The sequence below is a fragment of the Arachis ipaensis genome, chromosome B3, assembly GCF_059453495.1.
Source record: "Arachis ipaensis isolate K30076 ecotype BB chromosome B3, ASM5945349v1, whole genome shotgun sequence".
NCBI lineage: Eukaryota > Viridiplantae > Streptophyta > Magnoliopsida > Fabales > Fabaceae > Arachis > Arachis ipaensis.
Genome location: NC_142438.1, coordinates 113,141,565 through 113,250,477, shown reverse-complemented (window position 1 = coordinate 113,250,477; position 108,913 = coordinate 113,141,565). Strand labels below are relative to the sequence as shown.

At 36.8% G+C, this 108,913-nt stretch overlaps 6 protein-coding genes, 1 non-coding gene and 2 pseudogenes across 8 annotated transcripts; 1 reads left to right on the top strand and 8 right to left on the bottom strand.

The window, feature by feature from the left end:
• Window positions 1–21,958: 21,958 nt before the first annotated feature.
• Window positions 21,959–23,713, bottom strand: LOC148572088 (uncharacterized). The gene has a single exon (XM_088507368.1). The coding sequence runs from the start codon at window positions 23,711–23,713 to the stop codon at window positions 21,959–21,961; it is 1,755 nt and encodes a 584-aa protein (XP_088363494.1).
• Window positions 23,714–26,386: 2,673 nt separating this feature from the next.
• LOC107634571 (brassinosteroid-responsive RING protein 1 pseudogene) lies at window positions 26,387–27,044 on the bottom strand (annotated as a pseudogene). Its single transcript, XR_015907564.1, has one exon. The product of XR_015907564.1 is annotated as a brassinosteroid-responsive RING protein 1 pseudogene (transcript).
• A 2,536-nt stretch (window positions 27,045–29,580) lies between these two features.
• LOC107633455 (uncharacterized) lies at window positions 29,581–35,227 on the bottom strand (annotated as a pseudogene).
• Window positions 35,228–45,900: 10,673 nt separating this feature from the next.
• On the bottom strand, window positions 45,901–46,356 carry LOC107633454 (uncharacterized). The gene has a single exon (XM_016337080.1). It carries the CDS (start codon window positions 46,354–46,356, stop codon window positions 45,901–45,903), a length of 456 nt encoding a protein of 151 aa, XP_016192566.1.
• Window positions 46,357–47,097: 741 nt separating this feature from the next.
• On the bottom strand, window positions 47,098–48,854 carry LOC107633452 (uncharacterized). Its single transcript, XM_016337079.1, has 4 exons — window positions 48,588–48,854; window positions 48,039–48,534; window positions 47,415–47,498; window positions 47,098–47,324 (listed from the first exon to the last, which is right to left on the bottom strand). Exons 1-4 carry the CDS (start codon window positions 48,852–48,854, stop codon window positions 47,098–47,100), a joined length of 1,074 nt encoding a protein of 357 aa, XP_016192565.1.
• An 8,273-nt stretch (window positions 48,855–57,127) lies between these two features.
• LOC107633451 (uncharacterized) lies at window positions 57,128–58,453 on the bottom strand. Its single transcript, XM_016337078.1, has one exon. The coding sequence runs from the start codon at window positions 58,451–58,453 to the stop codon at window positions 57,128–57,130; it is 1,326 nt and encodes a 441-aa protein (XP_016192564.1).
• Window positions 58,454–58,467: 14 nt separating this feature from the next.
• LOC107633450 (uncharacterized) lies at window positions 58,468–59,754 on the bottom strand. The gene has a single exon (XM_016337077.1). It carries the CDS (start codon window positions 59,752–59,754, stop codon window positions 58,468–58,470), a length of 1,287 nt encoding a protein of 428 aa, XP_016192563.1.
• Window positions 59,755–66,590: 6,836 nt separating this feature from the next.
• LOC148572087 (uncharacterized) lies at window positions 66,591–76,741 on the bottom strand. The gene is made up of 5 exons (XM_088506631.1): window positions 75,452–76,741; window positions 67,872–68,463; window positions 67,209–67,648; window positions 67,018–67,080; window positions 66,591–66,920 (listed from the first exon to the last, which is right to left on the bottom strand). The coding sequence occupies exons 1-5, from the start codon at window positions 76,739–76,741 to the stop codon at window positions 66,591–66,593; spliced, it is 2,715 nt and encodes a 904-aa protein (XP_088362757.1).
• A 29,848-nt stretch (window positions 76,742–106,589) lies between these two features.
• On the top strand, window positions 106,590–106,697 carry LOC148572086 (small nucleolar RNA R71). The gene has a single exon (XR_015880247.1). It is a non-coding gene; the product is annotated as a small nucleolar RNA R71 (small nucleolar RNA).
• Window positions 106,698–108,913: the final 2,216 nt, after the last annotated feature.

Genomic DNA, 108,913 nt, shown 5'->3' with positions numbered 1-108,913 from the left:
AACACCAAATCCCTTGTCAATCTTTTCGTCAAAAGATCTGCAAGATTTTGTTCTGACCTTATAAAATTTATAGATATAACTCCATTACCAATAAGGTTTTTAATATAGCTATGTCTTACTCCAATGTGCCTAGATTTTCCATTATAGACTTGGCTATAAGTCTTTGATAATGTTGCTTGGCTATCACAATGTATAGAGATTTGTGCCATTAGTTTTGGCCAAACTGAAATTTCATGTAATAAATCTCTAAGCCATTCAGCTTCCTTGCTTGCTGCTGCCAAAGCAACAAATTCTGCAGCCATGGTAGAGTCCGTTATGTAAATTTGTTTCTTGGATCCCCAAGAAACAGTACCCCCACCAAGAGTAAAGATCCAACCACTTGTTGATGCATGATCCTCTGTATAGCTTATACAACTGGCATCTGTATATCCTTCTAAAATAGAAGGTTCACCACTATACAACAAAGTATAGTTTATTGTTCCTTTCAAATATTTTAATATTCTTCGGAAAGCATGCCAATGGTCTTTACTTGGATTGCTTGTATACCGACTTAAGCGACCTACAGCATATGCTATATCTGGTCTAGTACAAGTCATAGCATACATTAAGCATCTAATTATTTTTGCATACTCAATTTGTAAAACAGACGAACCTGTATTGGGTACTAATTTAATACTTGGATTAAAAGGAGTACTCACCGAATATCCTTCAAACTCATCAAACCTTTTTAATAATTTTTCTTTATAATGAGATTGAGATAATCCTAAATTATGACCATCTCTAACAATTTTAATTCCTAAAATTATATCTGCAGCTCCCATATCTTTCATATCAAAATTACTAGACAAAAAATGTTTAGTTTTTTTCTACCTCTTCTAAATTAATACAAAAAATAAGCATATCATCAACATATAAACAAATCATAACACCTTTACCATTTTTAACTTTACTATACACACATTTATCAGATTCATTTATTTTATATCCATTAGCACGGACAGTTTCATCAAATTTTTTATGCCATTGCTTAGGGGCTTGTTTCAGTCCATATAAAGACTTAACTAATTTGCACACTTTATTTTCTTGACCAGCAACTATAAATCCTTCGGGTTGCTTCATATACACCTCTTCGTCTAGTTCACCATTTAAGAAAGCTGTTTTAACATCCATTTGGTGAATGACAAAATTAAAGATTGAAGCAAGTGCTATAAGCACTCTAATTGTAGCAATTCTTGCTACTGGTACATATGTATCAAAGTAATCAATTCCTTCTTTTTGTGCAAACCCCTTAGCAACTAAACATACTTTAAACTTATCAACAGTTCCATCTACTTTCATTTTCTTTTTGAAAATCCATTTAGAACCAATGGCTTTTGACCCACGAGGAAGATCCACTAATTTCCAAGTGTTGTTTCTCATTATTGAGTCCATCTCATCTTGTATTGCTTCTTTCCAAAAATCTGAATCTCGAGACCTTATAGCCTCTTCATAGGTCTCAGGATCACCTTCTATATGAAGGCATATAGGTGCAATGCTATCTATTGATTCTCCTGTCCCTTCCACAAGGAACATAAAGAAATCTGGTCCATAAGTCTTTGCTTTTCTTATTCTTTTACTTTTTCTAGGTTCAATATTTTCAACGGGCTTATTTTCTACATTTTCTTCTATTTCTAAGTGAATTTTACTTTCAGGTCTTGGAGTTGAATTAAATCTATCCTCTAAGAAAATTGCATCTCTTGATTCAATAACTGTATTAACAGAGTATGATTCATTAGATTCAATAACTACAAACCTATAAGCTTTACTGTTCTCAGCATATTCTAAAAAAATACATTCTATACCTCTTTCTCCTAATTTCTTTCTTTTAGGTTCAAGAACTTTTACTATTGCTCTACAGCCCCAAACTTTAAGATATTTAAGATTAGGCTTTTTATTCTTCCAAAGTTCATATGGAGTTATTTTATTCCTTTTATTAGGAATTCTATTTAAAATATAACATGCAGTTAACATAGAATCACCCCAATAACCTTTTGCTAGACCAGAATAAGATAGCATAACATTAACCATTTCTTCCAGCACCCTATTTTTTCTTTCAGCAATACCATTCTGTTGTGAAAAATATGGTGCAGTGGTTTGATGAATAATACTAGTGGACTCAAAATAACTAGGATTATAATATTCTCCTCCACGGTCAGACCTTAAGCACTTAATACAGGTTTCATGTTGTAATTCAACTTCAGTTTTAAAAATCTTAAATTTATCCAAGACTTCATCTTTAGAATGCATCAAATATATGTAACAATATCTACTGAAATCATCAATAAAGTTACAAAATATTTCTTTCCACCTATAGTAGGCCAACCATGCAAATCACATACATCAGAATGTATTAATTCTAATAACTTTGAATTTCTTTATACTTTTTGAAAAGGAAGTCTTGTTATCTTGGTTAACATACAAGTTGTACATACATCTGAATTTTTAATTAATTTTGGAATAAGATCATATTTTATCATATCATTTAATTTATAAAAATTAACATGTCCTAAGCGATTATGCCATAAATCAAAGGACTCAGCAATATAAACAGAAACATTATTATTATTATTAGTATTTACAATATTCAATTTAAACATATTCTCACATAGATATCCTTTACCCACAAACACTCCACCCTTAGACAGAATAAATTTGTCTCCTTCAAATACAGACTTAAACCCATACTTGTTAAGTAGAGGACCAGAAACTAAATTTTTTCTGACTTCGAGTACATAATTCACATCAGTAAGAGTCAGTACTCTTCCAGAAGTGAATTCAAGTTCCACCATTCCTTTGCCCATTACTTGAACAGTTAATGCATTTTCCATGTATAGAATAGTCCCATTCTCTTCTTTGAATGTCTTGAAAAAATCTCTATTCTCGCATACATGTCAAGTTACACCAGAATCTATCCACCATGATCCAATATCTTCAATTATGTTGATCTCAGAAATTACAGCAATAAGATTATCTTTTATTGCTGTGTCATTCTTTTCTTTCTTTTTCCATAAGAAACGACATTCTTTCTTAAAATGTCCTACTTTTCCACAATGAAAACAATTTCCTTTCTTTTTATTTTTTCTGAAATCACCATTGTTACTTTGAGATTTATTAAAATCTCGGTATCTCTTCTTGCTGGGCTTGTTGGATTTTTCATCTTTCATTACGTAAAGATTAGCATGAGCACTTTGCTTTTTAGTATCGTCTTGTTTACGATACTCTTCTTCAAGACGAAGGTGATTACTTAGTTGCTCAAGAGAAACATCATCCTTTCTATGTTTCATAGTTCTTTTGAATTCTTTCCATGATGGAGGGAGTTTATCAATAATTGAAGATACAATGATGGTATCATCCATGTGCATGTTATGTTGCTTAAAATTATTTAAAATACGCTCAATTTCATGCAGTTGTTCCATAACAGATCTACCATCAACCATCTTATAATTATTAAAGCGGGTGACAAGAAATTTCTTACTTGTTGCGTCCTCGGCCATATATTTTGCCTCTAATTTGTCCCATAATTATTTTGCGCTCGCAACATTTTGGTAGACATCAAATAGTGCATCAATCATGCCATTGAGTATGTGCCCGGTGCATATATAGTCATCGTTGTCCCATTTTTGCCTGGCTTGTGTTTCTGCAATAGCCTCCCCTTCAATTTCGGGTGGTTTTGGTATGGTAAGAACATATGCCACTTTTAGTGTTGTGAGAAGGAAGTGCATCTTCTTTTGCCATCGTATGAAATTTTCACCATTAAATCTTTCTAACTTGACAAAATCCGATGCCATCTCCTTAATTGATGCGGTGACCATTTTTTGTTTTATTGGTGAAAATTAAGCCTAAAGATTGTGAGTTAAGAGAGAATGGGATAGTGAATCAAATAGCGCAATTCTTCAAGGCGTGTGTTACACACACTTTCCTTTAGGCTTAATTCGCCCTACCAATATACAATGGTGTGCAAAATGGGTTACTGGCGAATTTTCTGTAGGATACAATGAAGAACACTTGACTTGTTTATGCACTCACACAGTCAAGCCTTACACTAAATGATAATTTACAGAATAATATTCTCTATTCTTTCTTTTGCGCATAAAGAAAGTGTTGAGATGGATGCTGGTAAAAATAAAATGAGGGAAATTTATAGAGACGGAGTACATGCAGCTACGTACTCAACAGACATAACTTTTCAAATAGTTACAACCTTTCAACAGACACAACTTTTCAAATAGTTACAACCTTTCAACAGACATAACTATTCAAATAGTTGCAACCTTTCAATAGACATAACTATTCAAATAGTTGCAACCTTTTAACAGGCATAACTTTTGATTAAGTCACAACTCTATGAAGAGATGTAACTCTTCAAAATAACTTTTCACATATTTTGAAAATATATCTCACACTCGTCCTGTTAGAGCCAAGACTGGCTTTCCTTGGAGCAGAAGGGTGGAACGTTGTCTTCTTACTGGGAGGCGGCATTGGGCACCTGCAAAGGGACTCCAACGCTCAAGTAAGTAAGAGTGTAAAGTAATTCAGAGTGAAACTGAATGTATCGCGTACCTATGACTGAGTGAATTACTCGTATATAATGGAATTATTAGAAGACCATTATCTACATTGTTTGTTACTGATTTGATTGTAGCCCGATATTTCGGGACTTGAGTGGCTTTGGAGAGAGATTTACGAAGGAGTTGTGTGCTAATCTTGATTCCGATATTCTTGTTATGACTCGGTTTTAGGCTAACGGATCAGAAGGTATGGTTGACAAATGGATTTTTGATGGTATAGAATTTCACAAATGAATTCTCGTTGCAAGTATAGTTTCTAAACCAATCACTAATCCTTTCATACAAAAAGTTGTTTGTCACTAGTACAAACCCCTAAAATTTATAAACCGAAGTATTGGACCTCGGGTCGTTCTCCCTAGGAATTACAATAAAGTGTCTTGTTATTGGTTATGAGTTATTTTGGGGTTTTGGATAATAAGCATGAAAAGTAAATGGCAATGAAAATAAACTAACAACTATAAAAGGCTCTTGGTAAGGTGTGAGAACTAGAAGTCCTATCCTAGTTATCCTTCTCAATTGTGATGAGAATTGTTCATTGCTACCACTTAGTTAACCCTTACTAATTAAAGGAAAGTCAAGTGGATGAATTGACTTGAGCCACAAGTCCTAGCCAACTCCCAAGGAAAGACTAGCTTTAGTGCACTCCAAACCAATTAGCAATCTCTCCAATTATCAATCAACAAAGGAATTAGATAACTCAAGTGTCACTAATTACTCTACCTAGGCCAAGAGGAACAAAATCTACACTAAGACTAAAAGAGACATTTCAACAAACACATAAAGTGCAAGAGGAGTAAACATTATTAAATGCAAGAATTAAAGGAATCTACAACTACAAAAACAAGAGATCAACAATAGAAAAGCAAAGAAGACACATTTATTATGAATTACCTCTTATTGAATTGGAAGAATGTAGAAGGAACAATACTAGATCTACAACAAAGTATAAGAACAACATAAAGGAAATTACAACAAAGGAATAGAAGAAGATTGAATGTAGCAACAAAGAATTGAGAGATAGAAGTGGAAGAAAGCAAAGATTAAAACCTAGATCTAAAAACTAAACCTAATTCTAATCCTAATTCTAGAGAGAAGAGAGAGAGCTTCTCTCTCTAGAAACTAACTCTCACTACTAAACTAAGCTAAAACTAAACTAATGGTAACTAACTTCTAAAGTATGAAAAGTATGTAAAAGTATATTGATTCCCTTTCAATCCTTGGCTTAAATAGCATCAGAAATGAGTTGGATTGGGCCCACAAGGCTTCTAAAATCGCTGGCCACGTTTGCATTAAGTGGGTCATGTGCCACCATCGGCGCGTCCGCGTACCGTGCGCGTGCGCGCCCCTATGCGCGATGCAACTATGGCAAATCTTATATCGTTTCGAAGCCCCGGATGTTAGCTTTCCAACCCAACTGGAACCGCATCAATTGGACCTCTGTAGCTCAAGTTATGGTCGTTTAAGTGCAAAGAGGTCGGCTTGACAGCTTTCCGGTTCTTCCATTTCTTCATGAGTTCTCCAACTTTTCATGCTTTCTTTCTTCATTCCCTTGATCCAATCTTTACCTCCTAAACCTTAAATCACTTAACAAACATATCAAGGCATCTAATAGAATCAAGGTGAATTAAATTTAGCTAATTTGAATCCTAAAAAGCATGTTTTCACATTCAAGCACAATTAAAGGAGAATATAAAAAATCATGCTATTTCTTGAACAAATATGGGTAAAAGGTGATAAAATCCCCAAAAATCAATACAAAACAAACCGTCAAATTGGGGTTTGTCAACCTCCCCACACTTAAACCAAGCATGTCCTCATGCTTAAACCAAGAATGAAGTAAGGGTATGGCATTTATTCAATGGAAACTAACTAAGTGCAATCTACCTATATGCAACTATCTAAATGAATGCAAGTGCTTAGTCAAAATAAATCAATTCCCAAGAAACATATATGCACAAGGGCTAAGGACTAGCAAGTCTAATCTACAATTGAATTGAGTTATTAAATATTTTTACAAACTTGCATGAAGAATGATGATCATAGGTGAAAACATGTAATTGAGCATCAAACCCTCACCGGTAGTGTTTACACTCTATTCACTCAAGTGTCTAGGGTTGATTCACTCAATTCTCCTCTATTTCATGCTTTCCAAGATTTGTTTTTCTTCTAACAATCAACATTTATTTCATGCATGCATACAAGTATCATGAGGTCTTTTCATTGGTTGTAATGGGGCTAGGGTCAAGGTAGGATGTATATTTGGTCAAGTGAGCTTGAAATTTGAATCTTTGATAAGCTTAAACTTCCCACCTAACCTATGACATCCTATACAATTAAGTTCTAATCTAGCTACCCATTTTTCACCTTTTCACATACTCATGCATTTTCTTTTCATTTCACAACTCATATGCATTGATCTTATTGAGCTTCACCTTGGGGCATTTTGTCCCCTTTTTATTTCTTTCTTTTTCGTTTTCTTTCTTTTTCCATTTTTTTCTATACTTTTCATATATATTTTTTTGTTTTTCTCATTTTTTCTTTCTTTCAAACTATATACAAGAGTACCAATGCATAAGGTCTATACATTTAATCAATACATGAGCATGTACCCAATTCCCAATTTTTACAATAATAATACAAAACACCCTTTTATTCACCCAATGTCCCAAGGTTCCCACACTTGAATGATATTCACACACACTAGCCTAAGCTAATCAAAGATCCAAATTAAGGGACAATTATTGTTTTTCGCTTTAAGGCTTGTAATGTGCTAAAATAAGAATAAGTGGGTTAAGCGTAGGCTCAAAGTTGGCTAACAATGGGAGATAAAAGGTAAGGCCATTTGGGTAAGTGAGCTAATGAAATGATGGCCTCAATCATATAAATGCATGAATACACAAAATAATGGACATAAAGAGTCAAACAAATCAAAGATTACAATCATAGAAAGAGAATCATGCACACAAGAAGGAAAAATAAGTGGTTATAAGATGTAACCACGCTATTAGGCTCAAGTCTCACAAGCTTGTGTTCTTAGCTCAAAACATGATCCATAATATATATAATTCAAGCAAGTTCTATGAAAAGTTTTCACTCAAATCAATTGAGGTGCCCTATAGATAGAAATCCTTGAAAAATTTCATTATTTTGACTAAGCTTATTGTGTATACATATGCAAAAATAAGAAAATGCAAGTGAAAATCCTAAAATCCTAGAATGAAATGCAAAAGTATCGGAGTTAGAAATTTGTCACCCAAGATTGCCGATCGGTCGGACGACCTCCCCACACTTAAAAGTTTGCACCGTCCTCGGTGCACTCAAAGATGAGCAAGGGGGTACGACGACTCTCCGGATTGCTATGTGTTCTTTCTTCCGCCTCCATGGTTGCTTGTGGTGCATGCGTTATGAAAAACAAAAATAAAACACCATAAGATGAGAAGATATAAAAGCAAGGAAGCATACATTGTTGGAATGAGGTAAATCACTAGAATGAGGTGAGTGAATTAGTGTGACATTAAGAAATATTAGGTGTGTGAATTCTAAATTGCGTGGTTTAGAATACACATTAGCATAAAAGCTATGTCACAAAAGAAGCATGCACTTCACTTATCCTAGTGTGCTTGAGATGCTTTAAGTAAGCTTGTAAGGTAAGACAAGCATTAGAGAAGCATGAAAGCATTCAAGTCAAACATATGGATGGATATAATCATGAACACAATGCATTAAGGTAAATGCACAACATCATCCATCAAAAGGTTGCCTAATTCGAGGGAAAAGGATCCAAATCACATGGTGGCTAGCTACAACATGCAATTCAAAAGAGTTATAAGCTTGAAGACAATTCTCATCACTTGGTATTTTTTCAAAAGGTAAGCATGAAGAACTCAAAACCAAGTAACAAAATATAACCTCAATCATAGAATCCAACAAAGATTATCTAAAAACATTCAGGCTAAAATAGCATTTAGGCAACAAGGGGCAGCAATGTATAGTAAACAAAGTCAATACTCCAACACTTATGATGAAAAGAGAGAAAATAAAATGAAAACTAAACTAAAACTAACCAATCAACTAACTAACTAACTAATTTGTTAACTAAAATAAATGGTTGTCAATGGTGTTTGGAAGTGTTGGATGAGGGGTAGGAGGAGGGAAGAAGAAAGGAAAAAGGGAGAAATGGAAGGAGGAGAAGAAAAGAAATGGATGGAAGAAAGGGCATCCACGCGCACGCGCGCATGCCGCGCGCGCGTTGTTAGCGTATTTCGAGAGTGGCGCGTACGCGTCATGTGCACGTGTACGCAAGTGGGGTTTGTGCCAGAGGCACAACGTTGGCGCGGCGCAGGCACAACTCTCTGGAAAATGTATGGAGGTTGGAACTTCTCAATCCACGCGTACGCATGCATGGCGCACTCGCGTGGATGGTCCAAGACGCTTGATGCACGCGTACGCACGTAGTGCGCGTACGCGTGGATGGTGCTCTGTTTTTCAAAATATTTTTAATTTTTTTTTAGTATTTTATTTATTTATTTATTTATTATTATATTATTATTATTTTTTTTTTTTATTAAAAAAATTTTTTCATTTATATTAAAAGAAAAAAATTTCTAAGAAAGGAAGAAGAAGAAAAAAAAATTAGAAAGAAAGAAGAAGAGAAGAGGAAAGAAGGGGAAAGGAGGAAGGAGAAAAGCAGGGTGCAAATCCGCGCGCGCGCGCACAGCGCGCTCACGCGTGGATGCAGCAAGGACGATCCGCGTGCGCGCGCACAGCGCGCTTACGCGTGGATGAGCTTGTGCTCCCAGCACAATGCTGGCACAACGCGCGCACAACTCTCTGGATTTTGTACCAGAAGTTGCGGAAGTGCAATGTGCGCGCGCGCGCACAGCGTGCTAACGCGCCGATGGCCGTTTTTTTTTTTTTTTTTTTTATTTTTTTGCACCAATCTCAGCATTCTAAACCTCCAAGCATCTACCAAAACACCCTAAAACCTTATTTAACATACTAAACTACCAATTAAACTCAACTATCTAAACAAAACATGAAATTAAACTAATTCTATCAATATGTACAAAAGAGAAAATGAAAGGATTTTACCATGGTGGGTTGTCTCCCACCTAGCACTTTTGTTTATTGTCCTTAAGTTGGACTTATGGGGAGCTCCTCATCAAGGTGGCTTGTGCTTGTATTCATCTTGGAACTCCCACCAATGCTTGGTTCTCCATTGTGCCCCAAGATTCTTCATGGATTGAGCCAAGTCTTGATGGAGTTCTTCACAAGCTTGGGGCTCCCAAAGTTGATCCTCTTCTTGTAATCCGGGATCCCACACTTTGTTTTCACACCCGTCTTGAGGTTGATCATCATTATTAGTCCAACCGGGTGGTGAGTGAGGTGAATTCTCTATATAGTGGCCAACAATCCTCCTAGACCCATCTATTTGAGCACTACTCCAACCTTTATATCTCATGTTTGATGCATCAACCATAATGAGCCTTGATTTGTAACGCCAACCACAAAACCTTTTTCGTTTACGCTTCATCCCACAAAGCTCCCTAAGTTGGCCATCCGTTTCAAGCAAACCATATTCAAGTGGGATAATAAAGCTAATAGAAATAAATTTCACCCACTCAAATGAAGGAGTAGATGGCAACCTAGGCAAAGACAACTCCAAGAGTTTTGATAAAGCGTATTCAATTCCCATCCTCCTTTTTCTAAGGATTTCCACCTCTTCACAAGACTTCTCAATTATAATCCTTTGTTCAACAATTTTATATAAACCTTTTCTCCTACTCAAGTCATAAATGGGAGGGTAAGAAAAATTTACCTCCACATTGCTTTCCATCTCGTTGGGAGAAGGTTCTTCATGCTCAAAGGATTCTTCACCACTAAGGTTTGATGCTTGATCTTCATCACCAAGGGAACTCACTTCTTGCTCTATCCCATCCAAATCTTCATATGGAATATGTCTTGAAAGGTGTGCACTTTCCTTCCTAGCATCAATTTCAATCATCTTGGAGGGGTTTTCTTCAATTCTAGATTCCCATGGAGGCTCCGCATCTCCTAAGTCTTCAACCAATTCTTCCCTTTCTTCAATAATCATAGCTTCCTCCAATTGTTCCAATACAAAGCAACTTCCCTCATTCTCCACCAATCTCTCTTTTATGTTATGCTCTTCATTTGATTCCCCACATGTAACCATGGGAGTTCCTTGAGAGTTCAAGCATTGGGATGCTAACCGGTTTACCACCTCATCCAAGGCGGCCGTGAATTGTTGCACATCCCTTTTCATTTCCTCTTGTCCTTGAACAAGAACATCAAGGATGTCATCCATTGGAGGTTGGGGTGGATGGAAGGGTTCATCAATTTGGGGGAAGGGTTCATAGTAGGAAGGTGGTTCTTCTTGGTAGAGTTGTGGTGGTTCAATAATTTCCACTCTTTCCACTTGTTGCACAACACACTCCATGGTTGCTTGAAATTGATCCAATGCTTCCTTGAGACGATCCCTTGACTCTTGTTCCTCTTGGATAATATGATTAGGATCATGTGGCTCTTGGATCAATGGATATGAGTATTCTTCCATGGGAGGTTGTGGTGGAAAGTAGTATTCATCTTGTGGTTGAAAATTTTCATATATTGGAGGTGGTTCATCTTGGCAATAATGTGGAGGAGGTGGCTCTTGAAAATATTGATGTTGGAATGGTGGTGGCTCTATATGCGGTTCATATTGCTCATATGGTTGTTGGTAGGATGGATATGGATTAGGGTCATATGAAGGTGTTTGTTGAAAATAGGCTTGTGAGTGTGGTTGAGGGTCATGTTGAGGATATGACTCATAGGCATATGGTGGTGGTTCTTGAAAATCACAAGGAGATTCACCATAGCCATTTGATTGATATGCATCAAAGAATGGCTCTTCCTCATAGTGCATTGATGGGGGTTGTTGCCATGAGGATTGATCGTAAGCATATGGCTCTTCCCACATTTGATTGTCCCATCCTTGATACACATCTCCATTATAGTCCTCATCACCTACAACAGGTTGATAACCAAACTCATAGCCAAGGTGAGAATTCATGATAGCAAGAGGAGAATGAAAATAAAATCAAATAAGAAGCAAGAAAATCAAATCCTAAAACTAGTAAGAGCTAACAAAAGCAAACATATTCACACTATTCACATATATACAATAACCAATAACATAACACCATTGCAATTCCCCGGCAACGGCGCCATTTTGACGAATGGATTTTTGATGGTATAGAATTTCACAAATGAATTCTCGTTGCAAGTATAGTTTCTAAACCAATCACTAATCCTTTCATACAAAAAGTTGTTTGTCACTAGTACAAACCCCTAAAATTTATAAACCGAAGTATTGGACCTCGGGTCGTTCTCCCTAGGAATTACAATAAAGTGTCTTGTTATTGGTTATGAGTTATTTTGGGGTTTTGGATAAGAATCATGAAAAGTAAATGGCAATGAAAATAAACTAACAACTATAAAAGGCTCTTGGTAAGGTGTGAGAACTAGAAGTCCTATCCTAGTTATCCTTCTCAATTGTGATGAGAATTGTTCATTGCTACCACTTAGTTAACCCTTACTAATTAAAGGAAAGTCAAGTGGATGAATTGACTTGAGCCACAAGTCCTAGCCAACTCCCAAGGAAAGACTAGCTTTAGTGCACTCCAAACCAATTAGCAATCTCTCCAATTATCAATCAACAAAGGAATTAGATAACTCAAGTGTCACTAATTACTCTACCTAGGCCAAGAGGAACAAAATCTACACTAAGACTAAAAGAGACATTTCAACAAACACATAAAGTGCAAGAGGAGTAAACATTATTAAATGCAAGAATTAAAGGAATCTACAACTACAAAAACAAGAGATCAACAATAGAAAAGCAAAGAAGACACATTTATTATGAATTACCTCTTATTGAATTGGAAGAATGTAGAAGGAACAATACTAGATCTACAACAAAGTATAAGAACAACATAAAGGAAATTACAACAAAGGAATAGAAGAAGATTGAATGTAGCAACAAAGAATTGAGAGATAGAAGTGGAAGAAAGCAAAGATTAAAACCTAGATCTAAAAACTAAACCTAATTCTAATCCTAATTCTAGAGAGAAGAGAGAGAGCTTCTCTCTCTAGAAACTAACTCTCACTACTAAACTAAGCTAAAACTAAACTAATGGTAACTAACTTCTAAAGTATGAAAAGTATGTAAAAGTATATTGATTCCCTTTCAATCCTTGGCTTAAATAGCATCAGAAATGAGTTGGATTGGGCCCACAAGGCTTCTAAAATCGCTGGCCACGTTTGCATTAAGTGGGTCATGTGCCACCATCGGCGCGTTCGCGTACCGTGCGCGTGCGCGCCCCTATGCGCGATGTAACTATGGCAAATCTTATATCGTTTCGAAGCCCCGGATGTTAGCTTTCCAACCCAACTGGAACCGCATCAATTGGACCTCTGTAGCTCAAGTTATGGTCATTTAAGTGCAAAGAGGTCGGCTTGACAGCTTTCCGGTTCTTCCATTTCTTCATGAGTTCTCCAACTTTTCATGCTTTCTTTCTTCATTCCCTTGATCCAATCTTTGCCTCCTAAACCTTAAATCACTTAACAAACATATCAAGGCATCTAATAGAATCAAGGTGAATTAAATTTAGCTATTTTGAGTCCTAAAAAGCATGTTTTCACATTCAAGCACAATTAAAGGAGAATATACAAAACCATGCTATTTCTTGAACAAATATGGGTAAAAGGTGATAAAATCCCCAAAAATCAATACAAAACAAACCGTCAAATTGGGGTTTGTCAACGGTTCATCGTCAAAATGAAGTGGTGATTCAGAGCTATAACTTAGCTGGAGAGTTATTCGTCGTAAGCTCTTCAATGGTAGTTGTTAGTGTCGAACCAAAAATAGATGGGGTGTACTTACAAAAGAAATTCAAATGCTCAAGTCAGTAGATATTTAGAGATATAATAATTCTCTTGTTATATCAAAAATAATATATTCGACAAATTTTTGATGTCGATGAAATACGACATATTTGGTGAAAATAACTCTTAAGTAAGTCAGATTTTGACAAATAAAAAAGGAAAGTAAAGTTATTTAAATTTTCGTAGGTCGATCAAGTTCCAAGTGTAAAAAAAATAATGCCTTGTGTTTTACATGGTCAACAGACAAGAATTAAAAGGAATGGAAGCAGTTACAATTTGCAAGGAAACAACTACTAAAAGTGCAAAGGAGCAGTTCAAGATTAAGATGTTTCACAAAGGGACGATGAGTAGAAGAAATCATTTAGCAATTATTAAACATTTTTATGAGCACCCCTGAAAATCAGACACCAGTCACACCACATAGTAATATTGATCAAGAAAGCATACCTATTGGAGGGGTGATAGTACAACTAGATAACTCACCCTCTTCTACTTTACCCAAAAAAAAAGCTGGTATTACTACGCCAAAACTATATACTGCTATTATGACAGATCTTGAAAATCTTAGACATAATGTGCCAACATCTATCTCACATATGGTTCCTTGTGACCCCTTCTCTTGATTCTAAAATCATAGGTAGTAGATGGATTTTTTTCCATCAAACACAACCCGAATGGTGATATTATGAAATATAAAGCTCGGTTGGTGGCTGAAAGCAATCACCAAATAGATGGCATTGACTTCGATCAAGTCTTTGCCCCTGTGATCAAGCCTACAACAATTAGGGTAGTATTAACAATGGCATTGACATATAAATGGATAATAAGACAATGTAATTTCAACAATGCATTCTTGAATGAGTTGGTTTTAATGTCACAACCTCCAGGCATTAATTCAGGTGATACTACTAAGGTTTGTAAGCTTCATAAATCTCTCTATAGGCTCAAACGGCTTGGTCTATAAAGCTGCATTCCACTCTATCTTCATTTGGATTCTTCAATACAAGGTCTGATCCATCCTTTTTGTAAAACAATCTTGTAATCTTCCTTACATTCTAGTTTATGTAGATGATATTTTAATAACTGGAAATGATGCTAAAACTATTCAATCCAGCATTGATTAGTTACATAGTAGTTTCTCTTTAAAAGATTTGGGTGAATTTAGCTATTTTTTGGACATTGAAGTCACAAAAACATATTCTAATTCTTATCATATATCTCAAAGTAAATACATTAGAGATGTTCTCCATAAGGCTGGAATGCTGGATGTGAAGGGAGTGCCAACTTCTATGATTACTACTTACTACAATCAAACTATCAAAACATGGTGATGATGTCTTTGATAATCCTTCTATATAGACCAATAGTTGGTTCTTTACAATATGCAACTTTAACAAGACCAAAAATTTCATATTCAGTAAATAAAGTAAGTCAATATATGCATAGACCATTGATTTCTCATTAGAAGTGTGTAAAACATATTCTAAGGTATTTGGCAAGAAGTATAAATTGTACTATGTCTTTTCATGCTTGCACTAATTTGAGAATGTTTGCATTCTCTGATTCAGATTGGGGTTCTGATATCGATGATAGGCGCTCAACGTACAGATATTGTGTTTATATTGGTTCAAATTTGGTATCTTGGTCTAGCCGAAAACAACCAAGTGTCAGTCGAATTTAGGGCTGTACATGGTTTGCTTAATCCAAAAATCAAACTTGTTTTTGGGTTAGTCAAAAATATAATTTGGTTAATTAACCAAATTGGTTTTATATGATAAAATTGGTTATTAATCGGTTAGAAAATTCAAAATTGGTTTTTAATCGGTTATAAAAATAAAAACTAGTTTTGAAAAATAATCAATTTTTTTAAAAAAATTCAGTTTTTACATAGAAAATTTGAATTCTTCAAAAAAAAAATTTAAAAACGGTTTTTAACCGGTAAAAACCAATTTTAACCGGTTAAAAATTGGTTTTTACAAAAAAATCGGTTAACCAATTTAAACACAAGAGTTGCATAAAATTTTGTTTTGATTTTAGTTAACCGATTAAAAATCGATTTTTAAAATTTAGTTTTAGTTAACCACTTTTTAATAATATAGATATAATTTTTAAAATTATTTTATTAAATTAGTTAACTAAAATGTGGTTGAGTTTTTAACTGGTTAACCATAATTAGTTATTTTATGTACACCCCTACAGTCGATCATCAACGGAAGCAGAATATAGAGGCTTGGCAGCTGCAGATTCTGAGATAATTTGGATTCAAAACTTGCTTCAAGAACTGAGAGTCACATGTTCTATCACTCCAACACTGTTTTGTGATAATATTAGTGTTGTTCTATTGGCTGCTAATTCTATACTTCATAACCGGACAAATATTTTGAGTTAGATTTACATTTTGTAAGAGAATGTGTAAATCAAAGAAAATTACAAGTAGTTCACATAAAATTTTGGGTCAGGTGGCTGATATATTTACCAAGTCCCAGTCCATTGATTTCTTTGATAAGTTCAGATTCAAACTCAAAGTTACTCCAAAAATAACCTTGAGTTTGAAAGAGGCTAATAGAAGATTAATCTATAACAATCAAAATGCTCAGCATGTAGACAAAGTAGTTAAGTAATTGATGGTTCTAGTTGAACTTGAGAAGGGGGGTTGAATCAAGTTGGCTTAAAACTTAAAATTTCAAACTCTGTTTTTGCTGTTGCTCGAGTTGCAGGAGATTATTTGAAATTATCTCATACGCAGAAAATTAAAAGTGCAGAGAAGAGGAGAAAGAGGCCAGCATGTATCCTGGTTTGGATTCTTTGTACCATGAATCCTATATCCAGTCTCCACCATAAACCATGGTAGAATTTTCACTATAATTCTTAGGTTACATACACCAATACTATTGAATTACTCCCTAATTCAACTAGTATCTACCCCTAAGCTTTCTTCACCAAAGCTTAGCAACCCCAAAGTGCTATCCCAACTTGGAAGGGGAATCTACACAGATTCAATTCTCACCAAGTGCTAACCCAACTTGGCAAGGGGAACTAATCCTAGTTCATAAACCCAAATTACATCAGAAAAACAAACAGTGGCTATTTTTGCATCACTCTTGCCTTTTCTCTCTTGACTTTTGAACCTCACATAATTGCCTTTTCTCAAAACAGAAAATAACGCAAGACAGCCATAACAATAAATCAGAATTAAGCTTGAGTAGAAGAAAGAGATTTCAGCTCTGTGTTAGAGAAGGTGCTCTGAAAGTGTGTGCTCTCTTCCTTAACCTGAAATGTTGGAGTGAGGCTTGTTATATATCTTCAGCTTGGCTTCATGGTAGCTTCATCCTCTTTGCTTTTCCTTGCTGCCCGTTGGACTGGTCCTTGATGGCATGCAGTCCTTTCTTCATCCTGCTCCACCTCCCCTGCTGTCCGAGGAGCTCCACCACTACCTCTGCTGTCCTTGGTGTTTCTTTCTTCCTTGGCATGTTCCTCTTTTCCATTCTCCTCCATTTCTTTGCTGCAGCTCTATGCAAGTTTGTGTTTTGTATAACCACAATCCACAGCAGTGCTTTGCTGATGTCCTTGGGTTAGTGTGTGTGCCCTTTGTGTCCTTGCTTGCTTTTACAGAGCCACACTTGTCCTTGCATGATACAGCTGTCCTCATATTTCTTTTTTAGCAAATATATACATAATCATTTAATGTTGCTGAACGGTGCTATGAGGAATTGTTGGACTTGTTTACTGCACTAAGGAACAATGTGAGCTGTTTTTCTATTTGCTATGATGGGCTGTTGCAGCATAAACTAGTATACTTGGGCTTGCTACAATAAAACACCCATTAAACCATATTGGGCTTTCAACCCAATTAAATGTTTGTCATCATAATTAACCCAAAATTAAACTAGGCTCAACAATCTCCCCCTTGATGACAAACATGATAAAATAGGGAAATTAAAGACTAATTTGAAAGTGTTAAGAACACTTCCCTTTGATGACATTTGGATTGTGAGTTGCTCCCCCTCACTGTTAGCATTACTCCCCCTTGATCATGGCTTACTTCTTAACCTGGGCAAAACTTAAAAACAGCCAAGACCAATATTTCCAAACAGTATATCACAGTAATGAAAGAACAGAGCAATTAACACTAATCTCAACACAGGACAATTCACAGCAAATCATAGCACCACAAATCATATCATTGTTCTTAACTATTACTATTAATCCCTAAGCCAAAACTAACATTCCTTTTCTTTTCTCCCCCTTTTGTCATAAATGGAGGAAACGAAAAAATAACCTACACAAAATTTATTAGTGGCTGGTGCATATAGTTTAAGTAGCAGAGTAGTTAAAGTCTTTACAGTCATCCAAAATATTTAACAAGTTCAAAAGGAAACTAAGTCATAATCACAGATGAGATAAAATGAGCTAGGCATCAGAGTTGGATTCATCAGAGGTTCCATCGTCCTCCCCCTCATTGTCAGATGTGGTGAGGCTAACCTCAACATCCTCCACAAAGTTCCGCAGAATGTGAATCCTTCCTTTGGTCTTTTTGAGAGTATTTTCCTCCAAAACTTGGTTCCTTTTGTGCTCAGCACCATGATGGAGAATAAGGTCAGTCAGATTTATGAATTCTTCAAGCACATTCTTCAGAATGCGTATCATGACCTTGATTGTAGTGGAGGTGGAAGGGGGAATCAGAGGGAACATCAGTGCTGTCATCAGTTTGGCGATGCCTAGGAGCTGTTTTCTTTACTGCACCACCCCCTTTGATATATGAGTTACAATCTTTTGCAATTTCAGCCCCAAAATCAACATTGTAATATTGAAAAATTTTTGTAAGAAGCATGCGATATGGTAATGCATTTTTGGTACTGACACAAGCATACATATGCCTTACAAGTAAATAAGCAAAAGAGATGGGAATTTTTGAAAGCAGTGCATACAAAACCAGAGTGTCACAGAATGATACACGTTGAAAATGAATATAAGCCCCAAAAAAATTTGAAAGCCCATTTTTAGTAAAAATTGAAAAAGCCCCAAAGTGTTCAATAAAGAAAAGCCCATGAGTGCAGAGACTGCTTCAGCACTAGACGACCATCATGTATTGTGTTCAGATTTGAATCCATTGGCTTCATGGTGATTTAAAGAAGTTTGCTCATCATCTGCCAAAAAAATTTCACCGCGATTTATGAGATAAAACATAAAAGATCTCATAATCAGAAACATTACGAAAACAGGGATGAAATAAGAAAGCCCAGTTCAGTTCTCAACTTGCAGAACATCTCCTCTATCAATGGTTTGGTGAATATATCAGCTAGCTGACCTTCAGAATTAACAAACTGAATATCTAAATTTTTATTTTACACATGTTCTATTATAGAATGAAAACGAACTTCAATGTGCTTTGTTCTTGAGTGCAAAACAGGGTTTTTAGAAATATTAATAGCACTCATGTTGTCACAAAATAATGGAATATTTGAGACATTCAGTTTATAGTTAGCTAGTTGAGTTTTCAGCCATAATAATTGAGAACAACAAGAAGAGGCTGCAATATACTCAGCTTCGGCTGTTGAAAGAGCTACTGTAGCTTGCTTTTTGCTAGACCAAACAATGAGAGATTTTCCAAGAAAGCAGCACATGCCACTTGTGCTTCTTCTATCAATTCTATCCCCAACAAAATCTGCATCACAGAAACCCACTAATTGAAATGAATCAGTCTTAGGAAACCATAAACCATAATCAATGGTACCAAGCACATATCGGATGATCCTCTTGACAGCTGAGAGGTGGGACTCCTTAGGCTTTGATTGAAACCTTGAGCAAACTCCAACACTTTGGATGATATCAGGCCTTGAGGATGTTAGATACATCAAAGATCCAATTATCCCTCTATGGCGTGTCTCATCAACATCTCTACCATGTTCATCCTTATCAAGCTTGATGTTAGGATGCATGGGGGTTCCCATTGGCTTAGCACATTCCGGCCCAAAATTCTTGACAAGTTCCTTTGCATATTTTTCTTGATGGATGAATATGCCTTCTGCAGTTTGCTTAATTTGCAAGTCTAGAAAGAAGTTGAGCTCTCCCATCATGCTCATATCAAATTCATTGGTCATAAGCTTAGCAAAATCTGCACACAAATCCTCATTAGTCGAACCAAATATAATATCATCAACATAAACTTGCACAAGAATAAAATGATAATGATAGTTCCTAATAAATAAAGTGGTGTCAGTGGCTCCTCTTTGAAAATCATTTTTCAATAAAAATGAGCTAAGTCTCTCATACCAAGCTCTAGGAGCTTGTCTCAAACCATATAAGGCCTTAGCTAGTTTGAAAACATGGTTAGGAAAAGATTTGTTTTCAAACCCAGGTGGTTAAGCCACATAAACCTCTCTCTATCTATTATGCCATTGAGAAAAGCACACTTTACGTCCATTTGGAATAGCTTGAAGCCACAATGAGCTGCATAAGCAAGTAGCAATCTGATGGCTTCCATTCTAGCTACAGGCGCAAAGGACTCATCAAAGTCGATCCCTTCCTCTTGATCATATCCTTGAGCAACTAATCTAGCTTTGTTTCGGACTATGGATCCATTTTCACCCAGTTTGTTTCTGAAAATCTATTTAGTGCCAGTAACTTTCTTTCCATTTGGGTAAGGCACCAATGACTAGACCTAATTTTTCTCAAACTGCTGCAATTCCTCCTTCATAGCTAACACCCAAGATGAATCAGCAAGAGCTTCTTGGATGTTTTGAGGTTCAATCTTTGATAAAAGAGCTAAGTTGTTGGATTCAACTCTTTTCAAAGATGACCTTGTTGAAATACTTTTGGAGGGATCACCAATTATGAATTTTTCAGGATAATTTTTCAGAAACTTCCATTCCTTGGACCTTCTGATTTGTGTTGAAGATCCAGGTTCCTCTTGATCAATAATAGCTTCTGCATCAGTATTTTCTGCTGTGACAGGAGATAATTCCAAATTATCTCCTGCAGAATTGGAATTTTTGCAGCTAACAGGTGTAACTTCATGAGAACTTGGATTTTGTGGAACTGGTTCAGTGTTCTTTGGTAATTCATCTTCAAAACCTGGACTATCATCAATGCAAACACTGGGAACATTGTTAGATTCACAGAATGTAACATGCATGGTTTCCTCGACAGTTTTGGAGTTCTTGTTATAAACTCTATAGGCCTTGCTATTAGTGGAATAACCAAGAAAAATCCCTTCATGTGTTTTAGGATCAAATTTTCCTAAATTTTCTTTGATATTCAGAATGAAACACTTGCAGCCAAACACATGAAAATAACTAAGATTAGGAGGATGCCCTTTCCAAAGTTCATATGGGGTTTTCTTCAAAAACTTTCTAATGATGGTTCTATTTAAAACATGGCAAGCTGTATTCACAGCTTCAGCCCATAAGAACTTGGGGATTTCATATTCACATAACATAGCTCTAGCCATTTCTTGTAAACTTCTATTTCTTCTCTCAACAACACCATTTTGTTGAGGTGTTCTTGGACAAGAGAAGTTATGTGGTATGCCTTGTTCATCACAAAAAGATTCAAAGTATTGATTTTCAAATTCTTTACCATGATCACTTCTTATTAAAACAATTTTTGAACTTTTTTCATTTTGAATCTTTTTGCTGAACTTTTCAAAAACAGAAAAAGCCTCATGTTTATAAGCAAGAAAGAACACCCAGCCAAATCTAGTATAGTCATCCACAATTACCATGCCATAACTCTTTCCTCCAAGATTTTGAGTTCTAGTAGGTCCAAACAGATCAAGATGCAACAACTCCAGTGGTTTCTTAGTAGAGACATCTCTCTTGGGTTTGAAAGAGGTTTTAATTTGTTTACCCATTTGACAAGCATCACAAATGATGTCCTTATCAAATTTTATATTTGGAAGACCTCTAACTAAGCCTCTTTTTACAAGCTTAGAGATTTGAAACATGCTAGCATGTCCTAACCTCTTATGCCACATCCATTTTTCAGATTCCATTGAAGAAAAACAAGTTACATTTTGAACCTTTAGATCATCTAGAGTGATTCCATAAATATTGTCACTCCTTTTGGCAACAAATAAAACAGCCCCTGTTTTCTCATTTATGACCCACAATCAGATTTTCTAAAGGTTACAGCATATCCAAGGTCACACAATTGACTTATGCTCAATAGATTATGCTTTAACCCATCTACTAAAAAGACACTATCAATGCAAGTTGAAAAATCTTTGCCAACCTTACCAATGGCAATTATTTTACCTTTACCATTATCTCCAAAAATAACAAATCCTCCATTATACTTGTTGAGTTTAATGAAGAAAGTATCCCTTCCGGTCATATGCCTTGAACATCCACTATCAAGATACTCCATGTCCATTTTCTTCTTGGATGCAAGGCAAACCTGCATGTTCTTCAACTAACCTTAGATATCCAAATCCATTTGGATCCTTTGATGTGAAATCTTCTTGGTTGCCCAAGAGCATTATAATCATGAACAACTTTATATAATTTACTATCATTACCAAAAGACTTAAGAAAGATGAAACATTGAGGAGGATCATGACCATTTCTATTGCATTTGTAGCAATGATTCTTGCTTACTGATTTTTGAGTTTTGCTGAATCCTTTTGGTTTGAAAAGCTTGGAAGAGGAGGCTTCAGATTTTTTAAAGTTTTGTTTGAAAACAGCCTTGTTTTCCTCTATGAATCCAAGTCCAGATTTTTCAGATCCAAACCTTTGACTAGCAAGTAGTTTGTTCAGATTTTGAGAACTTTGAACAAACTTTGCTAAGTCTTCATTCAAATTTTTTATTTGTTCATTCAGCTTTTTGTTTTCAGAAATCAAATCAGTGGAAACAGTAACTTCATGCTTGAGTTTGAATTTTTCTAATTCAGTTCGCAAGGCAATGTTTTCTTCTTTTAAAAACTTTTCATTACTAGTTTCATTTGCCTTAACCTTTTTCAAAAGAAGATCATTTTCTGTCCTCAAAGCCTCATTTTCTTTCTTGCATTTAGCATACTTATCCAAGAGTTTCTTAGAGTTCACAGAAATGTCTTTGATAATGTAGTGCAGTTCATCAATAGATAAGTCAGAGAGATCTACCTCATCTTCATCATTATGATCTGCCATCAGACATAGTTGAGCTTCTTGATTTGAGCTCTCTGAGCTGGTGTCGTTCTCCAAGTCCTCCCATGTTGCCGTCATCACCTTCTTTTTGTCTTTCTTGGATTTTTCACCTTTCTTAAGTTGAGGGCAATCTGACTTGAAGTGACCAGGCTCCTTACAGTGATGGCAAGTGAACTTGACTTGATCTTTCTTGACATCTTTGGATGAAGAGCTTCTTTTGCCTTTGTTTTTGTATCTCAGTAGTCTTCTCATTTTTCTTGCAAAGAGCACCATTTCCTCATCTAAGAAACTGTCATCAGATTCTTTTCCTTGGGCTGTCATTCTTGATTTTAGTGCTATACTTTTCTTTTTGTCATCTTTGTCTTGAGACATGTAAGTGGTTTCATAAGCCAGTAGCTTGCCTCTCAGCTCATCATAGGTGATTTTGATCAAATCATTCCTTTCAGAGATGGCTGTGCTTTTCACTTCCCATTTCTTAGTAAGACTTCTCAGAATATTCCTTACCAAGGTTTCTTCAGAGTAGTTTCTTCCCATGGCATCCAGATTGTTGATGATTATTGAGAACCTTTCGAACATTTGATCGATGCTCTCGTCCTCTTTCATACTGAACATTTCATACTCCTTCATTAGCATGTCAATTCTGGTCTCCCTCACTTGCTTAGTGCCTTCATGAGTGAGTCTGAGCTTATCCCAGATTTCTTTAGCCGTTTTGCACCTTGACACTTTTCTGAACTCTTCAAAACTGATTGCACAGTGCATCAAGTTGATTGCCTTGGCATTGAGTTCAACCTTTTTCTTTTCTTCATCTGTCCATTCACTGTCTTCCTTTGCCACTACTTCTCCATCAGCATTCTGTTTGGTGGGAACGTCTGGTCCGTTAAGAATGATCTTCCAGATGTTGTAGTCGATTGATTGCACGAAGATTCTCATTCTTTCTTTCCAGTAGGAATAGTTGCTGCCATTGAAATAGGGAGGTCTATTATTAGACTGCCCTTCAGTAAGAGTGAAAGCCACGATGTTGGGATTCAAGTTGTTGGCCATAGATCTTTACTCCAAGCTGTGAAGCTTGCCTTTCTGAGACCTTGCTCTTGATACCAATTGATGGTTCTAGTTGAACTTGAGAAGGGGGGTTAAATCAAGTTGGCTTAAAACTTAAAGTTTCAAACTCTGTTTTTGCTATTTCTCGAGTTGCAGGAGATTATTTGAAATTATCTCATACGCAGAAAATTAAAAGTGCAGAGAAGAGGAGAAAGAGGCCAGCATGTATCCTGGTTCGGATTCTTTGTGTCATGAATCCTACATCCAGTCTCCACCACAAACCATGGTAGAATTTTCACTATAATTCTCAGGTTACATACACCAATACTATTGAATTACTCCCTAATTCAACTAGTATCTACCCCTAAGCTTTCTTCACCAAAGCTTAGCAACCCCAAAGTGCTATCCCAACTTAGAAGGAAAATCTACACAGATTCAATTCTCACCAAGTGCTAATCCAACTTGGCAAGGGGAACTAATCCTAGTTCATAAACCCAAATTACATCAGAAAAACAAACAGTGGCTATTTTTGCATCACTCTTGCCTTTTCTCTCTTGGCTTTTGAACCTCACATAATTGCCTTTTCTCAAAACAGAAAATAACGCAAGACAGCCATAACAATAAATCAGAATTAAGCTTGAGTAGAAGAAAGAGATTTCAGCTCTGTGTTAGAGAAGGTGCTCTGAAAGTGTGTGCTCTATTCCTTAACTTGAAATGTTGGAGTGAGGCTTGTTATATATCTTCAGCTTGGCTTCATGGTAGCTTCATCCTCTTTGCTTTTCCTTGCTGTCCGTTGGAGTGGTCCTTGATGGCATGCCGTCCTTTCTTCATCCTACTCCACCTCCCCTGCTGTCCGAGGAGCTCCACCACTACCTCTGCTATCCTTGGTGTTTCTTTCTTCCTTGGCATGTTCCTCTTTTCCATTCTGCTCCATTTCTTTGCTGCAGCTCTATGCAAGTTTGTGTTTTGCATAACCACGATCCACAGCAGTGCTTTGCTGATGTCCTTGAGTTAGTGTGTGTGCCCTTTGTGTCCTTGCTTGCTTTTACAGAGCCACACTTGTCCTTGCATGATACAGCTATCCTCATATTTCTTTTTTAGCAAATATATACATAATCATTTAATGTTGCTGAACGATGCTATGAGAAATTGTTGGACTTGTTTACTGCACTAAGGAACAATGTGAGCTGTTTTTCTATTTGTTGTGATGGGCTGTTGCAGCATAAACTAGTATATTTGGGCTTGCTACAATAAAACACCCATTAAACCATATTGGACTTTCAACCCAATTAAATGTTTGTCATCATAATTAACCCAAAATCAAACTAGGCTCAACAGTAATAGTCCATGCATACATGGGCTCCTTCATCTTATAATAGAATCTTGATGATATTCTTGCTCTACATCTATATAGGAAGAGTGCGTGAGCCTTGTATACACGCTTCAGATCAATAATCATTTTCATTCAGTCTTAGTAAATTTTCTCCCATTTAATTTCTTTACAAATCTCTTTAATAATGATTAAAAACAGTCTAAAATTAAAGATTAATTATAGAGATATTTATGAGAAAAATTTTATTTGATAACTAATTTATTGTAACTTTCATGTACAGGTAAGCATAACCGAAGGTCCAATTCCTATATGAAATAGAAGATCTACAGCCGTTAGCTCGCTGCTCCGCCAAAAATCGGTTGCCAACAAAACTATAATTTAACTGTGACTCCACCAAATAAATAATATAAAAAAGGGTCTCGTCTGTTAAAATTTAAGATGGCGAGTAAGCAGGGGAAGCAAGTAATTAATTAAGCATGCTTAATTCATGGAAATTATAATTTTCTTTGAAACACGGAGCCTTATTTTATTGCAGTTGCACCAGGTCACACTACCGATTTTATTATATTAATAATTTTGACTAGGTTGCGTGGAATGGAGCCAGACAGGACGAAGAACGTTAACATAAGCAGCATTCATTCAAAGTTAAACAAACACCTTGTCTCATAATTTATCGATTCTGCCCTCCTCTCCTCTATTCAACAAACCACGCCGGCTTACCTTTTCTCAGTCTTATTTAATTTTGATGAGACATGAATGAATTGATCACGTGTAAGGAAGTAGAAGCTAGCCAGCTATTACCATATAATCATAAGGATAATGTTAGGTAGACAAAAAAAAAAAAAAACAGCAAAAACTTGCCTTATTTAACATTAATTAATTGTCGCAACAATTAATGAATGCTAAATAAGACAAATTATGACTGTTTTTGGCTGATTTTCTTTGGTTACCAAACATTTCTGAATCATAATTGATTCCTCAGGTTATTTGCCTTACTCCTAACTTTGAAACCAATGAATTTAATGACTATCATTGTCAATTTAATGACTATAAATCATAACATCAATTTTATTTATCAATCTCTTGTTATGAAAAGAGCCCTTTGTATCACAACAAAGAGATATACTCACATGATTAATTTTATGATTTATATATGACTTGGACACATGATTAATTTTACGATTTATATATGATTTGGAAGTCGGAATGTCTTTTATAGTAGTCACGATCTTCTTTGTCCAAGTATACCTACCAAGTTCAATTTTTTCTAAGGCCAAATATAACTAAGAGGATTATCTACACTGGAACAATAATCTATAAGCAGAGAGAGGAAGAATGCAATGCAATGCAAGGCAACTGGTAGCAAGCCAAATCCAATTCTGTATATGAAAAAGTAATCTAAACCGAGATGGATATAATACCAATTCAATTAAACTGTAGGAGCCGCGGGTCCATTTGGAGGAGCTGAACTATGTACACACATAGATACATAGGGAAATGAAATGAAGAGATTAAGAAGAAGAAGAAGAAGCTAAGCATGAAATTCGGGAATGGCAGAAGCAGCCCAGAGGCCGTGATTGAAGAAATCATCTGGAATGAAGGGTGTCCGGCACAGAGGGCACGTGCTCTGATCGTAACCCATCCAACGGTCCACACAACCCCGGTGGAACACGTGCGTGCAGTTCACCAGCCGTCGGATCTCATCCTCCTGCTCGAAGTCCGTGAGGCACACGGCACACCTCTCAGGCGGCTCCACCAGCTCCGAGAACTTCACCACGGGAAGGATCTCTCTGATGAGGAGCTCCGACACGGGGTGGAATTGGGGCATTGTGTTATCGGTGTCATCGGGTTCGAGGAAGTTGGGGAGGCCCGTGTAGCTGAAGAAGGTGAAAATCAACCTTCTTATGTAACCCAATACGGAGAGGATTTGAAGAACAGGCTTTGGGAACAGAAGCTCTGTGTAACCCACTGGGAATCCCATATAGACGTCCGTTTCTGTTTGTGAATGGAAAGAATGAAAGCTAAACACTCAGCGACACCTGCCTATATATATACTACTCAGGTTTTAGGCTTCCCTCTGGAAATACCAATAATGCCCTTTGTCTTTTTCCACACTCATCTAACTAGACGACATTTATTAGGATTAGGGAACAACAGAGTAAGACCTTTAATTTGACGTTGAAATTGTTTTAAGACTCCTTCAAATAACTTCATTTTGTAGCGTCAAGTTAATGCCACCACAACTCATCATTTTGAGGTTTCACGTGGTCACAATAATAAACCAGTACCTAGTATAGCTAGAACCTTTCGTTCGAAATTGAAATCCCATCATCATTTGAATTTACTTCCTTCATCTTTTTCCTAGCTGTGCATTTTTTGAAAAACAAGTTCAAATCAGTTAGTTGAAAACAACGGGTTGGATGGGTTATTTAATTAGTAAGGATGTGGTTGCAGTTGCAATAATTTGTTGTTGAGCACCGTACCATGTCATTTCAGGGATCATTTGGTTCATGATGGTCCCTTGATAGTGATAGTGAAAATTAATGACTCTAGTAGTATATGACGAAGTTGAGCACATCATCCGTGAGCGTGAGTTGTTATAGTATATCTGGAGTTGAAATGTCCCATCTCATGATCCCATTTGAAAGGCCACTAAATTGAATGCAGCACTTTTGTTGGGGACAGGTGTCAGCTGTGTGATGGATGATCATGTTACTCTGGTACTTCTTGGATCAAGGAATTTCTTCAATTTCGATTTCCCATGGTGTCTGATGCAGCCAAGACATCATTGGTCCACACTCACCACTCCCCATTCATCATCCTTGCCTTCCTTTGTCTCATCTCAACCTCAATCTCAATATTGCAGCTTCTTCTAAAATCATATTTTTCATTTTATATGGTTCTGAATAGTAAATTAAATTTTGTGACTATGAATATCTTAGATATATAAGACAGTTCCATAAATAACTTAAGAAATTTCAACAAAGTTATATTTTACTAGATATTATATATTATTTACGTAAAAATATTTTTATGATGTGAGTAACCACCAATCTTTATGATATGGTCATTTACCAGATAAGATTAATTATTTTACCAGCCAAATATAAACCATGATGAATTCTTAGCAACATAGTACTTCCCACTTCAACTTCTTCTTGTTTTCGTTTTGTTATGCCTATATATTAATTTGATTCTCACCACTACTACTGACGATTAACAACTAAGCTAGTAGTGTGGTCATTGGAGATAAGTTATTAAAAAAATGGCGGGGAGGGTTATCGCTGCTAATTCCAAAACCTTTAATGTAAGCAGCATCAGAAGTTGCCTGCCATTAGGGTAAAAAATAATTAAATGTAAAACATAAAACAGAGCATAGCCTTTACAATATGCTTGTCAGATACTGTCTCTGGCCTCATCATATATAATGAAAAAAAAAAGGTGTTTTTTACCAGCAACAAACAAGTTGCACATATTTAATGAAAGCAAGGCGTGTAAACGGGTTCTGATTCGTCATCACTATTTATATCTCTTAGAATGGCATGGCATGTGAAAGCACGTTGATGATGGCTAATGTAGAAAGAGCTATTCAGCTATATACATATACTAGTAAACGACCCGCGGGATAGATATTGAATCAATGTAATAATCCAATTTACGTATCCTTGTAATAAAAACGATTAACATATATAAAGTGTAAAATCTAGATGCATTTTGGACACAACATTCACCTACATTTGTCTACTGTGTCTAACACGCGTGTCTACTCTATCCAACTGTCTTAATAAAAAGTAAAAAAATTTTCTTCGGACACACTTAGCGTGTCCAATCTCATTCTTAACATATATTCTTAAAATAAATTTAGATATAGTATATATTATTATTTATTAAAACAAAAAATATTTTAAATACTTTATATAATTAAAATAAGACATTAAAAATAATTAAAAAATTAATTTATATTTAATATCAATAACATATTAAAATATCATTACGATTTATCTATTTTATATGTATGTGTGTTCCTGTGTCTTATAAAATTTTAAAATTTGCATATTGACATGTCCCGTATTATATCATGTCCCATGTCCATATCAATATCCATGCATCATAGTGTAAAACACAATTGTAAGTCGTGTTTGGTTAGGATCTTTTCAGATATAAATATAACAGTGACACAAATATATAGAAAGATATAATAACAAGGATATACAAATTTTTATTACGTTTAATAATGATACACAAAATATATTAGTCTAAATCAAATATCAATTTTATTTTCATACAATATAATTGCTACTTTACCAATTACCAGTATTACCATTATTTTATCCACTTTTTATTTTTCTTATTGGAAATTTTGTGATGTTTTTTAATAATGTGAAAAATTGGGCCAAAAACCCTAATAAGCCAAGGCAAGTTTCGCATTACGTAAATAAGCCAAAAGCAAAATCGTTTCAGCAATGAGCCAAGGCCTATTTTAATGTAATTCGAACCAGTATGGTTCAAACTACATTCCTTAGTAAATCGAACCAACTTAGTTCAAATTAGGAGGAGAAAAAGTTGAACGTAATTCGAACCGATCTGGTTCGAACTCAAATTGCACATAATTCGAACAAGGCAAGTTCGAATTATACCAACCATAGCTAACCATGTAATTCGAACCAACCTGGTTCGAATTACCCTTCTCGTGACTCCAATAGTAATTCGAACCACCCTGGTTCGAATTACTCAAGATTCGGCTATATAAGGAGTTTGAATCAGCCTCATTCGAACCATTCTTCATTTCTCCTACCCCACCAAATCCCAGAGAAAATGACCTAGATTCTCTCCGACGAAGATCTGAACGGAATACTCTGCTGATGGGGGACGATCCGGCACGATTATATCGCTTGGACGGAGTTACTCATATAGCCGGGGTCATCAACGACGAGGTTAGTACAGAAATAACTTCGTGCTAGTGGTATATGTGACTTAGTGGTTTTGCCTTTGGTTTTAGTGGCGGTTTATGTTAGCGGTAAAGCGTAGTGGTATTGCTGGTGGTTTAGTTGAGAGGTTTAGGATGCGGGTTAGATGGTGGTTTAGTTGGTGGTTTATTTAGTTAGTTTCTGTTGGTGGTTTATGTTAGTGGTTTATGTTAGTGTTTTACGTTAGTTGTTTAATGCTAGCTGTTTTACGTTAGTGGTAGGTGTTGGTTGTTTTAGGTTGGTGGTTTAGTTGGTGGTTTATGTTAGTTGTTTTATGTTAGTGGGATGGTTTAGTTGTTTTATGTTAGCTGCTTCATGTTAGTAGTTTATGTTGGTTTTTTTTATGTTGGTGGTTTATGTTAGTTGTTTTATGTTAGTGGTTTGTGTTAGTTGTTTTATATTAGTGGTTTGTGTTAGTTGTTTTATGTTAGCTGTTTTATGTTAATGGTTTTAGTTAAGCTGTTTTATGTTAGTGGTTCTAGTTAAGCTGTTTTATGTTAGTGGTTTAGTTGTGTGGTCTATGGTAGTTGTTTTGCATGTGGTTCTCGTTCATGGATTTTTATGCGGTTTGATTTAGTATGATGTTTTGTTGATGATTTATCGTGTTGGTTATGTTTGTCATTGGTTATGAAGCTGGTTCTAATAATGCGGTGCATGTCATGCGCAGCCTCAGCGATGCATCAGGAACATGCGACGGCAGCAGGGCATGCGACTGGATGACAGATACGTTCCGTACTTGCAGATGGCCGGACTATACCATCTTGCAAGGCTAAACGATAGATGGTTCCGGTTAGACGAGGCCCTTGTCAGTGCATTCGTCGAGCGATGGCATCTGGAGATGCACACGTTTCATATGCCATTCGAAGAGTGCACAATCACACTTCAGGACGTGGCATACCAGTTGGGTTTGCCAGTGGACGGGCGTTACGTGAGTGGCTGCCTATCAGAATTTCAGATATACATCCAGGGTGGCCGTCCAGCCTGGGTGTGGTTCCAGGAGTTGCTTGGAGTGATTCCTCCTCCCAGCCAAGTTCAGAAGTATACAGTGAACTGCAGCTGGTTCCAGGAGACTTTTGGTGAGTGCCCCGAGGGAGCCGATGACAAGACTGTGCGGCGATATGCCCGTGCGTACATCATGATGTTGTAGGGTACGCAGCTGTTTGCGGACAAGTCCGGCAACCGCATTCACATCAGATGGCTTCCCTACATAGCTAGGCTGGAGAAGATGGGTACCTACAGCTGGGGTTCTGCAGCACTGGCATGGTTGTACCGGTGCATGTGCTGAGTGGCGAACAGACATGTGGTCAAGTTAGCGGGCCTACTTCAGCTACTTCAGTCTTGGATCTTCTAGCGATTTCCTCGGTTTAGGCCTGCAGGGTATGAGACGTTCAGCTGGCCATTGGCCTCGAGGTACTCTACTCAGCCTTCTCTATTTCAATTTAATATGCATAACTCCATGCTCATTAATAATGTATTACAAACCCTAAGCACACATTTAAGTAGCCATAAGACATATGTATGATGCAGGTGGTCAGGTTACAACCCTTCCGGTAGCGAGAAGGGTCCTAGAGTGCAGATGTGGAGGCTGCGGATAGACCGGTAGCGAGAAGGGTCCTAGAGTGCAGATGGTGCAGGGGCTGTTGCAGTTGCTGGTGGTAGTACCCATGATGGCGGACATGGAGGTGAGTGGTATGGGTTAGGTATGGGTGACAGGGCTGACACTGGTGATGCTGGGCTTGGAGCGGGGCCTTTTGGAGATTACTTCGTTGGTGTACCAGGCCATGACCAGGCTCTTCAGGAGAGTACCCCATGGGTTAGTCCGGGATCACAGTGGGCAGATTTTCTTGCCGCAGATACGCTTGATGCGAACTTCGGGGGTTCACACTTTCTAGACGAGATTACTGTCATTATGCAGGAGGACGCGTCTGTCCGGAGGCGTGGTCAGAGTTCCGGCACACAGGCACATTTAGATGTCGATTTGAACGAGCCTCCTACGACATCTGTTGCTGACCATTTTGCGTTGGGAGGTACCCCACCCTCCGCCTACACCGCTGCATCACGTTCAGTTGACGGGCCGTCTGCGGCACCCGTCCATTCTACGCCACCTGCACAGCCTGCCCCGGATGAGGAGGAGGATGAGATCGAGGACGAGGAGCCACTTATCCGCTGAGGTCATAGGACACGGGTACCCCGTCGTTGCTTTACGGGCTCGCATCTGTTTAGATGATTCATGTTTCATGTATGTTGGATTTTCATTTTCATTCATGTATGGTGGCCGTGTGTAGTTTTGTTGTTATTTTAGCCAACTTATTTTTTTTTTGTTCATGTTGTTGTACTTTGAAAACAGTTGTTTATTGGTTATATCATTGACTATCATAGTCATCGCATTAGATAACAATGTAATATGTAGATTTATTTATTAAAATTTGCATTCACCAAACTTGTAGAAATACTCAAAGTGAAACATAACATATTCAATAGTTAACGCAGCATCCACAATACAACGCACAAAGCTCAATAAATTACATGAGTGCTTAAATAAAACATCGAAACGCGAAAATTAAAAAAAAAAAGTGCCAAGACTAAGAACATGGCGACTAATGGCCCCCTGTGTGAGACGATCCAGCTAGCTGTGGGCAACTTCGACGTGTGTGTCTGGATTGGCGACATAGGCCACACCTCTTTGGCCGGTTCGGATCTGCCTCGTCCATATTCATCCGTATCCTAGTGGACCTCGGACGACCCTCTCTCGCACGCCTCTTGTCAAGGTCCGGCATCACAATGGGCCCATCGTATGGTGGCCAGAAACCCTCCGGGATCAGAGGTGTGAATCCCATGCGATACACACTGAATACCGAACTAATCCGATACACACTGTGAACATAAGAGGTCCAGGTAACCCGTGAGTAGGCACAACAAGCAAGTGCGTGTTGACACGGGAAATGAAGTGCCTGGAAGTACCCGTAGTCACATGTCTGAGAGGCAAGAGATACTCTGTAGCTACCCAATGAGAAAGAACCAGTCGGAGTGGTCTCTGCTACGGTGAACTCGGAGTTATCCCGGTCATACAAAGTCACCGTGAAGCACCTGACCATCTTCAAGTTGGCCTCAATACACTTCACCAAGTGCTGACTGAATTGTTGTCCGGTTCCCATCTGGGCCTCAGCCTCTCTCCCCTTGCGAACAAAGAGTTCCGCAAGCCTTCCATATGTTGCCTTCACCAGGGAGCATACAGGGAGGTTTCTGACACCCTTGAGGATTAAGTTCACACACTCGGAGATATTCGTCGTCATGTGACCGAATCTCCGCCCCTCGTCACAATGCTGAGTCCACAAGGAATAATCAATCCGGTTCGCCCACTCACACATTGCCGGGTCTTCAGACCGCAAAATATCAAACCAGTAATCAAACTCAACCTCAGTCTTGGCATACGCGGCATTCACTAGAAGCCTATGTGCGTCTTTGTCCTTGAAGGTAAGGGCAAAATTAGCCGCTACGTGTCGAATGCAGAATGCACGGTATGCAGATGGAGGTAACCAACCTCCGTCAGGAGCCTCAAGCGCAGCCTTGATGCCGTTATGCCGGTCCGATATAACCAGTAGACCCGGCTGCGGTGTCACGTGCTATCAAAGGTGGGAGAGAAAGAATGTCCAAGACTCTGCATTCTCACCCTCTACTAGTGCGAATGCAACAGGTAGAATGTTGGAGTTTCCGTCCTGTGCAATCGCGATGAGCAACGTTCCCCCCGTACTTGCCGTACAGATGGGTGCCGTCAATGCTAACTAGCGGCTTGCAATGACGGAATGCCTCGATGCACGGTGGAAACGTCCAGAAAAGTCTGTGAAAATAGGCTTGAGACTCGTCTACTTGTCCACCAACTCGAACGGGGCTCGTCCGTAGGACTGCAACAGTACCAGGCATCGTCAACTGGACTCCCAACACCCACCTGGGGAGCTGTATGACTCATCCCAGTCACCGTAGATGATGGCAATTGCCTTCTGCTTCGCCATCCAGACCCTTCTGTAAGTCGGCCTAAACCCAAAGTGTGCTGCCGTGGCATTTAGGAGCACCTTGATGCTGACGGATGCATCAGCCCTACCATTGGCATAATGAACGCCGATATCACATGATAATCCAAACTCCTGTGGTCACTCGAGATGGAGGTGGCAAGGCAAGTGTGAGGTCCATTGTACCGTTTGACCTCCCAAATGCCCTTGCGTTGCCGGAGACTCAGTCGAATCAACCATGTGCACCCATTCCCAAACTCAGAACACTTGCCCACATACCGGCGATAATCAGACTCCACTACCTTGTACTGTACCCCTCGCCGGATGCTGTAAGTCTTCACACTTACAGGGCCTCATCTTTATCCTGAAATTGCTGACCAACCTGGAACTCTGTCAGACCAGCAGTCCCTTCCGCATCTCTAGCTCTGAATCCAACAGAGTGCCCAGAAACCCCCTCCTGCCTCATGGCATCCAAGTCCAAAGAGAAAAAATGTGGTGGATACTGCTGTGTGCCAGAGCTAGAACCACCTACCGCCAGTGCAGGCTCACTCGCTCCGATATCATCGCCGCTGTCATCATCAATCATATCCGGCTCGACGTCATCATCCTCTGCATCACCCAACAATCCGTCTCCAACGCCAAGCGGTGCAACGCCTTGTAAAGCGTTCGACAGAATATCAAATGATCCTACCTCGTTGCCTACGCTGTCATTTAGATCAACAGCAAAAGACGGGGAGGCGACAGGTTGGACCGCTAGCTCGTACACAGGGACGGAGGAAGAAGCAACGGCAGGCCTGGAACTAGAACCGGCTGCCATGGCTAAAGTGGTGGTATTCCGGTTCGAACCCCCTGAGCTGGATACCACATCAACCAGCTTTGCTAACAATTCTGGTGTCCTCACCTCCGGAAACTGCCGCCGACAAAGAAACATGACTTGCAAGTCCTCATCACTACCAATCGTGAAACAATCATACTTCACGGTATCCTGGAGGACCATGATTGGAATGCGATAGAAAAACTTCTTAACCCGCTTCGCATCTTCCAGACCAAGCTTCATCAGCACAGATCTAACAAGGTCATCATAGCTCGTCGTAGGACTCACGACAATACAGAGAGGATCCTTATCTGTGAACTTCACACCGGAATGAGTTTTCCTCTTAATGGATCCTCTGTGATGAACCAAAACAACAAAACTCTCCTCACTAGCCATCTTACACCCTCTAATGAGAGCAACTCACGTTTACAACCATATATATACTGCTCTGTCTCCCACTAATTCGAACCAGCCTTCATCGAATTAGGGATTGTGTAATTCGAACCAGCCTGGTTCGAATTACTTGGTGCAGCTTCTCTCTCTATAATTCGAACCACTATGGTTCGAATTACGTGCGTTGCTAGTTCGAACCACCCTGGTTCGATTTAGTTAGATCTCTATTTTTGTAATTCGAACTGCTTTGGTTCGAATTATTACTAAATGCAGTTCGAACCACACTGGTTCGATTTATATAAATATATGCTTTGGCTCATTATTGAAACGATTTTGATTTTGGCTTATATACGTAAATTCGGCCTGGCAGTGGCTTATTATGGTTTTTTGCCCTGAAAAATTAGTGTATTTTTTTGTGAATGCCACAAATTTGAGTGTTAAATTTGTAATTTTTATTTATTTTTTAATATCACAAATATGAGGGTTAGATTTGTGATTTTTGTTTTTTAAAAAAAAATACAAATTTAAGGATCAGATTTATATTTTAGTATTAAAAAAAATTTTAAACATACAAATCAAACCTTTCAATTTATTTGAAAGCAAAAAGAAAAAATTTCATCTCACCACATATTAGACCTTTCAATTTATGTATTATAGAAATCTGATCCTCCGATTTTTTAAATCTGAGAATTTGATTTGTTATTTAAAATAAAATAAAAAATTTTAAATTTATATAAAAAATACACCAATTAACTATAATATTGGATTATGTAATACCCGGTCTAACCAAAATTTAGTAAATAATAAGTTAAATAGGAGCGAATATGGTTGGAATATTTGGCAATTGAAATTTGATAATTTAAATACGATATTTGGATTCAGTGAATTTTTCCGAGTCGGAAAATATAGTTTTCTGCGTAAAAGTGCGCAGTGGAATTTTGACCGGCAGTACCGGCTGAGATCTGTCTGGTACTACAACTGAGGAAATTGATTATGGGTAAATAAGATTAAGAAATGAGGAATTATAATTAGGAAAGGTAGAAATATTTAAAGTGCGATTTAGAGCGCTAATCTTAAAGGTTTTGGCCCAAAATTGGGCCAATGGGCAAAAATAAGTGAACCGGGCCTAAGTGGGCCCAAGACCCAACATATATAAACATTAGTTGTGAGCATTTCAGCTCATTTTACCCTAAAAAGAAGGGTTGGGGCGCTGATTTGAGAAGAGAGAAGAGAGAAGAGAAGAGAGAAAACCTAACTCTCTTTGATCTTCAAACCACCATAACTTGAGCTACGGAGCTCCGATTGACGAGCCGTTTGCGGCCACGCATTGCTCTTCTCATCCTCTACAATTCTATCTAAGTTTGGTGGTGAGTATTTCATTCATCTCTGCCCAGTTTTCGAAATTCCCCACTGTTACACGTTTTTGGGTAGTTAGTGTTGAAATCTTGTGATTTTGGGTGTTTAGGGATACTCCAACATGGATTCTAAGTGGGTTCTATCCCTACTTCATATGGGCTGAGGTAAGAAGTGCTCAAACCCTTGTGATTTGTCATTTTTATGAGCCCTAGGTTGATGTATGTATGTGACATTGGTTATGTTAGTGTATTTGGTGATGTTGGTGCACAATTGGGAGATTGGTATTGCTTGAGGAGCTTTGGTAAGGCTTGGAGCTAAGGTTGGTGAAGAATTCCAAAGAAGAGGCTTAATTGGTTTGGCTACAAGAGGTACGGTTTAAGTTTCATTTAAGTACCGTGTGTTGTGATGAGAATTCCTAGGCTAGATGCCCCTAGGATTAAGTTTGGATTGTGTAAATGGTTGGTGCTAATATGCATAGTTGATATGTAATGTGAATTAATGATTGGGTTGAGAATTTGATGTACTGGGTAATGAGTATTGATTTGTGGTTTATGCATTTAAATTGTGAAAATTGGGCCGGAGGCCGTGAATTTTGGGCCGGAGGCCGGAAAGAGGTAAGAAAGGTAAGTCGATGTGTGCATTGTATGATGGCACAAGTGATTGGATGAATTTCAGATAATGAATATATGAATGATTAGGTTGGTTATTGAAGAATAAGGTTTGAGAAGTTGAAGTGTGGAATTTGGTAATTTTGGGTGAAATTATGTAGACGAGGTATGTTTGGTTCGGTTGAGATATATTATGTGATCATATATGTGATTATGATTATTGATGCCTTGATGGTATGATGATGCATTAGAGATATGTATGTTGTGATATATGCTTGGGGAATGATTAAGGTTGATTTGTGGGTGAAATCACGTGATAGTGAGTATGATATTGATTACGTATAATGATGGTTGATTGGAAATGGTATTATTGGAAATTGGGATGAGGAAGGATGTATGACATGATATTGTGTTTGTCCTTTAGCCATTTGATTGAGAAGTGTTAAAATGATTAGATGTGGTTTTGGAAATTTTTGGTAAAGTGTCAATGTGTGAGTTGAGGATGGCTTGATGTGGATTTTGGTACATTTTGATTGATTTCAAAAAGGGTTGAAATTGGCATGTTTTGGTTGATTTTGAAAAGAGTTGAAAATGGCTTGTTTTGAAAATGGCACCTAGTGGTTTTGTATGAAAATATGGTTTTTGGGCATACTTTGACGGGACATAACTTGGACTACGGATCTCTGTTTTGTGCCAAATCTATTTAGAAATGAAATTGGATCTGAGATGTCCATGCCGTTTGAAGAACGGGTGAAAAATGATTTAAAATGATAAAGTTATGTCCGTCGGAAGATTGGGGGTTGAATCTGTAAATTCTGCAGCTTTTAACTTAGTTGGCGCGTACGCGTCGTTCTTCAAGAAGGCACTATCCACGCGTGCGCGTGGTGTGCGCGGGCGCGTTGATGCGCTGCACCAAATGCCCAGCTATTTTCCCGAGAGTTATGCCAGAGTTGTGCCAGTTTTGTGCCTGGGGCGCAAGAGCACCCACGCGTACGCGTGGCTGACGCTTGCGCGTTGTTTGGCTATTTTTCAACCCGCGCGTCCGCGCGTATGACGCTTGCGCGTCGATGAGTTTTGTGGCCATCCACGCGTGCGCGTGGAGTGCGCGTACGCGTGGCCCTGTTTTCATGCCAAAGTTGATTTTTGAGTTTTAAAAGCCAAATCTCATACTTCTAAGCCTCCGATCTCACCTCTTATGTATTAAATCATTCTGATATGCCTAGCAATGAGCTAGGGGATGTGGTAACTTGCGAGTGAAGCAAGGGGAAAAGTTATGATCAATGATGATCAAAGATGATTATATGAGATATGGAGGATGACGGTGGAAGTACCGTGTATGCCATGAGCCGGAGGGCTATATTTATTGATAAATGGCCCGTTCTTGATTGGACCATGAGCCGGATGGCTGAGTTATTGCCGAGTTACGGCAAAGCCATTATCGTTTATGGCTGAGTATAAATGCATATATGATTAATGAATGAATATGTTAAATGGATAATAATGAAAAAATATTGAAATGTGATGTGCGACCCCGGGTAGTAGGCAGTGGCGTTATCCACTTGCTCTGGGTATGAGACGGAAAAGGAGGATTATGATAAACGAGTTTAATCGTGGGGTTTTGAATAAATGTGTATTTGTGATACCTGGGTAGTAGCAAGGGTCGTGGTTCGTCCCGCTTGCTCCGGGTCATTGTCTGAGGATTGATAATAATGAAGGGTGATTATGAATAAATGTTTATTTGTGATACTTGGGTAGTAGCAAGGGTTGTGGTTCGTCCCACTTGCTCCAAGTTAATGTTTGAGATTTGATAACAATGAATGTTGATAATATGAATTGAGATTGAATGAATATATGTTTGAGATGCCTGGGCAGTAGCAAGGGTTGTGGTTCGTCCCACTTGCTCCGGGCCAATGCTTGAGATACCTGGGTAGTAGCAAGGGTTGTGGTTCGTCCCACTTGCTCCAGGTCAGAGATTGCGACGCCTGGGTAGTAGCGGCAGTAGTGGTGAATCCACTCGCTCCAGGTTGAGCTTTTAGACACCCGCCTGGGTAGTAGCCGCAGTAGTGATTATTTCACTGGCTCTGGGTTGAGCGGGCAGTAGCAAGGGGGTTGTAGCTCAAACCTACTTGCTCCGCAAGGGGTGTTTTTGTCCAATGGTTAGCTACCAGGACATGTCGGGTTGGCTATATAACCGACAGATGATATCATCAGCCATAGGGCAGACATTCATCATTTGCGTATGTTTGAATTGTTTGGGTTTGCCATTTGTCTTGGATTTCTACATTATATATGCCATGTTACCTGACTATATGCTACTTGTTCTACTTGTATCATGTTTGTGTATTACTTGCCTGTATTGCTTGTGTTTGTACAACTGAGAGGCCCCTCATGCTGGTGTCGGTGGGTGTGAGGGCTGTTCTTGATAGGATGAATTGATGATGCGATTGCATGATGATGTATTGATATAGAACTGCTGAGGTAGAACAACTGGTGATGGTTTTGCTTATGATTCTGAGTCTGATTCGTGGAAGAGTCAGCGAGTTGGGAAACATGTGAAACATGAATTGAATTTAGCACTCCCTTATGACAGTTGCCTATTCATGGATTAGTGAGAACCTAGGATGAATAATTGGTGAAGAAGTTTAGGATGCTTAGTGAGTTTTTGTTGCAGTACATTGAATTTATTTGGCACTTTTACCGTACTAGGAACCCATGGGCCCGGGGTTCTCATTCCGTATATATCTCTTGTTTTTCAGATACAGGTCCAAGTGCTCAGAAGTGAGTTGTGGGTCGTCTGAGAGACGGCGAAGATCTTTATTTCCTCTACTTTGTGTTTTGATTAGAATCTCTCCACCTTTGTTTTGGAAAGTTTATATTATGTATTGAACTCTTTGAATTTGCCTATAGAGGCTCTCATGTTTCCTTCGGGAGAGATTAGGATATACTGTTGTCAACTAATTTCATAATGTACTCTAGCCGACCTAAACTTCGCGGGTCGCGACTAGTAGCTACTTACTTATGTTATATATATCTATCTGTTATCTATCTCTTAATCTCCTCTACGCCTTGTCCGTATATTGTTTTCGGCTTCACGGTTTATCTTTTGTTGTCGAAACGTGAGAGATACGTCTTCGCGATTTTATTTCTACTCTTTTCAGGCTTCTCGATTAATACTCCTTTCGAAATTACCTATATTTATTTATTAAAAATCCACCTGAGAGTCGTACCACCGTAATATCATTGACTTATGACTCGAGCATAAGGATTTGAATATTAGGGTGTTACAGATTATACATCACTTTTTTTATTTCTAAAAAAATTAGTTTATTTTATTCACTATCAGTCTATCACCACTATTTATTTTTCAACCTCATTCTAAAATACTACTATCAATAACTCTAGTTCAATAATAATATATTAATATTAATATTAATATTAATTAATATATATAATAATAAAAATTTAGTAAGTGGTTAGTTGATCGACAAGCGAAGCTTCAAATGTTCAACAAATAGTTATTTTTATTGTGTTACACATTGCACTTAGTGTGTGTTTGGATTACAGTTTGCAAACGGGAGTTTGTATAAAATTGATTTTGCAAACTTGATTTTGATGAAAAGTAAGTTTGTGTCAAAGTGATTTATGTTTGGCAATCTTTATATCAAAATGGATTATAGTAAAATAAATGTTGTTTGGATTATACTACTCAAAATCACTTTTAGATAAAAAAATTACTAAAATAGACACCAACTTAAATAATTATCTTATCATTTTAATTTAGATATTTGAATAGATCTTATTAATTAATTCTATAATAAAATTAATATTTATACACTAAAATAAAAAAAATATATAAAAATTGGCAAAATATATTTTTAATTAAAACTAACAAAATATAAATTTTAGAGAGTACTAAGAATAATAAAAAAATTAAATATTGATCTTGGTAGTAATTGAAATAAATCAAAAAAAATTTATAATATTTTTTTATATAGTATATTTTTAGTACTCTTAATACTCTTTTTTAATATGCTATAATTTATTATTATTATTATTTACAATTATTTTTTTTTTAATTTATTTTACCTAATAGAGTCAATAAATCATATTATAAAAAGATAATAAAAATAATACAAAAAATTGTAATTATAAAAGTGTATAATATCGAAAAAATGATTAATAAAAAAATAATAAATAATAGAAAAAAAGAGTTCATGTAAACAAAAATAATAAGAATTCTATAAATAATATAATAACATGTATAAAGGATAAAGTTGGTAAAAGATAAATAAAGATGGAGTATTGATGGGTAAAAGCCCGTTGGTGAAACGCAGAAGCTCAAAATTGTAGCTTCTTGTAAACGTGGTTTTGAGAATAAAATCACTTCTGCGTTCATGGATCAAAAGTTTGCCAAACAAAAAATTGAAACTTTCAAGAAGGCTAAACGTACTTCTTCTCTTGTAACGTATTTGCCAAACACACCCTTACAATTAGAGCTAAAAACTATAATAAAATACTTATTGATTTGAATTTGAATTTTAAATAAAAAAGTCAGCGAAAATTTTACAGACATTTTCTTTTAAATAATTTCAAATGTCAAAATTATTGTCTTTCTTATCCTCAAATGTTTTTTCACTCCCAGAGAAACAAAAGCTGATAGACAAAAAAGGGCATGGATTGAGTAGGCAAGCTTTCTTTATGACATCGAAACGTCAAAAATCAATTTGACTGATAGTGCGCCAAACACGGCAAAATAAAAATGTTCATTTTAATGGGTCTTTTTTGTAATTGCATAAAAAATATAGAGGGATCATTTTTTAATTTTTTAAATAAATATATTTAACTTAATTGTTAAAATTAGTTAGACCCTCAATATTTAGTTAACTATTACGGCCGTCTCTCTTCTCTTCTCTTTCTAATTCTCTTTCTTTTTTTTCTGTCGTAGTAAGCGCTCGTAGTAAGCGCACCGCCCTTTCTATTATCTCCATCATCGACAATTTAAATCTCTCCACGGCCTCTCTTATTCTCTCTTTAGTCGCGCTACCAATTTCTTCTTCTCCCCACTCAGCTATCGTGGTTTTGGCACTGTCTTTCCCAGCACACTCGAAATTTACTGTCCACGTTCCGCTAAAAATTACCGTGACTCGTTAGATGAAATTTGGCGTTTTTAAACTATGAAACTCTTGATTGTTTGAAATTAAAAAAGTGTTCAGTGTAAATCTTTCTTTTAAGACGGATCCAAGCACACCAACAGCATACGTTATGTGATTCTACTGTGTTTTTTGCATTTAACTGGGTAAACAATTGACCGAGAGATTTAAAGTTTAAGTAAAATTTACGTAATTCCATTTTAAAATGAAAGAATTGTACCCAAATTCAACTCAATTCGACGAACATTGCAGAACAAGAGAAAATGTGGTGGGCCCATCATAATGGAACCAGCCAAAATGCCTTTCACCTTTCCTGTAGCAAATTCACAGATTCTACTTGTTATATTACTTTTATTAACTATAGTAATATACTTTGAAAAATAAATTTCTTTAGATTAATTTTATTAATTATAGTTAAATAATATAAAAAATAACTTTATTAATTATAGTAAGATGTCATGTGAAATTAATAATTTTTTTTAAAAATAACTTTATAAGTTATAGTAACATAATTTAAAAAATTAATTATTATTTCGGATAATTCTATTAATGAGAAATTAATAATTAGGTTAGATTAATTTTATTAACTATAGTAATATGTCATAAAAAAATATTAATTGTTTAGAATATTAATTACAGTAAGATGTTGTAAAAAAATTAATATTTTATTAATTAGTATTTAAGGTTTAGGATTTTAGAGTTTTTTTTATTTTTTTATTTTTGATATACGTCCATTCTTTTATTTGAACTTTAGAACTTACTATATATATTTTATTTTATTTTCGATTTATTCGCCAAGTCAGCGGTAACACCTATCAATTTAATAAAATTAATCTAAAAATATTAATTTTTTATAACATCATACTATAATTAATACTCTAAATAATTAATAAATTTTTATAACATATTACTATAATTAACAAAATAAATCTAACAATTATTAATTTTTAATATTATATTATTGTAATTAATAAAATTACTTTAAAAATTTACTAATTTCTCAGATTATATTACTATAATTAATAAAATTACTAAAAATAACTAATTTCCTAAATCATATTACTATAACTTATAAAGTTATTCTAAAAAATTGCTAACTTCACATAACATCTTACTATATAATTAATAAAATTATTCTTCATATCATTTAACTATAATTAATAAAATTAATATAACAAAATCACTAATTTTCAATACATATATTACTATAATTAATTAAGTTACTCTAAAAATTATTAATTTATATTTAGGGTTTAAGATTTAGGATTTAGGGTTAGAGTTTAGGATTTAGGATTTAGGGTTTAGGATTCAAGGTTTAATGGTTGAGGTTTAGAATTTTTTTCTCTTCTTCTCATCCTTGATATACATCTATTCTTTCATTTGAACTTTAAAAATTATTACATATATTTTTTTATTTTTGATTTATTCCTCAAGTTAGTCCTTAGTGGTAACACCTATCAATTTAATAAAATTAATCTAAAAATACTACTTTTTTATAGCATCATATTATAATTAATACTCTAAATAATTAATTAATTTTTATGACAATTATAATTAATAAAATTAATTTAGCAATTATTAATTTCTCATATCATATTATTATAATTAATAAAATTACTTTAAAAATTTACTAATTTATTAGATTATATTACTATGATTAATAAAATTACCAAAAAAATAATAGTTTCCTAAATCATATTACTATAACTTATAAAATTATTCTAAAAAATTACTAATTTCACATAACATCTTACTATATAATGAATAAATTATTTTCCATATCATTTAATTATAATTAATAAAATTAATGTAACATATCACTAATTTTCAATATATATTTTTTATTATAATTAATTAAGTTAATCTAAAAATTACTAATTTATATTTTTAGGTTTAGAGTTGGGTTTAAGATTTAGGGTTTAGGATTTAGAATTTTCTTTTCTTCTTCTTATTCTTAATATACGTCCATCTCTGTTATTTGAACATTAAAACTTTTTACATATATTTTTTTCATTTTTGATTTATTCCCCAAATCAGTGGTAACACCTATCAATTTGATAAAATTAATTTAAAAGATATTATTTTTTATAGCATATTACTATACTCTAAATAATTAACAAATTTGTAAGACATATTACTATAATTAATAAAATTAATCTAATAATTATTAATTTCTCATATCATATTATTATGATAATAAAATTACATTAAAATTTTAGTAGTTTCTCCGATTATATTACTGTAGTTAATAAAACTACTAAAAAGATAACTAATTTAAGGTTTAGTATTTAAGATTTAGAATTTAGGATTCACAATTTAGGGTTTCTTTTTCTTCTTCTTATCTTCAATATGTTCCATCCTATTATTTGAACCTTAGAACTTTCTACATATATTTTTTTTCTATTTTCGATTAATTCTCCAAGTTAGCGGCAACACCTATCAATTTGATAAAAATAATCTAAAAAATATTAATTTTTTATAACATCTTACTATAATTAATATTCTATATAATTAATAAATTTTTATAACATATTACAATAATTAATAAAATTAATCTAACAATTATTAATTTCTAATATCATATTATTATAATTAATAAAATTACTTTATAAATTTACTAATTTCTCATATTATATTACTATAATTAATAAAATTACTAAAAAATAACTAATTTCCTAAATCATATTACTATAATCTATAAAGTTACTCTAAAAAATTACTAATTTTACATAATATCTTACTATATAATTAATAAAATTATTCTCCAAATCATTAACTATAATTAATAAAATTAATATAACAAAATCACAAATTTTCAATATATATAATATTATAACTAATCAAGCTACTTTAAAAATTACTAATTTATGATTTAGGATTTAGGATTTATGGTTTAGGGTTTCTTTTTTTTTCTTCTTATCCTTCGTCCATCTTTTCATTTAAACCTTAGAACTTACTACATATATTTTTTTTTCATTTTCGATTTATTCCCCAAGTTAGCGATTATCCTATCAATTTAATAAAATTAATCTTAAAAATACTAATTTTTTATAGCATCTTAATATAATTAATACTCTAAATAATTAATAAAATTAATCTAAAAATTATTAATTTCTCATATCATATTACTATAATTAACTAGTATATGAACCCGTGCTCAACACGGAAAAATTTATAAAAGTAAAAAATATTTTTATATGTTTAAATATTTTAAGAAAAAGCACACAAAATAATTATTATCAAAATCAAAGTTTAACATAAAAACAGTGAGTAATTATTATTTTATATTTTTTTAAAGTAAAATAATTATATATTAATTTTAATACAAAATTTAAAATAAAATTATAATATTTACGTTAGAATTCTATTTTTTTTAAGACTTCTTTATAAACAATATTGATGGTTGAATTTGCAGATATTCCTACGTGATTTATAAGCAAAACTTTTAAACCTCTCTTACTCTTAACTCTTGAAAATGCTGTATATAGTTGGCCATGTGTAAATCCAATGTGAGATAAAGTTTGTTCCTGAGACTTATTAATTGTCATGGTAAAAGATACTATTACGGAAAACTGTCTTTGTTAAAATCTAATTGGGACAGTTTTATTTGTTGGTACCATATATTCATTTTTGGAATCAAAGCAATATGACCAACATTGTTACCTATTAAGACTTCACATTCTATGACATGATTTTCAAGCTTTTTAACTTGTAGCCTTGTACCATTATAAAGACCACTGGATTGGTCAATATTCCTTAGTAACATCATAGGAACACCAACCTTAAGTATCAATTTATGTAGAGGTAAACCAGAGTAATTTATGCTATTCAGTAATTCAGGATCATAAAGATCTAGTTGACTTTCCATATTCCCTTCATCTATACAAATTGAATCCGAACTAAGATATAATTTTTTGCCTCCAGGAATGATAGTCATCAGATAGTTGTTGACCTCTTCAGCGATGTCCAACGTGGGAGCCAGTATAGTTCTTGCTTTGAAAAAATTATTTGAAGACATATTTTTCAAATATTTGGATAAGAAAAATGAACCAATTCATCAAATGTCTAGTCCGAAGAAGAAATAACAATATCTTCCGGAAGACATATCTCAAATTCACCATCTATATCACTTATTAGACCATCACCAACTTTCAATAACTACTTACTAAATTGCTCTGTCTCATTTTGATCTGAAGAAGTTGTTCCTACAGAGAGTCTCATATTTTTTGTTAGTTTGAGCACCTGATAAAAATGAATTCACAGTTGAATGAACCATATCTTGTCTCGATCCTCATGGAATGATAGGAAGGATTTGTCTAAAGTCTCTACCTAGTACAACCACGTTTCCTCCAAAAGACAAATCTTTGTTATATGTTAGAGAAAACTTCTTGATATCACCCAAGTATTTATCGAGCGCTTCATAGCAGTACCTACTAACCATTGGAACCTCATCCCAAATTATAAATTTGGCTTTCAATAGCAAAATTGCTTGAGGAGAACCAGGTTTGATGTTACATATAAAATCCTCAATTATATTCAGTAGTATTTTGAACCTTGAGTGTACCGTTCTTCCATTGGAAAGAAGTAAAGAAGCAATAATACTTGAAGTAACGTTTAACACAATATCATCCTTTTGAGTGAATCTCAGCGGACGTAAGGTTCCAGAGAAATATTTTTTCAGTATCCCTATGACCATACACAAAGAAAAAACCCCTTCACCATAATATACAGCTGTAACAATGTTATCGAATGCATGTTTCTACTCAGGTATTGCGATGGCTAACATGTCTGAGGCATTTTTCTTTAACTCATCTTTGTTAAAGTTTATCTCTTCCCTGATAACTCTTTCGGTTAACAAAGAACTATCAACTTTAGTTGCTAAAGGCATAGGATGATAGTCTTTCAAGGTTTTACTATAGGAATGTAAGATCTTGTCTATATCCATTAAGCACAACTGCTTAATCTCATCATCTAACATGGTTAACTCTGCATATTATACAATACTGTAAAAATTTAATCAAAATAAAAGTGATCAATAATAAAAGACTTTTATAATTGTAATTAATAAAAACTCACCTTTATGTTCATCACCGTTCTTTGTCGATACAAAAAATATCATCTGAGAGTTCATGCCAATATCTATCTCAGACATGTTCTGGTCTTGAGATATTTTTGGATGTTAATAGAATGACAAACAACCTCCTGACATATGATCCTGAGGCTCACGAGCTTGCTTCCTTAATTGCATCCATGAATTCTCTATCATCTTGCAAGAGTTCAAGAGCGAAGCATGCATCTCTATAAGTAGCATGAATTGTTCCTCCTACTGTTCTTATATCTCGAAAATCTATACATTCTCTTTGAGTATTCAAGAGAAATTGTTGGTAATATTCTTCGATATTTGCTGCAAAAAACTTTGTTAAAATTCCACTTCTAAGTTGCTAAATGAATTAGGCTACACAATTTTAATTATTATGTAGCTACACATGCGTATAAAATTATTTTTTCTAAAAAATAGAGAACAATGCTAAAATTGTATAATCTATAGAGTATTAGATTATAACTGTTGAAAGTTATTTGAACATTTACTTTCTAGTATAGATAAATCGAATAAAATAGACGTGAGGTACATGCTGTTAAGATTTTAAATTTAAATCATCAAATAAATAAGATCAAAATTAAATATAAATTCATCATTACCTGCAGGTACATGAGTCAACCTTCCGATTGCAAAGCTTTGCTTTTGAGGAAACCACTTTGAAGCATCGTCCTTCCAAACAAACTTGGTTGAAAATTCAGTATAAGTCAGACTTCGAGCATAGGGATATGACATATTCGCCGCCATCCATACCAGAAATATGGACTTATGAGATACTGCTTTTTTGACGATATCATTTACATTAGAAGTTTCACTATAAACCACAAGTTGCTCATCCTCCAAATGGAATGGAAGTCTAATCACAAATGGTTCTTTCTCTTGGATTTCGTATCCAAATAAACGACAGACTACCTCACATGCCGAAGTGTACCTACAATCGTAGTAATTTCTAATTTCGTCAACAACTTGTGTGGCTTCTGACGAATCACCAGCGTTGTATAGGGTAGCTGTTATGCAATCATTACCCTTGTGTACATACTTAAGATACTTAATAGAACTTGTTTGGCATGTGTATCCCACATTTATGTGGCACCGGAACTTGAGAGCAAAAATTCTAGATTATATGAAACAATAAACTTATTATCTAGTACACATTCTCTTTTCTTCAATGTTCGACTATTATCAGTATGCCTATATTTGAAAAATCCAGCTTCATCAATGAGTGTTCGCTGCCTAAACTCTTTAGGATAAAACTTTGAACAGGATCCATTCTTCATGCAAGTTGAATTCTTGTTGTACGGACCACATGGACCATGTACCATGTAATTTTGATTTGGCCTTTTATTTTCATCAGAAATCTCAGCCGTTATATGTTTGTCTATGTCATCTGGTGTTTGTGGCTTGAACTCGTTACTCATGAATAAAATGATATGTGCATGCGGAAGCCCTCTCTTTTAAAACTCTATAGTACAAACATCTGAAAATTGAAAAAAAATAAATGAGTAAAACATTACAACATAAAATTTTAATAATGTGTTGCATAAACACAGACTTACATCCTAAAATTTTGCCAAAGATTTTTCTTTCATTTAGGTCATCAATCAAACCATCAAGCTTGATTTTGAAAACTCGACACAATATATCAGGGCAGTCTTCTGCCTTCAATCCAATGGGAGTCACTTCTCTTTTTATCTCATCCCATTTAAGGTTACATGTTATAGTGATAAAATAGCTAGGATATCCTAGAAGTGTTCATGGATCGGATCTGATCCGCATATCCGCGATATTTATCCGAATCCGATCCGAAAATTACAGATATGGATTCGATCCACACACTTATAGAATCGGATTGCGGATTTTATGTAGCTATCCGCATATTCACGGATCCGTAAAAATAAATAAATAAGTAAATATTCTTCTTATATTTTATTTTAACTAATAATTATCATATATGTTGTATTATTTTAATATTATTATTTAAGAAAAGTATGTTTAATATTATTTTAAGAGTAAATATATTTAAAAAATAGAAAAAAAATTTTATTAATATTTTTTAATAAAAATAAGCTTTTAAAAATATTTTTGTATTTTGCGGATATATCTGATATTCAATCCGATCTGATCAGCAAATATCCGGATCGGATCAGATCCAAGCTTAAAAATTGTAGATATTAGATCCGATCTGATGATTTTAGTGCGGATCGGATTGAAATTTCGGTCATATCTGATCCGATCCGATCCGCGTGCACCCCTAGAATATCCTGCATATATGCAAATTACAAATGCATCTTTGCAATTATTCATCATGTACCTAGGTCCATCGGTAAAAGTACTGGAAAGAATGATTCTTCTACCAAGCCTTGCAGCTTTACATCCCTGTTTATTAGACTTTTATGCAGACATTTGTATTTGTCAACCCTCAACTGTGGTTGTTTAAACCTAAAAAATTTTAACCTCTCTGATTTCACCATTGTGTAGGCATCCATAAGAAACTATTGGAATAATCTTTTTATCTCAGAATTAACGGAAATTCACCCATCCTTTTCTATAGGCGAAATAAAGAATTGTCGTAAAGTGATTGTTTTGTTTTTCTTTGAAGGCCTAGCAGAGATAGAATTTGATGTTGCAATACCCAACTAAAACCTATCCTCCCCATACAGAAACAATAATGGATATTGCAAAGCTAAATAAGATGGGTGAAAAACATCAATCCGTTGGAGCTTTCTAGTTTGACTCTCTATAATAATATCTCTATCTTTGCTTAGTTGTTCGACATCACCAACAATCAATGCAGCCACTTCAGATGCAGATGGGAAGTTGTATGTCTTGTCATCTGTAGTCTTTTTACTAATCAACTTAAGTTTTATGTTTGTGCAATTTTCCTGTTAGTACCTATCTCTTGCATAGTAAAAATTCTTTGCCAAACTGTTATATTTGTCTAGCATATTTTTTAATGTTGTCACAATTTTTCTCTCTCGCTCATTTACAGCTTCATTGGAACTGCAAAGAAAAAAAACACAATAAATATATGTTATTCTCTCTCATAGATAAAAAATAACTATTTGACTGGTTGCATAAAAATTATCGAAGTGTGCCTATCCGATTATCAATCTCATTTTCTGTGTCATAGATATATATAACTGGACAAATGTTGGTCGTAGACTATCCGGAGGAAGTAGACTACCAATGCTAATATGCTATAGTAGTTTTGACACCCAAGCTTAAAAATTGGAGGAGCAATCCCATTATTCACCCCACGGTCAATTTTTTTGGCTATTGATGTAAAACAAAACATTGAATTAAATGCCTTTATATTTTTCAGAAAATTAATACTTCTTTGATCTCCTTCAGTATGAAGCTGAATGTGCTCATTATCAGGAGGCACAGAAAGTAGAGGAAGTTCAATCTTTCCTTCCATACAACATAATGAAAACTTTGGTTACAGTGACTGTTTGGATTTAGCAAGTCTTTCATCAGACCACATCCATACTTTACAATGTTGACATTGATAAAAAAGATCTCCTATATCCTACACACCTGCTAAATGAACTCTCTTTAGATACTCAGTTATCATACCAATGCAATTTAGTCTATGATGTACACAAAGATACAAATAAACATAAAGATAAAATTTATACATAACGTCTAAAGTTTCTGAAGATGGTATAAAATAATCTTTTAAATTCACATTCAACATTGAATTATCATAAGCATTAACAACTACAATAAATAAAAATTATAAAAAGTAAAAACATATATGTTGATGTATTACTAATAATTCATATTTCTTGCAAGCTACCAACTTAAATTCTTGATATAATAGAAAATTACCTTCATAATCAACAAAAGGATCAACATTTTGGCCACTTTGTGTATCACTGCTTAGTGGGTGCACCTTAACAGTCGATAAGTGTATATCTTCATAAAGTTGTGCCAAATTAATAGCCACCAAAGTAACAACAAAGGAAGATTGTCTTTTTTGCTTCCCATTTATATTAGAATTTCTTGACAAAAAGTTCAATTTTATTCAATTAAAAGTTAGACACTATAGAAAAGAAAAGAATATAATAATAGTTACCATCTTTTCTAAATTACATTCCTGTTAGGCACGGTCTTTGGGAACCGCAGTGTGACGGAAGCTAATTTTGCAGAACGACTTGCGTTAGATTATTGGTGAGTCCTTGTACACTGGAATATGCTAGAATTGTAATAAATCTATGTTATATAAATGATTTCCGATGAAGCATACTTTTTTTAAATATTGGTGCATAAATCATTTGGTAATCATTAATTATACGTATTATTTGTTAAGACAGACAGTGGAGTTCTTGTCAATGAGAGCCTCGTTGGTAGAGTTAAGAATTATTTAGATCTTATCTCTAATGGAGAAGGCCTTACATAAGTAGAAGTAATATTTTCTTGTCCAATTCCATGCGACGTATAGTGTACACCATACATAGAGAGTTGCTTTCCTATAAATGAGTAATGAGAAATATATAAAACTTTTTCGTCGTTAAACTGATATTTCAAATGTTAGATAAATATGAGTCAATTATAATAAAAAAAAATCACTTTTATCTCCACCTGATTGTAAACTGAAAATATTAGATGAGGTATCAGTTTTTTGACACACTGTTTTTTAACTTGCAGTAATATGTTACACATTTTCATGTAAATCGAAATTTATATTATTATTGTTCTTTAACTAATCTCGTATTTGGTTTTATATAATTTTAGTAGTATATTTTTATAGTTAACAAAAAAATTGTATTGATTTAGTTTAATTTAATTATTTTTAAAATTAATAAACTAAATCAATGATTATCTGATCTATATCATATTATTTAAAAAATATACCGTCATAACTTAAAAATGTATATAATTCAATTTAAATAATAACTAAAATTCTAAATTTAAATATAATTTTAAAATTATAATTTATTTAAATCCAGTTAAATAGATCTAAACCAAAGCATAAAATTTTATATTTCTCCAGTTAGTATAGAATTTTATGTATTAATTTAGATTAAATAGTATATAATTTTAAATTATGATTGAGTATATCTTAAATAATATTAAATAATTAATTAACTTAAATAATATCTAAAGATTTAAAGATTGCATAGTTTTAATGTAATTTATAGTTTATTAAATATAAATTTGAAAGAAAGACTTTTATAAAGATGAATGTTGTTCATAGTTGTTCAATCACTAAATTAAAATTACAAATTATGTACAGTACAAACTACCTCACTAATATTCTCAGCAATGATAATAGCTTAAATTGTATTTCTAATAAAAAAAGAAAAATAAAAAAAGTCTCACAAAGAACACTCACCAAAAGTACAAAAAAGAGCAAACTCATTATCATCAAGTCTTTTTCATTTTTTTGCCAAAATTATCCTTCATCTTAATCTTGCAATCTTGGATTGTGTGAGTGGAATGAAATACATTATCGTTGTTAATTCACTTATCCACAATGTACGACAATATTAGCGAAAGTCTTCTCTTTCCGGTCTGCTATTTATCTCCTCTAGTCACATTAACATCCCCGATCGTCTTCGACCTCCTCGCCGGCACAACCCCGTCGTCATCCCATCGCCGTAGGAGCAACCAGTCTTCTCGTCTTCAAAGCTCTTATGTCACTGTCCTGAAGTCGCCAGTCCGAAGACACCGTTCTCCATCGCTAGCGTCTCTGCTTATTGGGAGATAAGTTCAAAAAGGGGGCTTTGGGTCGGCGGGTTGAAATGGGAATATGAGATACGGGTAGGTTTAATTTGGATTAGCATATTATCAGGGACGGACCCAAGCATACAAATGAGGGGGCACTTGCCCCCATGATGTTTTTAATTTTTGTTTTAAAAGATATAGTTATATATAATATGCCCCCATTTCAAATTTTAAATGACCCCATTACAAATAAAATAAATTCAATTAGCTAAAATTTTAAATTTATTATTTTATTTTTTTATCATTTTGACTATTATTTAACCTAATCAAATTTAATTATTGTACCGTCAATTCTTTATTCTCTTAAACCCTCTTCTTATTTTTATATTTTCAACTTTCTTTTTCTATTTCTTGTCTAATGATCATCTTCTCTTCATCAAAAAGTAAATTTTAAATTCTCCAATTTTTTTTATATAGCTCTCCATGACTCTATGTATCTTTCAATTTCATTATTTTTCTTTTTGATATTTTCAATTGTAATTTTTAATTCAAACAATTATAGTTTAGGTATCAATCTAATATTTTATTTTTTTCGTGACTTTATATATTTTATTTTATTCTCGATTTATTCATCCTTATTACTTATTTTTTATCTTTTGTTCTATTATATGTACCTATGTTACATATAAAATTTTAAAATGAACTAATTAATTTACTAATTTAGAATATATTTTTTATTTTAAAAAATAATGATAAAAATATTTTAATTATAATATATAATTAAACAGATACATAAAATATTAGGTAAAAAACCCAAATGAGCCAAGGGGAGCTCAGTTTAACCTAAATCTGCCAAATCAAATTTCGATACGTCAATCCACCAGAACAGATTTTTATATAATTCGAATCAAAAGGATTTGAATCCAATTTGCAAGTAATTCGAATTGATTCAAATCGAATTACTATCAAAGACTATTCCCACGTAATTCGAATCAATTAGAAACGAATTATGCATGCAAAATTCCTTAATAATTCGAAACAACTTATTTCGAATTATGTTAGAGTAGTTCGAGTCATATCATTTCGAATTACTTGGAAAACGGCACTTGAGTGAAGTTCGAATCATATTGATTCGAATTAGGTGAATTTGGTGAGACTTAGTAATTCGAATCTACTTGATTCGAATTACACAGATTTCGGCTATATAAGGAGTTCGAACCAAGTTCATTCGATTCACTTTAGCATTCTCATACCCCACCAAATCCCAGAGAAAACGACCAATATTCGGGCGAGTAAGACCGGAGCAGCATATTCAGCCGATGGGAGATGATCCGGGGAGGCTTTATCGTTTGGATGGAGTTGCTCATATCGCCGGTGTAATCAACGAAGAGGTTAGTGATTTATGATTATGCGCTATTGATAGTGTTTTTTTGTTAGTGGTTTATGGTACTGGTTGATGAAAGCGGTTTATGATAGCGGTATTTCTTCATGGGTTATGATAGTGGTTTTATGATAGTGGTAGTAGTTAATGGTTTTTTATAATGGTTTATGTTATTGTTAGTGGATTAGGTTACTGGTTTAGGTTAGTGGTTTAGGATAGTGGTTTAGGATAGTGATGTAGGCAAGTGGTTTTCGTTAATGGTTTTTTATAGCGGTTTCTGTTAGTGTTAGCGGTTTAGGATAGTGGTATAAGCCAGTGGTTTTTGTTAGTGGTTTTTTGTTATTGTTATTTCTTAGTGGTTTTTGTTTAATGGTTTTGTATAGTGGTTTCAGTGACTGTTAGTGATTTAGGGTAGTGGTTTAGGGTTGAGGTATAGGCTAGGGGTTTTCGTTAACGGTTTTACTTGTTAGTGATTGTTGTTTTTGTTAATGGTTTTTGCACGTGGTTTATGTTAGCAGTTTGTGTATACAAGGTTGGTCGCTAGCTTAATATATGATGTGTCGCACGATTTATTTTTTGGTTCTTTATGAAACATATTGTATACGTTAGTGGTTTGTGCATCTGTTCTAATTATGCGGTTTATCTACTACCCAGCCTCGGCGTTGCATATCCAGCGTTAAGCGGCAGCAGGGGATGCGTCTTGATGAGAGGTACGTTCCGTACTTGCAGATGGCCGGATTGTACCATCTTGCGAGATTGAACGACAGATGGTTCCGACTAGACGAGCCCCTAGTCAGTGCATTCGTCGAGAGGTGACGGCCTGAGATGCACACCTTCCACATGCCGTTCGGAGAGTGCACCATCACGCTTCAGGACGTCGCTTACCAGCTGGGGTTGCCAGTGGACAGACATTACGTCAGTGGTTGCCTGACAGACTTCCACCTTTACATTGAGGGTGGGAGGCCAGCTTGGCAGTGGTTCCATGAGTTGCTCGGTGTTTTACCTCCCGAAAACCAAGTTCAGAAATTCGCAGTCAACTACACCTGGTTCTAGGAGACATTTGAAGAGTGTCCCGTAGGGGCTGATGAGGAGACAGTTAGGCGCTTTGCCCGTGCCTATATCATAATGTTGTTGGGCACGCAGCTGTTTGCCGACAAGTCCAGCAATCGTATACACATCAGATGGCTACCCTTTGTTGCTAGGCTTGAGGAGATGGGTGGCTACAGTTGGGGATCGGCGGCACTAGGTTGGTTGTACCGGTGCATGTGCCGAGTCGCCAACAGACATGTCGTGAAGTTAGCTGGGCCGTTACAGTTACTGCAGTCTTGGATCTTCTGGAGGTTTCCTTCTTTTAGGCCTACTGGGTTTGATGCGTTTAGCTGGCCCCTTGCCTCGAGGTACCGTTATTGTTTTGTATTATGTATCCTTATTGTATTTATTTTCAATTGTGCAAGCAATTTCGTGCCTTGTAGAATGAGTCATGAACGCGTTAAAATGTATAATTTCTTGCGCAGATGGTCTGGTTACAATCCTGGGATTAGCAACAAGGGACCTCGTGTACAGATTAGCAACAAGGCTGGATCATGCTATGGAGGATGTCGAAGACGCAGGTAGGGGTGGCGGGAGACGACGTGGGCGTGGAGGCAGGAGGAGGGGGGCTGCTGCTAGAGAGGGTGCCCATCAGCCTGGGGGGGATGCAGCTGGAGGAGGTGATGGGGCGGGGGTTGATAGGCCCTGTCAGGGGGGGCATGATGGTGAGTGGTATGGATCTGGTATGGGAGATCCCACGAGTCACACTGACGCTGGGCTTGGGGGTGGACCTCTTGGAGATTATTTCGTCAGTGTTCCCGGTGATGACCAGACACTTCAGGAGAGTACTCCATGGGTGAGTCCGGGCTCCATGTTTCCAGACTTCCTTGCTAGTGATGGGATTGTCGCCGAGTTCGGTGGACCGCATTTCCTTGAGGATATCCAGACCATCATGCAGGAGGATGATGCTGCACGAGGACGGGTTCACACGACAGGGACACAGGCACCGTTAGATGTAGATTTGAACGAGCCTGCCACGGTACCTCCTGTGCAGACTTTTGCCCTGGGTGGGACGCCAACATCGGCCCAGACTCTGGGGTCACATTCAGTTGCCGGCCCGTCATCATCCAGACCCGTGCATGTCCCCCCCAGAACGCCGACACAGCCAGCTCCGGATGACGAGGATGACTCCATTGAGGATGAGGAGCCATTTATACGGAGAGGTCAGAGGACACGGGTTCCACGCCGTTGTTTCACGGGGTCACACCTCTTTAGATGATTTGGGGATCGTGGTGTATGTCGTCTTGTTATGTTTATGTTATGTATCTTTTTTGTTGGTTATCAGTGTTATGTATGGTTTCACTAAGGTAGTTGTTCATGCAGTAGTTACTTTGATGTTATGTTATGTATTATCAGTCATCCCATCATTTCCATGATTTTACTCATTTAACTTAACTACATAATTAGAAAGACATTCAACAAGCATATCTTGTACGAATGACAACTTTCATGACTTATAAAATACAACTGAGTTCCACCTAGAACATTGATTGCTAACTGAAATAAAATACAGCTGCTGATACGAAAAAAAAAACAGACACGCCAATGTTCCTATTCATTCCCAGCTGTCCCAGTGGGTCGTCCGGCTTGCAAAAAACTCTGACGAGTGTGTCCTGGCTGCCTGCAGAGGCCACATCTCTTTGGCCGGTTCGGATCTGCATCATCCATGTTGGTGCGAATGCGGGTGGACCTCGGACGACCCTCCTTCGCACGCCTCATGTTCGGATCCGGTATAACGGTAGGCCCGCCATAAGGTGACCAGAATCCCTCCGGAATGGGAGGTGTAAATCCCATCTGATAGACACTGAAAACGGAACTAAGGCGATAGACCTGGTGGACATAAGGCATCCAAGTAAGACGTGAATAAGCACAGCATGCCAATGCATGAGGACACGGGAAATGAAGTGCTTGGAAGTATCCACAATCACAAGTCTGAGACCCTAGTGAGACCCTGTAGGTACCAAGTGAGAATGAACCTGTCGGAGTCATCTCTGCCACCGTGTACTCCGAGTTATCCCTGTCATAAACAGTCACCGTGAAGCACCTGGCTGTCTTCAGGTTGGCCTCGATACACTTTACTAGGTATTGACTGAATTGTTGTCCGGTACCCATCTGAGCCTCGGCTTCCCTCCCCTTACGGACAAATAGCTCCGCCAGCCTTCCGTATGTGGCCTTAACCAGCGAGCACACAGGGAGGTTCCTTACCCCCTTCAGGATTGAATTCACACACTCAGAAATATTGGTGGTCATGTGCCCGAATCTCCGACCCTCATCACAGTATTGTGTCCACAACGAATACTCAATTCGGTTTGCCCAGTCACACATTGCCGGATTCTCAGAGCGCAGAATGTCAAACCAGTAGTCGAACTCCACTTCGGTCTTCGCATATGCGGCGTTCACAAGAAGCCTCCGGGCATCTTTTCCCTTGAAGGTGAGGGCGAAATTAGCTGCAACGTGTCGAATGCAGAACGCCCTGTATGCAGCCGGAGGTAGCCATCCCCCATCGGGAGCCTCAAGCACTGCCTTGATGCCGTTATGCCTATCTGAAATGACTAACAGACCCGGCTGAGGTGTCACGTGCTGACGAAGGTGGGAGAGAAAGAAAGACCATGACTCAGCATTCTCACCCTCAACTAGTGCAAATGCCACAGGGAGTATGTTGGAGTTCCCGTCATGTGCAATCGCGACAAGCAACATTCTCCCATACTTGCCATATAGATGGGTGCCGTCAATACTCACCAAGGGCTTGTAATGACGAAAGGCCTCGATACAAGGGGGGAAAGTCCAGAACAGCCTATGAAAATAAGCATGAGACTCGTCCAGCTGTCCCCCAACTCGAACAGGACAAGTCCTGAGGACTGCTACAGTGCCAGGCATCGTCAACTGAACTCCTAACACCCACCGAGGGAACTCGTTGTACGACTCATCCCAGTCCCATAGATGACTGCAACGGCCTTCTGCTTCGCCTTCCATACCCTCCTGTACGTAGGCCTGAACCCAAAGTGTGTGGCCGTGGCATTTAGAAGCACCTTGATGTTGATGGATGCATCAGCCCTAACCATTGGCATAATGAATGTCGCTATCACATGGTAGTCCAGACTCCTATGGTCGCTGGAGATGGAGGTGGCGAGACAGGTATGCGGTCTGTTGTACCGCTTCACTTCCCAAATGCCCTTGCGCTGACGGAGACTCAACCGAATCAACCATGTGCACCCATTCCCAAACTCAGAACACTTTCCAACATACCTGCGGTAGTCAGACTCAACGACCTTGTACTGGACCCCTCGGCGGATGCTGTAAGTCTTCACACTCAACAGCGCCTCATCCTTATCCTGAAATTGTTGCCCAACCTCGAACTCTGTCATACCGACAGACCCTTCCGTATCTCTAGCGCCAAATCCAGCCGTCTGCCCAGGATTTTCGTCATGCCTCATGGCATCCAGGTCCAATGATGAAAAATGGGGTCGGTACTGCTGTGTGCCAGAACTAGATCCACCTGTAGCCCTTCTCGGATCAGTCGCTCCAAGATCATCGCCGCTGTCATCAGCGATCATATCAGGCTCGACATCATCGTCATCTTGATCATCAAATAATCCCTCCCCAACACCGGCCGGTGTAGGACACTGCACTTCGGTCCGAAGATGTTCCTCATATCGAACCACGTCTCCGACATTGCCGCTGATATCAACAGCAAACGATGGGGAGGCAACAGGCTGTATCGGTGGCTCATACACAGGAACGGAGGATGAAGCAACCGCAGGTCTTGAGCTCGAGCCGGCAACCGTGGCTATAGTATTGACATTCCGGTTCGAACCACCCGAGCTAGATACCACATCAACCAACTTTGCTAACAGCTCTGGTGTCCTTACCTCGGGAAACTGCCTACGACAAAGAAACATGACCTGTAAGTCCTCATCACTCTCGATCGTGAAATAATCATACTTCACGGTATCATGGAGCACCGTCGTTGGGATGCGATAGAAAAACTTCTTAACCCTTTTAACTCCTTCCAGACCAAGCTTCTCCAGCACAGAGCTAACGAGAGCATCGTAGCTGGTGGTTGACCTCACGATAATACATAGAGGATCCTTATCAGTGAACTTCACGTCGGACCGAGTTTTTCTCTTAATCGATCCTCTGTGGTGTACCAGCACTAGAAAACTATCCTCACTAGCCATCTCACCTCTTTGATGAGAAAAACTCTGAGTTCACAACATATATATAGAGCTCCGGTTCATGGTAATTCGAATCAACTACATTCGCACTATATATTTATAATTCGAATAAAATAAATTCGAATTACAATTCCTTACTGATTCGAAACAATATGTTTCGATTTATGTTTCGTCAAGCCTTTCTTAGTAATTCGAATTAACTGAATTCGAATTCCTCTTTAATAATTCGAAACGAGTTGTTTCGAATTACTTGTTTCTCATGCTTGCATATAATTCTAATTAAGTCATATCGAACTACATAGGATTTTAATTCGAAACGTATAGATTCGAATTATATAATAATTTGATTCTGGTTGAATGATGTCTAGGAATTCAGTTTGGCTGATTTCCGTAAATTTTCTTCTCCCTTGGTTTAATCAAGTTTTTTACCCTAAAATATTTTATCTAACATTATATCAAAATTAAATTAAAAAATATATAACAAATTTAATTATTTTAAAAAATAAAAAAATTATAAAAATTATGTTTTTATTATTTTATATAAACATACTTTTCATATAAAGATTTAATTTTTCTAGTATTTATATATAATTCTAATTTTAAATTATAAATACTAATGTATTATTAGGCACTAATATGCCAGTTAATTTAGTCTTTTATTATTAAATGTGTATAAAAAGATTAGTTAGGATAATAAATTATCTATAATTTAATTAAAATATTTTAATTTTAAATTTTAGAAATAAAAAAATATTTTTTATAAATTATATATAATAAATAGTATTTTAAGAATAAAAATATTCGCTAACTCTTTTTAATTTTTATATCTCCATATAATTAATAATATTTAACAAAATTTATTTAATATATATATATATATATATATATATTTTTTTTTTCCCACTCCTAAAATTTTTTGGGTCCGTCACTGCATATTATCAATATTATATAATACCAAAATAAAAAAATACACCGTGCGTATATAATATTATCAATACTATATAAACAACCTTTGTATTCATTTTTTCGTGCGTATATAATATTTAATTAACACATTAATACATATATAATATTTCGTTAATACATATATAATATCAAGTGATTTACAAATTATTTTATTAAATATTATAATATAAAGTGATTTATAAATTATTATTAATTTATATATAATATATAATTAAATTTAATAAATTCAATTAGAATAAGCAATAAACTATTTATTTTATTTTAAACTTTATAAATAAATAAATCAATTAACTAATATAATGAATCACAATTAATGAAGTACAATTATAATAAATTAAATTGATATTTAAATATTTAATCAAATCAATTAGTTGATATAATTAAGTCATTGTAATAAATTATATTGAATGAGTTAAAATAATTAAATTGGGAAACACTCTCCGGAGTATGCCACGCCAGCGCCATCATTAAGTGTAGAAATTTGATTTTTATATAATAGAATAGATAAAATTACTAAAAAAGAACTAATTTCTTAAATCATATTACTGTAACCTATAAAATTATTCTTTTCTTTTTGAATGAACAAGCTCAACACAACAAGTGGAGCGATGAGAATAAACAAATAGGAGAACACCAGTTAAAGGCAGTACATGATACCCCTTGTCATCTTCGGCATTGCCATCAACAACAAAAGGGATCCACACCTAGCCACTCCTTAAAGTTCATGAACGACTGGTAGATAATATCGTCAACCCCTTTTCCTGTATTCTGAAAGATCCTCCTGTTCCGTTCAAGCCAGATATTCCATATTATAGCACAGAAAGATACCATCCACCTTTTGCGTTCCTGCTTACTAGTTGATAACTCAGTCCAGCTCTGAAAGTGTTCCTTTAGTGTCCCTGGGCATGACCATTGCCTCCCAGCAAACGTTAGCCATGCACACCAAACCTGCCAAGAAAACTCACAAGCAAGAAACAAGTGGTGACCAAATTCAACACCTTTATTACACAAAACACAGACCACATCTTCTTGGTTAGCCAGTCCCAACCTACTCAGTCGCTCCTTTGTATTGACCCTTCCATATTATTCTAAAAAATTACTAATTTGACAGAACATCTTACTATATAATTAATAAAATTATTCTCCATATTGTTTAACTATAATTAATAAAATTAATTTAACAAAATTACACTTTTCAATATATATATATATATATATATATATTATAATTAATCAAGTTATTCTAAAAATTACTAATTTAGAGTTTAGAGTTTAATGTTTATAATTTAGGGTTAAGTTTAGGATTTAGGATTTAAGGTTTAGGATTTAAGTTAGAACTTTTGGGGTTTTTTTCTTCTTCCTATCTTTGATATATGTCCATTCTTATAATTCTTATTTATATTTTCTTTTATTTATCAAACTCATAGTAGAATGCTATGATGCATGGACATGAGACACGACACGACACGAAACACACGAACACGCGGATTTAAAATTCTTATAAGACACGGGGACACAGTATATATATAAAATATAAAATATTTTTTAGATAAATTATAGTGATATTTTAGTATTTTATTGATATTAAAATACAAAATTAATTTTTTAAATTATTTTTAATATCTTTTTTAATTATATAAAGTATTTAAAATACATTTTATTTTAATAATTAATAATATATACTATTTTTAAATTTTTTGTCAATAATACATGTTAAGAATAAGATTGGACATGTTGACACGTAATGATATTAGGTGTGTCCAAACGTGTCTGGAGAAAAAATTTACTTTTTATTAAGACACCGTTGGACACAGAAGACACGCGTGTCAGATAAGTGTCGTATTTAAACATGGGGACACGACAAATCAAAGAAGTGTCCGTGCTTCATAAGTAGAATGTAAGTTACTACCATTGTTGCCACTACCATTATTGCCACTAGCAATAAATTTAAGGTTCCTAAAAATGTAAGTTACTATATGTTGTTTTCATTATAAATTATGATACCTTTTGAATTTATTTAGTTCATAAACTAATGAGTATGGCTTTGGTTCCTAAAAATGTACGTTACTATATGTTGTTATTTAGTTCATATACTAATTTATTTTTTCTATTTTTCTTCTAAAAGTTTACATAATTATTTATATCTCTAATTGGTATTGGTTAAAAATACTCTGTTGGGTTTTGTTATCTACATACACCAATATGAATTTTCTTGGAAGATAATTTTACAGTTGGGTTTCTTTATTTGCATTCATTAAACCTTGCTTCAACAAATCTTGGATTTGTGTTTTTCTAATACTTCTATGAAAAAGTGATATATGATGATAGGCTGCTTGAGTTTAGAAAAAGTGTGATGACATTCAAAGGTCCCAATAATAGATGTGATCATGAGCATAAACATAAACTCAAACAACAAGGTTAGTTGATCCTCCTTCCATGGTTAGTTTAGCTGTTTTATACTATTTATACCTTTCTGCAACTGAAATTCTCAAAATCACATCTAGCTGTGTTTCTGATTTATATGTCATTCGAAGTTGACTTGATTACTTTTGGTATTAGGCATACTGGTCAGAGGGTGTAAAGCAGAAAGCAGAAGAGAAAAGGTAATTCTAGATTTTTTGCTCTGTTTGCTTACTCTATTAATTCCAGAATGTGTTGAGTGTGCTTCTGTGATTGAATTGCCCAAGTTACACTCACATAACTTCTTCATCTTTTGCTCTGATTTATTTTGTTCGGAGAATCCAGAGAAGTGGAGTAGAAAATTGGAAGGATAATTTCCCTTGCCCTTGGTTTGGATGCCAATTTCTTTGATCAGCCAAAAATGCTTGGAGAGGCAATTGCAGTTCTGCATTTGCTGCAATATGAAGGTTTTGAATCGTTACTATTTTATCCTATGCTGTTTTTGTTTAATTACTCATGTTGCAAATAAAGCATAATTTTTTGGAGTGCTTTTGGATTATTGATCCAAGTATCCATATTTATGATTTTAAATCATCTACTCATTCTATCAAGCATAATTTTTTTGTGCTTATTCAAACTGAACATGGACACAGCATATACTTGAATGACTATTGCTGAAAACCTTTGAGGATTTTCTGATTTAGCTTTTTATTTAAAAAGCAATTAGCATGTTTAATCATTTGATTTATTTCAACAATTAAGCTGTAGGTAAGTTGAGAAATCAAATAGACTTCTGCAATTCATTTTTAGTTTCTTATATTCCAACTTATGATTAAGTCATCATAGCTTAGACAATATTCAGCAACAGATGATTAGATGACACTAATTTTATCTAAAGAAGAATATAACATGAACTGCAATGTTAATAATTTTAATGTAATATATTTATGATATATGAGTTGTGAATGTTGTTCCATTTCAGCAGTGAAATTTTTTTGGTAAATTGTTATAGCTACTTCTATTTTAATCTATGTTCAATTTTTGCACTTGCATGCTTAAAAGAATTATTGAATCCTGACTTTTAGTAAGGTGTTGGAAACAGAAGTATTCTATTAAAAAGTGGAGCTCACATTGTGTTCCACCACCTTGAAATGACGTTAAAAAGGAACATAATGTCTTTGTACAAAATTTGCATATTTCATGTTGATTTTGTAAATCGTGATGACAAAAAAATTTTAAATTCGATGTCCTATTTAGCATATAGCGATTTAATTTATGTCTTATTAAAATAGAGATTCCCATTGTAACGTCTTTTCATATAAATGCAGCTTATTAAAGGAGGATGTAAAGCTCCAATCTACATGGTAATTTACCTTTTTTTTTATCTTTAGTTTAGGCTAATAATGAATTTTTCTTTCGTTCACTCTCCTTTCCTCTTTGATTGATGATATCTTTTAATTTTTTTCAATGCTTACTAATTATTGGTTTTTTCAAAGTTGCATAATTTAGTTTGTGATGTAGCTTATTTCCCTTTGTGACACCTTACGAGTGGTGAAATTTATTTCCTAAAATATCTCACCTTTAGGTCAATTTCTGGGATGAATGGGAGTGCATAAGAGGTAGAACAATAGAAGAGGTGGATTTCGGCATTGATGATCAGGTCATTTCAATTGTCATAATCTCATCCATTTTTCTCCTTTCGTAAATGTTAAATAAAAAGAAACAGAAATAATAAATATGTTTTTCTTGGTTTCACTTCAAGCAGTTAGAAAAAAGAATTGTGTGTTTTAACGAGTGTTTTTGCATTCTTTAAGCAGAGAAAGTCGACCTTATGGAAGTTGAAATACTTTATAAAGAAGGTTTCAGAAAATCAAAGCAAGAATTCATGAATCACGGGTGGCAATGAAATCCATAACAAAAACAAATGTAAACAAGAGTTATGTGATGCTATTGCCAAATGTTTAAGCTGTGTTTGTAGGTCACGAAGGCCGCTCATATTGGATCAAAGTTTAGGATGATTAGGTATAACATATTAATGCATAAAAATGGTGTCTAATTGTCTGATTTATTTTCTAAAAAAAAATAAAAATAATCAATGAAATGGAATTTAGCACGCACGCTTATTTTTGTCGATGATTCATTTAGTCTAAATGACATTTAATTAAATGACTTTTTAGTTATATATCTGTTCATACTTTAGCCCAGAATAAAATCAGGCTAAAAAAATAGAGAAAAGGACAAATTGATTCCTGATTTTTTGACTAAAAGACAAATAGGTCCATGACCTTTTAAAACGGGGACATTTTCGTCCCTCAAGATTGGAAAATACATTTCGATCCCCCACGTTTTAAAACGGGAGACAATTATACCCTTCCGTCCGTTTTGGGCCAAAAATGGCAACGGAGCCAGCTGACATGGAGGGGCACTGAATGACATGGCCGTTACGCTCGGTGAGGTGGATTGGGACGAAATTTAAGTGAAAAAATTAGTCCCTGAAGTGCCAAACGACACCGTTTCCACCAGTGAGCCCTATTTCATCCAAACGCAAGGTGGAAGTCATGGCCGCTGCTTGTGCGATCGTCCATGATGAGCGAGGGGGGTTCTTCATGCACAAGACCTGGACGGGGATCTTCATCCGCTGTTGCTGGAGCTTGTGATCGAGATGGGGTTGCGCCGAAGTGCTTCTGCGGCGTTTATGCCATTCTTTACAAGTCAAGAACAGCATCTAATCCCAATAGAATATTTTTCGGGTGTCCATTCTTCAAGGTGAGCAATTATTTTTATAGTAGTTGGATGAGAGTGTTCTGTGTCTAATTATGGTGTAATCTGAAAAATTGCTCCAGATTAAAGAACGGTGTTGCCGGTATTTTGTGTGGCTTGATGAACACTTGAAAAAAATTAAGGCCATGGAGTCTGAAGCATTGGGTGCTGTGGATGATGTTGGAGGTGTAGACATTGAAGATCATGTGGTGCGAAGTCAGGAATTGGAAGAAAAAATTTAACTGGTGCGAAGCCAGGAACTGGAAAAAAAAATGAAAGAGTTGGAGAGGAAACTGTTATGTATGGAGAAGGAGAAAAAAATGAGTATGTGGCATATTGCTTTGATTAGTGTAGTTTTTGTTGTTGCTGTATGTATCTTAAAGTGGTGAGGATGATGAGTTGATGTACAATGTTGATGATGTAATGAAAATTGCCATTGTTGGATATTCAATGAAAATTGCCATTGTTGAACAAAAAATAAGGTAGTAATTCTGTGAATCAGCTATTATATAAGGTAGTAATTCTGCATATATTATGAGCAAAATATGAACAACAATGTATCTGTCTTAATCCAAAACATAAACAAGTTTGCCACAAAATAACAAAACATCTGGTTGGCATATAAACAAGTTTGCCAAACTACAATAAGTAGACAGTGTTGTTTAATTTATACTGAAGACTATGACAAAAAATAGAAATTCATTCAGTAATGTTCAGTTCTTCTGATTCTTAGATCTAGGAGTTGGGATGAAATTCATTCCTATGGCCTCACTGCCAGCGACTTTGAAGGTCTCCTTTGATGTAGCGACACTGGCACTGGTGCTTTGAGTCTGGGTTGTATCTGGGGGTGGAGTTGCAGGTGGATTTGAAGGTGGATCTGCACTTGCTCGGGGCCTTCTGATTGTCTGCTTGGGTCTGAATTTGGAGGAAGTAGCTGGGGTTTTGGGTTGCCCCATTCTTGGCTGCTGGGATGGAGGCTTGAATGGAATTTGGACTGGAGCGGATGGTGTTGTTGCTGCAGCATTCTGGCTGATGACATGATTCTGCAAAAGTAACCGACTTATTCAGTTGTTCAAATGAATTGACATGAATAAAGTGATTGTGATTATGAGTGTATTATTTAGGGTGGGGGATGCTTACTGTAGACTTCTCTTGCACAGCACTATTCTCAGCCAAACTTTCAGTCTGTGTCTGGCTTTGATCCTATGCAACATAGATCAAACAAGGAAAGAACATGGACAAATTAGTCCTTAAAAAAAAGTTAATAGGACATCGTAACCACTGACAAAATTTAAAATGTACAGATCGATCCTAAACAATAGCAGGGATACCTCTGGTTGAGGGGCTGATTGTGATATGGGAAGCTGCTCCAAGGGTTCTGTGTTTGCATCAGTCTTCTTAGCTTTTTTCTTTTTTGGTTTCCAGTTTGGGTTGCTTGGTGCTCCCTTACATGTCTTGTAGTTGTGGCCTTTCTCATTGCACTTGCTGCATGTCACTTGAAAGCTTCTCTTAAGCTTGTCACCCTGAATATGAGCCTCAGCAGGATCCTTGTTGCGATTGTGTACTTTAGGCCTCCCAATAGGTCGCTTGATGGGTGGTGGAGCAGGCCTCAGCTGGTCAGTGGTTACCCAAAATTCCTCACTTGGAACTGATTTTATGCAATGTGCATATGTTTTGTGAATAGATTCCATACATAACCAAGGATGCACATAATCATCTACCTGGTCATGCCTCTTTCTAATTGCAGTAATACCGTAAATGCATGGCATGCCTGAATCAAAACCACATACCATATTACCTATCATTATATTAGATCAGCCCTAAAATCATTCAGAACATATTATATAGCAATATATTATATCATCACTAAAAGCATTCAAAACATATATATTACCTAGCACTATATTAGATCAGCCCTGAAATCATTCAAAACATATTACCTAGCATTATAGTAGATCAGCCTTAAAGAAAATCACTCAAAATTAAAGATATACCGGTCAGTTGCCAAACATTGCATGAACAAGTGTGTTTGATCAAATCCACATCTACTTTGGTTTGCTTTCTGCTAACTTGAAATCTCTTTCGTTCATTATCTCCCACCCATTCGGCAATCCACCTGCTATTGGGTTTTATCAGCCTCTGCAACCTTTTCTCCTGAACGGGTGCAAGCTTTCCACTATGGTGCTCTAACAGCCTAATATGCTTGGTCATTCTCCGCATTAGGTAGCACCTAATTTCCTCACACATAGTCAAAACTGGCTTCATTCTGTACTTAACGACTTTTGAATTAAATACCTCGCACATGTTGTTAGTTAGGTTATCCACCTTGGGGCCATGACTGAAGAAAGCCTTAACCCAAGTGGCTGGTTCAAACCTCATCAGATACTCCCATGCTGCCTTATTCACCCCCTTCAGCTTCTCCATGGTCTCTTTGAACTCTGGTTCAGTGGTGCACCTAGCACAGTCCCATACGATGTCTCTAATGTGCATATCTTTGAACCTATTTATGAAGTTTTTCCACATGTGCATCACACAGTTCCGATGATGTGCTCTCGGCATTACCTCCTTTAAGGCTGGTAGCAGACCCTGCCAACACATAATATTGCATACACATATATGCAGCAGTTTAAATTGCATTCAGTAATTTACAATAACTTCAATTACAAACACATATTTGCAGTATTCAAAATATCATTCACACCTATGCACTAATATCCATTGCAAACACATATATGCACTAAATTCCATTTCAAACACATACATGCAGTGATTTAATATCCTACACCAATATGCAGAAATTTAATGTCTACCACATTCATGCATTATATTAATATCCTACACTAATATGCAGTAATTTAACATGATACACTAATACGTGATGACAAGTCATCTTAGCCTATTTTAACTAGTCTTTTTCTTTTGTTTTCATTAGAATTATGCACTTTCTTGAGCTCTAAGCAAGCCAATTTGGTAGATTTTCATGTTTCCTTTGATTTAATCAACCATGTATGAATTCATGCTATTTCATGAGGTTTTATACTATAATTGTCACATATTATGAAAGAATGAATATCTCATGATTTTAAGCATAGCTTTGATGTGTTTGGTTGATTAATGATAGGTGAAGAAAGCTTGGAGAAAGGTTGAAGCAAGAAGGAATAGCTAGGAGTAAAGAGAAGACAATGGAATAAGTGAAATTGAACCAGGAAGCAAAAAGCTGGACCTAAAGTTAGCCTCAAACTTTTGCACAAACTTTTGGGTGAAAAGTTAGCCCCAACGTTAGCCCCTAACTTTGAGGCTAACGTTGGCACATAAAAATCACCCCTGGGAACCAAAAGTTTGCGCCAACGTTAGCCCTTAACTTTGAGGCTAACGTTGGCATGAGAAAAACACTCCCTGGGCACCAAAAGTTTGCGCCAACGTTAGCCCCTAACTTTGAGGCTAACGTTGGCACATGAAAACTACAAGGGGAGGAGCAAAAGTTTGCGCCAACGTTAGCCCCTAACTTGGTGGCTAACGTTGGCGCCACAAGTGCACAAGGTAAGGCCAACGTTGGGGCCAAAGTTAGACCCCTAACTTTGGCACCAACGTTGGTATCAGCTGGATATGGGTGCTGATATGAAAAGTTTGGGCAAAAGTTAGCCCCTAACTTTTGCTCAAACTTTTGGTCCAACTTTTGCAAAACTCCAACCCGGTTCAATTGGTTCGTTTTGGTTCCTCTTCAAACTCCAAGAGCAATCAACCAAGGCCTCTTTCAACCCAATTCCACCAAGAGCAAAGGCCCAACTCAAGGCTTGAAGATCATTGGAAGAAAGTGTATAAATAGGATAGAATTCAAGTTCTTTGGGGAGCTTTTTTTTTTAGAGCTTTCTTTTAGAGCTTTCTCTTTGAATTTTCATAATAGTTTTCGGAGAGCTTTGGATATTGAGTGATCTTTAAATTCTTAGTCTTGGGGAAGGAGAATTCACTTCTCTTCCTCTTAGTTTTATTGCTTTCAATTTCAATTACAATTGTCTTGGATCTTGGGTTGGAGAATTGAAGAAATTCTGTTTCAATCTCATCCTTGGATCTCTCTGTTTTATTTACTGCTTGATTGAATTTAATTTCTGTTAATTGCTCTTCATCTACTTTCCTTGCAATTTACAATTCCCTTGCAATTGTTCTTGTTGGATCTAGGAAGGCATTGAGATCTAGACTTGGTTTTCTAGTCTCTGGGTCCTGAGATCTGAACTTCTAATTTCCAATTCTCTGTTTACTGTTTTCATGTTCATTTACTTGTTTTGCTTCAGATCCGATTTGATCCAAATCATCTTCTCCTTCTCTGCTTGATGCAAATTTACTTTTCCTTGTTTAATTTCTGCAACTCCAAGTCCCAACCCCCTTTACAATTCAAGTCATTTACATTTCTTGCACTTTAAGATTCCACAATTTACATTTCTTGCACTCTAGGTTTCTGCCATTTAATTTCTTGTTCTTTAAGATTCAGCAATTTATTTCCTGTTCTCTTTAATTTCATGTCGATTACCAATTCCCTTTACTTTCAATGCAATTTAAATTCTGCAAATCACAAATCACTCAACCAAATCTTGATTCGCTTGACTAAATTAACCACTAAGCTAAAATTGCTCAATCCTTCAATCCCTGTGGGATCGACCTCACTCCCGTGAGTTATTATTACTTGATGCGACCCGGTGCACTTGCCGGTTAGATTTGTGTTGTTTTGGGAGAGATTCGTTTCTCCAACAAAATAACTCATCAAGTTTTTGGCGCCGTTGCCGGGGATTGATTAGATTGACAATGATTAAGTGAGGTGGTAATCTAGATCAAGCACTTTTTCTTTGATTTTTGACTAACCCACTAACTGTTTGAAGTTTTGTCTCAACTGACTACACTCAATTTTCAAGAGTATCACTGTGTGTTCCGTTGTTGATTTTTATGTCGCAGGAAAAAAGAGCAGCCAGAGGAAAGGATATCATTGAAAATGAAGTTTCTGAGAAAGAAGAACATGCCAACATGAAGCCGCAAATCATTACATTAACAGAGAACAATTGTTCCTATGGTGGAAATCCATTGGAGGATCCTGAACAGCATCTATCTATTTTTCTGAGGATCTGTGATGTTGTCAATAATGATGTCTATAAGCTCTTGCTATTCCCTTTCTCACTAAAGGATGAGGCAGCACAATGGCTTGAAACTCTTCCCCAAGGAAGTATCACTAGTTGGGATGGTTTGGTTGCCAAATTTCTAGCCAAATTCTCTACATCCCAACAAAACATCAAGATGAAAGAGGGAACACATCCATTCATGCAAGGAGAGGAAGAACCATTGCTCAAAGCATGGGAAAGATACAAGAAAGCAAATGACAAAGTGGCTTTCCAAGCATTCTATGAAGGATTATCCCCAGAAACGAGAAGAGCGGTGGATCACTTCTCAGATGACTTACTCGAAACAACAGCAACCGGTCAAGGAACTGCAAGGTTCAATGACAAGAGAACCAACAACCAACACTCCTTTGAGACACCACAGAATGCAACTTCAGAGAAAGATACAATGAATCTTGAAGGAATGAAGGCAGTCATGAATCAAAGCAAACAGCTACATCAGCAAACTCAGCAACAATTGGAGTCAATGGCTAGATAACTTGATTTTCTCCACTCCACTACAGTGAATGCACAGTTCCCACCATGGAAGCCACATTCTTATCTAAGAATGAGGGAACCTCAACATCAGGAACCAAGGAACTTCAACTACAACAGCCATTTCCCAAACTTGCAAAAACCACACTGCCCACCCTTCCAACCTCAGATACCTCACAACCAACAAATTTCACAACACTATCATAGGATCACCAATTTGGAGATCTTAATAGAGAAAATGATGACACATCAAGGGATGATAAGCAAACACCAGGAGGCCTCACTCGGGAGAATTGAGAGGCAAATGGAACAACTAGCTAAGAATCTCACAGAAATGAGTGAGAAAAGGGCTAAAGGAAAAGAATCACTCATCCAGAATGAGCATCACAAAGCAAAGCCTCACTTAGGAGGACAAGGGGACAAGGAGAAGGAAGCCTAGAATCTGAACTAAGCAAGCACAGGGGATGTCAAGCTAGTGACAATAAAAGAGCGCTTGTTGGGAGGCAACCCAACCTGAGGTAGTTTTCCTTTCATAGCTATTTCAATAAAAAGGTTAATTAGTTTATCTACATTGCAAGAAGCTAAGTTTGGTGTTGCACACCAAAACAATATAAGGGAGAATGAAGGATTCTAAGTTTGGTGTTTCACTAAAATCCCATCATAAAACACATTCTCATTTTCTGCATAATGCTGGCTTCAAGCATGTTGGATGAACTAGTTAACTATTCTGCTGTTTCCTAGTTTTCAGTTTTGTCATTTTTGAAAAAGAGTTTTACACATGGTTAATCTGATGCACAAGAACCATTGGCAAGGTACTAAGTTTGGTGTTCTCACACCAAAGTAAGTACAAAGGCCCACAAATAAATCCTGCATGCTAACCATTGTTTCTAAGTGCTTGGGAAACAAGCAACTTCCAATATCATTGCAGAGCATCATACAAACCTTTGGAGGGATTAAGAATCATCAACCAAAGAAACAAAAGATAAACATAAAGGCCAGCAATGGTGATGAGAAGGAAAGCAAGTGAACTCCAACAGGTTGTATTGTTAAGTGATTGTTTACATCAAATATTGCTGCTATTGCAAGTTGGATTGTATCCTTATTTGCCCTGCCTGTCTGCATAGTATAGTTCTTTTTTTTATATATACCCCTGCCTGCATGCATAGCATAGTTTTTCTTTATAATTCAATAAGCAAGATGTTTGATCATTCACAACATTCTTATCTTCAAAACTTGTTTGCACTCAATTTTCAAGAATACATCACATGAAAGTTCTTTGAAAAGAAGGATTGAGGAATTAAACAATTTTGAGGCAAGCAAAAGATTAGGAGAAGTGGTGGTTCTAGTTGTATGATTATGTATTGAGGTTGCATGCTTGTGAAAACTTGCATGGGAGCTCATAGGCGGGACATGAAGTTCAAAGAAGTATTGTGGAGATTCTCAAAAATCTATTGATCCAAGAAGCAGCAAACAAAACAAAAGAAAATAAAGAAAATACAAAAGTAAAAAGAACATGGCCCAAGGCTCTGAGCATCAATTACTAGGCAGAAAAAGAAAGAAAGAAACAAAAATTCAAAGAGTTGTTATCCTAGTAAATGCTTGTGGTTGAAGTGTGTCAAGGAAAGAGGCTTGAGCAAGTAAATCCTTAGGGGTGCTTTAACACCTAATACCTTAAAACCAACTGGTTTAGGAGTATTGATTGAAAGCTTATCTAAAGAGCCGCTTTGAGACATGATACTTAGAGTCGAGGCCAAAGCACAGAAACTATAAGCTGCTTCAAGGTGATTACATATAAAGAGATCTCCATGGTACCATTTGGATGAAAATCCTAAGACCTACGACTCCCAATATGTAAGGACTAGTGAGCACTGAAGCCCTTGCATGAGCATATGATTTAGAGTTCACCCCACTGATACTTGATCACTTCACTCACTGCACTTTACAAGTGTTCCTCAATCCATCTTAATTGAAAGAATCTCTGAGCATAATTCATTTCTTGCTTGGGGACAAGCAAGCTTTAAGTTTGGTGTTGTGATGACAAGTCATCTTAGCCTATTTTAACTAGTCTTTTTCTTTTGTTTTCATTAGAATTATGCACTTTCTTGAGCTCTAAGCAAGCCAATTTGGTAGATTTTCATGTTTCCTTTGATTTAATCAACCATGTATGAATTCATGCTATTTCATGAGGTTTTATACTATAATTGTCACATATTATGAAAGAATGAATATCTCATGATTTTAAGCATAGCTTTGATTTGTTTGGTTGATTAATGATAGGTGAAGAAAGCTTGGAGAAAGGTTGAAGCAAGAAGGAATAGCTAGGAGTAAAGAGAAGACAATGGAATAAGTGAAATTGAACCAGGAAGCAAAAAGCTGGACCTAAAGTTAGCCTCAAACTTTTGCACAAACTTTTGGGTGAAAAGTTAGCCCCAACGTTAGCCCCTAACTTTGAGGCTAACGTTGGCACATGAAAATCACCCCTGGGCACCAAAAGTTTGCGCCAACGTTAGCCCCTAACTTTGAGGCTAACGTTGGCATGAGAAAAACACTCCCTGGGCACCAAAAGTTTGTGCCAACGTTAGCCCCTAACTTTGAGGCTAACGTTGGCACATGAAAACTACAAGGGGAGGAGCAAAAGTTTGCGCCAACGTTAGCCCCTAACTTGGTGGCTAACGTTGGCGCCACAAGTGCACAAGGTAAGGCCAACGTTGGGGCCAAAGTTAGACCCCTAACTTTGGCACCAACGTTGGTATCAGCTGGATATGGGTGCTGATATGAAAAGTTTGGGCAAAAGTTAGCCCCTAACTTTTGCTCAAACTTTTGGTCCAACTTTTGCAAAACTCCAACCCGGTTCAATTGGTTCGTTTTGGTTCCTCTTCAAACTCCAAGAGCAATCAACCAAGGCCTCTTTCAACCCAATTCCACCAAGAGAAAAGGCCCAACTCAAGGCTTGAAGATCATTGGAAGAAAGTGTATAAATAGGATAGAATTCAAGTTCTTTGGGGAGCTTTTTTTTTAGAGCTTTCTTTTAGAGCTTTCTCTTTGAATTTTCATAATAGTTTTCGGAGAGCTTTGGATATTGAGTGATCTTTAATTTCTTAGTCTTGGGGAAGGAGAATTCACTTCTCTTCCTCTTAGTTTTATTGCTTTCAATTTCAATTACAATTGTCTTGGATCTTGGGTTGGAGAATTGAAGAAATTCTGTTTCAATCTCATCATTGGATCTCTCTGTTTTATTTACTGCTTGATTGAATTTAATTTCTGTTAATTGCTCTTCATCTACTTTCCTTGCAATTTACAATTCCCTTGCAATTGTTCTTGTTGGATCTAGGAAGGCATTGAGATCTAGACTTGGTTTTCTAGTCTCTGGGTCCTGAGATCTGAACTTCTAATTTCCAATTCTCTGTTTACTGTTTTCATGTTCATTTACTTGTTTTGCTTCAGATCCGATTTGATCCAAATCATCTTCTCCTTCTCTGCTTGATGCAAATTTACTTTTCCTTGTTTAATTTCTGCAACTCCAAGTCCCAATCCCCTTTACAATTCAAGTCATTTACATTTCTTGCACTTTAAGATTCCGCAATTTACATTTCTTGCACTCTAAGTTTCTGCCATTTAATTTCTTGTTCTTTAAGATTCAGCAATTTATTTCCTGTTCTCTTTAATTTCATGTCGATTACCAATTCCCTTTACTTTCAAGGCAATTTAAATTCTGCAAATCACAAATCACTCAACCAAATCTTGATTCGCTTGACTAAATTAACCGCTAAGCTAAAATTGCTCAATCCTTCAATCCCTGTGGAATCGACCTCACTCCCGTGAGTTATTATTACTTGATGCGACCCGGTGCACTTGCCGGTTAGATTTGTGTTGTTTTGGGAGAGATTCGTTTCTCCAACAAAATAACTCATCAATATGCAGTGATGTAGAAGTCTGACCTTTTGTTGGTCGGACATAAAGTTCCAACCAAATTGATGTGCATCACCCAGATCTTCCTGAAGCAGTGTGAGGAACCATTTCCAGGATTCCTTCGTCTCCGATCTTGCAACTCCATATGCTACTACGTAGAATTGGTTATTGGCATCCTGTGCCACCGCTGACAGTAGTTGGCCTCCATGATATGTCTTTGAAAATGCTCCATCTAGATGGATGAAAGGCCTACACCCAGACTTAAAGCCTTGCTTACAACCCTCAAAGGAGATATATATTTTGTCAAAGACAGGTAGGGATTGAGGGATTGGGATCACATCAACTCTTGCAGTCGATTCCGGATTACTCTTAATGATCTCCATGGCATAGTCCCTAAGCTTCCCATACTGTTCCTTTTCATTTCCCATAATCCTCTCTTTGGCCTCTTTCACTGCCCTGTAGACCATCTTCGGATGCAACACTAGATTAAAGTCTTCTCTAATAAACTCAATTGCCTCATTAGTAGTCATATGAGGTTGACTAGCCATTCTCTTCTCCACTTTCTTGCTGACCCAGTGTTGATCAGCTGCATTGCTGCCCAGGTCTCTAGCACATGTATGCTCTGCCTTGTAAGTCTTTACCTGATAACATAACAATATTTTGTTGTAGGATAGATGTGCTAGCCATGGACATTCTTCACCTCTGCAGCCAACCCTCACCCTTTCTTTATCATTTTTGATCCACAGCAGTTCCCTCCCTTTAGAAATGAACATGTCTTTTACTACTTCTTTGAACCCATCAATTGTTGCAAACTTTGTTCCTATCTCGAACCTACCCTCCCCGAAACCATACTCTTCATTGAAAACTGGAAACTCATGCTTTTCTCCCTCATCCTCTGAAGACACTGGTGTGTGGAGTTCCTCTGATGCATACTCATAAATCGGATCATCATCATCTGAAACCTCCTCACTCACATAGAGTCCAATTAGAGGTAGATCCCTGGGTTGCATATTAGGAAGAGGTTCTTCAGCATCTACAGCAGGCCTACTTCTTTGTTGATTTGCATTAGGCCCATTCCTTCTGGGCTTCGGAGCATGCCTGGTCTTTTTGGGCTTTTCTCTTGGCCCAGTTTCTTTGGGCTTGGCTGTTCCTCTGGTCTTCATAGTAGACCCATCACCTTTGGCAGCACTACCCCTTGCATTCCTTACTCTACCTCTATTTTTAACTCCACTTGACTCTGCCCCTGTCCCTTCTTTCACACTGCTATTTGTCTTTGGCAGAACCTTCTCCTTTCCTTTCACACTTCTTTTTTTCCTCATCCTATCATCGTCTTCATCAACACTGGAACAGTCCTCATCCGAAACAGTCTCTGAGTCACTCGGAGGAGGTTTATACATTTCATCCTCCTCACTTTCTTGCCCATCAGCTTCTGTGGATGGTGATGGTTGGAGCTTTCTCATGATGCTATCCACATCAATTGGGTCATCAAACTCTTCCACCCCTGCTTCTGCCGCAGTAGCTTCATCCACTATCTCTGGCTCATCAACTGGATGGTCGAAGTAAATGTAGAATTCATCCGTCGTTGAATTCTTCATCTTATTCTCTCAGAGTTCATTGATGCCTGCATCTCCTCTCAGAATGTGCAGTCCACCCTCAAAATCACTGCTAGTTGGGTCAAACCAATATACTGTCCTATATGATGCATACCCCAAACCCTTGAACAATGTCATCAAATCCCCAAAATTCACAAAGTCTAAGTCCATCTTCGGAAAATTTTCAACTTTCCCACCAATATACTCAAGAGTTCCACTGGGTTTTCTAGCAAAACGGCCTCCGTGGTGAAAAACAGGTACCACATACATATCATCCATCTGCATTGTCCACAGGTAGATAAACCAGAGATTAAACTCTACCTAATCAAAATTTCTAAATCAGTTAACTTCACATACATTTTTCTCATTCTTTTACCCCAAAACAAAAAAAAAAACCTGCAGTCCCTGGTGCACGAAATTGTGATGTCCAGGCTCAAACAATCCCCGGCAACGTGAGCAACTTGGTGCTCTGATCTCAATACATAATTGTCACAACTTCGATACAACTAACCAGCAAGTGCACTGAGTCGTCCAAGTAATACCTTACGTGAGTAAGGGTCGAATCCCACGGAGATTGTTGGTATGAAGCAAGCTATGGTCACCTTGTAAATCTCAGTCAGGCAGATATAAAGTGATAATGGTGTTTTCGAATATTATATAATAAAATAGGGATAGAGATACTTATGTAAATCATTGGTAGGAATTTCAGATAAGCGAATGGAGATGCTTTTCGTTCCTCTGAACCTCTGCTTTCCTGCTATCTTCATCCAATCAGTCTTACTCTTTTCCATGGCTGGCTTTATGCAAGGGCATCACCGTTGTCAGTGGCTACATCCCCTCCTCTCAGTGAATAATATGCTCACGCACCCTGTCACGGCACGGCTATTCATCTGTCGGTTCCCGATCATGCTGGAATAGGATTCACCCTCCTTTTGCGTCTGTCACTAACGCCCAACAATCGCGAGTTTGAAGCTCGTCACAGTCATTCAATCATTGAATCCTACTCAGAATACCACAGACAAGGTTTAGACCTTCCGGATTCTCTTGAATGCCGCCATCATTCTAGCTTACGCCACGAAGATTCTGGTTAGGAGATCTAAGAGATATTCATTCTAGCTTAATTCATGTAGAACAGAAGTGTTTGTCAGGCACGCATTCATAAAGGAGAAGGATGATGAGCGTCACATATAATCATCATCTTCATCACGTTCTTGGGTGCGAATGGATATCTTAGAAGCGAAATAAGAAGAATTGAATAGAAAACAGTAGTACTTTGCATTAATCTTTGAGGAACAGCAGAGCTCCACACCTTAATCTATGGAGTGTAGAAACTCTACCGTATGAAAATACATAAGTGAAGGTCCAGGCATGGCCGTGTGGCCAGCCCCTATGGTCTAAGAACAATGCGTTCAAAGATGGTCAAAAAGACGTCTAATACAATAGTAAGAGGTCCTATTTATAATAAACTAGTCACTAGGGTTTACATGAGTGAGTAATTGATGCATAAATCCACTTTCTGGGCCCACTTGGTGTGTGTTTGGGCTGAGCTTAAGTGTAGCACGTGCAGAGGCCATTTGTGGAGTTGAACGCCAGTTTCTGTGCCAGTTTGGGCGTTCAACTCTGGTTTTGGATCCTTTTCTGGCGCTGGACGCCAGATTTGGGCAGAAGGCTGGCGTTGAATTCCAGTTTACGTCGTCTATTCCTGGCCAAAGTATGGACTATTATATATTGCTGGAAAGCCCTGGATGTCTACTTTCCAACGCAATTGGAAGCGAGCCATTTCAAGTTCTGTAGCTCCAGAAAATCCACTTTGAGTGCAGGGAGGTCAGAATCCAACAGCATCAGCAGTCCTTTTTCAACCTCTGAATCTGATTTCTGCTCAAGTCCCTCAATTTCAGCCAGAAAATACCTGAAATCATAGAAAAACACACAAACTCATAGTAAAGTCCAGAAATGTGAATTTAACATAAAAACTAATGAAAACATCCCTAAAAGTAACTAGATCCTACTAAAAACATACTAAAAACAATGCCAAAAAGCGTATAAATTATCCGCTCATCAGTCCCCCCATAACCCAACCCCATGCATTCTCAGTTAAACAACACACAAACTCTTCATTATCACCCTTACCTCTGTAGATGATGGCAGCTTCCTCTCCACGCAAAGTTTGCCGTAACCTTCAACACCAACCACCTCGACTGACCACACCACCGCTTTCAACTATAGGAAGTCGTTCTTTTTTTGGAGGGAGAAGGGCGTTTCTATTCTGGTAGGGTTTTCTGTAATATATGGAGTAAGGGTTGGGTGTTATGGGGAATGCGAAGCTTCAAATATGGGGGATGGTGGCAACGGCGTCGTTTGGCACTTCAGAGACGAATTTGTCCAGTTAAATTTCGTCCCAATCCACCTCAGCGACCGTAACGGCCACGTCATTCACTGCCTCTCCATGTCAGCTGGGTCCGTTGCCATTTTTGGCCTAAAACGGACGGAAGGGTATAATTGTCTCCCGTTTTAAAACGTGGGGGATCGAAATGTATTTTCCAATCTTGAGGGACGAAAATGTCCCCGTTTTAAAAGGTCAGGGACCTTTTTGTCTTTTAGTCTGATTTTTTAGTCCGCAGACATTTAAGTTTTTAAGGATCTAAAAATACATTTAAGTCCTTAATCTCTTCAAAATCTGGATATATCGATTCCTGAGTCTAATTTGTTTAATTTTAAAAACTCTCTCACGTGTGCATTTGTATCAACCAGGTCAGTACAACATGAGTCACATTTGATCTTTTCGTTGAGTCTGACAGACCCAAGTGAACTTAAGGGATCAATATGTCTAGATTTTGAAAAGGTCATGGACTTAAATGTATTTTCAAATTCTTGAGGACTTAAATGTCTGTAGATCAAAAGGTCGAGGACCTATTTGTCCTTTTTTCAATATAAGTCCATCCAGTAAAAGTGGTCTCTTCTACTCTTACTCGACTTTATAGAGGTCGGACGTGAAGAAGGTAGTCCAACTTTGCTTATCTGAATAAGGAACTACCTCTTAAAATATCTCCCATTTATCTAGAAGGGAGATTTCAATAACTTTTCTAAAAAAAAAAGGAATGATCATCCACCATTAAAGATAGAACTACTCTAAAATGTGGTTATCTATTTTACTATAAATACACTAACATTCTCAGATATATTTCAGACCCAATCTACTAAAAACTTACTTAAACCTTTGCTGACTTAGACATCGAAATCTTTTACAGGAATAGTTGTCAAAATCGAACTGGTGATCAAACCGATCAAATTACTGGTTCAACTGATAAATTATTAGTTGAACCGATAGAACCGATTTTACGTAAATAAAAGTTAAAAAATAGTAAAGAATTTAGTAAAATAACAATTAGGTCCTTGAAGTTTTGGACTTTAGATTAATTCACCCTTAAAAAATAAAGTACCAATTTGGTCTCCACAATAGCAAACTGTGGATATGTTATGACCCTCTATTAATTTATCATGTAAAATTTAACAGTGATTCTCATATGTACCATTAACTACTATGACGTATCTATTTATGAAAGATTGTTATGTAGATAACAATTTTTTGAGTAAAACTTCACCTGTTTTAATAGGATCCATAATAAATAGAGAGCAGTTGATAAATGTTATATGAAAACTCAAAAGATAATAAATGCTTTATTATTCAAAACTACATTGTTCACATGCTTATGTAAGAGTAACGAGACATGCATAATTGTAAATAACGAAATATATGAGCAATTTCGTTTTGTTTCGCACCATCAATTAATGGAAGGATATACATGTCCATTGTTTACTATCGTGGAGGACCTAATTAATATTTTTTAAGGACTAGTCCTAAGGCAAAATTCTCGAAGACCTAATTATCGCTTTACTCTAAAAAAAATAAAATAAATATCTTTACTAATATTTTAATATATAAATGTACATATTAAAAATATTTAATACTTATTTTAATAATTGTATAAATCCTAAAGAATTATAAATTTTAAAAAAGTGAGTATAAAATTAAAATTAAATTAAATAAAAATAAAATAATTCAATTGTGTAAGTATATAATATATATAATGATTAGCACATACATTTGTAAGAGAACGACTAGCCTAGTGGCATGGCGTATTGGAATGCAACCAAAAGACATGAGTTCAAACCCACATTCATAGGTGCTGGAGCACCGAGGACCTGGGGAACGTTGGGAGCACCGTAGGACCTGGCCGGTTTACGGATTTGCATCGAATCAGTCGATTTTGTCTGTTTTATGATGAACCATCCAGTTCTTGGCAGTTTAATTGCATCTTCGGTTCAAACTTTTAACCGAATTGGATAGACTACTAGTTCACCGATTTTTTGGTCGAACTGGCCGGTCCGATCCAGTTCTTACAACTATGCTTGCAGGTACCACCCCACCTCCTTAGCCCAATAAGCAATTCAATTTCAGGTAACTCTCCGAATATTGGCGACGTTGCTAGTGACCTGGAAGTCTACACCCACCATGGCAAATAAACAATATGAAGACGGACGCACTACATCTGAGTTTGAGCTAGAACCTCACAACGATGACCGAGCACTTGTGCTACCCACCACGGGAAAGAACAAGCGCCCCACGAGCAAGCGTCCCCATGCGGAAGGAACAACTGAAAACCCCCATCTATGACGAATCCACTCAGAAGTCCATTCACCCGAGGTAGAGGAACCTCCTCATTCAACGGAGATATTAGGACTAGTACATGGACGTCGCGGTCGATTGGAATAGCTCGAGCAGGAGGCTGAACGACATCGAGAAGCAGAAAGAGAATTACGAAAGGAAGCACGTCACAGAGAGAGCTGGAGGAAAAGCTCTCGAAGTTAGAGGTCGACCTTCGAAACCCATTAACTAATAAGTTTCGAACTCAACACATTGATCTTCAAGCACTTGTTGTACTTGTAAAGCTCGTTCCATTGCCTGAAACCAATTGTTAGCCTATGTGGGGTTCGTGGTTCCTTTGAAGGTCGGTGGATTTATCTTTAGGAAAGTTGGCAGTGTCATCGGTCCATTATCTCCATTACCACCATTCCCATTATTAACTTAGTTTCCTAACACTTCAGCTGTAGCCTGCATAGCCGCAGCCATGTTCTCCAGTGCCGCCATGAAGTTTACGGGGTTATTTTCAGTCGTTTCGGGTTTTGTATTACTATTTCTACCTCTCCCTTGGCCGTGCCCGCATCCACGAGTTGTCATCTGGTCCCTATTCACACCAAACGAGTGATATCAAGGTGATCGGTCTCAATATCTCAAGTCTAGTGCTTCAAAATCCCAAATGCATGCTCATGAACAGATATACCACATATATCAGTTGGATATTCTAATCAGTATATACACACACTCAGAGTATGTCCAGAAGCATAGTCAGTCCATCTCTCAGTCTCTACAGGAATGAACTGTTCTGATATCATAATGTACCACCCTACCACTCAAAGATTTACGCTTAAGTTGTAAAATAGAGGTGGTGAGATATTACGACCTGTAAAAGAAAAGATGTACATACAGATATAGTGAAAGAAATCATATCTAGGAGCCTTGAAGAAGAGTTTAAGAAAAATCGTAAGAAGAAAAGTATATCGCACACGTAAAAGGATAAACAGAATTGGAAGAAGGCTAAAAATGTAGGTACATATGTATATACACAGATTAAAGTTCCAAAATACAGATATCAAGCTTCGAGCTCGACCCGCGAAGCCAAGGATGGCTAGAGAATATTTACACACACACACACACACACACACACACACACACACACACATATATATATATATAAAAGTTTTTCCCAGAACATAAACAACACTCCTATTTCTCCAAATTAACCTTTAAGAGGGTATATATACAAGATATACATGTGTAGAATCTATATACATAAATACATAGTCTAAAACCAAAATATGACATCCCAAAACTGCTATCTTCACTTGCATAGAGACCTCCAGACGCTCACCGAGGTGCATCTCGACCTGCATATGAAAAACAGCAGAAATACGTATGGGATGAGAACCAGGAGTTCTAAGCATGGTAAAGGTGCCAACGTAGATAATATATAAGGTTCCAGAAAAGTCAGAGGTATTCTTAGAGCTTTGACACTCAGATTTAAACTTAAAGAAGTATATTAAACTAGAAATTTGGGAAATCTATTTGTCGATTCTAGTTCTAGTCTAACTCTTCACCTTCTGTCAATCCAAACCTTCAAAACACCGGTGGAACTATCCTCAGTGTCACTTCTGCTAGCATGAGAGATCTCTCAATTGAAAAGACATACAAAACAAGCAAAGAAAGAACATATAGGATGCAATTACCGCAAGTAACACAAATAGCAGATATGCATGCTAATCAATTAGGCACGCTAAAGTAATGCACACTCAAGCAAAACATGCAAATACATATGATGTATGCCTGCCCAATGATGAGTCTCATCTGTCGGTTATATAGCCAGACCTGACATGTCCGATAGCTAACCCTGGACAATCCCTCTGTGCGTGTATCCCAAGAGTCTATGCATATAATTACAATCATTATTAATTGAGGGTTTGCGAGAGAGAGTGAGCATTGACAGAGGGTTTGCAATAGAGAGTGAGCACCGAGGGAGGCCTTACCAGAGTGAGTCACTGCCGAAGGAGGGATAGGTGTTTACAGGAGAGACGGAAGGAGCACCGACGCAGGAAACACCGACAGAGGTGGCACCTACGGAGGGGTTGCTAGAAAGGGTTGAAACAAGGTTGACCAACGAGTGTTATTGGGGGAGAGAGTGAGAGCACCGGCGATGAGCTCTATGTTAGGTGAAGAGTGCTGCCGCCGTTAGGGTGATGAGCTATGTGTTAGGGTTTTCACTTTTCAAGGCATTGTTTCAAAGAAGAGGGTGTGTTTCGAAGAAAGGAAGAAGTGTTGTTAGGGGGTTGTTGTGTAAAACTGTTTGTTTCGAATTAAGAGGGGTGGAATCTTTTTTTTTTTGGAACTTTGTGGCCACACTTATAAAACGTGCCGAAAGATTTAGAGGAAATGGCCACGCTTTAAAAATGCAACGATAACGAAACCATTTTGCCACGCTTCAAAAACGTGCCAATTTCCCTTTATAGCCACGCTTTTCAAGCGTGGCAATAAAAAAGCGTGGCCAAATTTCAAATAAGTGGTCACCCTTATGAAAGCGTGGCAAAAAAAAGCGTGGTCAAATCACAAATCAGTGAGCACCCTCACAAAAGCGTGGCCATTGCCATTTTTGGGCACGCTTTAAAAACGTGGCAAGAAAAAAGTGTGCCAACAGGCCTTTTTTCTTGTAGTGTATGGTCAACTAACTTAAGTTTTCACGTAACATTACATATTATCTACGAGAAACTAAAATCATACTTTGGCCGATACCTTCCTAAACCCGAAACACCTAAAAAATCCTCAATTCACAAGGTCCAAGCTTTCACCAAAAGGATTTCTAGCTCTCAATACTCAACCCAAGTCTCCAACTTCATCAAGTTGGTTATAATCCTCATATATACCACCGAATTTCACATTATTACATACACATTCACAATTTCAATACCTAACCTCTCATAATCAAAGAATTCACAAGTGTTTTGAGTGCGTCACCTTATCGACGGACGTATGGGACAAGAGCCAATGATCTCTCAAAGCTAATTCATAAACCCTAAGACATCAAAATCACATAATTCTCAATACAAACAACAAAAATTTTTGAAATTGAAGAAGGGTGAGTAAATGGGTGAGGAATGAGGATTACTTACCACTTTGTACAAATGGATTTGTAGAGCACGACGTGGCAATCACGTGGCCGCAAACGGTACGGCGATCGGAGCTCCGGATTGAGAGATATAGAGGATTGAATGTGAGGTTAAGGTTTGAGTTCTTGCTTCTTGCCCTTTCCTCAATTCTCAGCGTGATTCCCTTTGAACTTGGGGAAGAGCTGAACTTTCTCTTTTATATGTTGGGCCTTGGGCTTAGCTCAATCGGTTCGGCCCGTTAACCCAATTTTAGGCCAAATTCTTTAAATTTAGTGTCAAAATTCGTATTTTTAATATTTCTACTGCTCTAGATTATAAAAATTTAATTTTATAATTTTTTGAATATTGATTATTTTTTTTGGCTAATTATTTATTAATTTCGTGGATTTTACATCGGCGGGTCCGAGTTTAGAAAGAGCTACATCTCCAACCTGAAGGAAAGATAGAAAAGGTACAAATCGTAGATCAGGTAGAAAAGACAACGAGTATAAGAGCCAACTTGAAGGAAGGTCTAAAGGCACAACTCATTGATCTCGTACAAAAGAATTTCGACCTCTTCGCTTGGAAAGCCTTTGATATGCCTGGTATAGACCTCGACCTCATGTTTCACAAGCTTGCCGTTTATCCAGGTTCTTGACCTATTCAGCAAAAGCAGTGGAAGTTTGGTCCTGAAAGGACACAGGTCATAAAAGAACAGGTGCAATCCTTGCTAGGAGCTCAGTTTATAAGAGAGGTAAAATATCCTTTATGGTTGGCTAATGTGGTCCTCATAAAAAAGTAGAACGGGAAATGGAGGACGTGTGTTGATTACACTGATCTTAATAAAGCTTTCCCCAAGGATCTATACCCTCTTCCTAGCATTGATGCCCTGGTCGATTTGGCTTCATGGTATAGGTATCTGTCCTTTATGGACGCATACTCGGAATATAACTAAATTTCGATGTACAAGTCAGACCAGGAAAATACTTTATTTATTACTCCAAAGGCTAACTATTGTTATGTAGTAATGCCTTTTGGATTAAAGAATGCTGGCGCCACATACCAATGACTCATGAATAAAGTGTTCTCAATGAACCTTGAAAAAATAATGGAGGTATATGTAGATGATATGCTTGTCAAGACCCGAGATGACCTCGCTCTTTTGACCGACTATCGGAGGTGTTCTCCATAATAAGGAAGTATGAGATGAGATTAAATCCTTAAAAATACACCTTTACAGTGAAAGCTGGAGATGAAAATCCCAACTTGCCTTAAGGAAGTACAACAACTAAATGGGAGGCTGGCAGCATTGTCCAAATTCCTAACAGGGTCAGCTCTAAAGTCTTTACCATTGTTTTCAATACTTAAAAAAGGGAGACAATTTGAATGGACTCAGGAATGTGAACAAGCCTTCTAAAACTTTAAAATATTCCTAAGCCAACCCCATTCCTCACCCGGCCTATTCCAGGAGAGGAGCTCGTCCTCTACCTAGTAGTAGCAAGTCGTGCTATGGCCTCAGCCCTGGTCTGAGAAGATGAACATGGACAATAACCCATCTACTTTGTAAGAAAAGCACTACAGGAGGTAAAACTAAACTATCAAAAGATAGAAAAGTTCACATATGCCCTTATTAAAACAATTCTAGAAGGCTTTAAACTTACTTTCAAGCCCACACTATCAAAGTCTAAACTAATTAACCCATGAAGCATATTTTATAGAAGACGAACATTGCAAAGAGAATGCTATAATGGATTGTAAACTATTTGAGTTTGATTTAATATATGAAACTTAGACAGCAATCAAATCCCAATATTTGGCTGACTTCGTGGCTGAGTACAATGAAACTCGGGGAAATCCGTCAACCTGGAATCTGTATATAGATGAATCGTCCAACAAAGTTAGAAGTAAAGCAGGAGTTATCCTGAAAAATGAAGAAGAAACTCGGATAGAACTATCATTAAGATTCGAGTTTCCTGCTTCTAACAACCAAGTAAAATATAAAGCCTTGCTTGCTAGCTTGAAGCTAGCTAAAGAAGTCGGGACAGAAAAGTTGATAGTGTTTAGTGACTCTTAAGTAATAACCTCTCAAGTCAACGACACTTATCAAGCTAAGGACCCCAACATGAAGAAATATCTGGAAGAAGCACGAGAACAATTAGCACAATTCTTATAAATAGAGGTCCGACACATAACTCGGAAATGAAATATCCGAGATGATGCTTTTGAGATAAAAACTCCTAAAAATATAAAAGTACTATCACAACTCCACATATTTGATTATTTATTAAATTCATTTAAAAAACATAAGAAATTTGATTAAAACCTAAGAAAATGAATAAGAATAAGACTTTAAAAATTGCTTAAGATGACGTGTCATCAGTGGCAGTGCCATAGTACCATTGGATCTCTTCTTTGGAGATGCATCTCCTTATGATGTTGTCATAACATCTTTTGAAGAGATACGGGTCATCCCATATAAAGTAGTGGGAGTCGTGGATTAGCTTTCTTCTTTGATTCCAATTAAATTCCTTAGGGATGATTCTCCTAACCTTAAAGTTATCCATGTCAGGAAACCATGGCATAACTCTAATGGTCAAGAGTTGTTCATTTGGAAATTCTTCTTTGAGGAGTATTTGTGGTGCTTGAGCTTCTTTTGAATGAATCCTAGATAGGTGGTCTACCACAGGATTCTCAGTGCCCTTTTTATTCTGGATTTCAACATCATCAAATTCTTGAAGCAATAACACCCATGTTATCAATCTTAGTTTCACATCCTGTTTAGATAAAAGATACTTAAGAGAAGAATGATCAGTATAGACTAGTACTTTTGAACCAATCAAATAAGATCTAAATTTATAAAAGGAAATACTAAGGCTAACAACTCTTTTTCAGTTGTTGTGTAATTTTTCTGCGCATCATTTAAAAGATGAATTGCATAATAAATTACATGTAACAACTTATCTTTTCTTTGCCCCAAAACTGTGCCTATCGCATAGTCACTAGCATCACACATTAATTCAAATGGTCTAGACCAATCAGGTGGGACAATTCTTGGTGCACATACAAGCTTAGCTTTCAAAGTTTTAAAGGCATGCAGGTATTCTCTATTGAAAATAAATGAAGCTTCTTTGCTTAATAAATTACTCAATGGTTTTGTAATTTTTGAAAAATTTTTTATAAATCTCCTATAAAAGCCTACATGTCCCAAGAAACTTCGAATTGCCTTTTAGTGTGGAATTTATACCCCACAAACTAACTCGCAAGTACACCGGGTCGTACCAAGTAATACCTCAGCTGAGTGAGAGTCGATCCTACGAGGATTAAGCAACAATGATTGAGTGATTGGCTTAGTTAGACAAGCAGAAAATGGTAATTGGCTTTCAATTGCATTAACAGTAAATTCAGAGAATTAATAAAGCAAGCATAAAATTGGTGTGAATAATATGGGAGAAAACAGTTAAGGTTTCAGAGATGTTTATTTTCTGGATTAACTTTTCTTACCAACTATTTTAATCATGCAAGATTCAATTCGTGGCAAACTATACGTGACTAAACCCTAATTCCTTAGACCTTTTTAGTCTCCTCTAACGTTCATCAACCGCCAATTCCTTGGTCACTTGATTCCAATTAGAGGGTTAAGTTCAAAACTAGTTTATGTGCCACAGAAATCCTAATTATCCAAATATAAGATGATTATATGTCACGTATCCCGTTAAGTACAGATAATTAAAAATTTAGAAGAAATTGTTTTCAAGCTGTTGTTCAAGTAAATTGCTTTTCCAAGTTTTACAAGAACTCAAATAGAATAAGGGTCATACTTCCATTCCACCCAGATTCATAAGATGAAGAACGAAAACAAATTCTTGAAATTAAAATCAAAGCAGTAATTAAAATAGAAAAGTAATAGTATTAATCCATAGAATAAACAGAGCTTTTAACCTTAATAGTGGAGGTTTAGTTGCTCATGGTTCAGAGAGAAAACTAGGGTTCTGTAAAACTGTAAAGTGCGGAATGAGGTAAGAGAGAAGAGAAGAGCCTGAAGGGCTGATTCTTTTTCTCTTTTATATCTAATCCTAATTAATGTAAAATATATTTTCTAAAACTAAATAATATTTTTTCCTATTTATAAATAAAATAAAAGTTTAATCAAAATCAATAAAGATCTTCGTGCAAGCCTTGAGTTTGGACCCTGGGACCACTTGCAAATCATTGAACTGGCGCCAAACTTGGAAAATCCCAAGTTAGCCGCCACTCTTGCAGCATGGCTTGGAGGCGTATTGATGCTCACTAACGCCTAACTTCAGAATCCTGAAGTTAGGCGCCACCCTGGCAGCAAGCTTTTGGCGTGTAAGTCTTCCTTTGGCGCCTAACTTGGAGAATCCCAAGTTAGGCGCCACCAAAGCTGAGGGTGCTGGAGAAGAAGTGTACACTATTATATATCGTTGGGAGGTTCTAGAAGTTAGATTTCCAATGCCACTAGAATCACATCAATTGGACCTCTATAGCTCAAGTTATTTCCGTTGGAGTGCAAGGAGGTAAGAGTTGATAGCATCATTCACTTTCTTCTCTTTTTCTACAGAAACTCCATCAAATCATCCGAATGCTACCTAAAATAAATAGAATTATACACAACTCAAAGTAGCATTCATAGTAGCTAAAAGATATTTAAATCTTGATTAAACTTAGCAATTCAAATGCAAATTCACTAGGAAAAGATAAAAAAGATGCTCACGTATCACAATACCAAACTTGAATTGTTGCTTGTCCTCAAGCAACCAAAACTAATATAGGCTTAGGATGTGAATTTGCATGAGAATTGAGTATTCAATTAAGCTCCTGTCTCTTCTTAAACTGGGGTTTAAACACTATAATCCTGAATAGTTTTGGCATCTCACTATCCTTTGAATAAGAGGAATGTCACGGTCATTTGGAATTAGAATCCGAATAATATTATGAATCCTCTGGCCTTTATACTTTGGTCTAATCCTTGAACACAGCAAAATTTCTTTCATTCTCTTTTCTTTGGTGCCTTGCACCTTGAGCCTAGCCGTGAGTTTAAATACTTTGTCTCAAGTTGCACTTGACACAAAAAGACCACAAGCACTTGACTGGGGAACTCTCTTTTGGTTCTGATTTTTCTTTTAGTTACTCCCAGACAGTGGTTGATACGTGCGAAATTGTTACTCAGATTAGGTTGTAAAATTATTTGTTCATTCTCTCCCTGGCAATGGCGCCAATAACTGGTGCACAATACCATGGTCCAAGCATAACTTCGCAACTTCGCACAACTAACCAGCAAGTGCACTGGGTCGTCCAAGTAATAAAACCTTACATGAGTAAGGGTCGATCCCACGGAGATTGTTGGTATGAAGCAAGCTATGGTCACCTTGTAAATCTCAGTCAGGCGGATAATAATTGATTATGGAGTTTTCGAAATTAAATAATAAATAGACAGAAAATAAAGATAGAAACACTTATGTAATTCATTGGTGAGAATTTCAGATAAGCGTATAGAGATGCTTTCGTTCTTCTGAACTTCTGCTTTCCTGCTGTCTTCATCCAATCAGTCCTACTCCTTTCCATGGCAAGCTTTCTGTAAGGGCATCACCGTTGTCAATGGCTACATCCCATCCTCTCTGTGAAAATGGTCCAAATGCTCTGTCACGGCATGGCTAATCATCTGGAGGTTCTCGATCATACTGGAATAGGATTTACTATCCTTTTGCGTCTGTTACTATGCCCAGCACTCGCGAGTTTGAAGTTCGTCACAGCCATCCCTTCCCAGATCCTACTCGGAATACCACAGACAAGGTTTAGACTTTCCGGATCTCAGGAATGGCCATCCATGGGTTCTAACTTATACCACGAAGATACTAATAACTCGGACTCGGTCCCCTGTATTAGATATCTAAGAGATACTCATTCTAGCTTGGTTGCATGTAGAACGGAAGTGTTTGTCAGGCACGCGTTCATAAGTGAGAATGATGATGAGCGTCACATAATCATCACATTCATCATGTTCTTGGGAACGAATGGATATCTTAGAAGCGGAATAAGTTGAATTGAATATAAAACAGTAGTACTTTGCATTAAATCATGAGGAACAGCAGAGCTCCACACCTTAATCTATGGAGTGCAGAAACTCTACCGTTGAAAATACATAAGTGATGAAGATCCAGGCATGGCCGAATGGCCAGCCCCCAAACGTGATCAATAGATCAAAAGATAATCCAAAGATGTCTAATACAATAGTAAAAAGTCCTATTTATACTAAACTAGTTACTAGGGTTTACAGAAGTAAGTAATTGATGCATAAATTCACTTCCGGGGCCCACTTGGTGTGTGCTTGGGCTGAGCTTGAAGTTTACATGTGGAGAGGTCATTCTTGGAGTTGAACGCTAGTTTGTAACGTGTTTCTGGCGTTCAACTCGGGTTCGTGACGTGTTTTTGGCGTTTAACTCCAGACTGCAGCGTAGAACTGGCGTTCAACGCCCTTTTGTGTCGTCTAAAATCAGCCAAGGTATAAACTATTATATATTTCTGAAAAGCCCTGGATGTCTACTTTCCAACGCAATTGGAAGCACGCCATTTTTAGTTTTGTAGCTCCAGAAAATCCACTGAGTGCAGGGAGGTCAAAATCCAACAGCATCAGCAGTCCTTCTTCAACCTCTGAATCTGATTTTTGCTCAAGTCCCTCAATTTCAGCCAGAAAATACCTGAAATCATAGAAAAACACACAAAATCATAGTAAAGTCCAGAAATGTGAATTTAACATAAAAACTAATAAAAATATCCCTAAAAGTAACTAGATCCTACTAAAAATATACTAAAAATAATGCCAAAAAGCGTATAAATTATCCGCTCATCACAACACCAAACTTAAATTGTTGCTTGTCCCCAAGCAACTGAAAATCAAATAGGATAAAAAGAAGAGAATATACTATAAATTCCAAACTATCAATGAAACATAGCTCCAATCAGATGAGCGGGACTTGTAGCTTTTTGCCTCTTGAATAGTTTTGGCATCTCACTTTATCCATTGAAGTTCAGAATGATTGGCATCTATAGGAACTCAGAGTTCAGATAGTGTTATTGATTCTCCTAGTTCAGTATGTTGATTCTTGAACACAGTTACTTTATGAGTCTTGGCCGTGGCCCTAAGCACTTTATTTTCCAGTATTACCACCGGATATATAAATGCCACAAATACATAATTAGGTGAACCTTTTCAGATTGTGACTCAGCTTTGCTAAAGTCCCCAATTAGAGGTGTCCAGGGTTCTTAAGCAAACTCTTCTTTTGCTTTGGACCTTGACTTTAACCGCTCAGTCTCAAGTTTTCACTTGACACCTTCACGCCACAAGCACATGGTTAGGGACAGCTTGGTTTAGCCGCTTAGACCGGGATTTTATTCCTTTAGGCCCTCCTATCCACTGATGCTCAAAGCCTTGGGATCCTTTTTATTTACCCTTGCCTTTTGGATTTAAGGGTTATTGGCTTTTTGCTCTTGCCTTTTGGTTTTAAGAGCTTTTGGCTTTTTCTGCTTGCTTTTTCTCTTTTTTTTTTCTGCAAGCTTTTGTATTCACTGCTTTTTCTTGCTTCAAGAATCATTATAACATGTTGTAAAATTATTTGTTCGTTCTCTCCCTGGCAATGGTGCCAATAACTGGTGCACAATACCATGGTCCAAGCATAACTTCGCAACTTCACACAACTAACCAGCAAGTGCACTGGGTCGTCCAAGTAATAAAACCTTACGTGAGTAAGGGTCGATCCCACGGAGATTGTTGGTATGAAGCAAGCTATGGTCACCTTGTAAATCTCAGTCAGGCGGATAATAATTGATTATGGAATTTTCGAAATTAAATAATAAATAGACAGAAAATAAAGATAGAAACACTTATGTAATTCATTGGTGAGAATTTCAGATAAGCGTATAGAGATGCTTTCGTTCTTCTGAACTTCTGCTTTCCTGCTGTCTTCATCCAATCAGTCCTACTCCTTTCCATGGCAAGCTTTCTGTAAGGGCATCACCGTTGTCAATGGCTACATCCCATCCTCTCTGTGAAAATGGTCCAAATGCTCTGTCACGGCATGGCTAATCATCTGGAGGTTCTCGATCATACTGGAATAGAATTTACTATCCTTTTGCGTCTGTCACTACGCCCAGCACTCCCGAGTTTGAAGTTCGTCACAGCCATCCCTTCCCAGATCCTACTCGGAATACCACAGACAAGGTTTAGACTTTCCTGATCTCAGGAATGGCCATCTATGGGTTCTAACTTATACCACGAAGATACTAATAACTCGGACTCGGTCCCCTGTATTAGATATCTAAGAGATACTCATTCTAGCTTGGTTGCATGTAGAACGGAAGTGTTTGTCAGGCACGCGTTCATTAGTGAGAATGATGATGAGCGTCACATAATCATCACATTCATCATGTTCTTGGGAACGAATAGATATCTTAGAAGCAGAATAAGTTGAATTGAATATAAAACAGTAGTACTTTGCATTAAATCATGAGGAACAGCAGAGCTCCACACCTTAATCTAAGGAGTGCAGAAACTCTAACGTTGAAAATACATAAGTGATGAAGGTCCAGGCATGGCCGAATGGCCAGCCCCCAAACGTTATCAATAGATCAAAAGATAATCCAAAGATGTCTAATACAATAGTAAAAAGTCCTATTTATACTAAACTAGTTACTAGGGTTTACAGAAGTAAGTAATTGATGCATAAATCTACTTTCGGGGCCCACTTGGTGTGTGCTTGGGCTGAGCTTGAAGTTTACACGTGGAGAGGTCATTCTTGGAGTTGAACGCCAGTTTGTAACGTGTTTCTGGCGTTCAACTCTGGTTCGTGACGTGTTTCTGTCGTTTAACTCCAGACTGCAGCATAGAACTGGCGTTCAACGCCCTTTTGCGTCATCTAAACGCGGATAAAGTATGAACTATTATATATTGCTGGAAAGCCCTGGATGTCTACTTTCCAACGCAATTGGAAGTGCGCCAGTTTGAGTTCTGTAGCTCCAGAAAATCCACTTTGAGTGCAGGGAAGTCAGAATCCAACAGCATCAGCAGTCCTTCTTCAACCTCTGAATCTGATTTTTGCTCAAGTCCCTCAATTTCAGCCAGAAAATACCTGAAATTACAGAAAAATACACAAACTCATAGTAAAGTCCAGAAATGTGAATTTAACATAAAAACTAATAAAAACATCCCTAAAAGTAACTAGATCCTACTAAAAACATACTAAAAACAATGCCAAAAAGCGTATAAATTATCCGCTCATCACAACACCAAACTTAAATTGTTGCTTGTCCCCAAGCAACTAAAAATCAAATAGGATAAAAAGAAGAGAATATACTATAAATTCCAAACTATCAATGAAACATAGCTCCAATCAGATGAGCGGGACTTGTAGCTTTTTGCCTCTTGAATAGTTTTGGCATCTCACTTTATCCATTGAAGTTCAGAATGATTGGCATCTATAGGAACTCAGAGTTCAGATAGTGTTATTGATTCTCCTAGTTCAGTATGTTGATTCTTGAACACAGTTACTTTATGAGTCTTGGCCGTGGCCCTAAGCACTTTATTTTCCAGTATTACCACCGGATACATAAATGCCACAAATACATAATTAGGTGAACCTTTTCAGATTGTGACTCAGCTTTGCTAAAGTCCCCAATTAGAGGTGTCCAGGGTTCTTAAGCAAACTCTTCTTTTGCTTTGGACCTTGACTTTAACCGCTCAGTCTCAAGTTTTCACTTGACACCTTCACGCCACAAGCACATGGTTAGGGACAGCTTGGTTTAGCCGCTTAGACCGGGATTTTATTCCTTTAGGCCCTCCTATCCACTGATGCTCAAAGCCTTGGGATCCTTTTTATTTACCCTTGCCTTTTGGATTTAAGGGTTATTGGCTTTTTGCTCTTGCCTTTTGGTTTTAAGAGCTTTTGGCTTTTTCTGCTTGCTTTTTCTCTTTTTTTTTTCTGCAAGCTTTTGTATTCACTGCTTTTTCTTGCTTCAAGAATCATTTTTATGATTTTTCAGATTATCAAATAACATGTCTCCTTGTCATCATTCTTTTAAGAGCCAACATATTTAACATTCTTAAACAACAACTTCAAAAGACATATGCACTGTTCAAGCATTCATTCAGAAAACAAAAAGTATTGTCACCACATCAATATAATTAAACTAAGTTCAAGGATAAATTCGAAACTCATGTACTTCTTGTTTTTTTGAATTAAAACATTTTTCATTTAAGAGAGGTGATGGATTCATAGGACATTCATAACTTTAAGACATAGTTACTAAATACTAATGATCATGTAATAAGACACAAACATGGATAAGCACTTAACATAAAGAAAACGAAAAACAGAGAATGTAAGAACAAGGAATAAGTCCACCTTAGTGATGGTGGCGTTTCCTTCTTGAGGAACCAATGATGTCCTTGAGCTCTTCTATGTCTCTTCCTTGTCTTTGTTGCTCCTCCCTCATTGCTCTTTGATCTTCTCTAATTTCATGAAGGATGATGGAGTGCTCTTGATGTTCCACCCTTAATTGTCCCATGTTGGAACTTAATTCTCCTAGGGAGGTGTTGATTTGCTCCCAAAAATTCTGTGGAGGAAAGTGCATCCCTTGAGGTATCTCAGGGATTTCTTGATGATGAGCTTCCTCATGTGTTTCTTGAGCTCCATGAGTGGGCTCTCTTGTTTGCTCCATCTTTTTATTAGTGATGGGCTTCTCTTCCTCAATGGGAATGTCTCCTTCTATGAAAGCTTCAGCTGAGTAACATAGATGGCAAATAAGATAAGGAAAAGCTAGCCTTACCAAGGGGGAGGGCTTTTCGGCTATTTTGTAGAGTTCAAGGGAGATGACTTCATGAACTTCTACTTCCTCTCCAATCATGATGCTATGAATCATGATGGCCCGATCCACAGTAACTTCAGATCGGTTGCTAGTGGGGATGATGGAGCGTTGGATGAACTCCAACCATCCTCTAGCCACAGGCTTAAGGTCCAGTCTTCTAAGTTGAACCGGTTTGCCTTTTGAGTCAATCTTCCATTGAGCTCCTTCCACACATATGTCCATGAGGACTTGGTTCAACCTTTAATCAAAGTTGACCCTTCTAGTGTAGGGGCGTGCATCTCCTTGCATCATAGGCAAGTCAAACGCCAACCTCACATTTTCCGGACTAAAATCTAAGTATTTCTCCCGAACCATGGTGAGATAATTCTTTGGGTTCGGGTTCTTACTTTGATCATGGTTCCTAGTGATCCAAGCATTGGCATAGAACTCTTGAACCATTAGGATGCCGACTTGTTGGATGGGGTTTGTTAGAACTTCCCAACCTCTTCTTTGGATTTTATGTCGGATCTCCGGATACTCATTTCTCTTGAGCTTGAAAGGGACCTTGGGGATCACCTTCTTCTTGGCCACAACATCATAGAAGTGGTCTTGATGAGCTTTGGAGATGAATCTTTCCATCTCCCATGACTCGGAGGTGGAAGCTTTTGTCTTCCCTTTCCCTTTTCTAGAGGATTCTCCGGTCTTAGGTGCCATCAATGGTAATGGAAAAACAAAAAGCTTATGCTTTTACCACACCAAACTTAGAATATTGCTCGCCCTCGAGCAAGAGAAGAAAGAATAGATGAAGAAGAATAAGAAAATATGGAGGAGAGGAGGGAGAGGTGTCTTCGGCCAAGAAGGGGAAGAGAGGGTTGTGTTGTGTGAAAATGAAGAAGAATGGAGGGCTTTATATAGGGAGGGGAGGGAGGGTTTAGTTTCGGCCATATAGGGTGGGTTTGGGTGGGAAATTGATTTTGAATTTTGAAGGTAGGTGGAGTTTATGAGGTAGGTTTATGGGGAAGAGTGGATGGATGTGAGTGGTGAAGTGGGGATAGGGAAGAGAGATTGAGGTGATTGGTGAAGAGTTTTGGGGAAGAGTATTTATTAGAAAGAGAGGATGAACATTGAGAAGAGGGAAGAGAGTGAGTGGTGGTAGGTGGGGATCCTGTGGGGTCCACAGATGCTGAGTTGATCCTATGGGGTCCACAAATCCTGAGATGTCAAGGATTTGCATCCCTGCACCAATTAGGCATGTAAAATGCCTTTGCATGCAATTCTGGCATTTAAACGCCGAATTGATGCTTGTTCTGGGCGTTCAGCGCCCAGATGCAGCATATTTCTGGCGTTGAACGCCAGCCAGATGCTTGTTTCTGGCGTTCAGCGCCAGCTCTTCCTCAGTGTGCATTTCTGGCGTCTGAACGCCAGGATGCTGCTTGTTTCTGGCGTTCAACGCCAGATCCATGCTCTGTTCTGGCGTTGAACGCCAGCCAGATGCTCCTTTCTGGCGTTTAAACGCCAGTAAGATCCTTGATGACAAGTCATCTTAGCCTAGTTTCACTAGCCTTTTTCTTTAATCTTAGTAGGTTTTATGCACTTTCTTGCATTCTAAGTAAGTAATTTGGGATGAAAATGCATGACTTCTTTAAATCAAACAACCACCATGTAATTAATGCTAAATCATGAGGTTTAAGCTAAATTTAATTGAATTTTAATGAATTATGAACCTTGTGAATTTTGTGATACTTTTATTGGTTGTTTTGATTTCTTGTAGGTGAAGAAAGAAGAAAAGAAGAAAAGCGTGGCACAAGAAACGTGCCCAAGGAAGCAAGAAGCGTGTCCAAAGGAAAGAGAAAGCGTGCCAAAAGGAAAGAAAAAGCATGATCACATTGAGGAAGAAAGGGAAGCTAAGTTGAAAAAGCTAACTGAGCTTCATAAGGAATGGAAGGAGAAGGAAGCTACAAAGCTAAGTTAAAATAGTTAACTTAGCACTAAAGAAAGCAAGGAATGGGTGCAAAGCTAAGTTAACTAAGTTAACTTTATCGGGGACCTCTTCAAATTAATTCAAGATGAAATTCCATGAGTGAAGCCACCAAGATTCAAACCAAGGACCAAGGAGAAGGCAAGGAACGTTCCTCACAAAAGAATTCAAGAAGAAATAGCCAAAATGCATCCTCCATGGTTCGAACTTGGAACCACACGCTACTCCTTGCAAGGGAATTTGAGAATAAATAGCTAGAATGCTTCCTCCGGACTTGAACTTGGGTATTCTTTGAAACATAAGGAAGGAGTGCCACCAAGCTTGCAAGGAAAATCAAGGAAAAATAGCTTAAATGCTTCCTCCAAGTTTCGAACTTGGGAACTCTTGGAAACATAAGGAGGATTGCCCACTCATCCAAGGAAATTAGCTCCAAAGATTTCCTCCACTTCCTCCACCAAGTGTTGAACCTGGGACCTTGAAGTCTCAAGCAAAGGCGCTACAAGGAAAGCTAAGTTGGAAATTCCAACTGAGCATTGCCTCTCCCCCAAGCCTCCACACTTTGGCGCACAATCCTAGCACACCAAGGCATCATGACACGGCCCAGCAACAATTGAAGCGCACCAAGCTTGCCATGCACACAACAAGGACACGACCTAGAGCTAAGTTGGATTTTCCAACTGAGCTCTAGTGCAATTGACACCCAAACAAGGCTGGGCACACCACACTTGACACGGATGGAGCATGCTTGAAAGCTAAGTTGGATTTTCCAACTGAGCTTTCCCCTGGAGGTGCACTTTGGGCTACAAATTGGATTAAAAATCCAATTTAATTCATTTCTTCACCAAATCAAAAGCCCACCCAAATTCCAAAATCCAAGAATAGAAAGTGTATAAATAGGAGTTAGTTTGATGTAATTAGGGGAGCTAGATTTTACTTTGAATTTTTCCTTTTGAATGGTCATTTTCATTTTTGAATTTAGATTTCTGAGAACTTGGAAGGAGAGTTGATCTCTCTTCTTCTTGGTTCTTGCTTGAGCACTCTTTTATTTTCTTGCTTTGGATCTTGGGTGAAGAATTGAAGAACTTTTGTTTCAATCTCACCTTGAGATCTCTTGTTTACTTTCTTCTGCATAATTGAATTTCATTTGCTGTTTACTGCATCTTCTTCTATACTTCTGCAATTTACTTTTCATTCCCTTTTGCAATTGTTCTGGTTGGATCAAGGAAGGATTTGAGATCTAGACTTGTTATCTAGTCTCTTCCACCCTGAGATCTTCAACCTCTTTTACTTTGCTGCAAATTAAGCACTGCTTTCTCTGTTTTTAAATTCTCAAAGCATTTTTACTTTTCTATTGAGATCTAGTTTAATTCAATCAATTCTCTACTCTTCTGTTTAATTTCAATTTACTTCTTTCTTGTTTAATTTCTGCAATCCCAACTGCCAATCCCTTTTACAATTCAAGCAATTTATGTTTCTTGCACTTTAAGCTTCTGCCATTTACATTACTTGCAATCTAAGTCTCTGCAATTTAATTTACTTGCACTTTAAGATTCAGTTCCTTTATTTTCCTGCTCTTTAGTTTACTGCAAATTTCCCCTCTCCTTTTACATTTCATGCAATTTAGTTTCTGCAAAGCACAAACCACTCAACCAATTCTTGATTCGCTTGACTAAATCAACCACTAAACTGAAATTGCTCAATCCTTCAATCCCTGTGGGATCAACCTCACTCATGTGAGTTATTATTACTTGATGCGACCCGGTACACTTGCCGGTGAGTTTTGTGTTGGATCGTTTTTCACACGATCAAGTTTTTGGCGCCGTTGCCGGGGATTGATTAGATTGACAATGATTAAGTGAAGTGGAGATATAGATCAAGCATTTTTCTTTTCTGTTTCTTTAATTTTTAACTGACATACTAACTGTTTGAATTTTTGCCTGAGCTAATTGAAACCTCACTTTAGCAATAGAGTGAAGTTCTCTTGGTTTAACTTGCTGAGTATGATTCTCATAGCTTGATAAATCAACGAGAGAAGTGATTTTCGATCATTAAACTCTCAAGTTTACCAACTGTTTGATACATTGTGTCAGCTAATTTTCTGATCACATTTTGGGCATGAATATATTCAATCTTCATTTGGACAGTTTGTGATTGTGCAGATCATGGAGGGGAACTCAACGAATTTCAGTAAGCAGAGGAGTAATATCCCCACCTTAGATGACAAGCAACCACCCATCACCATGGATGATGTTGCTCAATGGTTCGAAGCTTTCCCACAAGGAAACATCATTGGATGGGAAGAACTAGTGAGTGAACTCATAGCCAAGCTGAAACCACCTCAGGGAATTGTTAAACCAGAGGCAGAAGTGCACCCATTCACACAAGAGAAGGAAATTGAAGGTGTCCGTGCAATCATGGCCCAAAGCGAGCAGATGCATCAACAGCTTAAGCAACAATTGGAGCTGATGAACAGAAAAATAGATGAACTGCAACTTGCTGTGGCAAATGCACAGAACTCACCTCAAAATCCCCATTGTTGGAATCAACCTTAAAAAGGTTCTGGAGTAATTTACTATGAGAAACAAAGTCATGAACGATCACATTCTCCAGACAGCTCCTCAAGCATGTTCCAACATAGGACTCAGAATGATGTGTACACCCCACCATGGAGAACTCAATCCAACTGGAGGGGGGTTGAAAAACAAAATCAAAGGCCAAGGGACTTCAACTGCAACAACCCCAACTTCAAAAATCAACATAAAAACTACCTCCACAACAACAATCATCACACATCACCCCAATACACACATTTCCAACCTTGTCCTACCTCACCACTCGCCCAAAATGACTTTCATCAACCATCACAGTTGACACAGCCACACCCAATTCTAAACTTTCAAAGATTCTACGCTCTGGAAATGATGATGGAAAGGTTCATGAAAGTTCAAGAAATGACAACAATAGAGCACGAGGAAATAAGGAAAAATCAAGAGATGATAAGCAAGAATCAAGAGATGATAAGCAGGAACCAAGAAGCCTCACTCAGAAGAGTTGAAAGGCAAATGGAACAACTGGTTCAAAACCTTGTTGAATTGGGCGAGAGAGAGGCTAATATATCCCTAAGGGCCACTAAAGATGACCCAAAGAACAGTGAAAAAGCTGCTGGGTTGAAAGGGAAAGCAGTTATGGAAAAAAGTGAGAAGGCTATGGAAAAAGAAACAATCATCAAGGAAAAACCCACGGTGAGAGGGGGAAACCAAAGGCAACAGAAGCCTCAACTTCCATGATCGGAAGATGAAGGATGTCAAGCTAATGACAATAAAAGAGCGCTTGTTGGGAGGCAACCCAACCTGAGGTAGTTTTCTTTCCATAGTTATTTTAATAAAAAGGTTAATTAACTTCATCTATATTGTAAGAAGCTAAGTTTGGTGTTGCACACCAAAACAATCTAAGGGAGAATGAAGGATTCTAAGTTTGGTGTTCCACCAAAATTTCATCATAAAACGCATTCTCACTCTCTGCATGATGCTAGCTTCAAGCACTTAGATGGACTAGTTAACTATTCTGTTGTTTCCTAGTTTTCAGTTTTATTGCTTTTGAAAAAGAAAAAAAAGAGTTTCACACATGGTTAATCTGATGCATGAGAACCATTGGCAAGGTACTAAGTTTGGTGTTCCCACACCAAAGTAAGTTCAAAGGCCCACAAATAAATCATGCATGCTAACCATTTTTCAAGTGCTTGGGGAACAAGCAACTTTCAATATCACTGCAGAGCACCATACAAACTTTTGGAAAGATTAAGTATCATCAATCAAAGAGATGAATGAATGTGAAGACCAGCAATGATGATGATGAGGAGGAGGACAGCAAGTAAATTCCAAAAGGTTGTATTGTTCAATGATTATTTTACATTAGACACTGCTATGATTGAAAGTGATATAATACTCCTGCCTGTCTGCATAATATAGTTGTTCTGTAATTCAATAATTAAGATTTCTTGACTATTCACAACACTACACTTTTCAAACTTGCATGCACTCAAGATTTCAAAAAAAGGGCATCACATGATAGTTCTTTGAAAATAAGGATTGATGAATTAAACAATTTTGAGGCAAGCAAAAGATTAGGAGAAGTGGTGGTTCTAGTTGTATGATTATGCATTGAGGTTGCATGCTTATGAAAACTTGCATGGGAGCTCATAGGCAGAACATAGAGTTCAAAGAAATATTGTGGAGATTTTCAAATATTTATTGACCCAAGAAGCAGCAAACAAAAGAAAATAAAGAAGATATAAAAACAAAGAGAACATGGCCCAAGGCTCTGAGCATAATTACTAGGCAGAAAAGAAAAAAAGAAACAAGAACTCAAAGAGTTATTATCCTAGTAAATGCTTGTGGTCGAATTGTGTCAAAGAGAGAGGCTTGAGCAAGTAAATCCTAAGGGGTGCTTCAACACCTAATACCTTAAAACCAACTGGTTTAGGAGTATTGATTGAAAGCTTATCTAAAGAGCCGCTTTGAGACATGACACTTAGAGTCAAAGCTAAAAACACAAATTATAAGCTGCTTCAAGGTGATTACCTATAGAGAGATCTCCATGATATCATTTGGATGAAAGTTCTAAGACCTAAGACTTCCAAGATGTAGGGACTAGTAAGCACTGAAGCCCTTGCATGAGCATATAATTTAGAGTTCACCCCACTGTCACTTAATCACTTCACTCACTGGATAGTACATGTAATTCCTCAACTCCATTCTAATTGAAAGAAATCCTTGAGCATAATTCTTTTCTTGCTTGGGGACAAGCAAGTTTTAAGTTTGGTGTTGTGATGACAAGTCATCTTAGCCTAGTTTCACTAGCCTTTTTCTTTAATCTTAGTAGGTTTTATGCACTTTCTTGCATTCTAAGTAAGTAATTTGGGATGAAAATGCATGACTTCTTTAAATCAAACAACCACCATGTAATTAATGCTAAATCATGAGGTTTAAGCTAAATTTAATTGAATTTTAATGAATTATGAACCTTGTGAATTTTGTGATACTTTTATTGGTTGTTTTGATTTCTTGTAGGTGAAGAAAGAAGAAAAGAAGAAAAGCGTGGCACAAGAAACGTGCCCAAGGAAGCAAGAAGCGTGTCCAAAGGAAAGAGAAAGCGTGCCAAAAGGAAAGAAAAAGCATGATCACATTGAGGAAGAAAGGGAAGCTAAGTTGAAAAAGCTAACTGAGCTTCATAAGGAATGGAAGGAGAAGGAAGCTACAAAGCTAAGTTAAAATAGTTAACTTAGCACTAAAGAAAGCAAGGAATGGGTGCAAAGCTAAGTTAACTAAGTTAACTTTATCGGGGACTTCTTCAAATTAATTTAAGATGAAATTCCATGAGTGAAGCCACCAAGATTCAAACCAAGGACCAAGGAGAAGGCAAGGAACGTTCCTCACAAAAGAATTCAAGAAGAAATAGCCAAAATGCATCCTCCATGGTTCGAACTTGGAACCACACGCTACTCCTTGCAAGGGAATTTGAGAATAAATAGCTAGAATGCTTCCTCCAGGACTTGAACTTGGGTATTCTTTGAAACATAAGGAAGGAGTGCCACCAAGCTTGCAAGGAAAATCAAGGAAAAATAGCTTAAATGCTTCCTCCAAGTTTCGAACTTGGGAACTCTTGGAAACATAAGGAGGATTGCCCACTCATCCAAGGAAATTAGCTCCAAAGATTTCCTCCACTTCCTCCACCAAGTGTTGAACCTGGGACCTTGAAGTCTCAAGCAAAGGCGCTACAAGGAAAGCTAAGTTGGAAATTCCAACTGAGCATTGCCTCTCCCCCAAGCCTCCACACTTTGGCGCACAATCCTAGCACACCAAGGCATCATGACACGGCCCAGCAACAATTGAAGCGCACCAAGCTTGCCATGCACACAACAAGGACACGACCTAGAGCTAAGTTGGATTTTCCAACTGAGCTCTAGTGCAATTGACACCCAAACAAGGCTGGGCACACCACACTTGACACGGATGGAGCATGCTTGAAAGCTAAGTTGGATTTTCCAACTGAGCTTTCCCCTGGAGGTGCACTTTGGGCTACAAATTGGATTAAAAATCCAATTTAATTCATTTCTTCACCAAATCAAAAGCCCACCCAAATTCCAAAATCCAAGAATAGAAAGTGTATAAATAGGAGTTAGTTTGATGTAATTAGGGGAGCTAGATTTTACTTTGAATTTTTCCTTTTGAATGGTCATTTTCATTTTTGAATTTAGATTTCTGAGAACTTGGAAGGAGAGTTGATCTCTCTTCTTCTTGGTTCTTGCTTGAGCACTCTTTTATTTTCTTGCTTTGGATCTTGGGTGAAGAATTGAAGAACTTCTGTTTCAATCTCACCTTGAGATCTCTTGTTTACTTTCTTCTGCATAATTGAATTTCATTTGCTGTTTACTGCATCTTCTTCTACACTTCTGCAATTTACTTTTCATTCCCTTTTGCAATTGTTCTGGTTGGATCAAGGAAGGATTTGAGATCTAGACTTATTATCTAGTCTCTTCCACCCTGAGATCTTCAACCTCTTTTACTTTGCTGCAAATTAAGCACTGCTTTCTCTGTTTTTAAATTCTCAAAGCATTTTTACTTTTCTGTTGAGATCTAGTTTAATTCAATCAATTCTCTACTCTTCTGTTTAATTTCAATTTACTTCTTTCTTGTTTAATTTCTGCAATCCCAACTGCCAATCCCTTTTACAATTCAAGCAATTTATGTTTCTTGCACTTTAAGCTTCTGCCATTTACATTACTTGCAATCTAAGTCTCTGCAATTTAATTTACTTGCACTTTAAGATTCAGTTCCTTTATTTTCCTGCTCTTTAGTTTACTGCAAATTTCCCCTCTCCTTTTACATTTCATGCAATTTAGTTTCTGCAAAGCACAAACCACTCAACCAATTCTTGATTCGCTTGACTAAATCAACCACTAAACTGAAATTGCTCAATCCTTCAATCCCTGTGGGATTAACCTTACTCATGTGAGTTATTATTACTTGATGCGACCCGGTACACTTGTCGGTGAGTTTTGTGTTGGATCGTTTTCCACATGATCAATCCTCCTCCAGGGTGTGATTTTTCTTCTGCTATTTTTGATTCTGTTTTTGATTTTTCTATTTATTTTGTGACTCTACATGATCATGAACCTAATCAAACATGGAAGAACAATAAAATAAAAATAAAATTAGATAAATAAAAATTGGGTTGCCTCCCAACAAGCGCTTCTTTAATGTCAATAGCTTGACAGTGGGCTCTCATGGAGCCTCACAGATGTTCAGAGCATTATTGAGACTTCCCAATACCAAACTTAGAGTTTGGATATGGGAGTTCAACACCAAACTTAGAGTTTGGTTGTGGCCTCCCAACACCAAACTTAGAGTTTGACTATAGGGGCTTTGGTTGACTCTGCAGTGAGAGAAGCTTACTGTGCCTCTTTTCCATGTTTACAGAAGGATGTCCTTGAGTTTTAAACTCAAGGGAGTCCTCATTCAATTGAAGGACTAGTTCACCTCTGTTAACATCAATCACAGCTCTTGCTGTGGCTAGGAAAGGTCTTCCAAGGATGATGGATTCATCCTCATCCTTCCCAGTATCTAGGATTATGAAATCAGCAGGGATGTAAAGGCCTTCAACCTTTACTAATATGTCCTCTACTTGTCCATAAGCCTGTTTTCTGGAATTGTCTACCATCTCTAATGAGATTTTAGCAGCTTGTACTTCAAAGATTCCCAGTTTCTCCATTACAGAGAGTGGCATGAGGTTTATTCCTGACCCAAGGTCACACAGAGCCTTCTCAAAGGTCATGGTGCCTATGGTACAAGGTATTAAGAACTTTCCAGGATCTTGTTTCTTCTGAGGCAATGTCAGTTGATCCAGATCACTCAGTTCATTGATGAGCAAGGGAGGTTCATCTCCCCAAGTCTCTTTACCAAATAAATTGGCATTCAGCTTCATGATTGCACCAAGGAACTTGGCAACTTGCTCTTCAGTAACATCTTCATTCTCTTCAGAAGAAGAATACTCTTCAGAGCTCATGAATGGCATAAGAAGGTTCAATAGAATCTCTATGGTCTCTAGATGAGTCTCAGATTCCTTTGGTTCCTCAGAGGGAAACTCCTTATTGATCACTGGACGTCCCAGGAGGTCTTCCTCCTTGGGATTCACGTCCTCCCCTTCCTTCTTGGATTCGGCCATGATGGTTATATCAATGGCCTTGCACTCTCCTTTTGGATTTTCTTCTGTATTGCTTGGGAGAGCATTATGAGGGGTTTCAGTGATCTTCTTACTCAGCTGGCCCACTTGTGCCTCCAAATTTCTAATGGAGGACCTTGTTTCATTCATGAAACTCAGAGTGGCCTTAGATAGATCAGAGACTAAGTTTGCTAAATTAGAGGTATTTTGTTCAGAGTTCTCTGTCTGTTGCTGAGTGGATGATGGAAAAGGTTTACTATTGTTAAACCTATTTCTTCCACCATTATTAAAGCCTTGTTGAGGCTTTTGTTGATCCTTCCATGAGAGATTTGGGTAATTTCTCCATGAGGGATTATAGGTGTTTCCATATGGTTCACCCATATAATTTACCTCTGCTATTAAAGGGTTCTCAGGATCATAAGCTTCTTCTTCAGAAGATGCCTCTTGAGTACTGTTGGATGCAGCTTGCATTCCATTCAGACTTTGAGAAATCATATTGACTTGCTGAGTCAATATTTTATTCTGAGCCAATATGGCATTCAGAGTATCAATTTCAAGAACTCCTTTCTTCTGAGGCATCCCATGACTCACAGGATACCTCTCAGAAGTGTACATGAACTGGTTGTTAGCAACCATGTCAATGAGTTCTTGAGCTTCTGCAGGCGTTTTCTTTAGGTGAATGGATCCACCTGCAGAGGTATCCAATGACATCTTAGCTAATTCAGACAGACCACCATAGAATATATCCAGGATGGTCCATTCTGAAAGCATGTCAGAAGGACACTTTTTGGTCAGTTCCTTGTATCTCTCCCAAGCTTCATAGAGGGATTCACCTTCCTTCTGTCTGAAGGTTTGGACATCCACTCTAAGCTTACTCAGCTTTTGAGGAGGAAAGAACTTGGCTAAGAAAGCCTTGACCAGCTTATCCCAAGAGTTCAGGCTATCTTTAGGTTGAGAATCCAACCATATTCTAGCTCTGTCTCTCACAGCAAAAGGGAAAAGTATGAGCCTGTAGACTTCAGGATCTACTCCATTAGTCTTAACAGTATCATATATCTGCAAGAATTCAGTTAAGAACTGAAAAGGATCTTCAGATGGAAGTCCAAGAAACTTGCAGTTTTGTTGCATCAGAGAAACTAATTGAGGTTTAAGCTCAAAATTGTTTGCTCCAATGGCAGGAATTGAGATGCTTCTTCCATGTAAATTGGAATTAGGTACAGTAAAGTCACCAAGCATCCTCCTTGCATTATTATTATTTTCGGCTGCCATCTCCTTTTCCTGTTCGAAAATTTCTCTAAGGTTATCTCTGGATTGTTGTATTTTAGCTTCTCTTAGTTTTCTATTCAGAGTCCTTTCAGGTTCAGGGTCTGCTTCAACAAGAATGTTCTTGTCCTTGCTCCTGCTCATATGAAAAAGAGGGAACAGAAAAATAATAATAGGGATCCTTTTTACCCAGGTATAGAGTTTCCCCTGTGTGAGTAGAAGAAGAAAAGAATGTAATGTAAATAAGGGAAGAAGAGAAAATTCGAACACAGATGGAAGAGGGGGTTCGAATTTGGGTGAGATGAAGTGTTAGTAGATGAATAAATAAATAGAAGGAGATGAGAGAGAAAGAGGATTTTCGAAAATAAAATTTTGAAAAGGGGTTAGTGATTTTCGAAAATTGGGAATGAAAGCAAATTAAAATTAAAAATTGAAATAATTAGTTAATTAAAAAGAATTTTTGAAAAAGAGGGAAGAGATTTTCGAAAATTAGAGAGAGAGAATTAGTTAGGTAGTTTTGAAAAAGATAAGAAACAAACAAAAAGTCAATTAGTTAGTTGAAAAAGATTTGAAAATCAATTTTGAAAAGATAAGAAGATAAGAAGTTGGAAAAGATATTTGAAAGTCAAATTTTTTAAAAGATAAGATTTAAAAGATATTTTTGAAAAGATATGATTGAAATTAGTTTTGAACAAGATTTGAATTTTAAAATCACAATTAATGACTTGACTCACAAGAAATCACAAAATATGATTCTAGAACTTAAAGTTTGAATCTTTCTTAACAAGTAAGTAACAAACTTGAAATTTTTGAATCAAAACATTAATTGTTGATGATATTTTCGAAAATATGATGTAAAATTAAGAAAAAGATTTTTGAAAAATATTTTTAAAATTTTTCGAAAAATAAGAAAAATGAAAAAGATTTGATTTTTGAAAAAGATTTTGAAAAAGATAAGATTTTTAATTTGAAAATTTGATTTGACTCATAAAAATAACTAGATTTTAAAAATTTTTGAAAAAGTCAATCCAAATTTTCGAAATTTATGAGTGAAAAAGGGAAAGATATTTTTTTTGAATTTTGAATTTTTAATGATGAAAGAGAAAAATATGAAAATGATGCAATGCATGAAAATTTTGGATCTAAACATGTGATGCATGCAAGAATGCTATGAATGTCAAGATGAACACCAAGAACACTTTGAATGTCAAGATGAACACCAAGAACTTATTTTTAAAAATTTTTAATGCAAAGAAAACATGTAAGACACCAAACTTAGAAATCTTTCATGTTCAGACACTATGAATTCAAGAATGCATATGAAAAACATCATACAACACAAAACAATATAATATGAAGATCAATCAAGAAGGGTTATCAAGAACAACTTGAAGATCATGATGAATGCAATGCATGAATGCAATTCTCGAAAAATGCAAGATGAATATGCAATTGACACCAAACTTAAAATTTGACTCAAGACTCAAACAAGAAACACAAAATATTTTTGGTTTTTATGATTTTATGATTTTTTTGTATTTTCTTTTAATTTTTTTCGAAAAACATATGGAAAAAGAAAATAAGAAATCCAAAATATTTAAGAAGAATTCCAGGATTCTTTCAATATTAGCCCAAAGCTCCAATCAAAGGGTTGGACATGGCTTAATAGCCAGTCAGCTTTAGGATATAAATCAGGCATGCAACAGCTGATATTCAAATTAACTTGCCTCTATGCTAATGGTTGGAAGCCCCTATCCAAAAGAATTAGACCTGGCTTTACAGCCAGCCAGGCTTCAACATGCTTCATGAAACTCTAGAATTCATTC

Coding starts and splice junctions, on each gene's coding strand:
- LOC107633450 (XM_016337077.1), bottom strand. CDS start 59,754: ATGGCTAGTGAGGATAGTTTTCTAGTGCTGGTACACCACAGAGGATCG.
- LOC148572087 (XM_088506631.1), bottom strand. CDS start 76,741: ATGAGGAAAAAAAGAAGTGTGAAAGGAAAGGAGAAGGTTCTGCCAAAG. Junction 67,081..67,208: donor AATCAGCCCCTCAACCAGAG/GTATCCCTGCTA, acceptor TATGTTGCATAG/GATCAAAGCCAGACACAGAC. Junction 66,921..67,017: donor CTGTGCAAGAGAAGTCTACA/GTAAGCATCCCC, acceptor TTACTTTTGCAG/AATCATGTCATCAGCCAGAA.
- LOC107633452 (XM_016337079.1), bottom strand. CDS start 48,854: ATGAGTAACGAGTTCAAGCCACAAACACCAGATGACATAGACAAACAT. Junction 47,499..48,038: donor GTTGACTCATGTACCTGCAG/GTAATGATGAAT, acceptor AAATATCTCAAG/ACCAGAACATGTCTGAGATA. Junction 47,325..47,414: donor GAACGGTGATGAACATAAAG/GTGAGTTTTTAT, acceptor TATAATATGCAG/AGTTAACCATGTTAGATGAT.
- LOC107633451 (XM_016337078.1), bottom strand. CDS start 58,453: ATGCCTGGCACTGTAGCAGTCCTCAGGACTTGTCCTGTTCGAGTTGGG.
- LOC148572088 (XM_088507368.1), bottom strand. CDS start 23,713: ATGGCCAACAACTTGAATCCCAACATCGTGGCTTTCACTCTTACTGAA.
- LOC107633454 (XM_016337080.1), bottom strand. CDS start 46,356: ATGTCTTCAAATAATTTTTTCAAAGCAAGAACTATACTGGCTCCCACG.